The following is a 144,179-nucleotide window of genomic DNA, read 5'->3' on the forward strand; positions in this document are numbered from 1 at the left end:
CGTGGCTGGGGTCCTTCTTTAGGCACTTAACCCTCCTTCCCCCTCGGCTTAAGATTCTTTTCCATTTCTTGGTGTGTCGGGGACCACCCTGTCTGAGGTCTTTCTGTGTTGATCAGCTGCTGGTGCTGGCATGTGGGCAGAGAGGTGATGGTGATGGCCCCACCCTCTGTGTGTAACTCAGCAGTATTGCTCAAAGGCATTTCTCATGGCGATCTCCTCTCTAATATCCCCTTGGGCAGTCTCCCTACAGTCAACAGCAGACTTTGTCCTGGGGTTGCTCTCCAATTCTTAGGGTTTAGCTCCCAGCCGCCGCGCATTCCAGGGGAGTTCCATCCTTTTCCAGGGTACGTACAGATGTGGCAAGACTGTATTGTTCTCATTCCATTCAGCCAATCGCAGATCACTGCTGCACTCTTGAACAGTCTCAAATTCTCCTGTGTCCCAAACAATTGCAGTTTCATTTCCCCCATCTACCGGGTGTAGGATCAGTCCTGCTCACTCTCTGGTTTTTCTCCTCCTTCATTTGTTCTGCCAAATTTTGCAAGGGTCTATATATTCCTTTCCAGTGGTCAAGGATTCCTGCCTGCTGTCAGCTGGTGTCCTGCAAAAGCTTCTGTGTCTGAAGGTGTATTCCTGATGCATCAGTGGAGAGATGTACTCCATGTCACCTACTCCTCTGCCATTTTGTTTCTCCTGTTATCTGTAAACTTTTTAATGATGACCATTCTGAACGGTGTGAAGTGATATACTGTACTTTTGATTTGCATTTCTCTAATAATTAGCTATATTGAGCATCTTTTTATAGCCTATTGGCCATCTAGATGTCTTCTTTGGAGAAATGTCTGTTTAGGTTTTCTTCCCCATTTTTTATTGGCTTGTCTTTTAGTTGTTGAGTAGGATATTTTTAAATTATGCACTTTATTTTGACATTATTGGAAATTCATATGTAGCTGTAAAATACTAGAGATATCCTGTTTACTATGCATACAAAACTTCTCAGTCGTGTCTGACTCTTTGCGACCCGTGGACTGTAGCCCACCAGGCTCCTCCACCATGGGATTCTCCAGGGAAGAATACTGGAGTGGGTTGCCATTTCCTTCTCCAGGGGATCTTCCTGACCCAGGGATCGAACCCAGGTCTCCCACATTGCAGGCAGATGCTTTAACCTCTGAGCCACCAGGGAAGCCCATAGAACAATATTACAATCAGAATTTTGATATTGATACAATCAAGCTACATAACATTAACATCTCAACAAGGATCCCTTGTGTCTTACTGCAGACATACCTTCCTCCTTCCTGTCCCCAGCACCTCTTTATCCCCTGGCAGTCACTAATCTGCTATTTCTAGAATTTCGTCATTTAAAGGATGTTATATAAATCCTTTATATATATGTGTGTATATCAGTTCAGTTCAGTCACTCAGTCGTGTCCGACTCTTTGCGACCTCATGAACCACAGCATGCCAGGCCTCCCTGTCCATCACCAACTCCCGGAGTTCACTCAAACTCAAGTCCATCAAGTTGGTGATACCATCCAGACAGCTCATCCTCTGTCGTCCCCTTCTCTTCCTGCCCCCAATCCCTCCCAGCATCAGAGTATTTTCCAATGAGTCAACTCTTTGCATAAGGTGGCCAAAGTATTGGAGTTTCAGCTTTAGCATCAGTCCTTCCAAAAAACACCCAGGACTGATCTCCTTTAGAATGGACTGGTTGGATCTCCTTGCAGTCCAAGGGACTCTCAAGAGTCTTCTCCAACACCACAGTTTAAAAACATCAATTCTTCAGCGCTCAGCTTTCTTCACAGTCCAACTTTCACATCCATACATGACCACTGGAAAAACCATAGCTTTCACTAGACAGACCTTTGTTGACAAAGTAATATCTCTGCTTTTGAATATGCTATCTAGGTTGGTCATAACTTTCCTTCCAAGGAGTAAGCATCTTTTAATTTCATGGCTGCAATCACCATCTGCAGTGATTTTGGAGCCCCCCTACCAAATAAAGTCTGACACTGTTTCCTCATCTATTTCCCATGAAGTGATGGGACCAGATGCCATGATCTTAGTTTTCTGAATGTTGAGCTTTAAGCCAACTTTTTCACTCTTCTCTTTCACTTTCATCAAGAGGCTTTTTAGTTCCTCTTCAGTTTCTGCCATAAGGATGGTGTCATCTGCATATCTGAGGTTATTGATATTTCTCCCGGAAATCTTGATTCCAGCTTGTGTGTGTGTGTGTGTGTGTGTGTGTGTGTGTGTGTATATATATATATATGTATATAAAAATATATATATAAATGTAAATATATACACTATGTATACTTTCATAACTGACTTTTTCACTCAGTGCAATTTTCTGGTCATTTACCCATACTGTAATATGTATCAATAGTTCATTTTTTTTTTTAGTTCATTACTTTTTATTGCTGAGTTAGTATCCCATGGTATAGATGTATGATAATTAAACCATTCACTATATAATAGTAGATTGAATAACTGTCCCCAAAATAGCAATCCCTAATCCCTGGAACTTGTGAATTTAATTTATATGGCAAAAAACCCCCATAAATATGACTTAGTTTAATAAATTTGAGTCCTAGATTATTTGAGTGGGCCATAAATTCAGTCACAACCATCCTTGTAAGGTAGAGGCAGAGGTAGATTTGACATGTGCTAAAGAAGAGGCAATGTGTCCTTGAAGACTATGAACACCAGCTGAGGGATGTTGGCAGCCCCCAGAAGCTAAGAGGCAAGGAACTGATCTCCCCTGGAGCCCTAGAGCCTCTGGAGAGAGTACAGCCCTGCTGACACCTTAATCTCAGCCCAGATTTTAGACTTCTGGCCTCCAGAAGTGTGAGAGAATACATTTGTCTTCTTGTAAGCAACCAAATTTTTGGTAATGAGCAAGCCCACATTCCCATTTCCCTAAGACTCTGGACCCTTCCAAACGTTCTGTTTCCACCGAGCTGACTGTAGGCAGCTATTGTGTCTATACTGCTATCATTCCCAGCTTTCCAAGCCAATACATTAAATCACATTTCCCATGTGAGTACACCAGTATCAATAACCCTGGCCTATCCTATGTTACACTTTTGGTGTGAACCCTTAGAATCCACTTCCATACTTGTTTCGCAGACTCCTACTGATGCAAAGTGGTAATATCTTGTACAGGTGCCTTTTCTTGGGCTCAACCTTGTACTCATTTGGGATATGCTGGCATTTTATTGTTTTCCAGAGGGTAAAGGTGGATGGCAGATATAGACCCTGATATCCTCTGAGAGAATTTTCTTAGGTGAAGTCACTGAAAGCTTTATTTTCTTGAGAGTAAGACTGTTTCCCTCAAAGAGGAAGGATTCCTTCTGTCAACTACAAAGGACAAGATATTCCTCTAAAGCTGCCACAGTTAAGTTTTCTGAAGTTTCACACTTGCTTTCAATTTATCCTTTACCCTGGGCCTATCTCCTGGACATTAAAAAGACTAGCCCAGGACTTCCCTGGCGCTCCAGTGGCTTAGACTCTGTGCTTCCACTGCAGAGGGTACAGGTTTGATCCCCAGTCAGGGAACTAATATCTCACATGCCATGTGGCATAGCCAAAACATAAAATCCCAAACGACTAGCTCTCACAACCTCTGTAATCCCCACCGTGACCACAGTGACTGAATGCCACAGTGACTGAATCTTCTTAACCCATTGTTCTCCAACACCCTGCAACACCATTAGGGATGATATGAACAAAGGTGAAATCACCTTTTGCCACAAACATCATTTCCCCTACACTCAGGCTCTGCCTCCTAGAGCTAGTTGTGGTACAGATGACTATACTATACAGGACTGCATCAGGAAACAGGAATGGAGTGAACAAAGAGTGCAGGCAAGGATAAAGGACACTGCAAGAGTTGGTGAAGCAGCCTGGGTTAAGCAAAAGCATCATGTTTCTATTCATAAGAAAATGTAAGGAAAAAGCAGTTGCTGAACCTATGAGATCTACTTTTGGGCTACATCAGGAGCTGTAATCTGGAGAAAAACAGCCATTTCCAAATCACTGCATGAGAAGAGGCAAAAGCATAAACTCTTGGCCTCTTTCCCTTCCCACCCAGTCTTTTAATGGCTTTGCCCATTTGCAATACTCTACCAAGGAAGAGGAATTCTGGTTACTATAGTGCACAGAAGTCAATTTCTTGGGCACTGAGCAGGGTGAAGGGTGGAGTAGTTAGATGGCCAGGTTATCAGGGTTCCTTATTAAGGCACTGGGAAAAGCACAGAAAGGGTGCCAAGTACAAACAGATATGCAGCGTACTGTTCAGTTCAGTTCAGTTGTTTAGTCATGTCTCACTCTGTGACCCCATGTATTGCAGCACACCAGGCTTCCCTGTCCAACACCAACTCCCAGAGCTTACTCAAACTGCTATCCATCCAACCGTCTTATGCTCTGTCACCCTTTTCTCCTCCTGCCTTCAATCTTTCCCAGCATCGGGGTCTTTTCAAGTCAGTTCTTCCCATCAGGTGGTCAAAGTATTGGGAGTTTCAGCTTCAGCATCAGCCCTTTCAATGAACACACAGGACTGATCTCCTTTAGGATGGGCTGGTTGGATCTCCTTGCAGTCCAAGGGACTCGCAAGATTCTTCTCCAACACCACAGTTCAAAAGCATTGATTCTTTGGTGCTCAGTTTTCTTTATGGTCCAACTCTCACATCCATACATGACTACTGGAGAAACCATAGCTTTGACTAGATGGACCTTTGTTGGCCAAGTAATGTCTCTGCTTTTCAATACGCTGCCTAGGTTGGTCAGAGGTTTTCTTCCAAGGAGCAAAGCGGCTTTTAATTTCATGGCTAAAGTCACCATCTGCAGTGATTTTGGAGCCCAAGAAAATAAAGTCTGACACTTTTCCCATTGTTTACCCATCTATTTGCCATGAGATGATGGGATCACCAAAACTCTGGGCTTCCACTAACCTACTACTTAAGCTCCAGGCTGGTAGAAGAGTGGCTTTATATCTAGCACACAGGTGCTTTCTTGAAGGTGACTTGCAAAGGTAGCCATTATGCCAAGCATTAGGCTCTACTTCTGATTAAGTATTCAACAAATTTCACTTTTTGTCCTAATGTTGGCTCCTATTTAAGTTTTACATTGAACAATGATCCTGAAGGAACTGTGACTGCATATTCCTAGGCAAGAAAGCTCTTCTGCTGTCCTTTTTAAAAGTTGGGCAAGTTTATGTTCTACTTATTATCTGTATTGCTTCTATCATATTCTTTTCGAAAATTTAGATAAAAAATGAATGCCTCCAGGTGTCCTATTGTAACTCCTAATGGTGACCACCTACCTTTAAGGTATGTATGGATGTACGTGCATCCTAAGTCACTTCAGTCGTGTCTGACTCTGTGACTCTATGAACTGTAGCCCCCAGGCTCTTCTGTCCATGGAATTCTCCAGGCAAGAATACTGGAGTGGGTTGCCATGCCCTCCTCCAGGGATCTTCCTGACCCAGGAATTGAATCCTCATTGCTTGTTTCCTGTATTGGCAGGTTCTTTACCACTAGCACCATCTGGGATGCCTCAAGGGTAGGTATAATTCAATTGAGTGAGCTGATTATTCTCATACTGTTGCCACTTTGAAGACATCCAATCCTGATGTTTCAATTCTAATAGGAAAAGATAGGCTGGAAGTATATAACATTATACATAGACTATGGATGCATATACAAGTAGTTAAGTCCATAAAACTACAAGTGATACAAGTTCTCTCTGGAGAGAGAAAAAGGAATAGGACTGGGGGTGATATCAAAACTCAGCCTCTGTGCATCAGTGCCAAATTGAATCTAGAAGACAAAGTTTTGGGTGAAGTAGAAAAGAAGAGCTTTATTGCCTTGCTGGGTAAAGCCTCAAAACTGTGCGCCCCAAGTCAGGGAGGATTTGGTGAAGAGTTTTATAGCAATGGTTCAAGGGTAGGATTGCTGAGAAGAGGATCAGTTATGTTTATGGCCTGCATTGTTTTAATCTGGCCTCAGGTGGTCTTCTGATGAGCTTCTGTGGTTCTCAAACTATGACCTTCTCTGGAATAAAGAATGAGCAAGTAGTAAACATCTCCCACTTGTTGGGGGTTTTAGTTCTGTGGAAGAGCTCGTCATGTCTATCACTTGAGGCAGAATCATGACCCTGCACATTACTGTTTAATTATTCCTCCTGTCTCTGCATTCCCTCCATTCCTTGATTACCAACTGTTTGAACCTGTCCTTTGGAACTCAGAGGTCACGGAGGCTGAAGTCTATACTGTATAAACAAGAAATGAGAAACATGGAAAGGCTTCCATGCCCAGGAGCCCCACATAGTCCTGCTTGGTTTCAGGGATGGGAGCTCTTAGGCACTATCTTTGGGATAGAAAGTTTGAGGCAAATATGGCAAGACAGTGATAAACCTAGGTGTTGGTGACCTGGCATTATTTAATGAAATCAGCAAAAGCTACAAATTAAGGCTCCCAGGCTCTATCATCCTTGCCCCCAGGATCACTTTCATTCTTTACAGCATTATCACTGAATTTCAGTACAGTTCAATTCAGACCCTGGGACTAGGCTACCTGGTTCAAATGTGGAGTCCACTATATAATTCCATCTACTTTATTAGTAAACTGCTTAACATCTCAGTACCTTATTTTACCCATCAGTAAAAAGGGGATACTAGGACTTACCCTGCAGTTATGAGGATTGCTTGATACATGTGAAGCAAAATGGAAGATAGGTATTCTAACATAGATGCTCTCAGACAGACAAATGATATTATTTTATGTGCAAAGACTTTTGCCAACCTCAAACTCACAAACTCTGGTGGCATATTTTTCCTATAATTTGATCAAGAACTGCTGCTACTGCTAAGTTGCTTCAGTCATGTCCAACCCTTTGTGACCGAATGGACTGTAACCTGCCAGGCTCCACTGCCCATGGGATTCTCCAGGCAAAAGCAGTAGGTTGCCATGCCCCTCTCCAGGGGATCTTCCCAACTCAGGGATTGAACCTGCATCTCATGTCTCCCCCAATGGGCAGGCAGGTTCTTTACTGCTAGTGCTACCTGTGAAGTGCAAGTACTAGATGGAATTATCCTTAGGCATATTTTTGATCAAAGATGAATATATTTAGGTATACATATATTTATGTGTATACACACATAAAAACATATACAGAAACATACACACATATAAATCTCTTGAGCTGTAAGCTCAGATGGCAATACTTCAGTCAGCGAGGGGCTAGTTACCCAAATCTAGTTTCTGAGTTTCAGATACTTAGTAGTAACGATGACAAATATTTTAATTGAAAATATATCCAAATATATTCAATTCCTGAGTTTGAAGAGCACAGGATATGTGAATATGTTTATTTGCACACATACACACACAGATTCATTTTAAAAAGTCAATCCATCAGAGTTCCTAGGTAGGAAAATATTAACAGAAACCAATGAAGCTATAAATACTGGGCAGTATGGTACAATGCAAAGAATGCTTCTGGACTCAGCAAAATATGGATGTGAAACAGTGCTGTGGTCCAGCCCAGCTCCAGACTCAAAAACTGGTGACACCAAATACAGGGTGCTTTGGTGGGGGAACTGAATGGCATAATCTGTAAGAAGAAATTAGATCTCCTATACCACTCTGTGAAAAAATGTTATCTCTATACTTCCTTTGTTCTCAAGAAGTTACTTGGTAATGATCCACACAAATGAAGCAGTAAATCTTAGAACATGAGACACAGAAAATGGGCCATCAGGGAACCCAATATAGGGGTGTGTGCTAGTTTTGCCTGACTCTTGGACTATGGCCTCTATGCCCCTCTGTCCACAGGATTATCCTGGCAATAACACTACAGTGGGTTGCCATTTCCTCCTCCAGGGCACCTTCCTGACTCAGAGACTGAACTGCATCTCCTGCACCGGCAGGTGGATTCTCTACCACTGAGCCACCTGGTGAGCTGCCAACATAAGGGAGACAGAAGTAATTCCTAGGACGATGGTGAAGAGATCCCAGGATGACAGCTGTGCACTAGCCACAGAAGGCAAAAAGCTCGGAATGGACAACACAGATTATTGCTTCAGGAGCAACTTCTTCAAGATGGATGAAAGTGATAAACAACTGGTATGTCTGAAAGTAGAGTTTTGGGTTTAATTAGCAATAAGCACACAGAAACCTACACAAACAAAGTTAATTATTAAGTCAAGGAAATAAAAAGGCAGTACAGGGTAAGAGTAACATATCACTTAGCTGTACAGTGTTACATAATCTCAATCGTGCACACATTCTTAATCACAGTCAATAATGAAAGCACTGAAGTACACACACTGGGAAAAGGGGAGCAGGACGGGAAAGTGTAATGGCTGGGAAGCAGTAGAACAAAGTTTTATATTAGAAATTAAAGAAACGCCTCAAACTGGAAACAGGTAAAGCAAGATAAGCATGCTATTTAGAGATACGGTAATAAATAACAAAAACAAAATCAGTGAAACAGCTCACTCCGGGGACAGGAAATAGGAGGTGGTCAAGGAAATGGTAATTTTTATTAGAAAAAAAGATTTTTATAGACCTACCTGAATCTAAACTATATGTATTTATTTGATTCTGACTATGTGAAACCTTAAGACAACAGATCTCCACCCACTGACCCCCCGCCCCACCCCCGGAAACGCAGCATGGTGCCTGATACATAAAAGTTCAGAAATGTTATAATGACAAGACAGACGGCAGCGTTTTCATATCACCATTACACTCATGCTACGGATAACAATGCTTCCTCTGCTACAAATGCTACTTGATCCTTTTAAAACAAGTTATTTACTATGCTTGGAATATCTGTGCATGCTTAACGAGATAAAAAATAAAATGTTCAGAATTTTTGTTGTACTTAAGCAAAATACCTAATTTTATACAATTTAAACACAACTTTTCACTTTAGTAATAGAAACAATGAAACTATTTCACTTCTGACATTTAACAATTATTAATGTAGGACTTCAAACTCCCCAAGACATGCACTACAACCATAGAATAGATTCTGTCATCAATATGATGGTCTTGCATCTTGCATATTATGTTTGTACTTTAAGTCTTATTTACCAAAATAAAAACAGGTTAAGATAATGAACAGGCAGTTCATACAAAAAGAAAACAAACAGCCAATAATAACACTGCCATAGTAACCTTGTTTGTAATGAAAGAAACACAGTTTTAAAATATAAGGTACCATTTTTAACCTATATTGGCAAAGATTTTTTTTTTTTTTAAAGATCCTATCTATGATGACCTACAGATGGCCAAGTCTGTAGGCTGATGGAGGGTGGGGGTGGTGAGAGAATGGTCAAACATCTAACACTAACTGGAAATAATTATGCAGCCTTTTTGGAGAAAAATTTGGCAATACTTATTGAGGCTCTAAATATATTTAATTCTTTTGGACATAATTAAACCTGTACTTCAAAATGTGGCTACAAAGGATATTCAATAAACCACTGCTTACAGTAAAAACTGCAGACATTCAAAATGCCTAGCAGAGAGGACAGAATCAGTCAGCTGTGGCACACCTTCCTCACGGCAGGCAGTGGGCCTCCCCTAGGTATCACTCCCCCAGACTCTGCCTTAGGCTTCTTCCTTACTAAGAGTTTTCTTTCCACAGAAGCCAAGAGTGTCAAGTTCAGCTTTCTCAGTGACCTGATCAGGGTCATCAGAAACTTTGTGGAAATTTTCTGGGGGCTTTTAAGAGGGAAAAACCTTCCTCACTAACAAAACTGAGATGTGAGAGGCAAAACAGCCTTTTCTGCCTTTCAGATGCTTGAGGGAGACCAGGCTAAAGCAGAACAAATAAGCTAAGATGGAGGTAAAAGAAAAAAAGGCCCTAATGGGCAACTTTAAATTGTTTGTTCTGTGACACAATAAATGTCCTTGGTTACTAAGTCAATTACAGTTGAACTGTATTACCTCTGGTCAATTGCATCTTGATAGTAGCTGGAAAACAGAATACTTAAGCAGCACTAAAAGTTATGCTACACCAGTATATTTATGGACCTCAGATGTAGAGTCAAGACAAAAATTAAATACAGTATTTTCTATTAAAAAAAAAGAGTAAGTATATTAATAGGGTATCATTTGCCAAGAAAAAGATCTGGGAAGATACTCCATGTTTTAAGGATAGGTACCTCTAAAATAGTTCTCTCTGAAAAACATGAATTTGAACATTCTCTATTTTGTGTATTCCGTTTTATCACTTTAGGATTCTATTTTTTTTTAGCAAATCCAATGTAATTTTGGGGAGGAAGAAGAGGTAAACATGTATTCTAGTCGTCTATCTTGATCTGAGAGTCTGCCTTTTTAATAGGAAAAGTTGTTTCTTCTTTTTAAAAATGTTTTGTGAAATAAAATTTGATACTCTCAGGCATTTATTTTTTTAGTGAATACAGAAGACTACAGTTTTCACTTCCCTTTGTTACTCAGAAAATCGTATCATGACTTTGTACCATTTCTTATTGAAATCTCTTCTGTAAAGCAAAAACAGTCCCAAAATGAAGGATCTTCAGGGGTCATAGGAACTGCAGATGATATTAAATCATTAAAGGTGAGAATAGTAAACTGCCTCTGGGTTGCTTTAGAATCATCTTGAGATGTAACCTAAAAGGGGGGGAAAAAAACCCTTAGATTACCTCAAAATTATAATGTGTATTAATCTTATGGTCAATTTTATAATTAGGAAAATAAATCAGTAATCACAATTCAGTAATATTAAATTACACTTCAATAACATTAAATAACACAGTGGGATTTTAGATAATTGTTTCTATTTCTTGTATTAGTGCTGTCAACATAAATAATATGAAATAATCTGATTCTTAAATTTTTGTAGATAAAACTGCCTGTGGTATTTGTTTAAAATGTAGATTTATTGAGCCATACGTCCAACAATTCTGATTCAATAGAAGAGGATCCCCAGATAGATAACTTTAACAAACATGTGGGTTATTCTGACAGGGAGAGACCACCAGGTAAACTTCTGAGAAATACTCTAGAGGGTGCATCTAATAAAATTCCCGTAACTACTTAGAGATGCAGCACTTCATTAGTAAGTGATTCATTCAACACTAAATCGAAATTATATCTTCTACTTTGTGATATAGCCCTTGTTCAAAAACTTAGCCCAGTGTGGACTGTCTTTAACATTCTATACATTCTAGTAAAGACAGTACTTGGGTCTTCTGCAGTGCTTTTACAGGGTCAATGTGTTTCATATGATTTAATTTTCATTATTATGTTGATACGGTTCTGTTACCTCAATTCTATAGATGGGGAAACTGAGGCTCAGTAAGATCAGTCAATGTATACAAGCGTACAACACAGCTTAAATGGTAGATCTGGACCTGGAACCCTTGCCCTCTTCTCACTATGATACTGCTGCCCAAACAGACTCTCTTCAAGGAAATATGGTACTGCTATGTGCAAATGTTACAAAAAATATAAAGCTCTATGGAATCATAAGGTATCTGCAGAAAGGGCAATGCTGAGACTTCAGCATACAAGGACAGCTAACCTGTTTCAGAATATCTTCAGATAAAAGGAGTCAATTTTAACATGTTTTCCCTTTTAAAATAAAATAATTTATGAAGAATTTTACTTTTTTAATCTATCAAAGGCATGATCTGTATTGAGCTTTCATCCTAGAAGTAATGAAAATATACTGATCACACTACATTCCCTTATACAGATTCCCTAAAATAATCATATGCATTTAATTTCAATTATTGTAACATTATCAGTATTCCTTAAATAAATACTTCTACAGAATCACAACTGTACGTAGACTAGAGTCAAGGCCCTAAGGTTTCTCATAAAAAATTTCCCAACTTACCAATTAATAGGAAAAGAAAGTAAAAACAGATTTTAATTGCAAGAATTGATGTTATGCTAGAATATAACATAAGGTCTCTCACACGTTTGATATTTGGGGAATAATTTAGGAGAGAACTATAAAAAGAGGAAGGAGATCAATTTGACAGATAATCTCATTGTTCACTACCCCTCAACTTAGTACCATTATATTCATCAGTTCAGTTCAGTTGCTCAGTCGTGTCTGACTCTTTGCAACTCCATGGACTACAGTATACCATGCCTCCCTGTCCATCACCAACTCCCAGAGTTTACTCAAACTCATGTCCATTGAGTTGGTGATGCCATCCAACCATCTTATACTCTCTCGTCCCCTTCTCCTCCCGCCTTCAATCTCCTCCAGCATCAGGGTCTTTTCCAATGAATCAGTTCTTTGCATCAGATGGCCCAAGTATTGGAGTTTCAACTTCAGCCATCAGTCCTTCCAATGAATATTCAGGACCAATTTCCTTTAGGATGGACTGCTTGGATCTCCTTGCAGTCCAGGGGACTCTCCAAAGTCTTCTCCAACACCACAGTTCAAAAACATCAATTATTTGGCACTCAGCTTTCTTTATGGTCCAACTATCACATCTATACATGACTACTGGAAAAACCATAGCTTTGACAAGACAGACCTTTGTTGGCAAAGTAACGTCTCTGCTTTTTAATATGCTTTCTAGGTTGGTCATAGCTTTTCTTATATTCAAGACAGCCCCAGTTCACCAGGAAATAAACCATTGTTAAGATGACCAAGATAGTAATTACTTGAATTTCTACTGAAAATACGAATATTGGAACAATACTGAAAAATTTTTTTCTTTGTAATACTTAAGTGTATTTGAATGTGAAGTAGCTGGTAACATATTTTAAAAACATTTCTGTGAAATCCCAAATGATCTTAAGGATTAGATAATGAACACTTCTAAAGTCTATCATTAAAAAAAACAAAAAGCTAAAACCTCTACCTGATATAAAACAAACGATTATTTCCATCACTAACAAATTCAACTTTAACACGTGCTTTTTAGAAAAACAAAAAAAAGCAAACAGAGAAGTCTTACATTCTGATGTCTAGATCCATTGGGTTTCCTAAGAGCTACTGCAACAAAATGGTGCTCATCTATTTTGCTTTCCTGAAAAATAAAACATAAGTAAATAGAGAATCGGAGAAGGCAATGGCAACCAACTCTAGTACTCTTGCCGGGAAAATCCCATGGACGGAGGAGCCTGGTAGGCTGCAGTCCATGGGGTCGCTAAGAGTGGGACACGACTGAGAGACTCCACTTTCACTTTTCACTTTCATGCATTGGAGCAGGAAATGTCAACCCACTCCAGTGTTCTTGCCTGGAGAATCCCAGGGACAGGGGAGCCTGGTTGGCTTCCGTCTATGGGGTCGCACAGAGTCGGACATGACTGAAGCAACTTAGCGGCAGCAGCAAACAGAGAATACTAAATACAGAAACTTAGATACAGTTCTATTTTCATCTAAATCTCACAACCACCCACCATACACACACACACACACACACACACTCTCACTTCCCCTGAATAGTTTAAGGTAAAGTCACATACATTTTGGCCCTTTACACTGAAATATTGCAATGTATCTTCTAATAGGGACACTCTCACATACCCATGGTAGTTAATAACTTCAATAAATTTAACACTGAAATAATACTTAAATCTACTCTCTGTATTTCAGATTATGTGAATACAATAATGTCCTTTACACCATTTCCCCACCTTCAGTATAGGAACCAGTTTGTGGTCAAGTATTGCATTCAGTTGCCATGCCTTGCTAAATGTTTTGTCTTTTATGACACTAATATTTTAAGATGCAAGCTCCACCCCCCACTTTTTTATTAATAAACACTGCTTATTTTTTGTCTGATGGCTCTTAATGATTATTTAGATTATAGATTCTTAATAGGAATACGATATAGATAAAGCATCATACCTAGAGGCATGTCTAGAGAGTCATCTGCCCTCACTGGTGGTGTTAGTTTTGTACATGCTTAAAGTGATTAATATGCAGATGACACCACCCTTATGGCAGAAAGTGAAGAGAAGCTAAAAAGCCTCTTGATGAAAGTGAAAGAGGAGAGCGAAAAAGTTGGCTTAAAGCTCAACATTCAGAAAACGAAGATCATGGCATCTGGTCCCATCACTTCATGGGAAATAGATGAGGAAACAGTAGAAACAGTGTCAGACTTTATTTTTTTGGGCTCCAAAATCACTGCAGATGGTGACTGCAGCCATGAAATTAAAAGATGCTTACTCCTTGGAAGAAAAGTTATGACCAACCTAGATAGTATATTCAAAAGCAGACACATTGCTTTGCCGACTAAGGTCCGTCTAGTCAAGGCTATGGTTTTCCCTGTGGTCATGTATGGATGTGAGAGCTGGACTGTGAAGAAGGCTGAGCACTGAAGAATTGATGCTTTTGAACTGTGGTGTTGGAGAAGACTCTTGAGAGTCCCTTGGACTGCAAGGAGATCCAACCAGTCCATTCTGAAGGAGATCAGTCCTAGGTGTTCTTTGGAAGAAATGATGCTAAAGCTAAAACTCCAGTACTTTGGCCACCTCATGCGAAGAGTTGACTTATTGGAAAAGACTCTGATGCTGGGAGGGATTGGGGGCAGGAGGAGAAGGGGATGACTGAGGATGAGATGGCTGGATGGCATCACTGACTTGATGGACATGAGTCTGAGTGAACTCCAGGAGATGGTGATGGACAGGGAGGCCTGGTGTGCTGCGATTCATGGGGTCGCAAAGAGTCGGACACGACTGAGCGACTGAACTGAACTGAACTGAAAGTGATTAAAAAAAAAAAACAGTCTGCAACATTGGTTTATAAGCATTAAGTTAACTACATATTACAGCTTAAGGAAAATCATGTGGAAACTCTTAGGTACAACTTAAAATATGCGATTTCCTGTTTTCCCCTATGTGTGAGACAAATGGAGAGGGGGCTTTAAGATAGACACTGAGGCAGTTACCAGAGAATAGTATGAACTATTAAAAACTAAACAAAATTTCACTGAGAAGCCACTTTACTAAGGCAGCACTCCATAAGAAATCAGTTGAAATAGGAAACTACAATCAAAAATAATGTTAGAGACTTTTCATCCTTTATCCTCCTCTGTGTATCTTCGTACCTTAAGATATCCAAATTTGTAAAAAACAAATAAAAGAAATTCAAAAGAGATAAACTTAGGAAAATATTTCAAGAGAAAAAATAACTAAGTATGAGAAAGATTTAATAGGCTACAGTTTGTTATTAATATTATAAACAGAACTATTCTTTTTGAACATGGTCCTCCCATTCTTTACACTGAATATATTGATAATACAAACACTGTAACACAGAGGTGTTTTGGCTATAGTCACTTTTGGAAAACTACTTAGATCAGCAGTTTTGTATCTGTATCTAAGGTGGAATATCAGTGTTCACCATGGGCAGCAGACCATTTTCATTCAGTCTGTCCTCTAAAATTCCAAGGTACCCTACTCAATTTGTCTATTTACTTCATAATGAGCCAAAATTTAATGAGATTGACTTCAAAATAAAGATTCACTGTATCTACTCACCCTTCATCAACATCACATAAATATGAAATTTAACACCGCAAAACTAAAGAAGTTATTTGACAATGATTCGTTTATCAAACATTAATATTTGATGTCTTACCAGAATAAAAGTTCTATGCAATTAACTTTACCCTAAATCCCTTCTGCCTAGTATGTCTATAATATTAGTTGAAAAAGGAAATGAAACTAGCAAGGTAGCTAGCGAAAGTTAAGGCAATACATTCAACACTACTGAACTTCAGACTTAATTTTAAGACTTTCTAAATTTAAAATTTTTTTCTCAGCTTAGGTTTTTATCCATAGAATTATGAATAGCAAAAATTTCCTTAGAAACGCCAACAAACCCAAAGAAACAATATTCTGTTTATTCAAGAGGTAGTTTAGCATTAGACTACAAAGGTTAATCTGCTTCAGTTAAATTGTGTGTCAGTCATTTTCTTAGTATAATTTTAGTTTGTTTATAAGATAAAATACAAAGTTTAACTTAAAACATTCAAGTTTTATAATGCGTTCCCAATGGTAAAGTGCTGAACAAAATCTGTCATAAATATTCTTTCTACACTTAAAATGCCTCCTTTCAAAAGTAAAGCAAAGAATTAATCTAATCTCATCATTTTAAACTATGATGGTAAATTTAACTTTCCAAATAGAAACTGGTTATGAAAACTGAGAGCCTATGAAAACACAAGATTCCTCTTGGCATAAGAATTCATACTTCTGAGTATTATTTTTCTAGGTGTGAGATACACGTGTGCCTACTAAGTTGCCTGGGTCGTGTCTGACTCTGTGCTACCCTACGGACTGCAGCCTGCCAGGCTCCTGTGTCCATAGGGTTCTCCAGGAAAGAATACTGCAGTGGGTTGCCATGCGCTCCTCCAGGGGATCCTTCTGACAGAGGGATCAAATTCATGTCTCTTCAGTCTACCTGCATTGGCTGGCAGGTTCCTGACCACTAGCGCACCCTGGGAAACTCCATGAGATACATCTCTCTTCCCGACTCTGGGTGCTCACTCGTTCACTATGCCTCACCAGGCAAAGTAATGATAACACTTGTTGTAATGCAGCTTTTAGAACACTGGGTCATATCAAGTATCCAGTGTGGGTGAATTCAGTGGATGAAATGAGGGCAGATGGGGAGGAAAGGCCAGTGAAGACCACTTACACCGCAGGTGTCCACTGTGATCACAGCCATCCCTCCGCTGCACTCCTAAAGGCTGGCTCTTTATCTCGTGTGGGTACTCAGAGATGCCCCAACAGGAATTCCCATCTGTGTTCCTTGACTCTAGGCATGCCTCCCCTGACTCCAGGCTCATCATTCTCCCCTCAAACCCTGGCTTCTGGCTGTCCATACCACCAGACTCATTCTGTTAAGGTCACTCTCTCTTCCCAGGCCTGTTTACAGTATAATATAGTCCACACTTAAATATATGTATCTAACATATTATTTGTATATTTTCCTAACTGGTACACTGAACAGACAAAACGCTCAAGTACATTCAATTCAATAAAGAATTTTTCTTCCATAGATGTTTCCAAATGTGCCCTCCTAGATCTCCATTCCCAGTTCCTGGACAAGCTCTGAGGCAAACCTGATAGCTCCTCAGTCACTTTCAGCTTAAAAAAAAAAATTCTATTTCAATTCTTAAGATACTTTCTTCCTGGCCTCACCTTCCTCTTCCTCTGGTTTCCTTCAGGCAGGTGGCAGAGAGGAAAGCGATGGAGAACAGGCAAAGTAATGATCAACACTGTTGCAATCTACTTTTTAGAACCCTAGGTCACATCAAGTATCCAAAAGCTAGGTTAGTGGGCATATGAGGGATTTTCAGAGAAACACTATCTGTTCCTCTGCCCTATACCACTGCACGGGCCTAGCAGTGCATTTAAAAGCTGACTTCTTGTATTTCCTACCCTCAGCAATTAATACACAGTAGAATGCCCACTGCTTCTTTCTTTTGGAAATCCTCTTAGGTATCTTTTCAAGATACTTCAGGCCCTTTTTCTATAGCATTTCATAGGCCCACAGGAACTCAGACATCTTTGTCACCTAAAAAGTTGAAGCACAGCTGGCCCAATCACTGATTCTTTCCTCCTCACCCTGCTACTAGGTCTGTTCCATCTGGCACCATTAAGAATAAGGGAGTCTCCATGAATGAAATGGCTGACATCTGCCCCTTTCATAATGAGAAAAAAATTTTTAATTGTATTAAAAAATAGTATGCTAAATATAATTTACTCTTTAACTGATAGAATCCCTATCTTACTTGGTATGATAACAATTTTGCTAACTTTCTGCCTTTGGAATCACCTAAACCTACCTTCTGTCATTAAAAATATTTATATATATTTATTGGGCTGCACAGGATCTTCATTGCAGCATATGAGATCTTCCTTGTGTTGTGCGGGTTCTTCTGCTGAGGCGCCAACTCCAGAGCTCAAGCAGCACTCAGGCTTAGCTGTTCCACAGCTCGTGGGATCTTAGATCTCTGGCCAGAGATCGAACCTGTGTCGCCTGCACTGCAAGGTGAATTCTCAACCAGTGGACCACCAGGGAAACCTCTACTTTCTTTAATTTACATTTTGGTTATTCTTCCTCGGTCTCCTCTTCACCCCACCTTTAAGCAGCATTCTCAGGACTGGACTAGGTCTTTCTAAATTCTAATTTAGGTACTCTCACTGCTGCAACTGTAAATCCCATGGTTTCAGCTACCACTCACATGTTAATGATTACCTTTTTTCCTTTAGCCCAGTCTTTCTATTCGCCTGCTCAATGCCTTCACTTAGATGTTTCTATGGTATCTCACACTTAAATCCCACTTGTTTTCTAATATTCAGTATCTCAACAGACAGTCCTGTAAGTCACAGAATTGATAACTTCTTTGACACCTCACTTCCTTAACCTCCAGATACCATCATACAGAGAACATGGTCTTAAAATATGATTCTGATCTTACATCTATTTACAACTTATTAAAATTCCCTTGAGAAAATGAATGAACATCTCCTATTTTACCTACTCATCATGAATTCTTTATTTTTAATGCATTAATTATTTTATTTTTGGCTGTGTCAGGTCGCGGCACGTGGGACCTTGTGTTGTGGCAAGCAGGCTCTAGAGCGCATGGGTTCAGTAGCTGTGGCTCGAAGTCTCAGCTGTCCTGCAGTATGTGTGCTCTTAGTTCCCCGACCAGGGATTGAACGTGTATCCCCTGCATTGGAAAGCGGATTCTCAACCACTGGACCACCGGGGAAGTCCCTCATCATGAATTCTTTATTCTGGATACTGACGTTCTCGCACAATTCAGGTGATGACTGCAAGAACCACCACATTATAGTACAGACCATTTGGTTGGGCTATGGACACTTGATACCAGTTGTAACACACTTCCTTGGCTATGTCTGGTCAAGAGAAAGGCAACTAACATCCAACCTAAGCCATGGAATCTCTTTTCTGGAGCTTTTATGCATTGAACCAATGAGTTCACCAATCTCTGTGGGTTTTTAAACTGTAAATTGTTACACATAAGAGTGGTAAACAGTCATACTTCTTGCCACATAAGGATTCTTAACTAGATAAGGTTAAGAAAGCTGGTGTATAGAATGAGAAATGTGGGTGGGAGAAAACTGAAGCCAGGAAGGCAAAAGAGAAAAGATAAAGAGTTCTGAGTTTTCCAGTCTCTAATTCTAGCCAATTCTGCAATTTGGTTTTAGGAATCACTCTAATAACCTATCATAATGTCTTTTTGGCTAAAATGAGTTTAAGATTTCTCTCATTAGCAGCCAAGAACTGCTGGTGACAGAAACCAGGTAAGTAAGATGCCAAAATATTAACCGACTCATAATGCCCTACATGATCTTATCAGCCTGAATCAGCATCTCTCTCCAGCCCCCTCACCTCAGCACAGTGAAAGAATGGCAGCCTTTAGCGGTTCTATTACAGGGGCTCCTTGCCCCTTCTCTTTTACTTTATGTACTATGACTTATCTCTCATGCATCAGCTTAAACGTTACATGTGCTCCCGGTAAACGTTACATGTGCTCCCAGTATCTCTGACTTCACCTTCAGAGCACCCAGACTGGATTTCGAATGTGTCAAGTTTCAATGACTAGCCTCCCCAAGCTGAGCTTATAGCCATTCTGATAAATTTCTTACCTCAAATGCCCATTCTTTTTCTTCTTCTCCATCCAAAAATAAACGTGTTTCTTTATAAACTTGGCCTATATCCAGGTTTAATGGGGATATATCGAATTCAAGCCGCTGCAATTCAAATCCTAATCCAACACCTATTGCTTTTATGAAGCTTTCTTTCAGTGCCTAAGATACAGACAGACATTTTCTCTTAGAGCTTTAGTAGATAAAATTGTTCATAAAATCTTCAACCCTCAAAAAACATATGGATTTTTAATTCTCTACCACACTACAACTATAAGCTACTTATTTTCACCTTTATACTAGCACAGAAGCCAGCCAGCTGTGAAAGTTGAAGACAAACCATTGGGCTCCCAGTGCCTCCATTACCCCATGTGTAACATGCAATAATAATAGCACCTTCCTCATGGGGTTATGACAACTAACTTATGAAAGGCTTACAGTAATGTCTTTTGGTACATAATAAATATTATGTGTTTTTAAATTAAGTTCTATTATGTATGAGATTCTTTAAGACAGAAACCATTAAACTTTACTAATAATGATAAATAAAATGACTTATTTTAGTTTTAAGAGTAAGGATCTTCTAATTGAATATTAAACATGTTAAAATTTTCTTAAATGTCATTATAATATAATAACATATACAAAAAAATCATGAAGTTCCCAAGTAGTGACTTATGTACTTCAAACACTGTACAAAATATAGGGTTATCAATGGACTTTTGCTCCTGCTTTTAACAACACAGGGCTTACTCTCAAAACTAGAAAGAAATTATACCCAATTCCTATAAAACATATCCAGCTGAGTCCATTCATCCTTAAAGCTTCTGATTGTTTCCCATTCTTTGTTGGTGAACTTTCTTTTCATAATATGAAAAAATTCTGGAATTGAACCACGACCTGTCAATTGAGGAAATAGAGAATTACCAAACTGTTAAAGATAGCACACAAAAGGAAACAACAGTCCAATATTACTTTTGAATACAGTCACAATATTGCTAATCAAAGCAAGTTGAGAATTAAAAGGATAACATGCAAGACAAGCGTGGCTTAGTCCAGAAAGAAGGGTGACTTAAGAGAGTGGTGAGACTCTCTGAGCTACTAAATAGTTAAGGAGAAAAACACGGTTATATAAACAGATGCCCACCAAAAATCTGATAAATTTTTATAGATCTTAAAATAACTAGGGGAAGTTTCCTACATACGGTAGAATATCAGAAATCCAAAATAAGTACTCTTTAGAATTTTACTTTGCTATTTAACAGGAAAATCAGGAACAATTTCTTTACAATTTTGGGGGAATTGGTAGAAAGCTAAGAAAGTGTTCTTTTAAGTGAATAACATGACTGGAAAGTTAATATACACTTATTTCCTTCACAATAACTGTTTTTAAACATGTATTCTAATATGATTTTTCCAAATAAAAATAGATTTGACTTTTGTTCTATTGGCTCATTTAAAAAAAAATACTGTTCCACATAAAATATTACACAGCATCCAAAACATCAACAGAACTCCAAGAATCTGATTCCCACAATTAAGAGCTAAATTTATAATTTATATATTACAAATTATAATATATAGTATGCTTTTCATATTACACTTTTCAAAATATTATGTGTTCATCGTTACTACTAAACAGGAACCTTCTATCATCATCGATTTACTTACTCTACAATTATGCAGAATGTGTACTAGTATTATACCGTTATGAACTGAACTAATGGTTAAAAACACATCGGTCATGATTCTTACTCTCACACAATTACAGCCTAAGTGGTCTATCAGAAAAATCTGGCCACAAGGTGCATGCGTGCTAAGTCATTTTAGTCGTGTCCGACTCTTTGCGATACCGTGGACTGTAGCTCTCCAGGCTCTTCTGTCCATGGGATTCTCCAGGCAAGAATACTGCCCTCCTCTAGGGCATTTTCCCACTCCAGGGATCAAAACCCAGGTCTCCTGCATTGCAGGCAGATTTGTTACCCTCTGAGCCACCAGGGAAACCCAGCAACGAGGTAGGTAAATCATAAATGTTTACTATATGAATAAATGTATGTAAACTATTACCTGCTAAATTAAATGCTCTATTGTCCTACATCTTTATTTCATGATTACATTACTTCCAGCAAGCATCTTGAAACAGTCCTTCTGCAGCTTCTGTTAACACAGTTTGTCTACTCCTGAACTTCCATTTCTAAAATACTTAACTTCAAAATCTGACATTCCCAACTGGCTGGAACTATAGCACGTCTGGAAAGAAAAAAGATGTCAAATCCCCCTACTTCATGCTTTCCTGGCATTTAATCACTAACTAACCCCATGAGAATTCAACAATTAGAATGCACACTATATTATCCACTCTAAAAGTACCTTTTCCATGGTTATTTCAAGGGCAGAAAATATTAAAAACCAGCTCTTCCACAGAATTGCCCATAATTCCCCCACCATCCCGACTTCGAAATAATAAAAATAGCCTCCTCTCGTTTACATAGGTAATATTCCTAACGACCCTCCGATGATATGTGATCTTTTAGTTCAAAGCAAAGATCCTCCATTATTTTCAAGTTCATCACACTCATTTGATTTATCTATCTACTCAGTCCTCTACTGTTCTCAAGAATGAAAACTTTACAATCCATTTTTATGAATCAATTAATGTTTATTGTTTGTATTCATATTAATGTTATAAGGCTATCATTTCTGGGACTTTCCTGGTGGTCCACTGGTCCAGTGGTTAGGACTTCACCTTCCAATGCAAGGGGTGCAGGTTCCATTCCTGGTCAGGGAGCTAAGATTCCACATGCCTCGCGGCCAGAAAGTCAAAACAGAAGCAGTATTGTAACAAATTCCATAAAGACCATAAAATTTTTAAAAAGGTAGATTACACACACACACACACACAGAGAGCTATTACTTCCTAAAATAGCTCTGCAAAGCTGTAAAGTCATTTCATGCAAAAGCACTGAAATATTAAACTGGGATCTTAGGAGTCCTGGGGGGATTCTAAGCCTTTTGGGGCTATGAACACTCTTTGATAGGCTGGTGTTTATTCCTTAAGCCTCTTAATAAGACTGTCTTGTTAAAATGCAAGCATCACTAGTATATCCTGGCTTGACAGGTAAATCACTAAAGAAAGTATGGTAAGCTAAGCTTGCTTTTTCAAAAGTGACAGAAGAAAATCTGGAGATTTTAAACACTAGGAGCACTAAACACATACAAATCATAAACTGTTTTCTTTTGAATAGATTCTGTTATAAATAGGATAAATAATAACGGAATGAACAGCTACCTTGAATTTGGAAGACACCATTTTACATTTTGAGTGGAAGGGAAAGTCATTCAGTGGTGTCAGACTCCTTGCGACCCCATGGACTATACAGTTCATGAAATTCTCTAGGCAATAATACTGGAGTGGGTAGCTATTCCCTTCTCCAGGGGATCTTCCCAACCCAGGGATTGAACCCATGTCTCCTGCACTGCAGGCGGATTCTTTACCAGCTGAGCCACAAGGGAAGCCCGTTTTGAATGGAACTGCAGCTTTAACAGAATACTATCCAAAAAAACCTAAAATTTTAACAGATATGCCTGTTCTCATCTATAGTGTCATTATGTTCATTGGTTTCCTTAAGCTATAATTTCATAACCTTCAAGAAGTTCTCTGATTTTTACCTAAATATGATGGGGTAATCAAGGAAATAAATTTAGTCATGCTAGTAAAAACACTCATTTAACATAAAAAAGCAATCTAGCACAATCACTGAAAAAAGTAATAACTGATCATGCACACTAAAAAAAAAAATCTATGACTATTTTCATATACTTTTGAGAGCATCATATGCCACAAAAAAAGAGACTGACAGCAACAGAAAACAGCTTTGCAAATATTCAGCCAAAGACCCACAGTGCCACACCGTGACTTCAGGTGAAAATACACATGCACTGGATGAGTACTCTGTTAAGGACTCAGTTTATCTTCAATATTGGAATTTAAAATACCAGTAAGAAATTTCAGAATAGAACACCCTCAAACTAGCTGAAAATGACACAATCATTAGTTACATAAATTGGCAAAGCTTCTAAGTAATACCAACACAATTCATGTCTATTACAACCTTCAATTTAATAGACAGGTGAGAACTTAAGTACATAAAAGTACATACATAAAGATAAAATAACTGAAAAACTTCTATAGAATGAATCACTAACCAGGTTGAGAAAAACAGGATTCCCCCACCTTACAGCTTAATCTTTCGGGAAAGCAGCACTAGATATTAACTAAGTGTTCTGCAATGATCAATTAATCAAGGTCACAACTAAAAAAATAATTTATATAGTTGAGCCTTGAAAAAGGCGGGTTTGAACTGTGAGGGTCTAGTTGTCCTAAAACTCACGCCCACACAGAAACTAAAAATGTGACCTTATTGGAAACATAGTCTTTACAGACGTAATCAAGTTAAGATGATGTCATCTTGGATTAGATAGGTCCTATATCCAATGACTGATGTCCTTTAAGGAGAAACATTTAGACACACAAGAGAGAATACAGGGGAAAAGGAGCCCTAGGAAACTAATACATAAATGCAAACAATTTAATCTAAATATACAGACACATTCATATACTCAGCTTTAGTGTTACGCCACTGGAGTCAAATGTTCAAATCTTGGCTCTATCACTTCTTTTAACTGTTTATTTTATATTGGGGTATAGGTAATTAACAATGTTGTGATAGTTTCAGGTAAAGAGCGAAGGGACTCAGCCATACACATACACATATCCACTCTCCTCTAAACTCCTCCCATCAGTCTACCACATATTGAGCAACGTTTCATGTGCTATACAGTAGGTCCTTGCTAGTTATCAATTTTAAATACAGCAGTGTACATGTCCATTCTAAACTTCCTAACTACCCCTTCCCCTCTTCCCTCTGGCAGCCATGAATTATTCTCTAAGTCTATGAGTCTCTTTCTATTTTCTAAGTTAAGTTCCATTGTATCATTTCTTTTTAGATTCCACATATGAGGGATGTCATACAATATTTCTCCTTCTTTACCTGACTGAATTCTCTCAGTATGACACTCTCTAAGTCCCACCAACAGTGTAGGAGGGTTCCCTTCCCCAGTATTTATTTATTATATTTCTACTTATTTATTTGGCCATGTCACACAGCATGCGGGCTCTTAGTTCTTCAACTAGGGTTGGAACCCATGCTCCCTGCTGTGGAAGCCCAGAGTCTTAACCTCTGTGCCACCAGGGAAGTCCTCAGCATTTATTTTTGATGATAGCCATTCTGCTTGGTATCACTTCTTTACTATTATTTAACTTCTCTATGGCTGTTTCTTAAGCTGTAAGATAGGGAAAAGAGTTGGGTAGTTCAAGAAAGAAACATATAAATGACCTGGGCCTGGAGCTAATAAGTACTTAATAAATATTAGCTTTAAGTCTGCTGCAGTAATTGTTATATATATATATCACTTCTCTTTTGTGAAATGTTTTATCAAGCCCTTCATCCATTTGTTAGGTAAGTTTTAAGGGGCTTTTCTAGCAATACTTACAAAGTACTTTTATTAACCATATTAACCTCTGTGTATCTTCTTTGCCCCTGTTTGTGTGAGAGAAGAGACTTAACATGAAATCAATGACATCTGCTAACTTTGTGGGTTCTTCTTACCTAAGTTTAAAAGGTATCTTTCTTTCAGAAGTCTGGCCAAATATACAATTCTATTGTGTTCTAGTAACCTTTGTTAAAACCCAATTCTAATTAACTTTGTTGTACATCGTGAAACAAGATCTAATGGCTTTCAGATAATCTTACTCATTAAAAAATGCTGACAGGTTACCATCTTCTTGTTGCTTCCATAAATTTACATCTAATACAGTGTTTCCTGAACACTAGTATGTCTAATAATCACCTGAGAAACTGTTTTAAGTATAGGATCACTCACTGGCTGCATCTAAGAAATTCTAGTCTGAGAGGTCTGAGATGGTTTCAAGGAACCTGCACAGGCATCCTGGCTGATTGTTAACATCCCGATCACTATTTTAGAAACACCATTCTATACATGTAACAACTATCACAACCACCTTAGACTAACATTTACTTATAAAGTACTTAATAATTCCAGGAACTTTATATGCTTATTCCTAATCTAGCCCATGCTGATGGTGCTAAAACTTTTGTGCCGTATGATATAAAATATATACACAAAAATTCTAGGGGAATTAAAGATTTAAAGGTAAAAGAGAAGGTACAATTTTGAAACAAAAACTAAGAGACTCTATAACTTATTGTTGGAGTAAATCTTTTACCAATTTATTTATTTTTTTCAAATGAGAGTTCAGTATTTATCAAGGAAATGTTAGATATATTAATTTAAAAAAGATAAATAAAATTCAGACATTAAAAAAAAAACAAATTCAAGATAAATAGTATAGTGGGAAAAATATTTGTAGGGGCTTCACTGGTGACTCAGTGGTAAAGAATCTGTTTGCCAATGCAGGAGACACAGGTTCAATCCCTGATCTAGAAAGATCCCACGTGCCAAGGAGCAACTAAGTCCATGCACCACAACTACTGAGCCCATGTGATGCAATTACTGAAGCCTGCGCTCTGTAACAAGAGAAGCCACTGCAATGAGAAGCATGCATATCACGGCTAGAGTAGCCTCTGCTCTCTGCAACTAGAGAAAAGTCTGCACAGGAACAAACACCCAGCACAGCTGAAAATAAATATATAAATAAATACAATTAAAAAAAAATAAAGAAAATAATTGTAACAGATATTAAAGAAGAGTCACTATCCAAAGTACATAAAGAGCTTTTATATATGGGTTAGAAAATATTAACAAGCAGTTTACGGAAGAGCAAATTCAAGTAGCCAACAAGCTAGTGATTAATGTACCACTTAATAAAAATCTTTAACTACTGAATTGAAATATTACATATAAGAACTAATCAGTACTAGTTGTCTTTTCTTTCACTAACATCACGCTGTTTTGTTCAGGATGACTCAGTTTAGCTCAGTTCAGTCACTCAGTCGTGTCCGACTCTTTGCGACCCCATGGACTACAGCATGCTAGGCCTCCCTGTCCATCACCAACTCCCGGAGTTTACTCAAACTCACGTCCATTAAGTAGGTGATGCCATCCAACCACCTCATCCTGTCGTCCCCTTCTCCTCCCATCTTCAATCTTTCCCAGCATCAGGGTCTTTTCCAATCAGTCAGTTCTTTGCCTCAGGTAGCCAAAGCATTGGAGTTTCAGCTTCAATGAGATCAGTCCTTCCAATGAACCCTGAGGACTGATCTCCTTTAGGATGGTCTGGCTGGATCTCCTTGCAGTCCAAGGGACTCTCAAAAGTCTTCTTCAACACCACAGTTCAAAAACATTAATTCTTCGGCGCTCAGCTTTCTTTATAGTCCAACTCTCACATCCATACATGACTACTGGAAAAACCATAGCCTTGACTAGACGGACCTTTGTTGACAAAGTAATGTCTCTGCTTTTTAATGTGCTGTCTAGGTTGGTCATAGCTTTTCTTCCAAGCAGCAAGCCTAGTATAAGTTTAAACAATAGTAAGGCCAGTTCAGCTCACTTTTGTATACTCTTCTGAGACATCAGTTCCTTCCTCAAAACTTTAAATTCATTTAACCCAGTTCCATAGAATTTGTAAGTATTTTGTACCTGCAAATTCTTAGCATTTAACACACAGAAGTTGCTCAATAAATACTAGTTCTATGTTGTGATCCCACTGAATTCCTCTGCACAATGGGAAAGACCTATTCTGTAACCTGGGAAAAGGGAAAAATTACCTGCCAGTAAACACCTGCTTTTCCAGTAGCAATTCAAAGCACACAAAAAAGTGTGACTTATTTAAGCTGCTTGACAGCTGTAAACTCCCAGTTTAAAAAAACCCCCAAAATCCAAAACAATGCTTTAACTAAGCATATCTTTCAAAATGCAGATCCAGAAGAATGTAGATCAGCTTAAAAATGTAGATCAGAAATGACAGTGGAATGCAGTTCTTTGATTTATGATGTAGTTATGTCCTGATAAACCCACTGTTAAGCTGAAAATATTTTAGGATTGAAAACACATTTAATATCCCTAAGCTATGACACGTCACAGCTTAGCTTTGCCTACTTTAAACGTGTTCAGAACACTTACATTAGCCTACAAAAAGCCTATAACAGAGCGTAGAATACTTCATAAAATGCACTGAATACCTCACTGAAAGTGAAAAAACACAATGGTTGTACTGGGTGTTTACCCTTGTAACTGTGTAGCTGACTGGGACCTACGGCTCACTGCTGCTGCCTAGAATTAAGACATATGGCTAGCCTGAGAAAAGGTCAAAATTAAAAGTATGGCTTCTACTAAATTGCTTTTAAACCATCATAAAGTTAAAAAATTTTAAGTCAGAGACTGTAGATTGCAACAGTAACAAAGTTGGAAACTGAATCTGATGGGGATGCAAATACAGGAGAGAAGCAGCTAGGGAGATTATGGAGGGTGAGGAAGAAGACGTGAAGGAAGAACTGTTTGTAACCACAACTCACTAATGAGAGCAGTTTATACTCCAACTACAATCTGATATGAACATCACTGTTTACTGTAGCTGCAAACCAACTTTTCAACAAATTTAAGGAATATTTTAAGTGAAATTGAGAATTTCTATTATTTGTTCATTCAATGAATATTTACTAAGCACCTTCAATGTGCTATACATACTAAGTACCAGGTCTGCATGGCTCCTGAACTTATTTAATGAAGGGGGACAGAAATGAAGGATAATAATCAAATAACTAAGTTATAATTAGAAATGAGAAAGGCCGTGAGAGAAAACAAGAGCCGGTGGTTGTCAGGAAAGCCCTTTCTGAGGAGGTACTAGAACTGGTTGCTTCCCAGCCTTCAGATCTCCGGTACTCAAGAAGAGTGAGAAGAAGAACAGGCAGAGGGATCAGCATTTTTTAAATGACCCTGAACTGGAAAAAAATTTGCTACATTCAAGGTAATAAAAGATGAGTGTGGAGAACAGTGAGCAGAGAACAGATAAAAATACAAAAGGAGAGATTAAGGAGAAGCGACAACAAGACGACACAGTCATGTTAGAAGGAATGAATTTAAGTTTTAAGACAATTGCTTTAAAAAAATTTTTAAAGACCACTAACTCTGTACAGACAATGTACTAAGTGAGAACAGAAGTAAAGAGGGAGAACCAATTAAGAAGCTACTAAAATAGTGCTACCAATTAGTATGGTGGAAGGAGACAACAAATAAACTCTACCAAAGCTATCATATAATACCATCACTTACTTTATACTTACTGTTCTTAATTTAGGTAGCAACTGTTCAAGAGAAACAGTTCTATGATGCACTCATTTCAAAGCTAATAAATTAGCATTAAATCTCATAATACTGAGTCATTTTTGTCCTGCCAATTAATATCCAGAAAAGTTTATAACAAAAACATGAACTACAAGTATAAACTCGTGGGGAAAAGTATATTGGGTCTTTCTCCAAATTCTAATAATTTTTACACTGTATCTATCTTATCTTGGCCTTCTCTCATAGTTCAGTTGGTAAAGAATCTACCTGCAATGCAGGAGACCCCAGTTTGATTCCCAGGTTGGGATGATCCACTGGAGAAGGGAAAGGCTACCCACTCCAGTATTCTGGCCTGAGAATTCCATGGACTACAGTCCATCGGGCTGCAAAGAGTTGGACACAACTGAGCAACTTTCATCTTTTTAAAAAGTTAATTAATTTAACTGGAAGCTAATTACTTTACAATATTGTGGTGGTTTTTCACTTCCATCTTAACTTGGCATATCTTCTAAGTATGGGTACAAAACTGAACAATTTACAAAACTATTCATATACTTCTAACTGCAAAAGCCTTTAGCGGCAGACAAAAATTATTAGAAAAGGAAGGAAAAATCACCAATATTTCCCAACTGGGTGCAGCAGATTATAATGATGACCTATAAAACACCCACCCCCAGGGTTAGGATTATATTGCACTGGCAATTTATCTATACTGGAGCCCCAATATCTTATATTAATAACTCCTTCTCTGGATATTCATTAAACAAATAGTTACTGAGTGCCAAATATACACCAGTTACTTTTGTATAAGGTTCCTTTCTCCATTACGCAGAGAACATAGTGGTAGGTACAACAGTGTCCTTAATTGTGGGCATCTGGCTAGAAGGAAGAAGCCCCAAAACTTCTTAATCCATGATATATTCTCTCCTACCCTGTCACAGCAACAAAGACAACTAGGAGAAGGTGAAAAATGATCTGCACCTAGTAGGAATGTCTAATGAGACAAGGAAAGACTCCTCAAGTTCCTACGTGATGTTTGCATGTTAAGTCACTTCAATTGTGTCCAAACTCTTTGCAACCCTATGGACTGTAACCCACCAGGCTCCTCTGTCCATGGGATTCTTCAGGCAATACTGGAGTGGGTTACCATGCCATGCAGACAAAATGGGAGTAATGGAACTAAGTCTTTCAATATACTGATGATGCCCCCAAAGTCTATGAAGTTAGAGAATCTTAAGAACAACATTCAGAACAAAGTACAATACTTCCCTTGCTGCTATACTAAGTTTTACCCTCCATCATTTAGCAAATCTTAGGAATGTCTCCTGCTCAGTTTCCTCACTCTGATAAGCAGAGTAATTCAGTGAATTGTCAGTGAAGTAAACCAGTGTCTACTTCCTGAGAAACAATCCTGCATCCATTAATCTTCTCAATATTAGTGACAGAGTAACAATACTAATTAAAACTGGAAAATCTCTCTTCCTCAGTGCATTACCGGATATGTCAACAGCTTTTTGGCAATGAAACAGCTAAAGAGTAAAAGGCCTGGATACTGTGATTAGGCAAATTAGAGCAAAGAAAAAAAGACGGTGGATAAAAAAGGCTAATAAAATATAATTAACAGATTATATTGCGTCTCACAGGCATGATTTTCAAGCAGATATCAACCTGATGAGCCAACCATTACTATGTAATTATGCTGACTGCATTCTAAGGAGCAATGGCCTCTCCAGTAATTTCTGATTTCAAGGGAAAATTCATATAAGAAACACAGAAAACTGTGACGTTTACAGGCTCATTTGGATGCTCACTCTGAATCTTCTAGAGCAGTGGTTCTTTCACAATACACCTTCTATGACACTGCAGAAAACTAGATAATCTCTTTGAGAAAAGCATACCTGTGCATACAAAATGTAGAGAACAATTTCAGGTTAAAAAAATGCTTATTTGGGGTCAAGAACCCGTTATACTTAGTACGGCTCCCTTCTGAACAAAGAATAGAGTTTTAACAGATTTATGAATAGGTTAGAGAAAAACCAGCGGGTGGGAAAATTCAACATATGCGAGAGATGATAGTCACAGCCATATTCTGAAGCCTTACTATTGTAGCACAGAATGCTTATTCATTCATTTAACAAATATTTATTATGCATTACTTTGAACTAGGTAAGGGGTAGATGTGATAGTACAGTGGGAAGACAATCATCCTGATAAGTAACTATAAAATGAAGTATATTATTGGAATGAAGGAAATATATTTTATGAGAGCCTAGAGCAAAGCAACCTAGCTTACTCTGAAGGTCCACAAAGGCTTCCCTAAAATAAGACTAAAGTGGAAGCTAACCAATAAATAAGTTATCTGTGCAGAAATGCAGGTGGGCACGATGTTATCACAAATATTCCAGTCCAAGGGAAACACAAGCAAAGAACCTGTGGTGGATGCAGTGTGGAGATTAAGAAATCGCACAATGAAATTAGGAGGACTGCCGGGAGCCAGCGTGAGGAATTCTACCCGTGACAAGGTCATGCGGCAGAGCTCTGATGGCAAGGCTAATCAGACCTCAGGTTTTCCCCCTGGAATTTCCTGAGCATCCACCCCGCCAAAAATAAGAATCTGCCTGCTCTTCCACTCTTCTGATATCCTCTGGAAAAAAGTCAACTCAGGGCTTTAGTCTTCTGCATTTGAAAGGGATGTTTCAGTTAAACCCCCTCTGATAACTCTCTAGCTTGCCTAACAGGTTCCCCCGACCTCTTACAGCTTGTGAATTGCTTACAGCCCCCCAACCGCGAGAGGCACAAAGCTTAAAGGCATCTTAAAGATACAGACCCTTTTCTAAAGAGTTAAAAATCATATTGGTGACGGGTTTTCACTGTTGACTTAACGACTGCTGCCAGGCCTCCATATTCTTTACCTTTTAGGCACCTGGGAGGATGTTAATCAATGTAAACAGGATATGGAAAAAGATACATAGCAGTTTTGATGTTAGCAACACTAGACTTTTGAGTTAATTACTTTTCTCTTTGTTATATATCACTGCACTCCTCTTGTGTCCTTGCTATGTAAGAATGTAACTTTATTTAGTGCTTTCTGAGAATGGCACCAGACTTTGGGAAGATCAACACAAGTTCTGGTTGACAAACCCTTATCAGAAAAAAAGCTGTTAAATGTTAATTGGCCCTTTTGGCTGGAAGATGATGTAAATTACTTAAGACTTGTGTACACAATTAGGTATGCAGAGAGAAAAGCCTGGTTTTGATAAGAGTCTGGGTTGCTAACGCTGCATAACCTTGTGTTACCCATTGATCTCCATGTTTTATCAAAAGTATAAAAGGTCTTCTGAACAATAGAGGACGGAGCCAGTCGCTGGACTGGTTTCCCCAGTGCCTCTCTCTCTCTCTCTCTCCTTTTCTCCCTTTCCCTCCTTACTTTAATTTCAGGCTGAATTCCCATCTGGGGCGTGGAGGCTCGCCAAGTCTACTTACTTGCTCTGGCTAAGACCCGCGCGAAAGGGAGCCTAAGGGAGGCACCCTTAGATATTCAAACTAGCGCTGGTGGCCCAACGCAGATGGTACAAATTCCTTGTCTGGAATTTTATTGGTCTTCCACGTAATCCAAGTTATTCAGCCCTCTTTCTCCACTTAATTTTCCGACTACACTATTTCTTCCTAATCTAATCTTATATTAATAAATAAATAAGTTTTCCTCGCCAATGCCGTCCACCCTTCGAATTCCCTGGATCCACCAGGGCTGGACCCTGGCAGAGGATGTTGGTTCTCTTATTTTAACAGCTTTCTTCTTACCCTGTTACTTATCTTCTGAAAAGTCCTACTCAATATATAATATAATATACATAAAGCAGTGAGTAAAACGTCTTGGCACACAGTAACTGCTCATTAATGTTACTGATGATAAAAATTACAGAGGAGTTGAGAGAGCCTATGTTCTATTTAAATTACTTAAGTATAGTCAACCACACAATAAATGTCAGCAGTTCTGAGTCATCAACTGCAAATTTCTAAGGCAAAATATAAATATTTTAGAAACCGTTTGCTTTTTCTTTTCGTTGTATATAAATGTGCTACAAAGAACTATATTTAGATGTAATACAAATACGTGTTATCTCTGCTTACGGATTATAATATACTTCACTATTGAGATTATTATTTTTTAAACAAGTTAATTAGCGTTAGTCACTCAGTCATGTTTGACTCTTTGCGAGCCCATGGACTATAGCCCACCAGGCTCCTCTGTCCACAGAATTTTCCAGGCAAGAACACAGGTGGGTAACCATTTCTCCAGGGCATCTTCTTGACCCAGGGATATCGAACCTGAGTCTCCTGCATTGCAGGCGGATTCGGAGCCACCAGGGAAGGCCACCAGTTTGATCTTCCTGACAAAGGGATAGAACCTGGGTCTCCCCTGGTGGCTCAGAATGTAAAAAATCTGCCTGCAATGCAGAAGACTTGGGTTCAATCCTGAGTTGGGAAGATCCCTTGGAGGAGGGCATGGGAACCCACTCCAGTCTTCTTCCCTGGAGAATTCCACGGACAGAGGAGCCTTGAGGGCTACAGTCCCTGGGGTCGCAGTCAGACACAATTGAGCAACTAAGCACAACACAAGAACTAAGACAAGACATTTAATAACTCATGTATTACAAAAATGCAACATTACCTGGAAAACTAGTCTTCATTATATCAATTCCAACTTGTAGCTCAGATTCTGCAGCAAGTACAGCATAGTCTCCTTGATGAGAGATGTTAAAGTTGAAATTGGGGTAAGGATTCAATGAGTCTTTTGCAAGAACTGGTTTTCCTTTTGCAGTTCTTTGCAAACGAATATTATTCCAAGGTATATTCAATTTCTCTGCAACTAATTTCCTTATCATCAGACGACCAGCCTGTTAATAAAACATTTGGTAAGTATTGCTGTCTATACTAAAGATTCAAGTAAAACTGCCTATAACATACAAAGTCTGTTTTTGTGGTTTCTAAAATACTTCTTCAAGTATTAAAACTAAGTAGGTATGAAATATTCTGCATTAAGATTTAAGAAATGCTTAAGACAGAAGAGTCAAGTCCCTCTTTAGCAATTCCCTTCATCCCATCAATAAGTAACCAATGTTGACAAGTATTCATCCTTCATTTTTTCTCTAAGTATCCAAATATATGCTCATTTGCGATCCATCCATTTACTTGAAATCCCACTATATGTACTATTCTACCATGTATGAACTTTTTCATTTCTAAGCATTGGGGATTATTTTATGTCTGCACATAACCAATGGCCTGTGCATTTTTAAATGTAGCATAATATTTCATAGCATCAAGGTACCAAAACTTGACTATCCCCCTATTACTGGATATTTTGGGCTGGCTCTGGTTTTGCTATTATATATTAAAAAAAAAAAAAATCCCCCAGTGGGCAATCCTGTTGTACTTACATCTTTGTGCACATGTGCAAGTGTTTCTAGATCACATGTACTTATCACGTGCCTCCACGATAGCAAGACATAACCTATCTTTTTTCACATATACCCATTCCACTCTCTCTCCGATTAAGGTCTAAAATCACAAAAAATACCCAACGACATAAGAAAACAAGGTAGATAACATTTTGCAAAATCTTTCTCAAGTTTTTTTTTCCTTCAGTTCTAACACTGACTGCAACACTTTGAATTTCACGGAAATAGTCACTACTGTGCCTTCAAAAATCAATTAGTCTACATTTCGAAAGAAAAAGTCCTTTGACAGAGGGACATTTTCAGGATAACGAGTCTTTGACGAGATGGCACCCAGAAGCTGTTCCACACTGCGCTATATAGACATCATTTGAAACCTAAGTTTCCATTTGTTGCTAAAAATATATACGTAAAATAAACGATTATATTCAAAATAGTGTTTTCAGAGCTAAATAGTTAACAAGGTATGCCTAAGACCACATCCTTTCTTGGCTTCGGTTTCATCGATAAAAGGAGGCTAGACTCTTCCAGTTCTACGGTGTGCAAGGTTAAACTGATACTATCAGTATTTTTTTAGGGCCTACCACGTTCACGGTGCACAGGGAGACTGGTGGGATATTTAACAGGCTGACTGTGCTATGAGCCCAAGCAAGGAAATTAAAAATAAGGAAAATCCTATTGACAGACCTCCGCAACAGCTATTTTAGGGTATAGCAGGACCTCTCTTTTTAAATGCAACGGGGGAGGGGCTGATTTTTTCTGCGGACGAGGCGACGACAAAGGCGGCGGAGACTAGGCCGGGCACACCCCGGAGTCGCCCGGGGTGGCCGCCAAGGGTCGCGTGTGGGGTCTCTACTGCGCGGCCCACCACCCCGACGGCTGCTCCCCGACCCGAAGCGCGAAAGACCCGCGGTACCAGGGCGGCCTTAGCGTCCCGGGCGAAGACGAACTGGCCGATGCGCTCCTTCTCCTCGGGCTGGATCGATCGCACCGCTAGCAGCCATTCGGCGCGGCTGGGTAGCCACGTGCCACAGGGAAAAGCCCAGCGCACGCCCTCCATCGCCGGCAGCACGCAGAGTCGCTGGGCAAGGAGAACCATCCACCAAAGGCCCTCGCCGCCGCCCCTGGCTCGATGGCGCGGACGCGGGCGGAGAGCCTCCCAGCTGCCCCGGCGCCGCGTGCGTGGACTGGGCGCCGCGTGCGTCCGCAGGACCTCGGTCACGGGGGGCGGGGCTCCGCGTGCGTCCTCCCGCGCGGGGGCGGGGCGTCGAGTGCGTGGGAGGGGCGCCGCGCGCGTCCGCGGGACGTGGCTCACCGGTGACCCTCACTTCACATCACCCGCGCGGCCGCCGCCTCCTCTGTAGCGGGAGCCGGGACCCTGCTCTGCGCTCTGCGTCCTCTGCGTTCTGCGGCAGCGCGTGACCGCGCGCGGGGCGGGGCCTCGGGGGCGCGAGGGGCGGGACGGAGGCGCGGCTCGTACCGGCCGTCGCTCAGACTTGAAGAAGAGGTAGCGCGACAGCGGCGGGAGCCAATCGCAGCCAGGCCTCGGGAGCGGGGAGGCCGGGCTGGAGACTTCGGAGACCGCGGTGCAGGTGGGTGATCGCGGGGCGCCTCGTTCCCGGGGCAGGGCCGGCCCCGTCGTCCGCAGAGAGGAGGGCTCTTTAGCCTCGGCCGCCCATGCCGCTCGTCCTGCGCCGGGGCGAAGGGGCTTCCGTGACAGAGGGCGCCGCGGGGCGCCTCGGGAGTTGTTTCCGGGGCCCCGGGTTGCCTCCCCCAAGACCCAACTCCGGAGGCCTGAGCGACCCGAGGTCCTGCCGGCCCTGTAGCCGCCCCGGCCCCCGAGCCCCGCCTCACTCCTCCTGGAGCGGCGCGGCCCCCGCCTGAAGGCGAGACTTCGGGCGAGCCGCGGAGCCGTGCCGAGGCCGTCAAGGGAGCCAGGGGCTGTTTCTGCGGTTGTCAAGCCCGGGCCGGAGCCCTGGGGAGAAAAGTGAGGTTTCTGTTGTTGAGGCCTCGGTGGTTCCGTTGTTATTACGGGTCCTGGCTCTGAAAGCTGCGGAACCAAGTTAAATAGTTTCAGGAGCCCTTCATAGTTGCTCTGCGCCTTTGCTCAGTTGTTTGTGATCAAAGATCTTGCGGGTTTGGGGCCAGGGAACAGTTGAGATCTGTAGATGAATATAAATGCCCATCTTTGAGATTAAATGCCACGCTGTGTGATTCAGCCGATTCCCTTCTTCTTTGGCTGCCAGAGAGTATTAACTAAAGGCCAGCAGTAGCACTTAACAGTTACCTGCGGCTTACTTCCGTCTTTTTAAAAATGGATTCTATTCTATTTTCATTTATATTTATTTCTGTTAACTTTTCGTGATATCAGCCCCCTCCAATCATTTACAACTAAATGAGATGTTGAACACAAGCAAACACAAATCCTCAAAGGGCTTTAGAATTAATTACTCGCTTCACATATCAATTTAGCCAATACTAAAAACGTGTCAGGTGCTTTATCTGCTTACAGTCTGACAAAGAAGATGAAACATGTCCAAAAAGGTACAGAAAGAGAAAATGTAAAGATATGTAAAGTATGAAGTGCTCATACCCATACCAGCAATGATTGTTACTAATTTCTCTACTTTTAACGTTATGTAGCTAAGCATCGTATTAAAACTTTTCCATTCTTGTTTGTTTGAACTTTTACAATTTTGGTATATTTATGTTTCTGTTTGTAAACCTCTTATATGTTGATTATCTCGCGTGTTCTATGCAGTAATTTTTACTGATGCAGAAACTGAGATGAGAAAGAGAATTTATGGGATTACTTAAACTCAGATTTAGAAATTTATGGTCTACTCTTTTACTATTCAACTAAGCTCTGTGTATTTAATCTATAGAGCCCAATGTAGGCAGGTAATGTGGTGGTTATTTGTACTTGTTCTCTCAGAATATTCTCTGCAACTTCCATCATCGCCTTCCTTGTTTTTCTTTGTCATTCAGGTCTCAAATGTCATACCAAAGAGAATGTTTCCATGGAACATATATAAAAAGCTCACTCTTCCCATTCCCTAACCCCCAGCCCTGAGCCTTACCTTAGTCGACACTCTAATCCCCTTCCCCATCTACCTTTAAAATTCTTACTTGTCCTTGAAGGCTTAGCTCAAATCTAAAGGACTACCACAGTGTACTAAAAAATATATACATATACACATATAGTCTATACAATTCGTTTGACAATTATTCTAGTACTATCTTATGACATCTCTTCTGTTGGCCTGAATTATTTATATGTGTGTTATCTTGCAAATTAGAATATAAACTGCTCAAGGGGGATTTCCTGTGTATCTTGTCCTTTACAAATAGTTTACTTCAGCAAATGTTTTTGATGAACTTTTAATAGACTTTACTCTTCATAAGCCAATACTGATATTTATATTCTACCTTTTTTCTTAAAGACATGTAAAGTGTGCAGTTAATAGCTTGCCTAATTATATGCAATAAACCCAAAAATGTATTGCAGTATTTTTTACTGCATTGGTTAGGGAAAAAAAAGGACTACAGCTTCTGAAAGCATTCATCTTGCCAGATCCTGATCTGTGGCTTCTTAGGATTATGAGAGACTTGTGTTCTGTTTTCAGTTCTATCACCAGTTATCTTTGTGACTTTGGGTAAATCACATAACCTCTCCCAAGGATCAGTTTTAGTAGAAAAGTATCAAGTGAAATCCATCTCTAAAATTTGGTGATTTTTTTTTTTTTTAGTTCATTAGTTTTTTATTCTATTGCAAAATCTTGATTTCCCCTATTCCTTTAATTCCTGTATCCGATCTGTCCCAAAGTTCTATTGATTCTATTTCTAAAATAGAGCTAAAATCTATTTCTAATCTCTAGTCTAAACCACCGTCATTTCTAACCTGAAATACGGATTAGTTTTCTATCTTGTTCAGGAAAGGGAAACATTCTCTTCCTGTGTCTGTCCTCCATGACAAGCACTCCTGAACCAGTCTTCAGAGCTAAGTTTATAAGGCCATGCTATTAAGCACAGTGCTATAGGCCTCCTTATTTAAGCTAAGGAGAGAGGAAACCTGAAAAGTGTTGTGGCACAGAAAAGAAGGGGAAACTAGTTAGCAGTGTGAACACTTCTGAGAGGTTATAAAATGAGGGGAGAGAAGTTAGCATTTGACTGCAAGTTGAAAGTGTGGTGACATTGACATAAACAGTTTATTTTCATTTTTATTTGTATTATTGAAGTAAGGTGGCTTACAGTGTTTCGAGTATACAGCCAAATGATTATATTATATATATATATATATATGTGTATATATAAATGAGACTTTGAATATAGTGCCCTGTGCTACACAGTAAGTCCTTGTTTATTTTATATATGTAGTGTGTATCCTTTAATTCCCAGGTCTCAGTTTATCTCTTCCCCTATTTCCCTTTTGGTAACCATCAGTTATTTTTCTATGTCTGTGAGCTTATTTCTGTTTTTAAAGTTAAGTTTATTTGTATCATTTTTTTAGATTCCACATAATAAGTGATATCATATGATAGTTATCTTTCTGTGTCTGATTTATTTCACTTAGTGTGATAATCTCTAGGTCCATCCATGTTGCTGCAAATGGTATTATTTCATTCTTTTAAATGGCTGAGTAATATTGCATTTGTATATATATCACATCTTCTTTATCCATTCATATGTTGATGGACATTAAGGTTTGTTCGTTGTCTTGGCTATTGTTAATAGTGCTGCTATGAACATAGGGTGCATGTATCTTTTCTAATTAGACTTTGCTTCTTTCTTGAAGTGGCTGTACCAGTTTATATTGCTACCAACGGTGTAGGAGAGTTCCCTTTTCTCCACACACTCTGTAGCATTTATTTGTAGATTTTTTTGATGATGGCCATTCTGACTCATGTAAGGTGGTACCTCATTGTAGTTTTGATTTGCATTTTCCTTATAATGAATGACGTTGAGCATCTTATTATGTGCCTATTGGCCATCTGTGTGTCTTCTTTGGAGAAATGTCAGTTTAGGTCTTCTGTCTATTTTATGATTAGGTTGTTATTTTTGATATTGTGTTGTATAAGCTGTTTGTATATTTTGGGAATTAAGACTTTGTTGACTGCACTGTTTGCAAATATTTTCTCCCATTCTGAAGGTTGTCTTTTTGATTTATGATTTCTTTTTCTGTGCAAGAGATTTTAAGTTTAATTAGGTCCTATTTGTTTATTTTTGCTTTTGTTTCCAATATTCTAGGGGAGAGATACAAAAAATGTTGCTGGGATTTATGTCAAAGAGTTTGTTTTCCTCTAGGAGTTTTATAATATTGGGTTTTGCATTTAGATATTTAATCCATTTTGAGGTTTTTTTTTCCTGTATATGTGTTAAAGATTATCCTAATTTTATTCTTTTACCTGTAGCTGTCCACTATTCTCAGCAGCTCTTATTGAAGAGACTATCTTCTCTGCTGTGTTGTAATTGATTGACTATAAGTGTGTGGGCTTATTTCTGGGCTTACTGACCTTTTGCATTGATCTCTCTGTGTGTGTGTTTGTGCCAAATTTTTGGTTCAGTGACATGAACCATGTTAATAGAGTGAAAGAGAAGAACCTGATTGTCGTGGGTTGAGATAATAACTGGTTGCAAAGTTACTGCAGACAGTTCTTTAAAAAACTTTTTTCTGGGAATAAAAGAATAGAAAGATAGCTAGCAGAGAGTGCAATGTCAAATGGTAAGATTTTTGTTTGATGTTTGTTTAAACATGGGAGATAGTAAAACTTGTATACTGATAGAAAATGTTCAGTAGAGTGGGAGAAATTGTGGATGTATGAGTTAGTATGTGTGTTCACCACTCAAAAGTGTACTCCACAGTGGAGGACCTTGTATCTAATATTTTTGACTCTGTGTCCAATCTCTGGAATAGTGCTTACTACAATAATAGTTACTTCATAAATATTAAATATTTGTTGAATAAATGAATAATTTAGACTGTTTATCTTCTTTCAATTCATTCTTTAAAAAAATTCTTTTTTATTATTATTTACACATCAGCCAGATGGATTATTTAAAAAAAAATCAGATTATGTCCCTGTCTAGTTCAGTCTTCCATAAATCCAGTAGGAAGTCAAGAAACACCTGAAGTAACAGGCAAATTTGGCCTTGGAGCAGGACAAAGGCTAATAGAGTTTTGTCAAGAGAACGCACTGGTCATAGCAAACACCCTCTTCCAACAGCACAAGAAGAGACTCTACATATGGACATCACCAGATGGTCAACACCAAAATCAGATCAATTATATTCTTTGCAACCAAAGATGGAGAAGCTCTATACAGTCAGCAAAAACAAGACTGGGAGCTGACTGTGACTCAGATCAAGAACTCCTTATTGTCAAATTCAGACTTAAATTGAAGAAGGTAGGGGAAACCGCTAGACCATTCAGGTATGACCTAAATCAAATCCCTTATGGATTATACAGTGGAAGTGATAAGTATGTTTAAGGGACTAGATATGATAGAGTACCTGATGAACTATGGATGGAGGTTCGTGATATTGTACAGGAGACAGGGATCAAGATTTACTTTTCCCCAAGAAAAGTAAATGCAAAAAAGCAGAATGGCTGTCTGGGGAGGCCTTACAAATAGCTGTGTAAAGAGGGGAAGCAAAAAGCAGAGGAGAAAAGAAAAGATATACCCATTTGAATGCAGAGTTCCAAAGAATAGCAAGGTGAGATAAGAAAGCCTTCCTCAGTGATCAATACAAAGAAATAGAGGAAAACAATAGAATAGGAAACACTAGAGATCTCTTCAAGAAAATGAGATACCAAGGGAACATTTCATGCAAAGATAGGCTCAATAAAGAACAGTAATGGCATGGAACTAACAGAAGCAGAAGATATTAGAAGAGGTGGCAAGAATACACAGAAGAACTGTACAAAAATGATCTTCACAACCCAGATGATCACAATGGTGTGATCACTCACCCAGAGCCAGACATCCTGGAATGTGAAGTCAAGTGGGCCTTAGAAAGCATCACTATGAACAAAGCTAGTGGAGATGACGGAATTCAGGTGAGCTATTTCAAATCCTGAAAGATGATGCCGTGAAAGTGTTGCACTCAATATGCCAGCAAATTTGGAAAACTCAGCAGTGGCCACAGGACTAGAAAAGGTCAGTTTTCATTCCAATCCCAAAGAAAGGCAATGCCAAAGAATGCTCAAACTACCACACAATTGCGCTCATCTCACATGCTAGTAAAGTAGTGCTCAAAATTCTACAAGCCAGGCTTCAGCAATACGTGAACCGTGAACTTCCAGGTGTTGAAGCTGGATTTAGAAAAGACAGAGGAACCAGAGATCAAATTGCCAGCATCCACTGGATCATGGAAAAAGCAAGAGAGTTCCAGAAAAGCATCTATTTCTGCTTTCTTGACTATGCCAAAGCCTTTGACTGTGGATCACAACAAATTGTGAAACATTCTTCAAGACATGGGAATACCAGACCACCTGACCTTCCTCTTGAGAAATCTGTATGCAGGTGAGGAAGCAACAGTTAGAACTGGACATGGAACAACAGACTGATTCCAAACAGGGAAAGGAGTATGTCAAGGTTGTATATTGTCACCCTGCTTATTTAACTTCTATGCAGAGTACATCATGAGAAACGCTGGACTGGAAGAAACACAAGCTGGAATCAAGATTGCCAGGAGAAATCTCAATAACCTCAGGTTTACAAATGACACCCCCCTTATGGCAGAAAGCAAAGAAGAGCTAAAGAGCCTCTTGATGAAAGTGAAAGTGGAGAGTGAAAAAGTTGGCTTAAAGCTCAACATTCAGAAAACTAAGATCATGGCATCAGGTCCCATCAGTTCATGGCAAATAGATGGGGAAACAGGGGCAGACTATTTTTTGGGGCTCCAAAAATCACTGCAGAAGGTGACTGCAGCCATGAAATTAAAAGACACTTGCTCCTTGGAGGAAAAGCCCTGACCAACCTAGACAGCATAGTGAAAAGCAGAGACATTACTTTGCCAACAAAGGTCTGTTTAGTCAAGGCTATGGTTTTTCCAGTAGTGATGTATGGATGTGAGAGTTGGACTATAAAGAAAGCTGAGTGCCGAAGAATTAATGCTTTTGAACTGTGGTGTTGTAGAAGACTCTTGAGAATCCCTTGGGCTGCAAGGAGATCCAACCAGTCCATCCTAAAGGAGATCAGTCCTGAGTGTTCATTGAAAGGACTGATGTTGAACCTGAAACTCCCGTACTTTGGCCTTCTGATGGAAAGAGCTGACTCATTTGAAAAGACTCTGATGCTGGGAGGGATTGAAGGTAGGAGTAGAAGGGGACAACAGGATGAGATGGTTGGATGGCATCACTGACTCAATGGACTTGGATTTGAGTAAGCTCCGGGAGTTGGTGATGGACAGAGAGGCCTGGTGTGCTGCAGTCCATGGGGTTGCAATGAGTCAGACACAACTGAGCGACATAACTGAAATCCAGCTGCACTTAGAATAAAATCCCAGTTCCTTGCATCTTACAAGATCCTGCACGAGGTAGCACCAGCCTTCTGTAGGCCTGTCTCTCCAACATTCTTGCTGTCATTAACTACACTCCAACAATGCTGGCCTTATGTCATATTCTAAAACTGAAGGACCCTGGGGCTTAATACATAATTTCTCTCACCACCCCTGCTTATTTTTCAGATGTTAACTTATGACACCAGCTCAGGAAGGCTCTCCCTGAAATTATAGTGGATTGAATGCATGTTCTCTGGAGCCAAACTTTCTGGGTTTATAGCCCATCTCCCTGCTTACTTGCTATCCATTATTATTTTCAAGATTTTGTTTCAAGACACTGTGAAACCATTTTTCATATTTTAATTCACATACATAGGTAATGACAACTATGTCATGACTTCTGCCCAACAGAAGTGATTATAAGGTATATATCAATTTTCAGGTATGTTAAGCCTCATATTCTCTGGGTCTATAAAATAGAGATAATAGTAGTATCTATTTTATAGTAGTTGTTTTGGAGATTAAAGAGTATGTAAAGATGTAGTTACAGAGTCTGGCACAGAGTAACGTTATGTAAGTTTTCGCTGTTACCATCTGCAACTGAATACCATTCACTGTTCATTTTTGTTTTCTTTTTCCAGTTGTTTCTTCACAGAGTTTATTATAATTTATAATTTGTCAATCTTTTCTATATACTAAACCTCAGGAAAGCAGCGATCATGTCTACCTTTATTCTCCTTGCTATCTCTAGTGTATAATTCAGTGCCTGGCATATAGTTAGCACTCTGTAATAAATATTGAAATAGAATAGCTAGAAATGTCAGTGACCAAACTTCTGTCAGTGGGAGACTTAAAGAAATCAGAGCCTGCATCAGTCATAGCACAGCTTTAGTTTAATATTCCCCTTCTATCAATTTGCATATGTTCCTTTGTTGTTACTTAATATCAAAGGCTTGGTTATTAGGCTTGGTACCTGTACTTTTAGTGACTAAATTTTTTAAAATCAAATTTTAATGGAAGACATTAAAAGAAAAGTGAAATTTTGAAAATTGATTCAGTGTTTTCAGCAGGAAGGTGAAGAGAAAAATGCCATTTAACTATGACACAGCTTTTCTTGACTTGGAAGTTTTCATTCTTATGGCAAGCTCTTTTAAAAATAATCGTAATCAACCTTGTACACACATTTTAAAAAGTAAGCAAAATTAATTTGCTGAGATAATCACATTCAGAGTCTTAACTCTTCTGTTCACCTTCAACTTAAAGTTGCAGTGTCCAGGTTTTTCTATATAATGTTGTTCTCTGTTATCAGGAACATTAGTGATGTCTCATTTTTTAAACAAAATCAGTGTCCATTTTTATCTTCATGGTTTTCTTCCAAGACTGATACACATCTTTCACATTTTGATGCACATAACACATGTAATAACAAATATGTTATGACTGCTGTTTAACTAAAGTGGTTATTAGATACATTTCCATCAATTTCAGATGTGTTAAGTATGAAAAGTTGTATCTTAAAATTAGTGAAATATGATATTGAATTTATAGAATATTTTGAAGAAAAATAAGTGCCTACAAATCTTTTATCCAGATTTAAGAATTGTTTAACATTTAATAATGTTTATTGCTAAGTATACATTATTATTGATTTTGACCACTAATGTTTATATACGACTTGACAATATTAATGTCATTTAAGCATCACTGCAGTGCAGTGTAATTTAGTGTGTCCATTTTGCAGTTAAGGAAGCCAGAGCCTTAAAGAGCATCAGTAGGGGTCACTAATCAGTGATGCATCATCTGGAACCCTATTCCTTCACCTCTCAATCCCAGGTGGTTTGCCATTTGCAAAATACACTAATATTAGGAGTGAAAGTAAAAGTCACTCAGTCGTGTCCGACTCTGTGATTCCATGGACTGTAGCCCACCATTCTCCTCTGTCCATGGGATTCTCCAGGCCAGAATACTCAACGGGTAACTGTTCCCTTCTCCAGGGATCTTCCCAGCCCAGGGACTGAACCCGGGTCTCCCACGTACAGGTGGATTCAGGCTTCCCTGGTGGCTCAGTTGGTTAAAGAATCTGCCTGCAATATGGGAGACCTGGGTTGGGAAGATCCCCTGGAGGAGGGCATGGCAACCCACTACAGAATGTTGGCCTGGAGAATTCCATGGACTGTATAGTCCATGAGGTTGCAGAGTCAGACACGACTGAGCAACTTTCACTTTCTTTTACCCCCTGAGCTACCAGGGGAGCCTTGTATTATTAGAGACTTACTGAAACTAAATTTAAGAATAGAAAGTTTCAGCTTCTTGGATTTATCCTTGGATTTTACCTGTTTCATTCATGATAGTGTATATATGTCAATGCTACTTTCTCAATTTGTCCTACATTTTCCTTCCCCCGCTGTGTCCACAGATCATTCTCAATGTCATGGTTGGCATTTATTCTCCGTAAATAGGTTCATCAGTACTATTTTCTAGATTCCATATGTATGGTTTTTTTTATATGTATGTTTTAATATACAATTTTTGTTTTTCTATGACTTACATTACTCTGTGTAACAGGCCTTCATCCACCTCACTACTTCTAACTCAAATTCCTTCCTTTTTATGGCTGAGTTTGGGCTTCCCTGGTGGCTCGGCTGGTAACGATTCCGCCTGCAATGTGGGAGACCTAGGTTTGATCCCTGGGTTGGGGAAATCCCCTGGAGAAGGGAACGGCTACCCACTCCAGTGTTCTGGCCTGGAGAATTCCATGGACTATATAGTCCATAGGGTCACAAAGAGTTGGACTCAACTGAGCAACTTTCACTCACTCACTCATTCCATAGTATATATGTATTACAGTTTATCCATTCATTTGTTGATGGACAACTAGATTGATTTCCGTGTCTTGGCCATTGTAAACAAGTGCTGTAGTGAACATTAGGGTGCATGTGTCTTTTTGAATTGTTTTTTTAAGGGTATATGCTCAGTATTGAGATTGCTGGGTCGTATGGTATTTGTATTGCTAGTTTTTAAAGAAATTTCCATATTGTTCTCCACAGTGGCTATACCACTTTCAGTTTAGTTCAGTTCAGTCGCTCAGTCTTGTCCGACTCTTTGCGACCCAATGAATCGCAGCACGCCAGGCCTCCCTGTCCATCACCATCTCCCAGAGTTCACTCAGACTCATGTCCATCAAGTCCGTGATGCCATCCAGCCATCTCATCCTCAGTCGTCCCCTTCTCCTCCTGCCCCCAATCCCTCCCAGCATCAGAGTCTTCTCCAATGAGTCACCTCTTCCCATGAGGTGGCCAAAGTACTGGAGTTTCAGCTTTAGCATCATTCCTTCCAAAGAAATCCCAGGGTTGATCTCCTTCAGAATGGACTGGTTGGATCTCTTTGCAGTCCAAGGGACTCTCAAGAGTCTTCTCCAACACCACAGTTCAAAAGCATCAATTCTTCGGCGCTCAGCCTTCTTCACAATCCAACTCTCACATCCATACATGACTACTGGAAAAACCATAGCCTTGACTAGATGGACCTTAGTCGGCAAAGTAATGTCTCTGCTTTTGAATATACTATCCAGGTTGGTCATAACTTTTCTTCCAAGGAGTAAGCATCTTTTAATTTCATGGCTGCAGTCACGATCTGCAGTGATTTTGGAGCCCCCCAAAATAAAGTCTGACACTGTTTCCACTGTTTCCCCATCTATTTCCCATGAAGTGATGGGACTGGATGCCATGATCTTCGTTTCCTGAATGTTGAACTTTAAGCCAATTTTTTCACTTTCCTCTTTCACTTTCATCAAGAGGCTTTTTAGTTCCTCTTCGCTTTCTGCCATAAGGGTGGTGTCGTCTGCATATCTGAGGTTATTGATATTTCTCCCGGCAATCTTGATTCCAGCTTGTGTTTCTTCCAGTTAAATAAGCAGGGTGACAATATACAGCTTGGACACACTCCTTTTCCTATTTGGAACCAGTCTTTTGTTCCATGTCCAGTTCTAACTGTTGCTTCCTGACCTGCATACAGATTTCTCAAGAGGCAGGTTAGGTGGTCTGGTATTCCCATCTCTTTCAGAATTTTTCACAGTTTATTCTGATCCACACAGTCAAAGGCTTTGGCATAGTCAATAAAGCAGAAATAGATGTTTTTCTGGAACTCTCTTGCTTTTTCCTTGATCCAATGGATGTTGGCAATTTGATCTCTGGTTCCTCTGCCTTTTCTAAAACCAGCTTGAACATCAGGGAGTTCACGGTTCACATATTGCTGAAGCCTGGCTTGGAGAATTTTGAGCACTACTTTACTAGCATGTGAGATAAGTGCAATTGTGCAGTAGTTTGAGCATTCTTTGGCATTGCCTTTCTTTGGGATTGGAATGAAAACTGACCTTTTCCAGTCCTGTGGCCACTGCTGAGTTTTCCAAATTTGCTGGCGTATTGAGTGCAGCACTTTCACAGCATCATCTTTCAGGATTTGAAACAGCTCAACTAGAATTCCATCACCTCCTCTAGCTTTGTAGAGATGCTTTCCAAGGCCCACCTGACTTCACTTTCTGAGATGTCTGGCTCTAGATTAGTGATCACATCATCGTGATTATCTGGGTCGTGAAGATCTTTTTTGTACAGTTCTTCTGTTTATTCTTGCCACCTCTTCTTAATATCTTCTGCTTCTGTTAGGTCCATACCATTTCTGTCCTTTATCGAGCCACTTTGCATACCACTTTACATCCCACCAACAGTGCAGGAGGGTTTCCTTCCTCAGCTTCCACTCCAGCATTTATTGTTTGTAGGTTTTTTAATGATGGCCATTGTGATCTGTGTGAGGTGATACCTCATTGTAGTTTTGATTTTCATTTCTCTGATAATGAGCAATGTTGGGCATCTTTTCGTGTGTTTATTGGCCATCTGTAAGTTTTCTTAGTAGAAATGTCTGTTTAGGTCTTCTGCTCATTTTTTGATTGGGCTATTTGTTTTTCTGATGTTGAGATGTGTGAGCTGCTTATACATTTTGGAGAATAATCCTTTGTCAGTTGCTTCATTTGCAAATATTTTCTCCCATTCTGAGCATTGTCTTTTAATCTTGTATATTGTTTCCATTACCTTGCAAAAGCTTTATAGTTTAGTTAGGTCCCATTTGGGGCTTCTCTGGTGACTCAGTGTTGGGATGACCCACAGGGATAGGATGGGGAAGGAGGTGGTAGTGGGTTTCAGGATGGGGAACACATGTACACCCGTGGCTGATTCATTTTGATATATGGCAAAACCACTACAATATTGTAAAGTAATTAGCCTCCAATTAAAAAGAATATATATATATATATATATATATATAAAAGAATCTGCAGGAAATGGCAAGAGTCATGAGTTCGATCTCTGGGTCAGGAAGATCAATTTGAGGAAGAAATGGCAACCCACTCCAGCATTCTTGCCTGGAGAATCCTATGGACAGAGGATTCTAGTGGGCTACATCCCATAGGGTCACAAAGAGTCAGCTACACTGACGCCACCAAACATTCATGCCAGTCCTGTTTGTTTATTTTTGTTTTTATTTCCCTTACTTTAAGAGGTGGGTCAAGGAGGATCTTATGTCAAAGACTGTTCTACCTATGTTTTCCTCTAAGAGCTTTATAAGTTGCTAGCCTAACATTTGAGTCTTTAATCCATTTCAAGTTTATTTTTGTGTATGGTGGTAGAAAGTGTTCTTTTCATTGTTTTATATGTGGCTGTCCAGTTTTCCCAGCACTGCTTATTGAAGAGTCTTTTCTCCATTGTATAGTCTCCTTTGTCAAAAATAAGGTGCCCATAGGTATATGGGTTTATCTCTGGGCTTGCTTTCTTGTCCCATTGGTTTGTATTTCTGTTTTTGTGCTGGTACCATACTCTTGATGACTATAGCTTTATAGTATAGTCTGAAGTCAGCAAGGTTGATTTCTCCAGCTCTGGTTTTCTTAAGATTGCTTTGGCTATTTGGGGGTCTTTTATTTTTCCAAATCATGAATTTTTTTGTTCCAGTACTGTGAAAAATTACATTGGTAGTTTGATAGGGATAACATTGAGTCTGGAGATTGCTTTGAGTAGTATAGTCATTTTCACAATGTTTTTCCAATTCAAGAACATGGTATATCACTCCATCTGTTTGTGTTCTCTTTCGTTTCTTTTACCTGTATCTTATAGTTTTCTGCATACAGGTATTTTGTCTCTTTAGGTTGGTTTATTCCTAGCTATTTTATCCTTTTTGTTGCAGTGGTGAATGGAATTGTTTCCTTAATTTCTCTTTTTGATTTTTCATTGTTAGTGTATAGGAATGTAAGGGGTTTCTGTATATTAATTTTCTATCCTCTGACTTTACTGTATTCATTGATTAGCTCTAGTAATTTTCTAGAAGGAGAAGGCAATGGCAACCCACTCCAGTACTCTTGCCTGGAAAATCCCACGGATAGAGGAGCCTGGTAGGCTGCAGTCCATGGGGTCACTAAGAACCGGGCACGACTGAGTGACTTCACTTTCACTTTTCACTTTCATGCATTGGAGAAGGAAATGGCAACCCACTCCAGTATTCTTGCCTGGAGAATCCCAGAGACTGAGGAGCCTAGTGGGCTGCCGTCTGTGGGGTTGCACAGAGTCAGACATGACTGAACGACTTAGCAGCAATAGCAGTAATTTTCTGGTGGCATCTTTAGTGTTCTATATATAGTATTTTTTCATCTACAAACAGTGAGAATTTTACTTTTTCTTTTCCAATCTCTACTCCTTTTATTTCTTCTTCTCTGCTATAGCTAGGACTTCCAAAACTCTACTGAATAATAGTGTTAAGAATGAAAACCCTTAATCATGTTCCTGATCTTAAAACGTTTTCAGTTTTTCACCATTGAGAATAATGTTTTTCTGTGGATTACTTGTTCAGTTCAGTTCAGTCGCTCAGTCATGTCCGACTCTTTGTGACCCCATGAATCGCAGCACGCCAGGCCTCCCTGTCCATCACCATCTCCCAGAGTTCACTCAGACTCACGTCCAGCAAGTCTGTGATGCCATCCAGCCATCTCATCCTCTGTCGTCCCCTTCTCCTCCTGCCCCCAATCCCTCCCAGCATCAGAGTCTTTTCCAGTGAGTCAACTCTTCACATGAGGTGGCCAAAGTACTGGAGTTTTAGCTTTAGCATCATTCCTTCCAAAGAAATCCCAGGGTTGATCTTCAGAATGGACTGGTTGGATCTCCTTGCAGTCCAAGGGACTCTCAAGAGTCTTCTCCAACACCACAGTTCAAAAGCATCAATTCTTCGGCGCTCAGCCTTCTTCACAGTCCGACTCTCGCATCCATACACGACCACAGGAAAAACCACAGCCTTGACGAGATGGACCTTGTTGGCAAACTAATGGGTCTGCTTTTGAATATGCTATCTAGGTTGGTCATAACTTTTCTTCCAAGGAGTAAGCATCTTTTAATTTCATGGCTGCAGTCACTTGTACATGACCTTTATTGTATTGAGGTATGTTCCGTTCCTATCCACATTCTGGAGAATTTTTTATAATTATATTTATTTTAAATTGGTTGATTGCTTTACAATATTAATTTCTCTCATTCATCAACATGAATTAACCATAGGTGTACATATGTCTCCTCCCTCTTGAACCTTCCTCCTACCTCCCAACCTTTCCCACCCCTCTAGGTTACCACAGAGCCCCAGTGTGAATTCCCTGAGCCATACAGCAAATTCCCTTTGGCTGTCTGTTTTACATGTGTTAGTCTATGTGCCTCCATGCTGCTATCTCCATTCGTCTTGCTGACTCCTTCTTCTCTCCTGCCCTTGTCCATAAATCTGTTCTCTGTGTTTTCTCCTTTGCTGCCCTGCAAGTAGGTTCATTATTACCATCTTTCTAGATTTCATAAATATGCATTAATATATGATATTTGTTTTTCTGACTGACTTCAGTCTGTGTAATAGGCTCTAGGTTCATCTACATCATTAGAACTGACTCAGATGTGTTCCTTTTTATGGCTGAGTGGTATTCCGTTGAATATAGGTACCACAGCTTCTTGATCCATTCATCTGTCAGTGGACATCTAGGTTGCTTCCGTGTCCTAGCTATAGTAAATGGCACTACAGTGAACATTGGGCTGCATGTGTCTTTTTCAGTTTTTGATTCCTCAGGGTATATGCCTAAAAGTGGTATTGCTATGTTATATGGTAGTTTTATTCCTGATTTTCTAAGGAATCTCCATACTGTCTTCCATCATGGCTCTGTCAATTCATATTCCCAGTAGCAATGCACGAGGGTTTCCTTTTCTCCATACCTTCTCCAGCACTTGTTTGTGGACTTTTTGATGATGGCAGTCTGACTCGTGTGAGGTGATAGCTCATTGTAGTTTTGATTTATATTTCTCTAATAATGAGTGATGTTGAGTATCTCTTCATGTGTTTATTAGCCATCCATGTATTTTTGGAGATATGTCTGTTTAGGTCTTTTGCCCACTTTTTGATTAGATTGTTTCTCTGGCATTGAGTTGTATGAACTGTTTGTATATTTTGGAGATTAATCCTTTGTCAGTTGTTTAATTTGCTATTATTTTCTTCCATTCTGAGGGTTGTCTTTTCACCTTTACAGTTTCCTTTGCTGTGCAAAAGCTTTTAAGTTTAATTTGGTCCCACTTATTTATTTTTTTTCCATTTCAATTGTTCTAGGAGTTGGTTCATAGAGGATCGTATTATGATTTATGTCATGCAGTGTTCTGCCTATGTTTTCTTCCAAGAGTTTTATAGTTTCTGTAATTTCTATAAAGCTAGTTTTATAGTTCACATTTAGGTTTAATCCTTTTCAAGTTTATCTTTGTGTATGGTGTTAGGAAGTGTTCTAATTTCATTCTTCTACACATTGTTGTCTAGTTCTCCCAGCACCACTTATTGAAGAAGCTTTTTTCCCCACTGTATATTCTTAACTCTTTTGTTAAAGATAAGGTGCCCCTAGGTACACGGGTTTGTCTCTGGGCTTTCTATCTTGTTCAGTTGGTCTATACTTTTCTTTTTGTGTCGCTACTGTACTGTCTTGATGACTGTAGGTTTGTAGTATAGTCTGAAATCAGGTAAGTTAATTCCTTCAAATCCATTCTTCTTTCTCAAGATTGCTTTGGCTATTTTGGGTCTTTTGTGTTTCCATACAAACTGTGAGATAGTTTTCTTCTAGTTGTGTGACAAATGCCATTGGTAATTTGATTGGGATTGCCTTGAATCTGTTGATTGCATTTGGTAGTTCAGTCATTTTCACAATATCGATTCTTCTAAGCCAGGATCATGGAATATTCCTCTATTTATATCATCCTTGATCTTTCATCAGTGTCTTACAGTTTTCTGAATACAGTTCTTTTGTCTCCTTAGGTAGATTTATTCCTAGGTATTTTATTCTTTTTTTTGCAATGGTAAATGTGATTGATTCTTTAATTTTTCTTTCTGATTTTTCATTGTTAGTATATAGGAATGCATGTGTTTTCTGTGTATCGATTTTGTATCCTGCAGCTGTACCATATTCACTGATTATCTCTAGTAATTTTCTGATAGTATCTTTAGGGTTTCTTATGTACAGTATCATGTTATCTGCAAATAGGGTTTTATTTCTTCCTTTCCAGTCTGGATTCCTTTTCTTTCTTTTTCTTCTCTGATTGCCGTAGCTAGGACATCCAAAACTATGTTGAATAACAGGGCACCCTATCTCACAAGTGGTCACCCTTGTCTTGTTTCTGATCTTAGAGTGAATGCTTTTAGTTTCTCACCATTGAGAATCATGTTTGCTGTTGGTTTGCTGTAAATGGTCTTTATTTTTACAGTAGATTCCTTCTGTGCCCATTTTTGGGAAGAATTTATTTTAACATGCATGGGTACTGAATTTTGCAAAAACTTTCTCTGCCTTTATTGAGATTATCATATGGTTTTGTCTTTCAGTTTGTTAATATGGTGTATCACATTGATTTTGTGTATTGAGGAATTCTTGCATTCCTGAGATAAATAAACCCCACTTGATAAGGCAATATCTGATGCTTTTAATATGTTGTTGGATTCTGTTTGCTAGTATTTTCCTGAGAATTTTTGTATCAGTGTTTATTAGTTATTGACTTCCCAGGTGACACAGTGGTAAAATAATCTACTTGCCATTACAGGAGACTCAGAATCACAGATTCAATCTCCAGGACAGGCAGAACCCCTGGTGTAGGAAATGGGAAACCACTCTAGTATTCTAGCCTGGAAAATTCCATGGACCGAGGAGCCTGGTGGGCTACAGTTCATGGGATGGCAAAGAGTCAGACCTGAAAGCATGCATGCAGCACATGTCATCAGTGATACTGGCCTGTAATTTTCTTTTTTTGTGTATGTTTGTCACGTTTTGGTATCAGGGTGATGGTGGCCTCATAAAAGGAGTTTGGGAGTCTTCCTTCCTCTGCAGTTTTCTGGAAGAGTTTGAGCAGCATATGGGTTAGCTCTTCTCTAAACTTCTGATAAAGCTTGCCTTTGATGCTACAGGGCTTTTGTTGGAAGATTTTTTTCTTAGAGTTTTGATTTCAGTGTTTGTGATTGGTGTGTTCATTTTTTTCTATTTCTTCCTGGCTCACTCTTGAAAGGTTGTACTTTTCATAGAATTCATCCATTTCTTCCAGCTTGTCCACTTTATTGGCATATAGTTGCTCATAGTGGTGTTTTATAATCCTTTGTATTTCTTTATTGTCTGTTATAACTTTTCCTTTTTCTGTTTTATTGATTTGGGTTTTCTCCTTTTTTTTTTCTTTTCCTTGATGAGTCTGGCTAACAGACTTGTCAAGAGTCTGTCAGTTTTGCTTGTCTTCTCAAAAAACTAGCTTTTAGTTTCACTGATTTTTCCTATTGCCTTCTTCATTTCTTTTTCATTTATTTCTGATCTGATCTTTATAATTTCTTTCCTTCTAACAACTTTGGTTTTATTTATTTATTTATTTATTGTTGTTATTTTTCTAGTTGCTTAAATGTAAAATTAGATGGTTTATTTGATGTTTTTCTTGTTTCTTGAGCTAGGTTTATATTGCTATAAATTTCCCCCATAGCACTGGTTTTACTGATTCCAATAGATTTTGAGTTGTTGTGTTTTCCTTTTTTGCTTTTCCCTCTTTGAGATCTTCAGTGAACTCGTGGTTATTTAGAAGCATATTGTTTAGCCTCCCTGTGTTTGTGATTTTTTTTTTTTTTTACAGTTTTTTCCTGTAGTGCATATCTAATTTACAGCATTGTGGTTAAAAAAAAAATGCTTGATATATATTTTTAGTTTTACTTTTTTCAAACTTCGTTAGTTAAGTCGCTCACTCATGTCCGACTGTTTGTGACCCCATGAACTGTAGCCCATCAGGCTCTGCCACCCATGGAATTCTCCAGGCAAGAATACTGGAGTGGCTACTTTGTGACCCCAAGATGTTATCTTTCCTGGATTTTCCAACCTAGATAGTATATTCAAAAGCAGAGACATTAGTTTGCCGACTAAGGTCCGTCTAGTCAAGGCTATGGTTTTTCCTGTGGTCATGTATGGATGTGAGAGTTGGACTGTGAAGAAGGCTGAACACCAAAGAATGGATGCTTTTGAACTGTGGTGTTGGAGAAGACTCTTGAGAGTCCCTTGGACTGCAAGGAGATCCAACCAGTCCATTCTGAAGGAGATCAACCCTGGGATTTCTTTGGAAGGAATGATGCTAAAGCTAAAACTCCAGTACTTTGGCCACCTCATGCGAAGAGTTGACTCATTGGAAAAGACTCTGATGCTGGGAGGGATTGGGGACAGGAGGAGAAGGGGACAACAGAGGATGAGATGGCTGGATGGCATGAATCACTGACTTGATGGACTTGAGTCTGAGTGAACTCCGGGAGTTGGTGATGGACAGGGAGGCCTGGCGTGCTGCGATTCATGGGGTCGCAGAGAATCGGAAATGACTGCGCAACTGAACTGAACTGGGAGAGAAAAGTGAAATCTACTGTTTTTGGATGAAATGTCCTATAGAAATCAATCAAGTTCATCTGGCCAAATGTATCATTTAAAACTTGTGTGTCCTTAGTAATTTTTGTTTATGGATGACCTGTCCATTGGTGTGAGTGAGGTTTTAAAAGTCCCCTTCTGTTATTATGTTACTGTTGATTTCTCCTTTTATAGTTGTTAGCATTTTCTTAAATATTGAAGTTCTCCTATGTTTGGTGCATATATATTTTTGATTGTTATATCTTTTTCCTGGATTAGTCCCTTGATCTTTATGTAGTGTCCTTCCTTGTCTCCAGTAATGGTCTTTATTTTAAAGTCTATTTTATCTGGTTAGGCTACTCTTAACTTCCTTTTGATTTTCACTTGCGTGGAATATATTTTTTAAGTTAAGCTCCATACTTTAAATCTCTATGTGTCCCTATGTCTGAAGTGGGTTTCTTGCAGATGGCATACATAGGGGTCTTGTTTCTGTATCCGTTCCAGTCTGTGTCTTTTGCTTGGAGCATTTAATCCATTTACATTTAACTTAATTAGTGATGCAATCACTTAAATGTAATTTTATGTAAATGGATTAAATGCTCCAAGCAAAAGACACAGACTGGATGAATGGATACAGAAACAAGGTAATTAGTGATATGCATGGAGAAGGAAATGGCAACCCACTCCAGTGTGCTTGCCAAGAGAATCCCAGGGACGGGGGAGCCTGGTGGGCTGCCGTCTATGGGGTCGCACAGGGCCAGACACTACTGAAGCGACTTATCAGCGGCAGTGATATGCATGGTCCTATTACCACATATTTTATTGTTTGGGGTTTGTTTTTGTAGGTCTTCTCTTACTCTTGTGTTTCCTCTTTAGAGACGTTCCTTTAGTATTTGTTGTAAAGCTAGTTTGGTGGTGCTGAATTCTCTTAACTTTTGCTTCTCTGTAAAGCTTTTGATTTCTCTGTCAAATCTGAATGAGATCCTTCCTCTAAAGAGTAGTCTTGGTTTTAGGTTTTTTCTTTTCATCGTTTTAAGTATATCCTGCTACTCCCTTCTTGGACTGCAGACTTTCTGCTGAAAGAGCAGTTATTAGCTTTATGGGAATCCCCTTGTACATTATTGTTGTTTTGCCCTTGCTCTTGCCTTGCTCTTTTAATAAGTTTACTTTGTGTCTAATTTTTGTTGGTTTGATTACTATGTGTCTTGGTCTGTTTCTTTTTGGTTTTATCCTGTGTAGGACTCTATGGGCTTCCTGGGCTTGTATGGTATTTCCTTTCCCATATTAGGGAAGTTTTTGACTATAATCTCCTCAAATATTTTCTCATACCCTTTCTATTTGTCTTCTTCTTCTGGGACCTCAATAATTCAAATGTTGATGTGCTTAATTTTGTTACAGTTGTCTCTGAGACTGTCTTCATTTCTTTTCATTCTTTTTTCTTTGTTCTACGCTGTTTCAGTTATTTCCACCATTTTATCTTCCTGCTCACTTATCCATTCTTCTGCCTCAATTATTTCTGCTCTTGGTTTCCTCTAGTGTATTTTTCATCTCAGTTATTGTGCTTTTCATTGCTGATTATGTGTTCTTTGTTTCTACTAGGTACTTATTAAACATTTCCTGTATTTTTAAGTCTATGCCTCCATTCTGTTTATCTGTGCTTCCATTTTCCACATTTTTGGATCATCTTTACTTTAATTACTCTGAATTTTTTTTCAGGTAGACTGCCTATTTCTTCTTCGTTTGTTTGGTTTTGTGGGGTTTACTGTGTTCCTTCATCTACTGTATGTTTCCCTGTCTTTCCCTTTTGTTTAATTGACTGTGCTTGAGGTTTCCTTTCTGTAGCTTCAAGGTCATAGTTCATGTTGTGGACTTGGTCCCCAGCTGGTGGGTTTGGACCAGTGCCTTGTGAAGCATTACTTATTGGTGGGGATTGGTGCCTATGTTCTCGTGGTTGGAGTTGGATCTTGTCTCTCTGAAAGGCAGTACTGCATCCAGTGGTTTGTGTTGGGGTGTCTGTAAACAAGATATGGCTTTGGGACACCTCTCTGCTACTGAGCAGTGTTGTGTTCATGTTTTGCTGATGGTTTGGCATCAGACATCTGGCATTGGAGCTTGCTGGCCTTTTATGTGTTGCATGGTCTTAGTGTTGAGATGGCGGCCTTTGGGAGAGCTCTTGCTGTTTAATGTTCCATGGGGTTGGGAGTTCTCTCATGGTGCAGCATCCTGTACTCAGGTTTCCTACCTTGGAGATTCAGGTCCGACTCCTTACTGTAGCCCCAGGACTCCACAAGCCACACAGCACAAAAGGGAAAGAAAAAGTCATAAAGGGCACAAAAAAGGAGTGAGAAAAGAGGAAAACAACAGAAAAGAAAAGAGGGGAAAGAGTGAAAAAAAAAAAAACAAAAGAAATGAAAAGCAAAAGGAAAAAGAAGACGTCCAATATAGAAAGAAAAAAAAATGGACAGACAAAACCCAAGACAAATGGTGAAAACAACACAAACAACAATCAACACACAAGAATAAACAAAGGAGCTTTCATATTCACAAAGAAAATAGAAAAAAAAAAAAAGCGAAGAAAAGAGAATAACAATAGGAACCAAAAAGGGAAGAGTATGTTCAAGCCAAGAAATAAATGCTGCTGCTGCTTCTGCTGCTAAGTTGCTACAGTCGTGTCCAACTCAGTGCTACCCCATAGACGGCAGCCCACCATTTCCTTCTCCAATGCATGGAAGTGAAAAGTGAAAGTGAAGTCGCTCAGTCATGTCAGACTCTTCGTGACCCCATGGACAGCAGCCCACCAGGCTCCTCCACCCATGGGATTTTCCAGGCAAGGGTACTGGAGTGGGTTGCCATTGCCTTCTCTGAAACAAATGCTCAGTGAAAACAAACACTAAAAACTAGAGTAGCAAAAATATAAGATCAAAAACGTGGGAAAAAATGGAATATATCTAGAGTACTGTAAAAATAGGAAAAAAAATATTCAAAAGTAAAAGGTTTTTAAAAAGGAAAAGTTAAAAAATTAAAAGAATAATAAAGAATACCATTACAACAGTATGAAAAAGAAAAAATACATACATACATACATACATACATACATATATAGAGAGAAGAATGTCCTCCTGAATCCTCCGTTGTCCTTGTGTACAGTGCTCACTAGGCATTCTGTTTACTCAGGAAGTCCTCCAACTTTTCTGGGAAGGTCTCTGGACCTGTTGTGGGTGCTGTACGGTCAGCTCAGACTCAGATCTGGTCCTACTCCAACTTGTTCTTGCTCCCAAAGTCCACAATTGCCCCCAAAGTCCACAGCCTTAGGCTCTTTGTGGGGATTTAATCTGCTGCACCTGTGGCTAGAGGAGCACATTCCCTTCCTCTTCTTCCATCCTACAACCCCTGGTGCTCAGCTTTGGTTTTGGCCCTGCTTCTGCTTGTAGGCCACCCTCTGATGTCTGTTCCCTACCCAGACAAGAGTGAATGAGAGTAGCAGCTGATCAGGGCTCACTTGCTCAGTTGGACTTGGGAGAGGGAGTGATACAGCAGACACATGTAGGAGTGCTCACTGAGGTGGAGGCCTGCAGGAAGTTGCTATAGTCAGACCGTATGTGTTCCCTCAGGGGCGTTGGCCTTGGTTCATCCCTCAGCAGAGCCAAGCTGCAAAGGTTCCCTGAAAGGTGTGGGCAGTTACCTGTGCCTGCTCATTGCTTGGTGAAAGCTGCTGTCTCTGGGGTTGGGACCACAGTGGCATTTTGTCAACAATCTCTGGCCCTTGCCTTGGCTTTAGAGCTGGCCAGTCAGCCTGCATTCCCTGCTCTCGGATCGTAAACTGCAGTTGTGGCTAGTGCCACACCTGGCACTTTTGCCAGCTTTGGCAGTGGTGGCCAGTGTACCTGCCTCTGGGGTGGCAGTCCACATCTGTGGCTTCTCCCGTCTGTGGCTCTCACAAAGGCAGAGTCCTGTAGTCTGTGCATGTGTGGAAGTTTCCCTGCAGCAGTGATCCCTTGACTCTCCGGAAGGCCCATGCTTTACCCTGGACTTGCTCAGCTATGTTGTACTAGTTCCCTCAGATTAGCATCATTGCTGTCAAACCCAGTTTTCTCCCTGGGGTCCAGTGCCTGAAACCTGAGCCTCAGCACTCAGCCCCAAATCACTGTAGTGGGCACGCAAACAGCATCTCAACTGGGAAGTGCTGGTCAGCAGTTATCTCTGTGGTGAATCTTTTTCATTTTGGCTTCCTAATGTTGCTGTGTTCCCCTTTGAGGTTCTGAAGATGCTTCTGTCCCCACCCATGAGGGGGTTTCTGAGTGTGCAGACTTTCCCTCCTTCACGGCTCCCTGCCTGAAGTTCAGGTCCCCATCCCAAGTCCTTTGTCTTTCATTTTTCCTGTATCTTTTGCCCTACTTCATTCTGTGGAGATTAGCTTGCCTTTTTGGAAGGCTGGCATCTTCTGCCAGCATCCAGAAGGTGTTCTGAATGAGTTGTTCCACGTACAGATGGTTTTATGATGTATTTGTGGGGGACAGTGATCTCCCCACCTTCCTTTATGGTATAGTCTTCATGGTATAGTCTTACTTTATGGTATAGTCTTACTCCTCTGCCATTTTGAAAGTCCCCCAGAGAACTTCCTTATACTTATATCATTGAGTTTAAGTTTTTAATTCTTCATGAACAATGAGACTCAGTAATTGACTTAATCTAATAATCCAAATTACTTTCATATTTTTGACATCAGTGAACTTAATATAAAAAAATTTATGATTGAGTTTTTAAAATTGATGTTTTCAAAGTCTGTGCCACAATGAAGAAATAGAGATTTTATCCTTTTGAAAGTCTCAGATTTGGATATCTTCTTGTTGTTTTACATTCAACTTATTTTTAAAAACTGAGGAACCAGTTACACCAAAAATAAAAGGAAATTTTCTTGAAATATTCTGAGGGTGTTGAACAAGAACAAAACTGTAAGGTCAAAATAGTTTCTAATTTGAATTTATATGTCATTGTCTTTTTCCCTTCATTTTTAAAAGAGTAACTACAGATACACAGGAAGTTAGAAAACTAGTACAGAGAGATCACATGTATCCTTCACACAGTTTCCCCAGTTTTATATCTTACATAATTATTGTTCAAATTCAAAACCAGGAATTTGACATTGATACAGTGTGTGTATAATTTCATGTCATTTTTATCACCTGTGTTAGATTCCTGTGGCTACTGTCACAATCAAGTCTCCTTTGTGTATATCCACTTCCTCCAACCTCCCACAACAGAGTCTTCAATCCCTGGAAACCTCTAATCTCTTTCTCATGCCTATAATTTTATCATTTAAAGGATATTTTAGAAGTAGAATTATAAAATAGGTGACCTTTAGAGACTGAATTTTCATTCATGATAATGCTCTTGTTGTTCCTTTTTAAAGGTGCATTATATTTCGTGGTATGGATGTACCAGTTTGTATTCTCATCCATTTATTTAGCAACATTTTGGTTGTTTCCAGTTTTTGATTATATAAATAAAGCTGCTATGAAAAGTTATATACAGGTTTTTATGCCCACATAAACTTTCATTGTTAAATGCCCATGTCTGTGATTATTGGGTTGCATGATATGTGTTTAGTTTCCTGCTCCTAGTTTTATTGAGATATAATTATATATAACATTGTATTTTTGGTGTACATCATGATTCCTGCAATGTATCAGATGCAGGAAACACAGGTTTGACCCCTGGGTTGGGAAGATCCCCTGGAAGAGGAAATGGCAACCCTCCCCAGTATTCTTGCCTGAGGAATCTCATGGACTGAGGAGTCTGGCAGGCTAAGTCCAAAGGATAACAGAGAGTTAGACACAACTGAGCAGATGAACACACACATACATGTATTGCTAAATAATTACCACAATAAGTTAGCATCTATCTCCTGAAGTTAGTTTTTTCTTCTGATGTGAACTACACAGATGTGAGAGCTCTACTCTCTTAGTAACTTTCAGATATTCCACATAGTATTGTTAACTTGTCATCATGCTGAATGTTATATTTCCAGAACTTATTTATCTTTTAACTAGAAATTTGTATATTCTTACTACCTTTACCCAGTTCTCCCCTGCACACACACACCCATCCACCTTTGGCTAACACTAATTTGTTCTTTTTCTATGACTTTAGGTTTTTAGATCCCACATGTAAGTGACATCATACAGTATTTTTCTCCATCTGACCTAGCATAATGCCCTTAAGGTCAATCCATGTTGTCACAACTAGCAATATTCTTTTTTATGGCTGAATAATTTTCCTCTGTGTGTGTGTGTATGTGTGTATATCATTTTTTCTTTATCTTTTTTATTTACCCATGGGCCTTTACAGTGTCTCCATGTCTTGGCTGTTGTGAACAATGCTACAGTGAAGTGGGGGTACAGACAGCTATTCAGGATGGTGATTTGATGTAGTTTGGGTATATACCCAGAAGTTGAATTGCTGAATCATGTGGTACTTCTCCCTGGAGGAGGAAATGGCAACCCACTCCAGTATCTTTGCCTGGTAAATCCCATGGACAGAGGAGCCTAGTGGACTACAGTCCATGGGTCGCAAAGAGTTGGACATGACTGAAGCATGAAGTGGTACTTCTGTCTTTTCAAGAAACATGCAGACTGTTTTCTATTTGACTATACCTGTTTACATTAACAATAGATGTATGCAGAGGTTTCTTTCCTTTTATCCATATCGCCAACACCACTTGTTATTGCTTCTGTTTTTGGCAGTAGTCATGCCAGTAAGTGTGAGGTTATCTATTAGGGTTTTGATTAGTGATGTTGAGTACCTTTTCATGTTCCTGTTGGCCATTTGAACATCTCTTTTGGAAGAAGAAATCTATTTGAGTTCTTTGCCCATTTTTAATTGTGTTATTTGGATTTTTTTTGCTATTGAGTTGTTTGAGTTTGTTATAGAGTTTGGATGTTGATGTTTTATTAGATGTGTGGTTTCATAATATTTTGTCACATTCTATATATTGCCTTTTCATTTTATATATTGTTTCATTTACTGTACAGAAACCTCTTGGTTTGCTATAGTCTCACTTGTTTATTTTTTTGTCTGCGCTTTAGATGTCATACCCCAACCTCCACCTCCAAAATCATTGCTATTACTGTGGTCAAGGAGTTTATTCCTCATTTTCCTTCTGGGAGTTTTATGGTATCAGATTTTACATTTAAGTCTTCAATTAATTTTGAGTTAATTTTTGTGGATATTGTGAAATAGGGATGTAATTTCATTCTTTGGCATGTGAATATCCATTTTTTCCAGCTCAATTTTTGAAGAAATATGTCTTTTTACCACTGAGTTTGTAGCCTTCTTGTCAAACATTAGTTGAACTTATATAATTTGTTTCCCATTAGTCTATGTATCTGGTTTTGTCCTAGTGCATACTGTTTTAATTACTGTAGCTTTGTAATTTAGTTTAAAATCAAGACATGATGTGTCTAGCTTAGTTCTTTCTCAGGATTGTTTTGGCTCTTTAGTGTCTATGATAGTTCCATATAAATTGCAAGATTTTTTTTTTTTCTGGTGTGTGTGTGTGTATGTGTGTGTGAGAGAAATGCCTAGGAAATCATGATAGGGATTGTATTGACTCTATAGATGGCTTTGTGTTGTACAGACATTTTAATAATGCTGATTCTTCAAATCCAAGAACATTTAATATCGTTACATTTATTTGTGTCTTCTTCAGTTTCTTTCATTAATATCCTGTACTTTTCGGTGTGTTAAGTTTTCACCTACATGGTTAATGTACTCCTAAGTATTATATTGTTGTTGATGCTTCCATAAGTGGGAATGTTTTATTTACTTCACAGTTAATTTCATTCTTAGCATATACAAGACCTGGAGCTGACTGTTGCTCAGATTATAAACTCCTTATTGCAAAATTCAGACTTAAATTGAAGAAAGTAGGGAAAACCATTAGGCCATTCAGGAATGACCTAAATCAAACCCTTATGATTTTACAGTGGAAGTGACAAATAGATTCAAAGGATTAGATCTGATAGAGTACCTGAAGAGCTATGGATGGAGGTTCATAACATAGTACAGAAGACAATGGCCAAAACTGTACAAAAAAGATCTTAATGAGCTGGATAACCCCAATGGTGTGGTCATTCACCTAGAACCAGACATTCTCAAATGTGAAGTCAAGTGGGCTTTAGGAGGCATTGCTATGAACAAATCTAGTGGAGGTGTTGGAATTTCAGCTGGGCTATTTCAAACCCTAAACGTTGATGCTGTGAAAGTGCTGCACTTGATATGTCAGCAAAGTTGGAACTCACCACTGCCCACAGGACTGGAAAGGGTCAGTTTTCATTCCAGTCCTAAAGAACAGCCTTACCTAAGAGTCTTCAAACTACCGTACAGTTGCACTCATTTCACATGCTAGCAAAGTAACGCTCAAAGTTCTTCAAGCTTGGCTTCAACAGTATGTGAACTGAGAACTTCCACATGAACAAGCTGGATTTCAAAAAGGCAGAGGAACCAGAGATCAAATTGCTAATATCCATTGGATCACAAAAAGCAAGGGATTCTAGAAAAGCATCTATTTCTGCTTCATTGACTACGCTAAAGCCTTTGACTGTGTGGATCACAACAAACTGTGAGAAATTCCTAAGAGATGGGAAAACCAGACCACCTTGCTTATTTAATTTATATGCAGAGTGCATCATGAAATGCTGGGCTGGATGAATTACAAACTGGAATCAAGATTGCCAGGAGAAATATGAACAACCTCAGATATGCAGATGATACCAGTCTGTTGGCAGAAAATGAAGAGGAACTAAAGAGCCTCTTGACGAAAGTGAAAGAAAGTGAAAAAGCAAAAATCTAGTGCTGGCATCTGGTCCTATCACTTCGTAGTAAGTAGATTGGTAAAAAGTAGAAACAGTGCAGATTTTATTTTCTTGGGCTCCAAAATCACTGCAGATGTTCACTGCAGCCATGAAATGAAAAGACAGTTGCTCCTTGAAAGAAAAGCTATCATAAACCTTGTCAGTGTATTAAAAAGCAGAGACATCACTTTGCCAACAAAGGTTCATATTGTAAAGGCTATGGTTTTTCCAGTAGTTGTGTATGGCTGTGAGAGTTGGACCATAAAGAAGGCTAATTGCTGAAGAATTGATACTTTCAAACTATGATGTTGGAGAAGACTCTCAAGAATCCCTTGGGCAGCAAGAAGATCAAACCAGTTAATCCTAAAGGAAATCAACCCTGAATATCCACTGAAGGACTGGATGCTGAAGCTGAAGCTCCAATACTTTGGCCACCAGATGGGAAAAACCGACTCATTGGAAAAGACCTTGATGCTGACAGAGATTGAGGGCAGGATGAGAATGGGTTGAAAGAGAAGGAGATGATTGGATGGCATCAATGAATCAGTGGTCTTTGAGTTTGAGCAAAGAGGTAGTGAAGGACAGGGAAGCCTGGCATGCATGAGGTGCAAAGAGTCCATGAGGTGCAGAGAGTCAGACACAACTTAAGAACTAAACAATTTTTGTATGTTGATATTGTATCCTGTAATTTTGCTTAATTCATTAATGCTTGTATTTCTTGGTGGAATCTATGGAAATTTCTACATAGGTAAAGACTTCTATTGCCATTTTGTTAATAGTGTTGAGTTTCTTTTTTATCTCTCTTCTTTGTGACTTGACTCTTTGTAGTAATATTCTTTGACTGGCTTCCCTGATAGCTCAGTTGGTAATGATTCTGCCTGCAGTGCAGGAGACCTGGGTTCGACCCCTGGGTTGGGAAGATCCCCTGGAGAAAGGGAATAGCTATCTACTCCAGTATTCTGGCCTGGAGAATACCATGGACTATACAGTCCATGGGGTCACAAAGAGTTGGACTTTCACTCCACAGTCTTTGACTCTTTTGTCATAATCATTAGTGTAACTACTATAGGTTTTTTGTTTTTGGTTACCATGAGACTTACATAAAATTTATGTTTTTAATTTATTTGTTAAAATAAATTTTAATCTGTTTTAATCTGACACAATTTCGACTGCATATATAAACTTTATATTTTTACTTCTCCTTTTCCATTTTAAATTATTGATGTTTTAGTTTATATGTATTTTATAGTGTGCATCTAATACATTATTTTAGTTATGTTATCTATTAATATTTATTTAAAAATTTTGAATTATGTACCACCATTATAATATTAGAGAATCTGACTTTGTATATTTACCCAGTTAGCTTTACACTTACATTCATGTGTTTTTATTATCTTTTCATTCCTACTTGAAGAACTCCCTTTATTATTTCTTTTAAGGCAAATCTAGTGGAAATGAGTTCACTTTTTGTGTTTTCATAAAAGTCTTTATCTTTCATTAATTTCTAAAAGATGATTTTGTTGGGTATAGTATTCCTGAAGACAGTGTTTTGTTTTCTTTTGGTATTTTGAATATATCACTTCATTCTGTCCAGGACTACAAAGTTTCTGTTGAGAAATCTGGCCATAGTCTATTGGGAGCAGTCCCTTATATATGATGTATTGCTCCTCTACTCCTTTTAAAATTCTTTCTTGTCTGACTTTTGACAGTGTAATTATAATGTGTCTCTATAACTGTTTTGGAGTAGTCTATTTGGCGTCTGGTGGGCCTCATGGCTCTTGATATCCATATCTCTCACCAGGTTTGTACAGCCGTTATTGCTTTAAAAATATTTTCTGTTATTTTTTCTTCTGGGATTCTCATAATGCAGTTGTTATTTATTTGATGGTATCCTGTGGTTCTCATAGGCAATTTTACTCCTTTGCACCTTTTTGCTCCTCCAACTGAATGATTTTAAATGCCCTGGTTTCTATTCATTGATTCTTTTTTCTGCTGGACCAAGTCTGATGTTAAAGCTCTCCATTGAATTCTTCATATCAGTCATTGTGTTTTTCAACTCTAGAAATTTTTTTTTTAATGGCTTATTTCTTGGTTGAACTTCTTGCTTTGCTCATGCACTGTTTTCCTAATTTTGTTTAATGTCTGTAAAGAAGCTCACTAAACTTCTTTGAGGGGATTATTCTGAAGTCTTTGTACACAGTTCAGAAATCTCTTGATTCTTTAGGGTCAGCTTGGAACTTTATTACTTTCCTTTGATGGTGCCATGTTGTTGTAAGCAGGGTGGTATGTGGGTCTCAGCTTTCTGCCCCATTGCTGTTGTAAGCAGGGTGGTACGTGTGGCTGCACAGCTTCCTGAGTTTTCTGTTTAGTTTTTCTGATTGGGCAGGCATGGAAGCTGTATTCAGGCCAGGCTTTGAATTTGCTTTCCAACCTGGGGGCCACGTAACAGCATTCACAGCTGGTACGACTTGCTGGCTAAAGATCTTAATCAGTCAGAACTGTTCACTAAGTTCCGTGGTCAGACAGAATCACTGGCTTGGTGCTCTTCAAGTGTTGCTGAGCTGCTCTGTTTCCTGGATGCTCTGGGCAGGTTTCCAGGTAAGTGGGGTTAGGGTTGCATTCACCAATAAAGCTAGGAATTAGCTTCCCTACCTGGTCCAGCTTCAGCAGCAAAGCAGGCGTCAAAGCCAGCAAGGCATTGTTGGGGATCTTGCATCATAGTCTTGAAAACACAAGCTAAACCAGTTTTTAAGAAACTAGCAAATAATTTCCATTAGCAATATATGGATGGTCTAGTGTCTCTGAATCCTCTCAAGCTTTTGGTGCTACCACTGTTTTTAATAATATATTAGCAATTCTAATAGGTAATAATATTTCCACTGTGGTCTTAACTTTATATTGTTTCATAGTGGAATATCTTGGAGGTATAGACAGGTTGGTTCCAGACCTCTGCAATAAAGCAAATATTGCAATAAAGCAAGTTATGTGTAGTTGTTGTTTTTCCTAATGCTTATAAAAGTTATGTTTACGATAAGTATTAATATCAATAGCACTATGTTAAAAAACACTGTACATACAACCTAGATGTCCATCAGCATATGAATAGATAAGAAAGCTGTGGTACATATACACACTGGAATATTACTCAGCCATTACAAAGAATACATTTGAATCAGTTCTAATGAGGTGGATGAAACTGGAGCTGATTATGCAGAGTGAAGTAAGCCAGAAAGAAAAACGCCAATACAGTATACTAATGCATATATATGAAATTTAGAAAGATGGTAACAATAATCCTGTATGTGAGACAGCAAAAGAGACACAGATGTATGGAACAGTCTTTTGGAATCTGTGGGAGAGGGAGAGGGCAGGATGATTTGGGAGAATGGCATTGAAACATGTATAATATCATATAAGAAACGAATTGCCAGTCTAGGTTCAATGCAGGATACAGGATGCTTGGGGCTGGTATACTGGGATGACCCAGAAGGATGGTATGGGGAGGGAGGTGGGAGGGGGATTCAGGATTGGGAACATGTGTACACCCATGGCAGATTCATGTTGATGTATGGCAAAACCAATACAATATTGTAAAGTAAAAAATAAATAATAAAATTTAAAAAAAGAAGAAAAAAAAAGGTTGCCACAAATTATCAAAACTGCAATATCTGTGAAGTTTAAAAGAATGAATTATGTCTTTAATGGCTAATGATATGAATGCCTCTTAATGTGCTTATTTTCCATCTGTATGTTTTCATTGGCCAAATATTTCTTCATGCCCTTTGGCTATTATTTAGTTGGATTGTTTGGGTTTTTTTCAACCCATTGAATATCGGGAGTTCTTTATGTGAATCTTTTATCAGATTTCATTTGCAAGTATTTTCTTACAGGCCATAGCTTGTCTTCTCATCATCTTTACATGGTCTTTCATAAAGGAAAAGATTTTAGTTCTGGTAAAATTCAACCTATCATTTTTTTCCCTCTATTTTATGGATTATACTTTTTCTGTCATATCTGAGAACTCATATTGACTAACCCCTAGTCAAAAAGATTTTCTCCTATAATTTCTTTCTTCTACAAGTTTTATAGTTTAAATTTTTTCCTTTAAATATATGATGCATTTTTGAGTTAATTTTTGAATAAAGGGTGATGGTTAGATCAAGGTTCGCTTTTTTTTTCTGCTTGTGGATATCTATTTGTTTTAATATCATTTGCTTCAGTACTATTCTTTGAATTACTTTTGAACTTTGGTAAAAATCAGTTGACTTTACTTGAGTGGGATTGTTTGTTGGTTATATATTCTGTTCCACTGATCTGTGTATTTCGTCTTCGCCAGTATCATACAGGTTGGAGAAGGCAATGGTACCTCACTCCAGTACTCTTGCCTGGAAAATCCCATGGATGGAGGAGCCTGGTGGGCTGCAGTCCATGGGATCGCTAAGAGTCGGACACGACTGAATGACTTTACTTTCACTTTTCACTTTCATGCATTGGAGAAGGAAATGGCAGCCCACTCCAGTGTTCTTGCCTGGAGAATCCCAGGGACTGGGGAGCCTGGTGAGCTGCTGTCTGTGGGGTTGCACAGAGCCAGACGCGACTGAAGCAACTTAAGCAGCAGCAGCAGGAGTATCAAACAGTCTTGATTACTGTAGCTATATAAGTCTTAAAATCAGGTAGACTGATACTTCTCACATTATTTTTCAAATTTGTGTTAGCTATTCGGCTTTCTTTATCATCGCATACATGTTTTGGAATAAAGTTATCCAAAGGTTAACTTTATATTAACCTTTATATTTTTATATTTTAGAAAAACCTTTCCAGGATTTTGATAGGAATTGTATTAAACCAGTCTAGTCGGTATGGGGAGAACTGACATACTTACTATGGTGATTTTTCTAACTCATGAATGTGGCATATCTTACCATATATTTAGGTTTCATTGATTTCTTTGATTAGCATGTTGTAGTTTTCAGTGTGTGAATCCTTGTACATGTTTTATTAGTTTTATACCTGTGAATTTCTCTTTCCCTTTCTCCTTTCTTTGATATTGTAAGTAGTATTATCTATTAAATTTTGGTTTCCATGTATTCATGGCTATTTTATAGAATAACTGTTTTCATATGTTATATCCTGTGGCATTGTTGTACTTATTTATTAGTGTGTGTGTGTGTGTGTGTGTGTGCGCGCGCACGCGCATGCGCATGTGCTCAGTCATGTTTGCCTCTTTGCAGCCCCATGGACTGTAGCCCACCAGGCTTCTGTGTCCATAGGATTTCCCAGGCAAGAATACTGAGGTAGGTTGCCATTTCCTACTCGAGGGGATCTTCTTAACTCAGGGATTGAACCCTCATCTCTTATGTCTCCTGCATTGGCAGGCAGGTTCTTTACCACTAGTGCCACCTGGGAAGCCTATATAAATATATATGTATGTATTTGCATATACAAATATGTATTTATATGTATATATGTACATAAATTTTATCAAATACTTTTTCACAGCCGAGTTTAAGGTCTATAAATACTTTATTTCTTCCTTTCAAATATGTATGCTTTGTATGGTATTTTCTTGCTTTGGTGTGCTGGCTAGAACTTCTAATATTATGATGAAAGGCAGTGGTGAGAGTAGATATCCTTGTCGTTTTATCTCATCTTAGAACATTCAGTTCCTTGTTATTGTTCAGTCGCTAAGTCATGTCTGACTCTTTGTGACCTCATGGACTGTAGCATGCCAGGCTTCCCTGTCCTCTATTTCCCAGACTTTGCTCAAACTCAGTGGTGCCATCCAGCTGTTTCATCCTCTGTCACCCTCTTCTCTTCCTGCCCTCAATCTTTCCCAGAATCAGAGTCTTTTCCAGTGAGTCTGCTCTTCACCTCAAGTGGCCAAAGTATTGGAGCTTCAGCATCCGTCGTTCCAGGGTTGTTCAGGGTTGATTTCCTTTAGGATTGACCAACCAGTGACCTCCTGTCCAGCTCTCTTACCCTTTAGTATATAATGTTATTGATAAATTTTATTGTAGATGTTCTTCATCAATTTGAGAAAGTTCTCTATTTCTTATTGGCCGAGGAGCTTTTCTTATTAATAGGTATTGGATTTTTAATGCTTTTACTGTGTTGATTTTCTTTCATAGAATCCTTCAAAGGTGGATTACATCTATTATACTTGAATATTGAAGTATTCTTATATCCCTGGGTAAACCTACATGGTTGTAATATAAAATTTCTTTTGTTTATTGCTGAACTTTAAAAAATAATTTAAAAAATTTTTACATCATATTTGTAAAGGTATTAATTTATAGTTCAGGCTTTTTTTGGTAATTTCTTTGGGATGCTACAATAAAATTGACTTTATAAAATTAATTAAGAAGTATTCCCTCTTCTTTTATATTGTGGAAGAAATTGTATAGATTTAGTGTCCATTCTTTAAACTTCTAGAAAACTTAATTTGTTTAATAGTAACATAGCTGTTCAAATTTTATGTTTCATTTTGAGTGAGTTCTAATGTGTGCTTTTTGAGGAATTAGTCCATTTCATCTGTACTATCAAATTGTTATGTGAACAGTTATTTATATTAATAGTACCCCCTTATCCTTTTGATGTTTACAAGGCCTATAGTAATTCCCTTGCTTCATTCCTGATATTATTAATTTGTGCTTTTTTTCTTCTTTCTTTGTCAGTCTTGCTGTAGGTTGGTCTACTTTATTGAACTTTTAAAAGAATAAGCTCTTTGTTTCATTGATTTTTCTCTGCATTTAAAAATTTCTATTTCATAGATATTTGTTCTTCATCATTTCATTCTCTTGCATAGAGTTCATTTTGCTCTTCTTTTTCTAGTTTTCTAGGGTGTGAGCTTCAGTTATTGGTTTGAGAACTTTATTTCATAACATAGGCATTTACTGAGATTAAACTTTCTCTCAGCATTGTTAGTAGCTACATCCCACACATTTAGGTATGTTATATTTTTGTTCCAATTAAATGTAGTTTAAAAAAAATTTCCCTTGAGACTTTTTCTTTGCCTCATGTATTGTTAGGAAGTGTGTTATTTAATTTCTAGGTGTGGGGAGATTTTAGTGTTAACTGTTTTCTTAATTTCTAGTCTCATTTCATTGTGGCCACATAACATAGTGCCTATGTGATTTCAATTCTTTTAAATCATTGGAAGTTTCTTTTTGTGAGTCAGAATATGGTCACCCTTAATATATGTTTTATAGGCACTTAAAGCTCATGTGTATTCTGTTGATTACCGAGTTCTTATGTATCATTGCTGATTTACTGTTTTCTTGTTAATTTTAGAGAGAAAGATATTCAGGTCTCCAGCAGTAGACCTATAATAAATACTTTTGTCTGTTCTTTTCAGACCTATCCTTTTTTGCTTCACATTATTGTAGCTCTTTTGTTTGATGTACACACACATCCGATTTACCCTGTCTTCTTGGTGGATTGACCTTATGTGATATTTCTCTCTGTCCCTGATACTTTTTCTTGCTGAAGTCTACTGTATCTGATATTCATATAGCCCCGCCTGTTTTCTCTTAATTCGTGCTTGTATAGTATATCTTTCTTTATCCTTTGACTTCTAGGCTACTTGTATCATTCTATTTGAAGTGACTTACTTGTAAGAAGAATAAAATTGGGGTAACTTAAAAACAAAATCTCTGCTGTTCTCTGCCTTAAATTGATATAAATATGTGGGGTGTGTGTATGTACCGTTTACATTTAGTACAGTTGTTGATATTTTAGTACTTAAGTCTGCTTTTTGGTTTTCTGTTCTGTTTTTAATTTATTTTTTTCCTGTCTTCCTGTGGGTTACTTGAACCGTTTTTAGGATTCCATCTTGCATTTTCATAACTCTGGGTTTATCTCTTTGTATAGACTCTGTAGTGGTTGTTTTAAGTATGACATCACTTACATATTTTGTACATGCATTCAGTCCTCCATATCAACAGGTTCTGCATCCACAGATTGAGAGGACTGACCATCCTTTGCCAGCCATTTAAAAAATTAATTTATTTTTTTATTGGAGGACGATTGCTTTAAAGAATTTTGTTTTCTGTCAAACTTCAACATGAATCAGCGATAGGTATACATATATCCCCTCCCCTCGGAACCTCCCTCCCATCTGCCTCCCCATCCCACCCCTCTAGGTTGACACAGAGCCCCTGTTTGAGTTTCCTGAGTCATACAGCAAATTCCTGTTGGCTATCTTTTTTTACATATGGTAATGCAAGTTTCCATTTTACTCTTTCCATACATCTCACCCTCTCCTCCCCTCTCCTCATGTCTGTAAGTGTGTTCTCTATGTTTGTCTCTCCATTGCTGCCCTGTAAATAAATTCTTCAGTACCATTTTTCTAGATTCTGTATATGTGCGTAAGAATATATTTATCTTTCTCTTTCAGACTTACTTCACTCTGTATAATAGGTTCTAGGTTCATCATTAGGACTGACTCAGATGTATTCCTTTTTATGGCTGAGTTTTATTCCATTGTGTATATGTACCACAACTTCCTTATCCATTCATCTGTCAGTGGACATCTAGGTTGCTTCCATGTTCTATCTATTGTAAGTAGTGCTGCAGTGAACAATAGAATACATGTTTCTTTTTCAGTTTTGGTTTACTCAGGGTATATCCCTAGGAGTGGGATTGTTGGGTCATATGGTGGTTTTATTCCTAGTTTTTAAAGGAATCTCCATACCGTCTTCCATAGTGGCTGTATCAGTTTGCATTCCCACCAACAGTGCAAGAGTGTTCCCTTTTCTCCACACCCTCTCTAGCATTTATTGTTTGTAGACCTTTTGATGATGGCCATTCTTACTGGTGTGGGGTGATATCTTAATGTAGTTTTGATTTGTATTTCTCTAGTAATGAGCATATGGAGCATCTTTTCATGTGTTTGTTAGCCATCTGTGTGTCTTCTTTGAAGAAAATCTTAGGTCTTTTCCCACTTCTTGATTGGGTTGTTTCTTTTTCTGGTTTTGAGTTGTATGAGCTTGCTTGTATATTTTAGAAATTTATCCTTTGACAGTTGTTTCATTTGCTGTTATTTTCTCCATTCTGAGGGTTGTCTTTTCACCTTGCTTATAGTTTCCTTTGCTCTACAAATCTTTTCGTTTAATCAGGTCACACTTGTTTACTGTGGTTTTTATTTCTATTATTCTAGGAGGTGGATCATAGAGGATCTTGCTTTGATTTATATCATACAGTGTTCTGCCTATGTTTTCCTCTAAGGGTTTTATAGCTTCTGGTCTTCCATTTAGGTCTTTATTCCATTTTGAGTATAGCTTTGTGTATGGTGTTAGGAAGTGCTCTGATTTCATTCTTTTACATGTAATTGTCCAGTTTTCACAGCACCATTTATTGAAGAGGCTGTCTTTCCCCATTGTATATTCTTGGCTCCTTTGTCAAAAATAAGGTACCTATAGGTGCGTGGGTTTATTTCTGGGCTTTATATCTTGTTCCATTGGTCTGTATTTCTTTTTTTGTGGCAGTGTCATGCTGTCTTGATGACTGTACCTTTGTAGTATAATCTGAAGTCAGGAAGGTTGACTCCTCCAGCTCCATTTTTCTTTCTCAAGACTGCTTTGGCTATTTGGTGTCTTCTGTGTTTCCATATGAATTGTAGTTTTTTGTCCTAGTTCTGTGATAAATGTCATTGGTAATTTGACAGGGATCGCATTGAATCTGTAGATTGCCTTTGGTAGTATAGACATTTTCACAATATTGATCCTTGCTACCCAGAAACATGGAATATGGAATATGATGCATCTGTGGAGTTTGGTATTAGATGAGGTGGAGTGTCTTGGAAGCAACCCCCTTTGGTTACCAAGGGACCAGTGTATATAATATATATGTGTGCATGCTTCTATGGTGGCTCAGTAGTCAAGAATCTGCCTGAGATCAAAAATACTCTGGAGGCAACAAATAGTAGAATAATGGAGGCAGAAGATAGGATTAGTGAAGTAGAAGATAGAATGGTAGAAATAAATGAATCAGAGAGTAAAAAGGAAAAATAAATTGAGAAATGAGGACAATCTTAGAGACCTCCAGGACAATATTAAATGCCCCAACATTCGAATCATAGGAGTCCCAGAAGAAGAAGACAAAAAGAAGGACCATGAGAAAATACTTAAGGAGATAATAGTTTAAAACTTCCCTAAAATGGGGAAGGAAGTAATCACCCAAGTCCAAGAAACCCAGAGAGTCCCAAACAGGATAAACCCAAGGCAAAACACCCCAAGACACATATTAATCAAATTAACAAAGATCAAGCACCAAGAAAAAAATATTAAAAGCAGCAAGGGAAAAACAACAAATCACACACAAGGGGATTCCCATAAGGATAACAGCTGATCTTTCAATAGAAACTCTTCAGGCCAGGAGGGAATGGCAAGACATATTTAAAGCGATGAAAGAAAACCTACAGCCCAGATTACTGCAATATGTAAGACAAATGCTAACAAGTATGAAAGGGGAAATTAACAATAACACAATAATAATGGGAGACTTTAATACCCCACTCATACCTATGGACAGATCATCTAAACAGAAAATTAACAAGGAAACACAAACTTTAAATGATACAATAGACCAGTTAGACCTCATTGATATCTATAGGACATTTCACCCCAAAACAATGAATTTCACCTTTTTCTCAAGCGCACATGGAACCTTCTCCAAGATAGATCACATCTTGGGCCATAAATCTAGCCTTGGTAAATTAAAAAAAATTGAAGTCATTCCAAGCATCTTTTCTGACCACAATGCAGTAAGATTAGATGTCAATTACAAGAGGAAAACTATTAAAAATTCCAACATATGGAGGCTGAACAACACGCTTCTGAATAACCAACAAATCACAAGAAGAAATCAAAAAAGAAATCAAAATATTCATAGAAATGAATGAAAATGAAAACACAACAACCCAAAACCTGTGGGACACTGTAAAAGCAGTGCTAAAGGGAAAGTTCATAGCAATACAGGCGTACCTCAAGAAACAAGAAAAAAGGCAAATAAATAACCTCACTCTACACCTAAAGCAATAGCAAAGGAAGAAATGGAGAACTCCAGGGTTAGTAGAAGGAAAGAAATCTTAAAAATTAGGGCAGAAATAAATGCAAAAGAAACAAAAGAGACCGTAGCAAAAATCAACAAAGCCAAAAGCTGGTTCTTTGAAAGGATAAATAAAATTGACAAACCATTAGCAAGACTCATCAAGAAACAAAGGGAGAAAAATCAGATCAATAAAATAAGAAATGAAAATGGAGAGATCACCACAGACAACACAGAAATACCAAGGATCCTAAGAGACTACTGTCAGCAATTACATGCCAATAAAATGGACAATGTGGAAGAAATGGACAAATTCTTAGGAAAGTACAACTTTCCAAAACTGAACCAGGAAAAAATAGAAAATCTTAACAGACCCATCACAAGCATGGAAATTGAAACTGTAATCAGAAATCTTCCAGCAAACAAAAGCCCAGGTCCAGATGGCTTCACAGCTGAATTCTACCAAAAATTTAGAGAAGAACTAGCACCTTTCCTACTCAAACTCTTCCAGAAAAATTGCAGAGGAAGGTAAACTTCCAAACTCATTCTATGAGGCCACCATGCCGTCATCACCCTAATACCAAAACCTGACAAAGATGCCGCAAAAGAAGAAAACTATAGGACAATATCACTGATGAACATAGATGCAAAAATCCTTAATAAAGTTGTAGCAATCAGAATCCAACAACACATTAAAAAGATCATACACCATGACCAAGTGGGCTTTATCCCAGGGATGCAAGGATTCTTCAATATCCGCAAATCAATCAATGTAATACACCACATTAACAAAGTGAAAGATAAAAGCCATATGATTTATCTCAATAGATGCAGAGAAGGCCTTTGACAAAATTCAGCATCCATTTATGATAAAAACTCTCCAGAAAGCAGGAACAGAAGGAACATACCTCAACAAAATAAAAGCTATATATGACAAACCCTCAGCAAACATTATCCTCAGTGGTGAAAAATTGAAAGCATTTCCCCTAAAGTCAGGAACAAGACAAGGGTGCCCACTTTCACTGCTATTATTCAGTATAGTTCTGGAAGTTTTGGCCACAGCAATCAGAGCTGGAAAAGAAATAAAAGGAATCCAAATTGGAAAAGAAGAAGTAAAACTCACTGTTGCAGAAGACATGATCCTCTGCATAGAAAACCTAAAGACTCCATCAGAAAATTACTAGGGCTAATCAATGAATATAGTAAAGTTGCAGGATATAAAATCAACACACAGAAATCGCTTGCATTCCTATACACGAACAATGAGAAAATAGAGAAATTAAGGAAACAATTCCACTCACCATTGCAACAAAAAGAATAAATACTTAGGAATATATCTACCTAAAAAAACTAAAGACCTATATATAGAAAACTACAAAACATTGGTGAAAGAAATTAGAGAGGACACTAATAGATGGAGAAATATAACATGTTCATGGATCGGAAGAATCAATATAATGAAAATGAGTATACTACCCCAAACAATCTATAGATTCAATGTAGTACCTATCAAGCTACCAGCAGTAGTTTTCACAGAGCTGCTGCTGCTGCTGCTAAGTCGCTTTAGTCGTGTCTGACTCTGTGCAATCCCATAGACAGCAGCCTACCAGGCTCCGCCATCTCTGGGATTCTCCAGGCAAGAACACTGGAGTGGGTTGCCATTTCCTTCTAGAACAAATAATCTCACAATTTGTATTGAGATACAAAAAACCTCGAATAGCCAAAGCAATCTTGAGAAAGAAGGATGGAACTGGAGGAATCAACCTGCCTGACTTCAGGCTCTACTACAAAGCCACAGTCATCAAGATAGTATTGTACTGGCACAAAGACAGAAATATAGATCAGTGGAACAAAATAGAAAGCCCAGAGATAAATCCACACACCTACGGCCACCTTATCTTTGACAAAGGAGGCAAGAATATACAATGGAGAAAACACAGTCTCTTTAACAAATGGTGCTGGGAAAGCTGGTCAACCACTTGTAAAAGAATGAAACTAGATCACTTTCTAACACCATACACAAAAATAAACTCAAAATGGATTAAAGATCTAAATAGAAGACCAGAAACTACAAAGCTCCTAAAGGAGAACATAGGCAAAGCACTCTCTGACATAAACCATAGCAGGATCCTCTATGGCCCACCTCCCAGAATACTGGAAATAAAAGCAAAAATAAACAAATGGAACCTAATTAAAATTACAAGCTTCTGCACAACAAAGGAAACTATAAGCAAGGTGAAAAGACAGCCTTCAGAATGGGAGAAAATAATAGCAAATGAAACGGACAAACAACTAATCTCAAAAATATACGAGCAACTCCTGCAGCTCAATTCTAGAAAAATAAACGACCCAATCAAAAATAGGCCAAATAACTAAGAAGACATTTCTCCAAAGAAGACATACAGATGGCTAACAAACACATGATATGATGCTCAACATGACTCATTATCAGAGAAATGCAAATCGAAACCACAATGAGGTACCATTTCACACCAGTCAGAGTGGCTGGGATCTAAAAGTCTACAAGCAATAAATGCTGGAGAGGGTGTGGAGAAAAGGGAACCCTCTGACACTGTTAGTGGGAATGTAAACTAGTACAGCTACTATGGAGAACAGTGTGAAGATTCCTTAAAAAAGTACAAATAGAACTGCCTTATGACCCAGCAATCCCACTGCTGGGCATAAACACCGAGTAAACCAGAATTGAAAGAGACACATGTGCCCCAGTGTTCATCACAGCACAGTTTATAATAGCCAGGACATGGAAGCAATCTAGATGTCCATCAGCAGATGAATGGATAAGAAAGCTGTGGTACATAGACACACTGGAGTATTACTCAGCCATTAAAAAGAATACATTTGAATCAGTTCTAATGAGATGAATGAAACTAGAGCCTATTATACAGAGTGAAGTAAGCTAGAAAGAAAAATACCAATACAATATACTAACGCATATATATGGAATTTAGAAAGATGGTAACTATAACCCCGTATGCGAGACAGCAAAAGAGACACAGATGTATAGAACAGCCTTTTGGAGTCTATAGGAGAGGGTGAGAGTGGGATGATTTGGGAGAAGGGCATTGAAACATGTGTAATATCATATAAGAAACGAGTCGCCAGTCCAGGTTCAGTGCAGGATACAGGATGCTTGGGGCTGGTGCACTGGGATGACCCAGAAGGATGGTATGGGGAGGGAGGTGGGAGGGGGGTTCAGGATGGGGAATATGTGTACACCCATGGTGGATTAATGTTGATATATGGCAAAACCAATACAATATTGTGAAGTAATTAGCCTTCAATAAAAATAAATAAATTTATATTAAAAGAAAAAAAAATAGAATCTGCCTGCCATACAGGAGACACAGGTTCATTCCCTGGGTTCTAATGTTCCTCTGGAGAAGGAAATGGCAACCCACCCCAGTATTCTTGCCTGGGAAATCCCATGGACAGAGGAGCCTGGCAGGATACAATCTATGGGGTCACAGAAGTGTCAGAAAGAACTTAAGATCTAAACAGCAATGTAAAATATACTTGTAATTGTTCACTGAAGCTCTTCCAAGATCAGTTCAGTTGCTCAGTCCTGTCCGACTCTTTGGGACACCATGGACTGCAGTACACAAGGGATCTTGTCCATCTCCAATTCCTAGAGCTTGCTTAAATTCATGTCCATTGAGTCAGTGATGACATCCAACCGTCTCATCCTCTGTCATCCCCTTCTCCTCCTGCCTTTAGTCTTTCCCAGCATCAGGGTCTTTTCCAGCAAGTCAGTTCTCCACGTCAGGTGGCCGAAGTACTGGAGCTTCAGCATCAGTCCTTCCAATGAATACTCAGGATTGATATCCTTTAGGATTAATTGGTTTGATCTCCTCACAGTCCAAGGGACTCTCAAGAATTTTCTTCAACACTGTAGTTCAAAAGCATCAATTCTTCAGTGCTCAGCCTTCTTTATGGTCCAACTCTCACATCCATCCATGACTACTAGAAAAACCATAACTTTGACACATGGTACTGACTAAATGTTAGCTCTTATTATCATCATATATGTCTTTCTTATTCAAAATGACCTTAAATTGTCACGGTAACTTTTGGCCAGTACATTTATATTTGGATATTTTGAGCAATAAAAGTCTTTGTGAGCTTTCATTTAATATTAAAATCCAGGGTCAAAATAGTATTGAAAATACCATGGACTTTGAGTGAAGCAAGCATAGTTCTGTTAGTTTTGTGTCTTAATCTTATTGTTTAACTTGGCTTCAATTTCCCATTTTGGAAAACTGTTAAAGTATTATGAATATTGAATAAAATAGCTCTATAAATTGCTAATTATAAAATTTAATACTGTCAGGTCTGTTATATCACAAACTATGAAATTTGAGTCTCTAATCATTCATTTGTTTATTAATGTTTACATGTTAACAGAAAGTGGAGTTTTACCCGATAGTATTTTTCTCTAGTTTATTACTTTAACGGTCCAAAAAGATCTGCATTGATAGGGATGTAAGTTCTTAATTCCCCTTCTTGGATCACTGCCTTATGGTGAAGGGGCTAGCGTAACTCAATGAAAGTATGAGCCAGGCCATGCAGGGTCACCTAAGATGGATGGGTCATAGTGAATAGTTCTGATAAAATGTAGTCCAGTGGAGGAAGGAATGGCACACCACTCCAGTATTCTTGATGTGAGAACCCCATGAACAGTATGAAAAGGCAAAAAGATACGACACTGAAAGATGAGTCCCCCAGGTCATAAGGTGTCCAGTAGGCTACTGGGGAAGAGCACAGGGTAATTACTAATAGCTCCAGAAAGAATGAAGTCGTTGGGTCAACAGTCAGTTGTAGACATCTCTGGTGGTGACAGTAAGTCCAATGAACAGTACATTGCTTAGGAACATGGAAAGTTAGGGCCATCATTCAAGGTAAATTGGACTTGGTCAAGTCAACAAGAGAGTCTGAAATGCAGTACTTGGGTGCAATCTCAAAAACAATAGGATGTTCTCGGTTTGTTTCCAAGGCAGACCAATATTACAGCAATCCAAATCTGTGCCTCAGCCACTAATACTGAAAAGCTGAAGTTGACCAGTTCTGTGAAGACCTACAAGACTTTCTAGAACTCACACCAAAAAAAAAAAAAAAAGATGTGATTCTCATCACTGGAGATTGGAATTCAAAAGTAGGAATTCAAGAGATACCTGAAGTAACAGGCAAGTTGGCCTTGGAGTGCAAAATGAAGCAGGGCAAAGGCTGACAGTTTTGTTAAGACATGCTCATAGCAAACATCTTCTTCCAAAGCACAAAAGATGACTCTACACATGGACATCACCAAATAGTCAGTAACTAAAGCAGATTGATTATATTCTTTGCAGCCAAAGGTAGAGAAGCTCTATACATACAGCAAAAGCAAGACATGGAGCTAACTGTGGCTAGATCATGAGCTCCTTATTGCAAAATGCAGGCTTAAATAGAAGAAAGTAGGAGAAGCTACTAGCCCAGTGAGGTATGACCTAAATCATATGGTGGAGATGACAAATAGATTCAGGAGATAAGGTCTGGTAGGTAGAATACCTGAAGAACTATGGACAGAAGTTCGTAGCACTGTACAGGCGGCAGAGACTAAAACCATCCCAGAGAAAAAGAAATGCAAGAAGGCAAAGTGGTTGTCTGAGGAGGCTATACAAAAAGAGCAGCGAAAGGCAAAGGAGAAGGGGAAAGATATACCTAACTGAAGGCAGAGTTCTTGAAAATAGCAAGGAGGGTTAAGAAGGCCTTCCTAAATAAACAGTGCAAAGAAATAATCGAATGGAAAAGAGATCTCATCAAGAAAATTGAAGATATCAAGGGGGCATTTCATATAAGGATGGACACAATAAAGGACAAAAATGGTAAGGGCATAACAGAAACAAAAGATATTAAGAAGAGGTGGCAAGAATACGCAGAACTGTACAAAAAAGATCTTAGTGACCCAGATAACCACAATGGTGTGGTCACTCACCTGGAGTCAGACATCCTGGAGTGTGAAGTGAAGTGGGTCTTAGGAAGCATCACTATGAACAAATCTAGTGGAGGTGATGGAATTCCAGCTGAGCTATTTCAGATCCTAAAAGCTGATGGTGCTAAAGTGCTGCACTCAACATGTCAGCAAATTTGAAAAACTCTGCAGTGGCCCCAGGACTGGAAAAGGTCAGTTTTCATTGCAGCCCCAAAGAAGGGCAGCCAAAGAAGGTTCAGACTACTGTACAGATGTGCTTATTTTACATGCTAATAAAATAAGGTTCTGCTCAAAATCCTTCAAGGTAGGCTTCATCAGTACATGAACCCAGAACTTCAAGATGTACAAGCTGCATTTAGAAAAGGCAGAGAAACCAGAGATTAAATCTCCAGCATTTGTTGGATCATGGAGGCCAGGGAATTCCAGGGAAAACACACACACAGACACACACACACACAGACACACAAACATCTTCTTTGGCTATGAAGCCTTTGACTGTATAGATCACAACAAACTGTTGAAAATTCTTACAGATATAGGAATACCAGACCACCTTACCTGTCTCCTACGAAACCTGTATGCAGATCAAGAAGCAACAGTTAGAACCAGACAGTGAGCAACTAACTGATTTAAATTTGGGAAAGGGACAGGACAAGTCTGTATGTCTCTGGTTATTTAACTTCTATGCAGACTACATCATAGGAAATGGTGGGCTGGATGACTTACAAACTGGAATCAAGATTCCCTGGAGAAACGTCAACAACTTCAGATATGCAGATGATACCACCCTTAATGACAGAAAGTGAAGAGGAACTAAAGAGCCTCTTGATAAGGTGAAAGGGGAGAGTGAAAAAGCTGGCTTGAAGTCAACATTCAAAAAACCTAAGAACATGGCTTCTGGTCCCATCACTTCATGGCAGATAGAGGGGGAAAAAGTAGAGGCACTGACAAGTTTTATTTTCTTGGGCTTCAAAATCTCTGTGGACTGAGATTGCAGCCATGAAATGAAAAGATGCTCCTTGTAAGAAAAGCTGTCACAAACCATGTCAGCATATTAAAAAAGCATAGACATCACTTTGCCAGCAAAAGATGTCTAGTCAAAGCTATGATTTTTCCAGTAGTCATGTCCAGATGTGAGACTTGGACCGTAAAGAAGGCTGATCACTGAAAAATTGATGCTTTTAAATTGTGCTGGAGAAGACTCCTGAGAGTCCCTTGGACAGCAAGGAGATCAGACCAGTCAATCCTAAAGGAAATCAATCCTGAATATTCATTAGGACTGATATTGAAGCTGAAGCTTCAATACTTTGGTCACCTGATGGGAAAGCTGACTTACTGGACAAAACACTGATGCTGGGAAAGGTTGACAGCAGGAGCAGAAGGGGGCAGCAGAGGATGAGTTGGTTAGGTATCATCACTGACTCACTGCATATGAATTTTTTTTTTTTTTTGCATATGAATTTGAGCAAAGTGTGGGAGATAGTGAAGGACAGGGAAGTCTGGAGTTCTGTATTCCATGTGGTTGCAAAGTGTCAGATTCAACTTTTGACTGAAGAATAACAATAAAAAGTGCTGAATTTAGATTGTTGTAATCATTATCAAAAAATTTCCTCCACTTTTCCCCCCTTTCTTCTCAGTGTATTTGCATGCTTAAATTTCTCCCATCTAAGCAGAATAAAATTCCTCAGAATCTACATGGTTCTCTAGTTCCAACCTCACTGAACCTTAAAAAAAAATTATATAAAATACATTCATTATCCTCTCTTAAAACCGCTGTAATCTGGCCTCTCCCTATCCCACCCTCAAATCATCAGTGACTTCTTTTCAGTCCTTGCCTTACTTAAACTTTTTCAGCCTTTGATGATGTGGGAGCTACTTCATTTTTGAAATTCTCCTCCCATGGCTTCCACCATCTCTCCAAATTAATTTTCCTCCATTTCTGTCCCTGTTCTTTTTATGTGTTTTTCTCAGCTCTAGAACTTTTTCGCCTGTGTCTTCTACAGATAATATTTCTCATATTTTCTTTCCATCTAGGCTGTCACCTGGTATGTGGCAGATGCTGCATAAATAATTCTTCAACTTAGATTGTCTGTCCCTTAAGGTTAATTATCCTTGGTGTTCTATCCTTAACACGCTTCTCTAGAAATTCTACGTGTCTTCTTTGATTGATTTTTATTAATTTCAGTGGATTTAGTTATCTTGTGGATTAGTTCCCTCTTTCCCTTTCATATATTTTCCAGGGCCCTTTGTGTATGATAGTGCTTCTAATTTTTGATTATGTAAAGTCTACATACAGAAATTTATTCAAGCCAAATTGACCAAATAGGACATTTCAACTTCTCTGCTTAACCACTGTACATAGAGTAAACATATAGAGTTTTAACTTTTAGGCACATTGCAAAAGTGAATACCCTTGTGTAATACTAATGTATTATTATGTCAATACTTGAAAATTTCCAATAAAGCCATTTTACTTATATTACTAGTCATAGAAATAAAAATCACTATGTGTATATATCATTGTATTCACTTCTTATCTATGAACTATTAGCTTTAGTAATTTAGACTTACTCTAATACAAGTTCCAGATTATTTATATATTTATATAATAACAGTATAAGTAATTAGGTATAAATTAGATATACACACTTATATAGAGATATTTTTAAAAGTATTGCAACCCATGTTGCTTTTATTCATCAGTGTTCAGGAGGTCTTAGCTACTACTGTACAAAAAAAGGAAATTGGTAAAAAAATAATACAAAAAAAGCAATCTCAATATTTACAAATGATATGTTTTTTATGCATTAAACCAAAAAGTTAAGAATCAACAGATAAATATTTAGATTAATAAATATGTTTAATGAGTTACTGAGATTAAAATTAATACTCCTCAGTTAAGATAATCCTATTTGGGTTTTATGTAGGAGCTCAGTAGTTAAGAAGCTGCCTGCCAATGCAGGGGATATAGGGTCAATCCCTAGTCCTGTAAAATTCTGCCTACCAAGAAGCAGCTAAGCCTGTGCTCAACAGCTGCTGAGCCTGTACTCTAGAGCCTGTGTACTGCAACTACTGAGCCCCCAGTCACTGCAACCAAAGATAGCCTGTGCGCAGCAGTGAAGACCTGGTACAGCCAGAAATAAATAAAATTTAAAAAAACGACCCTATTTGCTATAATAGCTGCATTTCAGTGACTTAACAAAATTAGTTTTTCATTAAAGTGGATTTTAAAAAGTTGATACTCATTACCAGTGCCGCTGCATATGCATATCTGTCTCATTAGATAGTAAACTCCGTGAGCATAAGAACCTCATCTTTGTTACTTACTGCTGTATTCTTAGCAGAATTTCTAAATGTAAATCCAGTGGTATGATGCCAATCCTTAAAAGTTTACTGTGTGTTCTGTATTACCTATAGAGTGAAACCCATACCCCCTTTCATGAGGTAAACACCCTGTTTACCACTTAAGCTTTCTTTTATCCTGTCCCCTGTCCTCAACTTTGTTTTTCTCCATAGGGCCATAATAACTCTTTTATCCATGCCTTTGCACTTACAACTTAATTTTTTTCTCTTATAAATGTTGGTCTCATCTTCTTTGATAACCATTTTTCTTAACAGCTCAAGTATCAGAATGGTTTCCTCAGTCCTCCCCTCTCTACTCTGTCCTCTCCACTCTTGAAGCAAGTCTGAATGTTGTTCTTCCTCTCTGCATCCGTAGTACTTGCTCATATCGCTATTATGACCCTTGTACAGTTTACCTGGGGCTTCACTGCTGGCTCAGATGGTAAAGAATCCGCCTGCAATGCAGGAGACCAGGGTTCAAGACATGTTTCGGGAAGATCCCCTGGAGGGGAATGGCTACCCACTCCAATATTCTTGCCTGATCCCATGAACAGAGGAGCCTGGCAGGCTACATATAGTTCATGGGGTTGCAAAATTTGGACAAAACTGGGTGACTAACTTTCACAGTTTACTTATTTCTCACCACACTAGCCTATAAACCTGTAAGAGCAGGAATCCTGTACCTCATTTATCTTATATTCCCAATGTATGTGCAGGTTTGAAAACCAGAAGATTCAAATAAAAGTTCATAGAATAAGGAATATTAGTGTGGAGGCTGTTGGGGCAATTCAACCCCAGTCCAACCCCAAGTGAGAGTAATGAGAGCCTCAACTAAAAGAATGACAGATAGGGAAAGAACTGGTTTTAAAATGAGTGTGTATTATTGGTGAAATATGACTTCCTGTTGTCTGACTTGGAGAGTATAGTAGCTATTCATCTAGATGAGAATTAGAAAAAATTTTAATACAGTTATGGGGGGAGAAACCCTATATTGTTATTATAGAGTAAGGATGCTTCAGCCCATTGCTGAACTTGAGAAACAAGCCAAGAATAACACCTTGGCCTCATTGTGTTGTTGAGAAAATACTTTGATCCTTTGCACCACATTAACCCATGTCTGTCTGCCTAGTGCCAGTCTTGGTGGTGATTTGCTTTGTTATGCTCCCCTTTTGTGTGTAAGTACTCCCTGGCTCATCCCTATGAGTATTCCTTTCCGTCATCATGGAGTCAGAAAGAGAAGGCTGGTTCATGTCTCTACCAGCTCTCTCTCTACTCTTTCATTGTTACTCCATATAAAACTACTCTGCAGTGATAGCTCTTATGCTCTACTTTCTCTTAAGCTCTCAGTTCAGGTCAGTTGCTCAGTCATGTCCGACTCTTTGTGACCCCATGAACTGCAGCATGCCAGGCCTCCCTGTCCATCACCAACTCCTGGAGTTCATTCAAACTCATGTCCATCGAATCAGTGATGCCATCCGGCCATTTCATCCTTTGTCTTCCCCTTCTTCTCCTGCCCCCAATCCCTCCTAGCATCAGAATCTTTTCCAGTGAGTCATGGAAACGTCACCTTCGCATGAGGTGGCCAAAGTATTGGAGTTTCAGCTTTAGCATCACTCCTTCCAAAGAACACCCAGGACTGATCTCCTTTAGAATGGACTGATTGGATCTCCATTGCAGTCCAAAGTACTCTCAAGAGTCTTCTCTAACACAACAGTTCAAAAGCATCAATTCTTCAGTGCTCAGCTTTCTTCACAGTCCAATTCTCCCATCCACACATGACCACTGGGAAAACCATAGCCTTGACTAGACCGACCTTTGTTGGCAAAGTAATGTCTCTGTTTTTAGTATGCTATCTAGGTTGGTCATAACTTTCCTTCAAAGGAGTAAGCGTCTTTTAATTTCATGGCTGCAATCACCATCTGCAGATTTTGGAGCCCCCCAAAATAAAGTCTGACACTGTTTCCCCATCTATTTCCTATGAAGTGATGGGACCAGATTCCATGACCTTAATTTTCTGAATATTTAGCTTTAAGCCAGCTTTTTCACTCTCCTCTTTCCCTTTCATCAAGAGGCTTTTTAATTCCTCTTCCCTTTCTGCCATAAGGGTGGAGTCATCTGCATATCTGAGGTTATTGATATAACCTCTCCCGGCAATCTTGATTCCAGCCTGTGCTACCTCCAGCCCAGCGTTTCTCATGATGTACTCTGCATAGAACTTTAATAAGCAGGGTGACAATATACAGCCTTGCTGTACTCCTTTTCCTGTTTGGAACCAGTCTGTTCCATGTCCAGTTCTAACTGTTGCTTCCTCACGTGCATACAGGTTTGTCAAGAAGCAGGTCATGTGGTCTGGTATGCCCATCTCTTTCAGAATTTTCCACAGTTTATAGTGATCCACACAGTGAAGGCTTTGGCATAGTCAATAAAGCAGAAATAGATGTTTTTCTGGAACTCTCTTGCTTTTTCAATGATCCATCAGATGTTGGCAATTTGATCTCTGGTTAGTCTGCTTTTTCTAAAACCAGCCTGAACATTGAGAAGTTCACAGTTCACGTATTGCTGAAGCCTGGCTTGGAGAATTTTGAGCATTACTTTACTAGCATGTGAGATGAATGCAATTGTGCAGTAGTTTGAGCATTCTTTGGCATTGCCTTTCTTTGGGATTAGAATGAAAACTGACCTTTTCCAGTCCTGTGGTCACTGCTGAGTTTTCCAAATTTGTTGGCATATTGAGTGCAGCACTGTGACAGCATCATCATTCAGGATTTGAAATAGCTCACCTGGAATTCCATTACCTCCACTAGCTTTGTTCATAGTGATGCTTTCTAAGGCCCACATGACTTCACATTCGAGAATGTCTGGCTCTAGGGGAGTGATCACACCATCGTGATTATCTGGGTTGTGAAGATCCTTTTTGTACAGTTCTGTGTATTTCTTGCCACCTCTTCTTAATATCTTCTGCTTCTGTTAGGTCCATACCATTTCTGTCCTTTATCGAGCCCATCTTTGCATGAAATGTTCCCTTGGTATCTCTAATTTTCTTAAAGAGATCTCTAGTCGTTCCCATTCTGTTCTTTTCCTCTATTTCTTTGCATTGATCACTGAGGAAGGCTATCGTATCTCTCCGTGCTATTCTTTGGAACTCTGCATTCAGATGCTTATATCTTTCCTTTTCTCCTTTGCTTTTCACTTCTCATCTTTTCACAGCTATTTGTAAGGCCTCCTCAGACAGCCATTTTACTTTTTGCATTTCTTTTCCATGGGGATGGTCTTGATCCCTGTCTCCTGTACAGTGTGACGAACCTCTGTCCATAGTTCATCAGGCACTCTATCAGATCTATTCCCTTAAATCTGTTTCTCACTTTCACTGTATAGTCGTAAGGGATTTAATTTAGGTCATACCTGAATTGTCTAGTGGTTTTCCCTACTTTTTTCAATTTAAGTCTGAATTTGGCAATAACGAGTTCATGATCTGAGCCACAGTCAGCTCCTGGTCTTGTTTTTGCTGACTGTATAGAGCTTCTCCATCTCTGGCTGCAAGGAATATAATCAGTCTTATTTTGGTGTTGACCATCTGGTGATGTCCCTCTGTAGTCTTCTCCTGTGTTGTTGGAAGAGGGTGTTTGCTCTGACCAGTGCATTCTCTTGGGAAAACTCTATTAGCCTTTTCCCTGCTTCACTCCATATTCCAAGGCCAAATTTGCCTGTTACTCCAGGTGTTTCTTGACTTCCTACTTTTGCATTCCAGTCCCCAATAATGAAAACGACATCTTTTTTTTCTTAAGTTCTAGGAATTATTAGAGAAGGCAGTGGCACCCCACTCCAGTACTCTTGCCTGGAAAATCCCATAGACGGAGGAGCTTGGTGGGCTACAGTCCATGGGATCACGAAGAGTTGGACATCACTGAGCGACTTCACTTTCACTTTTCACTCTGCTGCATTGGAGAAGAAAATGGCAACCCACTCCAGTGTTCTTGTCTGGAGAATCCCAGGGACAGAGGAGCCTGGTAGGCTGCCGTCTCTGGGGTCACACAGAGTTGGACACGACTGAAGTGACTTAGCAGCAGCAGGAATTATTAACTGTTTCTACTCTCCTCCCCCCATCAGCTTATAAACATTTTGATTAATGTCGTTTAAATGATTTTTTGACTTTTAAGTGGACTTCTAATGGAAAACTGGCTTCCCTGGTGGCTCAGATGATTAAGAATACACCTGCAATGCAGGAGACCCAGGTGTGATCCCTGGGTCAAGAAGATCCCCTGGGGGAGAAAATGGAAACCTACTCCAGGATTTTTGCCTGGAAAAGCCCATGGACAGAGGAGCCTCATGACTTAACAGTCCCTGGGTCACAAAGATTGGAACTCAACTGAGTGAGTAAGCACACATGCACACACTAACTTTCATTTAGCACACGGTAAATGCTAAATTATGTACTATTTTTTAATCTCAGCAACACAACTAGATAAATAAAATTTATCCTTATTTTACAAATGAAGAAAATGAGAATCAAAGATTAGTAGTTGCTTGCCTCAAGTATATCACAAGTATATTACACAGCCAAGATTGGAACTCAAATCTATCCTATTCTGTGTGTGTTAGTTGCTCAATTGTTTCCCAGCTGTTTGCAACTCTGTGGACTTTAGCCCACCAGTCTGCTCTGTTCACAGAATTTTCCAGGCAATAATATTGGAGTGGGTTGCCATTTCCTTCTCCAGGAGATCTTTCTGACCCAGGAATCAAACCTGGGTCTCCTGCATTGCAGGCATATTCTTTATAGTCTGAGCCACCAGGGAAGCCCATCCTATTCCAGAGCCCCTTTTCTATTTCGTATTATGTCATAGCTCTGGGACAGTATGATCTCGTAGTTATTAGACAAGGAGGAAAAACATGCATGTTTTATCAACATAGTTTTACAAATGAGTGAAGTATGCCTTGTGAGGTAAAGAATTACCATTGGGACAATAGCCATATATAATTATTGGTACACATATTTTGTACCCTACTCTGACTTGGAATATTTTTTCAATTCTTGATCAGATGTTACCAACATTCTTTTTTGTTGTTTTGTTTGGCCATAACATACGGCTTGGGGAAATCTTAGTTCCTCACCAAGGATTGAACCCAGAACCCAACAGTGAAAGCACAGAGTCTTAACCATTGGACGACTAGGGAATTAACCTCAACAGTCTTAAAGATTTGCACCACTGTGATGATTTTCTCTGTAGCTCACTTTAACTTGGAATATTCTTTTGCATCCTAGATCGGATTTATCAACATTCTTAGGATTTGCACAGTTGCACTGTTTGCAGTGTTGTGATGGCTTGGCACTGGGTGCCCAGACATTTGGTCAAATGGTTATTATGGGTATGCCTGTGAGGGTGTTTCTGGATAAGATTAATGACACTTGAGTAGATAGACTGAGTAAATTACTGCCACTTCTAATCCATGTGGGCCTCATCCAATCAATTGAAAACCTGAATAGAACATTAGTCATTTCCTGCCTTTGGCCTTGAACTGAAAAGTAATCTCTTCCTAGGTTTCTAGCCTGCCAGCTTTCAGAGTAGAACTGACACCATCAGCTGTCCTGGTTCTTAGGCCTTTGAATTCAAAGTAAAACTACACCATTGGCTGTTCTGAGTCTCTGACTAGCCAACCATAATCTTGGGACCTCCACAATGTTATGAACCAATTATGTTTATGACAACAGACTACTTCCAAATAGGAAAAGGAGTATGTCAAGGCTGTATACTGTCACTCTGCTTATTTAACTTATATGCAGAGTACATCATGAGAAACGCTGGGCTGGAAGAAACACAAGCTGGAATCAAGATTGCCGGGAGAAATATCAATAACCTCAGATATGCAGATGGCACCACCCTTATGGCAGAAAGTGAGGAAGAACTAAAGAGCCTCTTGATGAAAGTGAAAGAGGAGAGTGAAAAAGTTGGCTTAAAGCTCAACATTCAGAAAACTAAGATCATGGAATCTGGTCCCATCACTTCATGGGAAATAGATGGGGAAACAGTGGAAACAGTGTCAGACTTGTTTTTTGGGGCTCCAAAATCACTGCAGACAGTGATTACAGCCATGAAATTAAAAGACGCTTACGCCTTTGAAGGAAAGTTATGACCAACCTAGATAGCAAATTCAAAAGCAGACACATTACTTTGCCAACAAAGGTCTGTCTAGTCAAGGCTATGGATTTTCCAGTGGTCATGTATGGGTGTGAGAGTTGGACTGTGAAGAAAGCTGAGTGCCGAAGAATTGATGCTTTTGAACTGTGGTGTTGGAGAAGACTCTTGAGAGTCCCTTGGACTGCAAGGAGATCCAACCAGTCCATCATAAAGGAGATTAGGCCTGGGTGTTCATTGGAAGGACTGATACAGAAGCTGAAACTCCAATACTTTGGCCACTTCATACAAAGAGTTGACTCATTGGAAAGGACTCTGATGCTGGGAGGGATTGGAGGCAGGAGGAGAAGGGGACGACAGAGGATGAGATGGCTAAATGGCATCACCGACTCGATGGACATGAGTTTGGGTAAACTCTGAGAGTTGGTGATGGACAGGGAGGCCTGGCATGCTGTAATTCATGGGGTCGCAAAGAGTCGGACACGACTGAGCAACTGTACTGATATACATATATACTATATTTACATACACTCATATACATATACACACACAACCCACACAGATATCACATGTATAACAGTAGTTATGTATATAACAAATAGGCTTATAGCCAAAAATATAGCTTATTGGTTCTTTTTCTATGAAGAACTCTAATACAACTTTTCTGTCTTACGTTTCTTTGGAACCCAATCTTTTTATTGTCTTTCTCCTTTTATGACACTTCATTCTTTGTGTTTATTTGTATGTGAGCTCAATTTTATTGGCAACAAATAGTCTCAGTTCTTTTCCTCAAAATGGCAGGCTCACTTCCTTCACTTTTGAGCTTATCTGCCAAATACGCAAGATAGAATAGCCAGAGTGTGTCTGTCCTTTGACACTCTGTATAAATGGTGGCTGCATCTGTGCTTTTCCTCAAGACGGCGTAGTTCTTGGGCACGTAGCAGAAGTGCTCTATATGGGCTTCCCATTTTGTCATACGGAATTAAAAAGATGTATCCTTAAGGAGCAAGCTTTAATAAAATCCAGAATTTTTAGCACTTCACTAAGGACAGTTTTAAGTGAAGTTAACTTTTCCCCCTTCCGAGTGCTTGGGGTGAAGAATACAATAAATAGGTGTATTCCTAGATGGCAGCAATTTCATTCACATTTCTTTTGTACCATCAGTGGAAGTGTCAGAATAGTGAGAAAAGCAACTACTTAATATTTGTATGAAAATAGTTTTAACTTCACAGATTCCTGAGAGGGTTTTAGGGACCTTTGGTGGTCCATGGGCTACGTTAGAGAAACAGTTTGAGATACTGTCTCACAGAATAGATGTGGTTGCTGCTGATGAATATGAGTGATACTTGACCTTCTTTCTCTCCCTTCTCTCTTGTGATTTTTTTTTTCATGATATGTCAGCAACTGAAGTTCCATCAGATGCCTGTAGCATGTCTCTAAAGGAGATTGGCAGAACAAATTCACCATTTGTTCCTTCATATTGTATGTCTTGCATCTGCTTTGTTTGATCTTATAAATTTGAAACCAGTAACATGGAACAACAGACTGATTCCAAATAGGAAAAGGAGTATGTCAAGGCTGTATATTGTCACCTTGCTTGTTTAACTTATATGCAGAGTACATCATGAGAAATGCTGGACTGGAAGAAACACAAGCTGGAATCAAGATTGCCAGGAGAAATATCAATAACCTCAGATATGCAAGTGACACCACTCTTATGGCAGAAAGTGAAGAGGAACTTAAAAGCCTCTTGATGAAAGTGAAAGAGAGGAGTGAAAAGGTTGGCTTAAAGCTCAACATTCAGAAAACGAAGATCATGACATCGGTTCCATCACTTCATGGGAAATAGATAGGGAAACAGTGGAAACAGTGTCAGACTTTATTTTGGGGGGCTCCAAAATCACTGCAGATGGTGACTGCAGCCATGAAATTAAAAGACGCTTACTCCTTTGAAGGAAAGTTATGACCAACCTAGATAGTATATTCAAAAGCAGACTTTGAATTCAAAAGCATTACTTTGCTGACTAAGGTCCGTCTAGTCAAGGCTATGGTTTTTCCTGTGGTCATGTGTGGATGTTAGAGTTGGACTGTGAGGAAGGCTGAGCGCTGAAGAATTGATGCTTTTGAACTGTGGTGTTGGAGAAGACTCTTGAGAGTCCCTTGGACTGCAGGGAGATCCAACCAGTCCATTGTGAAGGAGATCAACCCTGGGATTTCTTTGGAAGGAATGAGGCTAAAACTGAAACTCCAGTACTTTGGCCACCTCATGTGAAGAGTTGACTCATTGGAAAAGACTCTGATGGTGGGAGGGATTGGGGGCAGGAGGAGAAGGGGACGACAGAGGATCAGATGGCTGGATGGCATCACAGACTTGATGGACATGGGTTTGGGTGTACTCCGGGAGTTGGTGATGGACAGGGAGGCCTGGTGTGCTGCGATTCATGGGGTCGCAAAGAGTCAGACACGACTGAGCATCTGAACTGAACTGAACCGACACCAGTAAGGTTCTAAGATATGGAGATCAGAGAGAAAACAATAGCAACTGGGAAACAAAACTTTGACCTGGCTAGAGTAAAACCGTAATTATTGTACACTCACATTTAGAGCCATTCCTTCAATATGTTTTTTTCCAGAGCTATTTCTCATCATTACTGTATATTTCAGCTTGTAAGTGGCCATTTTGGAATTTTCCTAAATTCAGATTTATAACATTTGGTAATAACATCGAATCTGTGAGGCACACAGAAAGTGAGACATGCTGTCAGAATCAGAAACAATTCTACTTCCCAAGACCTGTAATCATCCAATTTGAAACTCTTTGCATACTGGCAATATATTAAAGCATATGTAGCAGGCACAGAAGTGAAAATGGAAATTTACTACAGGAATCCTCAGTTTATGATATGTCATGATCCCATACCTAAATCTGCAGAAAGGGGCATCCATTTTTTATACCCTTAAAGATACTGTTTTTGAAAGTTTCCCTTTTTTCATCTCTACCTATTTGATTTATGTATTGTTTCATTTCCACAAAGTTCACTCCCACCTTCATTCTTAATATATCTCCCTCCTTACTCAGAACACTGCTCACAAAATCATCTCTGCAGGTAACTTATTTTTCTAAAGTTACTGCAAATTACATCATATTACTGCCTCCTGCACATGTGTGCACACACACTCTTTGACACAGGCACATTATTTTATAGTACATCAGCTAGTCAGTAACTTTCTATGATGATGAAAATACTCCTTATTTGCTATATAATACAGTACACTGCAGTAACCATTAGCCACATGTATTAGTGTTCTCCAGAAAAACAGCCAATTGGAGGGAAGATAGATTGATTTACTCTGTAGAGTTAGCTTGTATGCTTATGGAAGCTAGGTATTCCGAACATCAGAAAACTGGTCCTAGTAGTAAAACTAGCAGTAAAGTTGTAATCCAAGTTTTAGTCCAAAGGAAGGAAAAGTCTGATCCTCCAACTTAAAGACAGTCTGGCAGAGAGAAAAAATTCTTTGTTACTGGACCTTTTGTTCTTTGCAGGCCTTTAATGGATTCAGTGAGTTCCACTCACATTAAGTAAAGCAACCTGCTTTCCTCAGTCTGCTGATTCAGATATTAGTCTCATCCAAAAACACCTTCACAGACATACCCAGATACAATGTTTAGCCAAATATCTGGGTACCCCCATGGCCCAATCAAGTTGACACATAAAAGTAACCATCATATTACATATAACTATGGACTACTTAAAATATGGCTAGACCAAGGAACTAAACTTTTAAGTTTTATTTAATTTTAAATAGTTTAAATTGATATACATGGCTCATGCTTACTATTTTGGATAACACAGAGATGATTGTCTCAGTCTTAGAATGAAGCTTTGATTGATGTTGTAGGACAATTCAGACTACTTCTCCATCGTCTAGCTTTCACCTGGGCTTGAAACTCCTCCTCTAGAACACAGCTACCACGTAAGAAGTCTAGCTACCCAGAGACTGCCATGCTATGAGGAAGTATTGCTTTGGCCACCTCCTGCGAAGTGTTGATTCATTGGAAAAGACTGATGCTGGGAGGGACTGGGGGCAGGAGGACAAGGGGACGACAGAGGATGAGATGGCTGGATGGCATCACCGACTCGATGGACATGGGTTTGAGTGAACTCCGGGAGTTGGTGATGGACAGGGAGGCCTGGCATGCTGCGATTCATGGGATCGCAAAGAGTCAGACACTACTGAGCAACTGAACTGAACTGATGGATAGAGTGCATCAAGAGGGGGAGAGAGCTCTGTCTGTTCTAGCTGTCCATCCCATCTGAAGGAGATGTGAGTGAGGAAATCATACTGGACCTCTCACCCAGGTTAATCAGGCCTTCAGGTGAGCTGCCACCTGACTGACCATATGAAAGCCTGCAAATAAGAAGCTCCATCTAACCCTGCAGAACTGTGAGAGACTAAGTTGTCTTAAACCACTAAATTTTGGGGTGATTTGCAAAGCAGTAAATAACCGGAACAGAAGTATGCTAAGGAATCAAGGTTTCCTATTTCTGTGACTCACCTAGATCGCAGTCTTACTGTCTTTCTGTTTCCTGCTTTCTTGCTTTTTGTGGTATAAACTTTAATGCTCAAAACTAAATTTGCGGTTTGGGAAAGTCAGTTAATCTGGCCTTCAACTATCTTGGATTTCTGACCCCACTTAAAAGGCTTTCCTACTTTGAAATAGGACAGCTTGAACCAATGTTGACTTTTCCTTCCTTGCTAAAGGCCATAACCAGTTAATTTAACACCCTTTTCTTTTTCAACCAATTGTTTTTTAAAAGTGTGATCCCAGAATACACCTACCAGTGCTTCAATATCAACATTTTAACATCTGGTTTGCTACCAGAAGAAAAGGATGGGAGTAGAGAGGGGTGTGTTGGATAGATAGTCAAATGATACCTGCTTATAAAAGTGATACCACCTTTATGTAACAAGACTAGACATGTAGTCAGGTTCTACATCAGTTTTTAATACAATTCATAATTGTACTATTTAATGCAGTTATACAGCCTCAAACTTTATTCATAAATAACATTTTTATTTCAGTGAGCTCAACATTTATAAAAATTTAAAAGGAATTTACTGTTAAATGTCATGAAAACAAGTGTGTGGGACAAGATTTACCATTATGATTGTTTTTAATGAGCATTTTTTTGTGATTTACACTAAGGGCGAATTTTAGATCTGAAAATTCATTAAGATTCTGCTACATCAGTGATTTTTTTTTTTTCCTTCTAGTTCTAAGAACAGATAGAAGTGGCTATGGATAATTCATATGATTTCAATCAAAAAGGCTCATGTAATGGAATTCCATCTGAGAAGAAAAACAACTTCCTTGTGTCAGAAGATCATGGACAGAAAATCTTAAGTATACTACAGAATTTTCGAGAACAAAATATCTTTTATGATTTCAAAATAATCATGAAAGATGAAATAATCCCATGTCATCGTTGTGTGTTAGCAGCATGCAGTGACTTTTTCAGGTACTTTTACCTTGTCTGTCTATCCCTCAGATTTTATGATACCAGTAATTAAGTTATTTTTATGACTGTAACTCAATTTTTCCCCTACAGAGCATGGAATAGTAATCTTTAATACTTAAAAAGAGATACTTAGAACCTAGATTAACTAATGATTTTTTAAATATGAAAATATAAGAATACCTTTTTTAAACCTCAAGTCTTCCCGGGCTAGGATTTCCCAAAGTTAAACATTAGTCCTTATTGTTCTGGAAAAAAAAAGTTGTTTTGATGTGGGGTCAGTTTTGTTTGGGAGGTCCCCTGCACTGTATAATTTGGCAAAAGAGAAAAGGATAGACTGAGCAGAAATGGAAGCCAAGCTCAAAGAAAATGAGGCATCTGAGAAAAAATACATCTTGGATATGGGTTGTATTCCATGGATTGTCCAGGGAAGAGGTACTCTAATGCAGAGAGTTTCTCTTTTCTTTAGCCTGGATCGTTCTAAAGTGGGGAAAAGTACTTCCACAGCCATTTCTGGAGAGCCCTCAACTTGTTTTGATTCTAATTCTGAGTATAATTCAGTTCCCCAAGTAGATCATCCTCCAAAGAATGCACTAGTCATAACACTGTTAGAATCCACTATGACAGTGGGTTTCTGATTCTTCATGGTTAAGGGTCAGACACAGTACCTTAGTATTGTGGTAACTGTATGAAGATAATACCTGTGAGACCTATTCATCAGACAGGCAAACTTCTCTTGCTGACATCCTGATCTTCAGGCCTCCTAGTCATACTTTAATAAACTTAAATCCTAATTGCAGTATTTTACATTAAGTTCAGTTTTAGAAGCAATTCTAAGTAAGCAGAGTTTAAATCTCTAACAAACTTGAAAAAAGAGAGCAAGATATAAGATATAAAAACATCTAGATACAAGTTAACTTATACTGGTTTTAATCCTTAATTTAACTCTTGTTTTACTACCAACATATAATTAAACGATACCCGTATTGCTCAAGATTAAATCTTATAGGTTGCACTTCATTCAGCAGGTTTATTGATATCTAGTACTCACTAAACACCTTTTTTTTTTTTTTTTTTTGACTCTCCTATGTGGCATGCGGTATCTTCATTCCCTGATGAGGGATCAAACCATGCCCCATGCATTGGAAGCGTAGAGTCTTATCCACTCGACCACCAGTGAAAGTCACTAAACACCAGTTTCTCTAGGGTTTCCTGCTTTGAATTTGAGAGCAGTGGCTCAGTGCTACATCACAGTTTACTGAGGACAAGGGGAACTACACCTTTTACTAGCTTTTTGCCTAACTAGACTATATGTTTTCATGTATTCTTTTCATTTCTTCTCTCAGGTAACCTAAGTTGTTATTCTTCAGCCTCCACTGGGGCCCTAACTGGCCTTATGCTCTCCCAGTTTCAGATTCCACTAGTTTCTTTCCACCTCCCTTTGAATTCAGTTTTTCTTCCAAGGAAATCTTTTTTGTTCCCTTATCCTTCATATCACCTCTTCACTAGAGGAAGCAGTATAGTATAATAGGTAAGTATTTGGCCTCTTTATGCACATGCCCTAAATCTAAATTCTAGCTCCACCACTTATTAGACTAAACTTTATGCTTCAGTTTCTCTTTATGCTTCAGTTTCTTTATTTGTAAAAAATTAGGATAAGACAAATAGGATCTAGCTCATAAAGTCATTAATGAGAGTTGAATGAAATAACATATATGTAATGATTAGGTCAGTCTTCCCTGGTGTCTTGGTGGTAAAGAATCCACCTGCCAGTGCAAGAGAGGCAGATTCAATCTCTCAGTCAGGAAGATCCCGTGGAAAAGGAAATGGCAACCCACTCCAGTATTCCTGCCTGGGAAATCCCATGGACAGAGGAGCCTGGTGGGCTATGGTCCATAGGGTTGCAATGAGTTAGACACTAGAGACTAAATAACAACAATTGATTAGTGTCCACTGCTTTCAGTTATTATTGTTGAATTAAATTGTTATTAAGCTGAATTTAGTATTATTTATTATCATTAGCTGAATTTTTTTAGCTGAAATTATTTCCAAATCTAGCCAAAAAATGGAAATAATTTGGTATGAACATGCAGTCTTATTTCCTGATAAAGTTTTCATGTTAACAAAATAAGAAATTCATGTGAGCATTTGAATTGGCAGTCCTCTACTCTTTATGTTGGAATTATGCCTACTGCTTAGCTTTTTAGGGATCTGTTTTCAATTTTTAAAAATTACTGTTAAAACAGTGTTTTTAAAAATTTGTACCTGTTCTGAAGTAAAACAAATGACAATTTTATAATGACCTGAATCTTTTATGATATATAATATTTTACTAAATGAGTATATAGTTCACTTGAAAATGCATACAGATGTAGTTAGAAGGTCTATATAATTTACACTCTTGTAGATAAGGCCACTAATTCATAATTTTGTGTTATGATCAAACTCACTGGAGTATTGGGCTATAAACTTACAGGAATATTGGGGTGTATAAAATTAAAAATAGCAGAAAAGTACACAGTGCATGGTAAATGCCTTTTATAATGTTTTTGGAAAATGAGAATTATGATTGAAATGTAAAGTCCCTGGAGACAAGATTCAAAAGGAAGCACACTATTGTATAACCAGTTATGATAACACAGTAAATTTGAGATAGAAGTTAACTGAATACTTTGAAGATGAATAGGATGAAGTATAGAAATATGATATTACATGTCTTCTCAGAGACAATGTGGAAGCTGATGGTAAATTAGAAATGCATGCGATTTTAGAAAACTTGTTTTCCTTAAAATGATAGTAACAGCTAATGAGCTCAGTTGCAATGCAACCCCATGGGCTGTAGCTCGCCAGGCTCCTCTGTTCATGGAGTTTTTCAGGCAAGAATACTAGACTGGGTTGCCATTTCCTACTCTGATAACAGCTAATATTTTGCATCAGTTAACTTAGTTGTTCCTCTCATAACTCGGTGGCATAGGTACTACTAGTATCCTCATTTTCAGAAGAATTTGAAGTATGATTAAGTTGTTAGCTCCCCAAGGTCACACAGTTAAGGCAGCCCTGTCCTAGAGGCCATGCTCTTACTATTACCTTAAACTGACTATCAGTTCAGTTCAGTTCAGTTGTTCAGTCGTGTCCGACTCTTTGCAACCCCATGAATCGCAGCACGCCAGGCCTCCCTGTCCATCACCAACTCCCAGAGTTCACTCAGACTCGGTCCATTGAGTCAGTGATGCCATCCAGCCATCTCATCCTCTGTCGTCACCTTCTCCTAAACTGACTATAGATATCTTAATAATCTAATATGATTATCACCACAGGTTAATGTTTCTAAGGTGATCACGTTTTTGAAATATCCTGCACAATGTGGAACATGTATAAATTTTTGTAACCATGTTTATTTGTTATTATATTAAGAAGTATTGAATATCCCTATTAGAAAGGGGCTTTATCATGCTTTTCCTAAGGAGTGTTCTGTATTTGGAAGCCTCCTCATATTTTTCAGGTGGACTCTAGTGTTTCTTTAGTAGCTTTAGTTACTCTCTAGAATAGACTTTAATAATGAAATTTATTTTCCCCCAGTACTACTTGGGGGCTTCCCTCATAGCTCAGATGGTAAAGAATCCACCTACAATGCTGGAGATGTGGGTTTGAAACCTGGGTTGGGAAGAAACACTGGAGGAAGAAATGGCAACCCACCCCAGTATTCTTACCTGGGAAATCCCATGGACAGAGGAGCCTGGTGGGCTACAGTCCGTGCAGTTGAAAAGAGTTTAACATGCTAACCAACTAAGCATGCCTGCAGAGTACTTGGGCACTGCTCACAAAGGTATCCTGGACAATACTGGTACAAAAACAAACCAGTGTTAAACCGGGCCCAAAGTCAGATGATCTTTAGTCTTAATGAATGTTCAACTGGCAATCTTTGTTCTTTGTTTTAGCCCTTTCCTCTTTAACCTTAATTTTTATTTGCAGTTCTGCTGAAAACCATCTTAATGGGTTTATTTAAAGTGTAAACGTTAGTAACTTTGGATATAAAGTTAATTAAGGATGGATGGCAATATTGTTCTTAGCAAAGCCAGTCGTGAAATATTCTTAGTCTCCTGCCTAAACATTTCCAAATAATTTATATTTTTGCTTAAAATGAGCCAAAAATGTTCCCAATTTCTCAGAGTGGTATCAACATTACCAGGTGGGGATAATGTATATGTAAGTTTATCCTGTATTTTAAGTAATTTTAGTTATCACCTGCAGAGTTGATACTAAATTAATCCATGGGTAAATAAATTCAGCCATTAGATTTTACCCCAATTTTATGAATAATATAAAAGAACATCAAATCAGACACAAAATATAAATCTTTTTATAGCCTTTGGATTCATTGCTATGGCTTAGCTGTAATCTATATATTTTTCAGTGTGATATTGTATAATATATGTATTTTACAGATAAATAATATGGTCTCTATTATAGATATTAATTTATTAGGATGCTTTAAAAATATATTTTGTAAATTTATTTTATATCAACCTAAGAGTGAAGGAAACCTCTTTAAGGTCATATTGAAAATTGTCTTGGAATAAAATATTCCTGTTTATTTGTTCTTCTGTGTTCTTCATTTTTGCAGGGCTATGTTTGAAGTAAACATGAAAGAAAGAGATGGTGGAAGTGTTACCATTACTAATTTGTCCTCCAAAGCAGTAAAAGCATTTCTTGATTATGCCTATACTGGAAAAACAAAGATAACAGATGATAATGTGGAAATGTTCTTCCAGTTGTCATCATTTCTTCAAGTTTCCTTCCTATCCAAAGCTTGCAGTGACTTTTTAATAAAAAGTATTAATCTTGTCAATTGTTTACAATTATTATCTATATCAGATAGCTATGGCTCTGCCCGTTTGTTTGACCATGCTTTATACTTTGTACAACATCACTTTTCTTTATTATTTAAATCCAGTGATTTCTTAGAGATGAATTTTGGAGTACTGCAAAAGTGTTTGGAATCAGATGAATTAGATGTTCCTGAAGAAGAAACTGTACTGAAAGTTGTCCTTAGTTGGACTAAACATAACTTAGAATCAAGGCAAAAACATCTGCCTTATTTGATTAAAAAAGTAAGATTATGTCAATTATCTGAGGAGACACTTCAAGATTGTCTACTCAATGAAGAGTGTTTACTCAAAAGCACAAACTGTTTTGATATAATCATGGATGCAATTAAGTGTGTGCAAGGTTCTGGTGGACTTTTCCCTGATGCTCGACCATCCACAACTGAAAAATACATATTTGTTCACAAAACTGAGGAAAATGGAGAAGCTCAATATACGTTTTGCTATAATATTAAAAGTGACTCATGGAAGATACTGCCACAGTCACACCTGATTGATTTGCCAGGATCTAGTCTGTCTAGTTATGGGGAGAAAATATTCTTGACAGGTGGTTGCAAAGGGCCATGTTGTAGAAGAGTTCGGCTTCATATTGCAGAATCATATCATGATGCCACTGATCAAACCTGGTGCTACTGTCCAGTCAAAAATGATTTTTTCCTGGTATCAACTATGAAAACACCAAGAACCATGCATACATCAGTTATGGCTCTCAATAAATTATATGTCATAGGTGGAAAAACTAGAGGATCTCAGGACATTAAAAGTCTCTTAGATGTTGAATCTTACAATCCTCTTTCTAAAGAATGGGTGTCTGTTAGCCCATTACCCAGGGGCATATACTATCCTGAAGCAAGTGCATGCCAAAATGTAATTTATGTTCTTGGATCAGAGGTAGAAATTACAGATGCTTTTAACCCATCACTTGATTGCTTTTTCAACTACAATGCTACAACTGATCAGTGGTCTGAACTAGTAGCAGAGTTCGGGCAGTTTTTTCATGCAACACTAATTAAAGCTGTCCCAGTAAACTGTACACTCTATATATGTGACCTTTCCACTTATAAGGTTTATAGTTTTTGTCCAGATACTTGTGTTTGGAAGGGTGAAGGATCTTTTGAATGTGCAGGCTTCAATGCAGGTGCAGTTGGAATTGAAGATAAAATTTATATATTAGGTGGTGATTATGCACCAGATGAAATCACAGATGAAGTCCAAGTCTACCACAGCAGCAGGTCTGAGTGGGAAGAAGTTTCACCAATGCCAAGAGCCTTAACTGAATTTTACTGCCAGGTGATTCAGTTTAATAAATACAGAGACCCATGGTTTTCTAATCATTTCTAAAAGTTGTATATGATTAGACATTCTAAAGCAATTGCAGTTCTAGAAGCCTGCAGTAAATTAATTAACTTTAATTATTGGTAAAAAGGTCTTTATAGCTTAGTGAGATAAAATAGACCTTCTATAAGAGAATTACTATGAATGTATACCATATTAGAAAAATACTATGAATGTATACTATATATGAATTAGCAGTTCCCAGAAACTTAAAATACACAATACATTTTACCAAAAACTGTATTTAATCTTGGAGAATAGGATATTAGTATTTTCATATGTAAGTAAAATTCAGGCTTTGATGTTTTGATTCTTAAAGTACTTTATCCATGACAGAAAAACAAATCATACTTCACAGAACTGTACAATGTAAATGGGAGAAGTCTCTTTAGGTAGTAAAAATGACTTATTTATACTATATTATATGAAGTGTAAAATATATTAGAGGTGAGAATCCTATCTTGTTACTACAGGTATAAGAGTAGTTGAATTCCTATTTTTTCTGATCATTGGTTAGCTATTTTTAAGCCCTTTCTTTTCTTTGACTATTTTTCAGTCAGAAAATTTTCTGAAATGAAGTGTATTTCCCAAGCCTTCTAAAACTCTACACTAAACATGTTTTAATTTTTTGATTCAACTCTTCATTAAGAGCATAGTGTACTGTAGTGCTGTTGGTAGTTACTGAAATGTCTTAAAATTTGCTTATTAGTTTTCAGTGTTAGTTGGTCTCAGTTTTTAGAGGTATTTTATTTTCTGGCTCAAGCTCAGTAAATTAACTTTCTTGATTTATTTAATCAGTTCAAGTTATATCTTGATTTTATCTTGACATGTAATCCTTTTAGTGACATTCTTGGATTCTGGGATGGTAGTCCTAAAATACTTTTCCATATCATTGCCAGATTCCAGTGTAAGCGAGGATATAGAAAATCTGACCTCTAGATAAGTGGACCACTATTGTTGGCATTTCTTGAACTTTTGCATGTCCAAATTTGAGTTGCAGTAAGAAATTTCAACATCTCAGTTAGTACTGTGTCAGTTTTTTGTGACGTTGTATACCAGCTGTAAAGTGCTGTGTATGTTTTCTTCTTCAGCATATTATTCATTGTGAATTATTTACTAAATTTAAAAATGTGACTGGGCTTTTGGTATTGATAGTAGATATGTGAAACTTGCAACTTATTCGATGTTTAATCATCTCTAACCCAAACAATAAAAGAGGATCATCCTTGTTCTCAGTTAAGATGATTCTGCCTTGTAAGAGGATATGTTTCTTTAATCAGTTTTAACGATACAGGTATTTTAGGTTTTAGGACCTGATTTATATCTCAGGTAATCTGTAGATTGTATTTCTCTGGAATCAAGCGAAGTTTCCCACACACTGTAGTAAATGTTAATCTATTGTAAATATTCTTTAGAAGTAGAAATATACCTAAATGAAGGTCCTTTTATTTTACCATATAAATTTATGTAATCATAAGTTTCAAATATATTTTTCAAAATGGAACAGAATGCTAGACTAAATTATGCAATTTCAAAACCAGGGATTGTCCATAATCAGACGATAGTTGCATAAAAATTATTCTGTAGAATTGGTGGCTTCCTCCCTTCCTACCTTAATTGGCTCTGCCCTTCTCTTTCTCTCTCTCTGTGTGGGTGTGTGTATATGTGTTGTGTGCGTTGGAAAGAAAATTCAGTGGAGGCTTTCTCTGTGTGTTATGTGGCACTTTGAAAACAAGTTATTTAATAAAGACCATAACACAGTAGGTGATTAAATTGTTAAACCTTTATAAACAAATATTTCCAGAAAGGAGAAACTAAAGCAAAATAGAATCCCTTCCTGATCTTGTTTCATTATTATATCTTGATTTCTACCATTCTTCTCACTGGCCATTGATTTTTAAATTTTATTTTTACTTGGAGGATAATTACGATGTGGTGATGGTTTCTGCCACACATCAACATGAGTCAGCTATAGGCATATATATGTCCCCTTCCTCTGGAGCCTTCCTCCTACCTCCCTCCATACCCCACCCCTCTGGGTTGTCACAGAGCAATCACGGCCATTGGTTCCTGATGTTACTAGAAGTATCCTTGTTACCAAGCCATAAGTAACTCCCTCTGCATTTGATTTTAAACACTTTTCAATGCACAAGGCTTTCTGCCTTAGTTTCCACAATGGCTGCAGGAAACTTGATTGTTTTTCACTTACTGTCATCTCTTTACATCTGTACCTGAGTGTTCTTCATCAGTTATAACTAAAAAAAGTTGTCTAGTCATAAAACCTCAAACTCTTCCTTTACTTACTGTTCTTTTTCCTTGGCATTATAGCAGTCTGTGCTGGGCTTGGCTCTCTTAGCAATTAATCTTGTACTCTCCAATTTTGCATGATCTGGTAAAGGGAACACTTTCATTTGATCTACTAAATGGTTATTAAAAAATGGTTCTGGGTGTTCAAAATCCTCAAGGAACCCAGGCACATGTACACATGGTCAGTGACTTAACTGGTATTATTCTGATCTTGGCAATCACTTTGGCTTCACCAAGAACCACATACATTATTTCTGGCCTGGCTCTCTATTCTTGATCTCTTGCAAGTCTCAGTGATCTTTCAAGTCTATTCTGCTACCCAGGAGGAGCCGTTTTTCCTGTCTGTAAGATTAGAAAACAATATCCATTTATGACTTTTTCCCTTAGTCTTTTTTTTTCTTTAAAGTTTCCTTCCCTTTCATTATCATCCTTCAGTCAGTGCTGCATTGTAAGAGAAAATAATTAAGCTCATTATCCAGATTGCTTTCATTCTTGTATCAAAATTCTAAGTAACATTTCCAAATTGTTTGTCATTTGTCCTGGTAAATGGATTATGCATGCAAAAAAAAATTGCAGTATGTAGTATCCTAGTGTCCGCTAAAATTGAAAGTAGTTATGTGTCACTATTAAACATAAAAAAGATTAAATTCAACATTTATATGATATCAAAGTTAATGAACATTTTTAGAACTATCTTCAAACTTGATTTATAATGTAGAGCACCTGTTCATATATTGCCTGTGAAACAAAAGCAGTATGAAGAATATTTGCATAATCAAATTAACTGCATTCATATAATACTCAGTTTTGGTTGGGGAGGGGAAAAAGTCTTTATCACAACAGTATCCATTTATATGTTACTCTTGAAAGCCAGAATATTATTTGAGAGCAACCACATCCTGCAACATGATTCCATTTTCCCCAGATACCAAGAAGAGCAATTGAGTATGTGTTCAGGGTACCTAAATGAAGGCATCTGTCTTGAAAATCAGAGTCAAATATAGAGGGAGACATCTGTTTACCTTTTGAGATTTGGAAGCAATAAATGTAATGGCTAAATATATTGTTGAATATATTTTGGATCACCATTCTCAGTTTAATTGGATCCAATGTTTGGAAACCCCGTATATTTAGAATTGAATGTGTAAGAACAAAACATGCCTTCCAATGGGCAACTCTTGAGGGCAACCTAAAAACGAAGGCAAAAGTTTAAATGGAAGCCAATTTCTGTTCAGCATAACAGAATTCACTCAACTTTATAAAGTCATATTTGGAATAAGACTAAATATCCAAAATGGCATGTGGTAGAAAACTAGGCCAAATAAATTCCTACACAGGAGTACACAACCAAAGATTTATATATTTTATTTGCACATTTTGATCTTAATATTTTTCTGCCTTTTGACTAATTGCTTCCTCCAATTTGTTTAGCATTTAGGCATTCTGAGTAACTTGATTTTAATTTCTGTATACTCAAGATTTTGATAAGATGTGAGTCATAAAATTACATCATTTTAGGAGCATTCTTGTTGAAGGAAATTTGTTCTTTTTTAAAAAATCACTTTGGAAAAACTCTGTAAAGGGTGCTGGCATTTATAGTGAGCTGCTAATAGGGATTTCTCCTTCTGTATACCATAACTGCACATTCGTTTTACAGTGAATAGAAACTGAAAGACCATTACCTAAAATTTTGTCCTGAATTATTTCACCACAAATGTGGCTGTATATCTATATGTAGTGAATTTAGTTAAAGATAATGTGCTTTGAAAGATACCTTTAATTAAAAATCTGTTTATAAATTATATTCGATTACACTAAGATGCTTAATCAAATTTAATTTAGGGGTTTTAATCAGTACAATATTACAATAGGGATTTTAATCACAGCATGGTATTACACAGTGATCAAGATAACTTTTCTAAATCATAGATTCATATTCAAACTTGAAGGTAAAATCTAATACAGCTTCCAGCCTTGTATAGAAAACCTCTCTAAATTCTAAAATACCTTTGACAGATGATTTTCTTTTCAAATTCTAATTCAGTTCTTTCAGGGTAAAGAGCTCACTACCTCCATTTTTAAACAGTTCTATTAGAAAGTTCTTCCTAAGGTTGAAAGCAACTCTGCCTCCCTGTAATAACTTTCAGTCCTTGATCTTAGGTTGCTGTCTCCATAAGTATTGGAAATAGCATGTCTTCCATTCCTCTAAAATCAAGTCTTCACTTTCCTTCTTGTTCAAATGCTTAACACTTTAAAACTTGCCACAGTGGCCAAGGTTACATACCTTCTACATGTACATTTGCCTCAGAAAAATCCATCCTAGCTCTGTTGCTTTTTTGGTGTGTTGAGCATGATGAGCATTGCATAATCTAATAAAGGAAGCATTTCATTCCCTTAATCAGCTCTTATAAATCCAGTGTGAGCTAGAGCCTTGCTATCTCTCCTATCAGCTATTGACATAATAACACACATATTTTCTGGGAGAGGAATTTGGAAGCCAGATTTTAATGTCTTTTGATCATTTGACATTAGATATGGTTTTCAGAATTTTAATAATACTTCTAAAAGAGACTAAAGCATTTACAAAAAATAGAAACCAAAGCAGTCACTAACTAGATCAACAAATTATGCTGTTGGTTCTAAGGGTAACAACGTTGCTGGAATTACTTAAGAGTACAGTTCTCTTGAGTATCATTGTAGTGTAAATACTTCTTTACATATCTGTCGTATTTAATTGGAAACTCTTAGGAGTAGGGGTATTATCAGTTCTGGACCTAGCAATTAGCACAGTGCTTGCATATAATAAGGCATCTAATAAGCTAACATTCTATCAAGCCAATATATGAAGCAAAATGTATTATATTTTTTTTGAATGGGTTAGACTTAACTGCATATTTTGCAATTTTTGTGTACAAAAAATTGATTTACATTAGGATTTTACATTTAAGAATGCTACACATTGTACTTTAGTTATCAATGTATGTGTTAATTCTTTTTGTAATATTTGATATCCTTATATTAAAAGTCTGGACTAGCTAATTTACACAACTTTTTGTTAGTATATGTTGTATATCTTTGTTACTATATGAAAAAATTAATAATGAAGTACTTTTTATTTGAGAATGAAATTGCATTACATAGTACATTGCCCACATTTGGAGAACATGTATAGTTGGTTGTATAGTTGTGTTGTATATGTATATTTGGTACTTGAAAGTGAAATTATACTTTCAAAATAATTCATTGAATTTTTTTAGTGCTTAAGGATTATTTGTTCTCCTTGAATTTTAATTATAAGATTTAATTCTGTGCTTCTTTTCAAATACAGTAATAGATAAGACAACGACTGAAAGTATCATTAGTAGACATACAACCCCCATTTCCCCTACAAGAACATAGTAGCTTTAGTGACCTTTTTCCCACAGGGGAGACTGTGCACAAAGCTACTTAACTTTGCATACATAAGTGATTTATTTCATTTTCTGTTAGTAGAATATGGGCATTTACTATATGCTATGAGAAATAAAATCATTTTTTTTCAGGTCCATGTTAATCATATTAATATGTAGTAAACATTTCAATTATATAAAATAATTATTAATGTATTAAAATGTATCTCAGAAAAGAATATATATTGTTTGTATTTATTGTTAATAGAAATAAAAAAGGTAGAAAAAGGTGAATGCTAAGGCTCTCATTTTCTTACCACCCCCTTCCCCAGATGCCCTGAGAGGCTCTGATGAATCTCAGAATTCCTGAGAGAGTGGTGGTGGAGGTGGGGTTACTGTTAGAACTGGCTCTGTAACTGTGGACAGAGCAGCATAGACTTCAAGGTGGACATGTTGGGCTGAGTGAATAAAATGCAGCTAGATTTGAAATGAATCATAGATGGGGAGAGACCTTGAGGCTCTGCATGTAAGAAAGAACAGACCAAATGTCCATGAGCCACAAATGAAAGCAGTAGAAGCTAGCTGAATGTCCAAGGTCAGGCACTATCCAACCCTATTTCAACGGACATCAGCAACACAAGAATCAGCTAGATGCCAGGGTGTAAGCCTCCTTCCTACCTAATTGTACAGGTGAACTAGTGAAGAGGTCCAGAGTCTAAGAGATGATCATACCATAACATTATTTTACGATGTTTACATTGGACAGATGCTGTCTTAATTCCAGTTCAATTTTTCCTCTTTCTGGACAGGCCCATTTGCCATCACATTTCTGGTTTTCTTACGTGATCAGTTGTGATTTACTAAACAACCTTGACTTCCAAACCCTCTTCTAGAGTACTACTCAGGTTGAAACAGTTGTTCTATGGAACCTAGCCCTTAAAAAATCAACTGTTCTATCCCACATGCTTGCATAATGCTAGTTGCTTTCTCTTCATTTCTTAGGCTCTGTTACCAAATCCTTGGTCCCACTTTACTGCTCCAGACTTCTTCCCGTATTACCTGCAATTCTCCATGTGCTTCCAGCTTCTGTAGTTTACTTGGCCAGCAAATGATGACTCACCTCCTTCTGTTTAATTCCCATAGTTAATTTAAAATGTAAGGATATTGGGGGGGGGGGGGAATTTGCCTGTTACCAGGTTATTGGGGATGCTACCCCGAAACCAGAGGTCTCTTGGTCAGCATTTTAATACTTGGAAGTTTTCCTCATTAAATAGAATGGTTCATAATCTCAGACTGATGCATTGGCATTTGAAGTTCTTTCCCTAAATTCTGAACTGCCTGAATTTATCTTACTGCAAAACAAAAGTCCCTCAAAGACAAAATTTAATCTCTATACTCAGTAAATAAATTGCAAAACATATTTAAACTTAAGTAATTAAGAATTACTTAATATTGTGTTACAGGCTCTTATTCAGTTACAGTATAAGTTGCAAATAAGTTTTGTCAAAAACTAGCTATTTGGCCAATATACAGATTTTAATTGATGTACATTTTTCAGAGAAAAAAGTAATCCTAAAATGTAATTACTCTTCACTATTAATATGGAGTTTCAAAGTAATATTTATAAAGTGCTTTGAGATTTTTGAAACTGTAAAATATTGAATTTTTAGACAATGTGGCACTAAACCAATCTACCTAGTAAACATTAATTAAAACTGCAGTTTTTTAAATTACTTTTATAAAACCTATGTTTCCACGGTAAAGTTTCCTTGGACTTATTAATTTTTGCAATTTTGAAGACTTCTATGAAGCCTAATGAAACTAAACCTTAAAGGGCAAACACTATTCATGAAAAACTTGAGAAATATTTGGGACCATCTTAAAATATTTAACATATCATCATAGTATTTATAGAGTTAGATTTCACTGCACCTGATAAATATTTTTGCATTTCTTCCAAATTCAGGGCTTGTTTAACCTGATTCTGTTCTAGTAGTAATTAGTGAGTCTTTCCATGGGAAATTAATTACCCTTACCTAACTTTGAGTAAAATACATGGTGCAAAGTTAGTTTAACATTTTCAATCAAGAAAAGCCTTTGTCTAGCCTTTTCATTTAAAAATCCAACTAGCCTAATTTTTTCCTTTTAGAGATTAACTGCCTTTTATGTTATGAAACATTAATTGACATTTGAAAAAAACTTTTCAAATATTAAAAAAAAAACTTTTAAAAACAACTTGCAACAAATGAGTAATTTTTTTTGTTTCCTTTACAAATAGTGTTCACCTTGTGATCTGTTCCTGAAGGAGTGAAATATACCACAATATTCTTCCATTTAAATACAATTCACATTTCACTTAAAAGCACAAATCAGTGAACACTTGTTTCTAGCAATTTTCACAAAGAGAATTATTCTAGTATAAAGCATCTAAACTTCTTTCCTTGATGAATGAAATATTAAGCTCTAACCAATAATTTTTGTTATGGGATGTCTACCCAGGAGTATATGTGTCAGGCAGTGTTCCTTAAAGTTTCCTCTGGAAAAAAAAAAAAAAAAAGGTCATTTGGGAGTCCCATTAAAAATCCTGAATCCAGGGGGACGTGCCGCCAGGCTAGCAGGAAACATCCAATCCCTTGTGCTATTAGATGAATGGAAAACTGATTTAAACAATGTACTAACAAGCAATTGTCCTTGATTTTTGTACTTTGTAGCATTCCTCAAATTCTTTTCACATATTCCCTTACTGTAAAAACTGCATTCAAGTTTTGCAGAAAATGAAGCAATTGAAAAGGAAAAGCAATTTCAGTGTACAAGAAACTCAGACCCTTTTGAAAGAAATTACAGAAAGGAAGGAAGGAATTTTTTCTAAGCAGCTTAATACAATTAATGTGATGAAGCGAATGGCTTGGGAGGAGATTGCACAGTGTGTGAATGTTGTAGGAGAAGGAGAACAGAGAACAGGGACAGAAGTGAAAAGAAGGTACCCTGACTGGAGAGCCCTTATGAAGAGAAAGAAGATGAAGGCGAACATTAAGCTAGTTGGTTCAGGGTTTCCACTTCCCACATCTGATTTAGATGACTCTCTCATTGAAGAGATAGATGAAAAGATTGGATTCCGAAGTGATACAAATTTTGATTGGCAAAATGTGGCAGATTTCAGGGATGCAGGTGGATCCTGAGGTCAAGGAAGAAGAGGAAGAAAGATCCCCAGAGTCCTGAATTTGAGATTGAAGAGGATGAAGAAATGTCATCAGTCATTCCAGATTACACGAGGGAAAATGAACTTCCTGATTTCCCCCACATTGATGAATTTTTTACTCTGAACTCAACACCATCTAGGTCTGCATATGATGAGCCCCATATGATGAGCCCCATTTGCTTGTAAACGTAGACAAACAGAAACTAGAACTGGAAAAACGAAGGCTTGATATTGAGGCTGAAAGACTGCAGGTAGAGAAGGAACGCCTACAGATTGAGAAAGAGGCTGCGACCTTTAGACATGGAGCATGAGCGACTTCAGCTGGAGAAGGAGCAGTTGCAGATTGAAAGAGAGAAGCTGAGGTTACAGATAGTGAACTTAGAGAAGCCACCTTTGGGAAGTGAACTTGGTCAAGGGGAAAAGCCCATACATCAGCCACAGGATAGAGAGACCGAGAAGTTAAAACCTGAGAGAGAACGCTTACAACTGGAAAAAGATAGGCTGCATTTTTTGGAATCTGAATCGAAGAAGCTGCAGATTGATAGAAACGCTTTCAAGTAGCAAGAGACTACAAATTCAGAAGGAAAGACATTTGCAGTGATTTATCTAGGTCTCCATTTATCAAATGTTTGCAAGCCATAGGTTTTGGTTTAAAAATAATTGCAGGATTAGCTGCATTGTTGTTGTTTTTCTCCTGTTTAATATTAGTTTTTTTCAATACAAAAAAGATAATTCTTTGTGGGTAATATATGCTTAAGTCTTCTATGAAAACTATGTGTCCTAGCATAAATAGTATAGCAGAAATTGTTGTACTATACACTTTTAATTTAGTAAAATTACACACAGTCTTATATAATCTATGCACTCAGAGTTTACAATTATGTCTGTAAAATTCTAGCTCAGTAGTTGTCAACTGGGGATGTCTTTGGCCCCCAAAAGACGTCTGGCAATGTCTGGCAACATTTTTTGGTTGTCAGAATTGGAAAGTTGGGCACATTGCTCCTGGCAATGTAGTAGCTAGGGATGCCTACATCCTGCAATGCACAGGACAGTTCCCACTCCCCTCCCCCCCCCCCCACCAAAAAGAATGATCAAACCCTAAATAGCAATGTTGCTGAAGTTGAGGAACCCTGTCTTAGCCTGCTGAGCACCTCTTTAGCTTTGTTTTGGTTTCAGAATGTTAAAACCACAGATATTTATGTAGGGATTACTTAAATGGCCCAAAACTATGAAACAGTACTGTATAGTATATTGACTATAGGAAGTGATGAAGATTATAGATGTTTTATTGCTTTGTTTCCATCTGTATATAATGTGAGAGTCAGAAAAGAATATAGGCAACATCAGAGGTTGTCTAAAGTGGGTTACTTTCCAAAGCAGTTCACTCATCTAGCTATTGGTGCTTTAGAAACAGCACACATTTTTGTAAGCTTTATGCTTTCTTCTGTGACTCCATTGACTAAGCCAGTAGTTTAGACAAAAAATGTCATTTCAACCATGTACTGAAATTTAATATACTTGGTTGAAGCTAGTAAGAATGTTACCAGTTTAAAAATGGTGCCAGTAGTCAATGAACTGGAACTCAGCAAGTGGTCATTTGATTTTTAAAACAGATAACAGCTATTTGGAACTGGGAGTGAGGGTGGGGGAAAATGTCCTCTGTATCCAATAGTAATGATGATGGTGATGAAATAGTGATAGTAGTGGTATATTATGAATTAGGGAAGCACTTACTGCACACTATCTGACCTAATCTGTAGAAAAAGTCTACAGACTTTTTCTGAGACTTAGAGAAGTCATGCTTCTCTTAAATGACTGATTTTATATATCATGATGTATTTTGTCTTTGTTCTTTCCTGTGAAACAAAGTTTGTATCTTTAGCCAGTCATTTTGATATTTATTCTGAGAACAAGGGTTTACCTAATCTGGTGATTTGCCTTCAGTCCCCTGAAGGTACTTTTTCCACTGTCCAGATGATTGTAATGCACACTAAAGTTGAGAATCACTGCATGAGATCACCTTGTATTTTCCCATTTTCCTATATATAGCCTTAGTACATCTCTTCTATTGACAGATACTACCTTGATTCTAAATTGATTATTGTTAATGTAAGAATATCTTGAAACCAAATTTAGAGAAGAGCTAACACCTATCCAACTCAAACTCTCCCAGAAAATTATAGAGGAAGGTAAACTCAAACTCATTCCATGAGGCCACCATCACCCTAATACCAAAAGCAGACAGATGCCACAAAAAAGGAAAACTACAGGGCAATATCACTGATGAATATAGATGCAAAAATCCTCAACAAAATTCTAGCAAACAGAATCCAACAACATATTAAAAAGATCATATATCATGACCAAGTGGGCTTTATCCCAGAGATGCAAGGATTCTTCAGTATTAGCAAATGAATCAATATGATACACCACATTAACAAATTGAAAGATAAAAGCCATATGATTATCTCAATAGATGCAGAGAAAGCCTTTGACAAAATTCAACACCATTATGATTAAAAACTCTCCAGAAAACAGGCATAGAAGGAACATATCTCAACATATTAAGAGCCATATATGATAAACCCATAGCCAACATTATCCTCGATGGTGAAAAATGGAAAGCATTTCCCCTAAAGTCAGGAACAAGACAAAGTTGCCCACTCTCCCCACTACTATTCAACACAGCTTTGAATGCTTTAGCCACAGCAATCAGAGCAGAAAAAGAAATAAAAGTACTCCAGATTGGAAAAGAAGTAAAACTCTGTTTGTAGATGACATGATCCTCTACATAGAAAACACTAAAGACACCACTTCAAAATTACTAGAGCTAATCAATGAATATAGCGAAGTTACAGGATATTAAATTAATACACAGAAATCCCTTGAATTCCTATACACTAACAATGAGAAAACAGAGAAATTAAGGAAACAATTCCATTCACCATTGCAACGAAAAGAATAAAATGCTTAGGAATAAGTCTACCTAAAGAAACAAAAATTTATGTATAGGAAACTATAAAACACTGATGAAAGAAATCAAAGATGACACAAATAGATGGAAAAATATACCATGTTCATGGATCAGAAGAATCAATATAGTGAAAAATGAGTGTACTACCCAAAGAAATCTATAGACTCAACTCAATCCTTATCAAGCTACCAATGGTATTTTTCACAAAACTAGAACAAATAATGTCACAAATTGTATGGAAATACAAAAAAAACCTCGAATAGCCACAGCAATCTTGAGAAAGAAGAATGGAACTGGAGGAATCAACCTGCCTGACTTTAGACTATTCCACAAAGTTACAGTCATCAATACAGTATGGTACTGCCACAAAGACAGAAATATAGAGCAACAGATCAAAATAGAAAGCACAGAGATAAATCCGTGCACCTATGAACACCTTATCTTTGACAAAGGAGGCAAAAATATACAATGGAGAAAAGACAGTGTTTTTAAGAAGAGGTGCTGGAAAAACTGGTCAACCACCTGTAAAAGAATGAAACTAGAACACTTTCTAACACCATACACAGAAATAAACTCAGAATGGATTAAAGATCTAAATGTAAGACCAGAAACAGTAAAACTCCTAAAAGAAGACACAGGCAAAGCACTCTATAACATAAATCACAGCAAGATCCTGTATGACCCATCTCCCAGAGTAATGGAAATATAAGCAAAAATAAACAAATGGGACCTAATTAAACTTAAAGGCTTTTGCACAATTAAAGAAACTATAAGCAAGGTAAAAAGGCAGTCTTCAGAATGGGAGAAAATAATAGCAAATGAAACAAAAGACATTAATCCGTAAAATATGCAAGCAACTCAAGCTGCTCACCACCAGAAAAATAAATAACCCAATCAAAAGGTGGGCCAAAGAACTAAACATACATTCCTCCAAAGAAGACATACAGATGACTAACAAACACACAAAAAGATGCTCAACATCACTCATTATCAGAGAAATGCAAATCAAAACCACAATGAGGTATCATCTCATGCCGGTCAGAATGGCTGCTATCAAAAAGTCTAGAGACAATAAATGCTGGAGAGGGTGTGGAGAAAAGGGAACCCTCTGACACTGTTGGTGGGAATGCAAACTAGTACAGCCACTATGGAGAACAGTGTGGAGATTCCTTAAAAAGCTGGAAATAGAACTGCCATATGACCCAGCAATCCCACTGCTAGGCATACACACCGAGGAAACCAGATTGAAAGAGACTCTTGTACCCCAGTGTTCATTGCAGCACTGTTTACAATAGCTAGGACAGGAAAGCAACCTAGATGTCTATCGGTAGCTGAATGGATAAGGAAGCTGTGGTACCTATACCCAATGGAATATTACTCCGCCATTAAGAAGAATGCATTTGAATCAGTTCTAATGAGGTGAATGAAACTGGAGCCTATTATATAGAGTGAAGTAAGTCAGAAAGAAAAACACCAATACAGTATATTAACACATATATTTGGAATTTAGAAGGATAGTAACGACAACCCTATACAGGAGACAGCAAAAGAGACACAGATATAAAGAACCCAGTTTTGGACTCTGTGGGAAATGGGGAGCTTGGGATGATTTGAGAGAGTAGCACTGAAACATGTATATTACCATATTTGAAATAGATGAACAGTCCAAGTTTGACGCATGAAAAGGGCACTCAAAGCCAGTGCACTGGGACAAGCTAGAGGGATGGGATGGGGAGGGAGGTGGGAGGGGGCTTCAGGATAGGGGACACATGTACACCTGTGGCTGATTCATGTCAGTGTATGGCAAAAAAGCACCACAATATTGTAATTAGCCTCCAATTAAATAAAATATAAAAATGAAAAAAAAATCTTAAAAGCCACATGTGACATTTGAGTATGGGTATATAAGGCAAAAATATACATCTTAGTTATCTTGCATTTGAAATAGTGTTATTTTTCTATAATTGAAGTAAATTCTACCATAGGGGGAAAAATACCCAATCCAGGACCTTAGCCTTAGAGATTTTCATTTAGTAATTTCTAGATTCGGATCCTAGGAACTCATAGCTTTTATAGGCACTGCAAATAATTTTTATCAGTAAGCAGGCCTGGAAATATACTAAGGTAGAGACTGAGAACCCAACTCTAAGTCAAGTAGGTTTGGGTTTGTATCTTTGTTCCACCATAGAGTGGTTTAAAAGCTGTACAAGCTTGAGGAAATTACTTAAACATTTTGTGGCCCAAGTGTTTTATTGACAAAACAGATAATAGTTATACCTCCTACAACATGATTTTGTAAGAATTAAATAACACACATGACATACTTGACAGTGGAAAATGTTCAGTAAATGTCCTTTGTCTCCTCTCTTTTGTCTTGTTTGCTTTCAGCAGAAGCCATCTTCTCCTAATTCTCTGACATGCTACTACAGCTTTACATTCTACAATTAGAGCTAAAATTTTAAATCTGAAAAGGACACAAATCTTCCTTGACAGAGGGAATTGATGGGACAAAGTAAAACTTTGCCTAATACGCAGTTTAGCTTTGACTTGGCCCTAAACATTCCTTCTTAGGCTCAACTATGAGTATCTCATTTATTAATTTATTCATTTAACCGAGTTCCTAATGTATGTCATCAGTATAGTAGGCTTGAAATAGCAAGAAAATCAGATGTGTTCCCTATTTTCCTTGAACTCATTTAGTGTTCTGTCACTTCTTTAAGTCTCTCCAGGCTTAATTTTTGCCCAATCTCTATTGATAACAAACAATTTCTATTTGGCCCCATTTTTGTTTTCAAATCCCTCTTTCAGGGCTTTGAACCTTAGAAAGTTCTTTGGCTTCCGCCTCTGCTCTGTCCAGATGAGAATTCCCTTTTTCTCTTTGACCCGCATCTCTCACCTTTTTCTCAAGTTTAACTTTGGCTGATGCCAGATAGAGAATGAAGTTCAAATCTCCTGTATACACCTGAGCAGAGGGTCAGACAACCAGGTTACAGATCCCTAAAATGGGTAAGAGCTCTTAGAAATCTACAAGGAATTTAAAATCGATTGCATGTTTTATTTTCACAACCTGCAATGAAGAATGTATAAACGATTCAAAATTTTGAACACAATTTAAAAACTTTTTTCTCATTAATTTCCTATCCTGCTATCTGTATTCAACCCTACATAATATGTCATGTTGAGGGGGTGGTCCCGAGATGACTGAGGAATAGGATGGGGAGATCACTTTCTCCCCCACAAATTCATCTAAAAATCAGTTGACTGTTGAGCAACTTCCACAAAACAACTTCTGAATGCTGGCAGAGGACACTGGGCACTGAGAAAGCCTGCCCAATCTCTTCCAAAGGAGGTAGAACAAAATATAAAAGATGAAAACAGAAACAAAAGATTTAGAGATGGAGACCTGTCCTGGGGAGGGAGTCGTGAAGAAGTAGGATAACCCTCTCATAAGCTGTCTAGGTTTGTCAGCTTTTCTTCCAAAGACCAAGCATCTTTTAATTTCATGGCTGCAGCCACCATCTACAGTGATTTTGGAGCCCAAGAAAATAAAGTCTGCCACTGTTTCCACTGTTTCCCATGTGTTTGTCATGAAGTGATGGGTCAGATGCCATGATCTTAGTTTTCTGAATGTTGAGCTTTAAGCCAACTTTTTCACTCTCCTCATTCACTTTCATCAAGAAACTTTTTAGTTTTTCTTTACTTTCTGCCATGAGTGTGGTATCATTTGCATAACTCCAGCTTGTCCTTCATCCAGTCCAGCATTTCTCGTGATATACTCTGTGTATAAGTTAAATAAGCAGGGTGACAATATACAACTTTGATGTAATCCTTTCCTGATGTGGAAAGAGTCTGTTGTTCCATGTGCAGGTCTAACTGTTGCTTCCTGATCTGCATACAGATTTCTCAAGAGGCAGGTCTGGTGGTCTGGCATTCCCATCTCTAAGAATTTTCCAGTTTGTTGTGGTCCATACAGTCAGAGGCTCTGGCATAGTCAATAAAGCAGAAATAGATATTGTTCTGGAACTTTATTGCTTCCAGATGTTCAAGCTGGTTTTACAAAAGGCAGAGGAACTAGAGATCAAATTGCCAACATCCGCTGGATCATGGAAAAAGCAAGAGAGTTCCAGAAAAACATCTACTTCTGCTTTATTGACTATGCCAAAGCCTTTGACTGTGTGGATCACAATAAACTGTGGAAAATTCTGAAAGAGATGGGAATACCAGACCACCTGACCTACCTCTTGAGAAACCTATATGCAGGTCAGGGAACAACAATTAGACCTGGACATGGAACAACAGCCTGGTTCCAAATAGGAAAAGGAGTACGTCAAGGCTGTATATTGTCACCCTGCTTATTTAACTTATATGCATAGTACATCATGAGAAATGCTGGGCTGGAAGAAGCACAAGCTGGAAGCAAGATTGCCGGGAGAAATATCAATAACCTCAGATATGCAGATGACACCACCCTTACGGCAGAAAGTGAAGAGGAACTAAAAAGCCTCTTGATGAAAGTGAAAGAGGAGAGTGAAAAGTTGGCTTAAAGCTCAACACTCAGAAAACGAAGATCATGGCATCTGGTCCCATCACTTCATGGGAAATAGATGGGGAAAGAGTGGAAACAGTGTCAGATTTTATTTTGGGGGGCTCCAAAATCACTGCAGATGGTGGCTGCAGCCATGAAATTAAAAGACGCTTATTACCTGGAAGGAAACTTATGACCAACCTAGATAGCATATTGAAAAGCAGAGGCATTACTTTGCCCACAAAAGTCCGTCTAGTCAAGGCTATGGTTTTTCCAGTGGTCACGTATGGATGTGAGAGTTGGACTGTGAAGAAAGCTGAAAGCCGAAGTGTTGATGCTTTTGAACTGTGGTGTTGGAGAAGACTCTTGAGAGTCCCTTGGACTGCAAGGAGATCCAACCAGCCCATCCTAAAGGAGATCAGTCCTGCATGTTCATTGGAAGGACTGATGCTGAAGCTGAAACTCCAATACTTTGGCCACCTCATGTGAAGAGTTGACTCATTGGAAAAGACTCTGATGCTGGGAGGGATTGAGAGCAGGAGGAGAAGGGGACGACAGAGGATGAGATGTCTCGATGGCATCACTGATTCGATGGACATGAGTTTGAGTGAACTCTGAGAGTTGGTGATGGACAGGGAGGCCTGGCGTGCTGTGATTCATGGTGTTAGAAAGAGTCGGACACGACTGAGTGACTGAACTGAACTGATTGCTTTTTCGATGATCCAACGGATGTTGGCAATTTTATTTCTGGTCTACAAATAATCTACAGAGCAAGTCAAAACATAAGAATAATAAATGCTTTTCTTGAGTCACTGCTGTCAGAGTCCTTTCCCGCTCTGGGAGTCTCAGTCCATCTCACCTCCCGAGGATGCTCTCCAACACTGTGCTAATCTCTGGACCTGCTGTGGGGGCAGCACAAATTCTAATCTGTTTCTCCTCCTATGTGTTCTTGCCTCCAATGTCTAGAGATATCAGTACTAGTGCATTTTCTTTTGTGTAAGCTCTCAATGACCTTTTATATGTTCTGTAGACACATAATCTGCCTAGTTTTTTTTCTTAATTTTTATTTTGACTTTATTTTACTTTACAATACTGTATTGGTTTTGCCATACATTGACATGAATCCACCACAGGTGTACATGCTTTCCCAAACATGAACCCCCCTCCCACCTCCCTCCCCATAACATCTCTGGGTCATCCCCATGCACCAGCCCCAAGCCTCCTGTATCCTGCATCGAACCTAGACTGGCGATTCGTTTCTTACATGATAGTATACATGTTTCAATGCCATTCTCCCAAATCATCCCACCCTCTCCCTCTCTCACAGAGTCCAAAAGTCTGCTCTACACATCTGTGTCTCTTTTGCTGTCTCGCATACAGGGTCATCATTGCCATCTTTCTAAATTCCATATATATGTGTTAGTATACTCTATTGGTGTTTTTCTTTCTGGCTTACTTCACTCTATATAATTGGCTCCAGTTTCATCCATCTCATCAGAACTGATTCAAATGTATTCTTTTTAATGGCTGAGTAATACTCCATTGTGTGTATGTACCACAGCTTTCTTATCCATTCATCTGCTGATGGACATCTAGGTTGTTTCCATGTCCTGGCTATTATAAACAGTGCTGCGATGAACATTGGGGTACATGTGTCTCTTTCAGTTCTGGTTGCCTCGGTGTGTATGCCCAGAGGTGGGATTGCTGGGTCATAAGGTAGTTCTATTTGCAATTTTTTAACGAATCTCCACACTGTTCTCCATAGTGGCTGCACTAGTTTGCATTCCCACCAACAGTGTAAGAGGGTTCCATTTTCTCCACATCCTCTCCAGCATTTATTGCTTGCAGATTTTTGGATTACAGCCATTCTGACTGGTGTGAAGTGGTACCTCATTGTGGTTTTGATTTGCATTTCTCTAATAATGAGTGATGTTGAGCATCTTTTCATGTGTTTGTTAGCCATCCGTATGTCTTCTTTGGAGAAATGTCTATTTAGTTCTTTGGCCCATTTTTTGATTGGGTCGTTTATTTTTCTGGAATTGAGCTGCATAAGTTCCTCGTATATTTTTGAGATTAGTAGTTTGTCAGTTGCTTCATTTCCTATTATTTTCTCCCATTCAGAAGGCTGTCTTTTCACCTTGCTTATAGTGTCCTTTGTTGTGCAGAAGCTTTTAATTTTAATTAGATCCCATTTGTTTATTTTTGCTTTTATTTCCAGAATTCTGGGAGGTGGATCATAGAGGATCCTGCTGTGATTTATGTCCAAGAGTGTTTTGCCTAGGTTCTCCTCTAGGAGTTTTATAGTTTCTGGTCTTACATTTAGATCTTTAATCCATTTTGAGTTTATTTTTGTGTGCGGTGTTAGAAAGTGATCTAGTTTCATTCTTTTACAAGTGGTTGACCAGTTTTCCCAGCACCACTTGTTAAAGAGATTGTCTTTACTCCATTGTATATTCTTGCCTCCTTTTTCAAAGATAAGGTGTCCATATGTGTGTGGATTTATCTCTGGGCTTTCTATCTTCTTCCATTCGTCTATATTTCTGTCTTTCTGCCAGTACCATACTGTCTTGATGACTGTAGCTTTTTAGTAGAGCCTGAAGTCAGGCAAGTTGATTCCTCCAGTTCCATTCTTCTTTCTTAAGATTGCTTTGGCTATTTGAGGTTTTTTGTATTTCCATACAAATCTTGAAATGATTTGTTCTAGTTCTGTGAAAAATATCGCTGGTAGCCTGATAGGGATTGCATTGAATTTGTAGATTGCTTTGGGTAGTATACTCATTTTCACTATATTGATTCTTCCTATCCATGAAGATGGTATATTTCTCCATCTATCAGCGTCCTCTTTGATTTCTTTCATCAGTGTTTTATAGTTTTCTATATATAGGTCTTTAGTTTCTTTAGGTAGATATATTCCTAAGTATTTTATTCTTTTCATTGCAACAGTGAATGGAATTGTTTCCTTAATTTCTCTGTTTTCTCATTGTTATTGTATAGGAATGCAAAGGATCTGTCTGTGTTAATTTTATATCCTGCAACTTTACTATATTTATTGATTAGCTCTAATAATTTTCTGTTGGTGTCTTTAGGGTTTTCTATGTAGAGGATCATGTCATCTGCAAACAGTGAGAGTTTAACTTTCTTTTCCAATCTGGATTCCTTTTATTTCTTTTTCTGCTCTGATTGCTGTGGCCAAAACTTCCAAAACATTGTTGAATAGTAGTGGTGAGAGTGGGGACCCTTGTCTTGTTCCTGACTTTAGGGGAAATGCTTTCAATTTTTCACCATTGAGGATAATGTTTGTTGAGGTTTTGTCATATATAGCTTTTATTTTGTTAAGGTATGTTCCTTCTATTCCTGCTTTCTAGAGGGTTTTTTTTTTTATCATAAATAGATGTTGAAATTTGTCAAAGGCTTTCTCTGCATCTATTGAGATACTCATACGTTTTTTATTTTTCAATTTGTTAATGTGGTATATTACATTGATTGATTTGCAGATATTGACGAATCCTTGCATCCTTGGGATTAAAGCCCACTTGGTCATGGTGTATGATCTTTATAATAATGTGTTGGATTCTGTTTGTTAGTATTTTGTTAAAGATTTTTGCATTTATGTTCGTCAGTGATGTTGGCCTGTAGTTTTCTTTTATTGTGGCATCTTTGTCAGGTTTTGGTATTAGGGTGATGGTGGCCTCATAGAATGTGTTTGGAAGTTAACCTTCCTCTGCAATTTTCTGGAAGAGTTTGAGAAGCATAGGTGTTAGTTCTTTTCTAAAGTTTTAGGTAGAATTCAGCTGTGAAGCCGTCTGGTCCTGGGCTTTTGTTTATTGGAAGATTTCTGATTACAGTTTCAATTTCCGTGTTTGTGATGGGTCTGTTAATATTTTCTATTTCTTCCTGGCTCAATTTAGGAAAGTTGTAATTTTCTAAGAATTTGCCGATCTCTTCAAAGTTGTCCATTTTATTTGCATATAGTTTCTGATAGTGGTATCTCAGGATCCTTTTTATTTCTGTGTTGTCTGTTGTGGTCTCTCCCTTTTCATTTCTAATTTGTTGATTTGATTTTTGTTCCTTTGTTTCTTGATGAGTCTGGCTAATGGTTTGTCAATTTTATTTATCTTCTCAAAGAACCAGCTTTTGGTTTTGTTGATTTCTGCTATGGTCTCTCTTGTTTCTTTTGCATTTATTTCTGCCCTGATTTTTAAGATTTCTTTCCTTCTACTAAGCCTAGGGTTCGTTATTTCTTCCTTTTCAATTGCTGTAGGTGTAGAGTTAGGTTATTTATTTGCCTTTTTTCTTGTTTCTTGAGGTAAGCCTGTATTGCTATGAATCTTCCCCTTAGTACTGCTTTTACAGTGTCACATAGGTTTTGGGTTGTTGTGTTTTCGTTTCCATTGGTTTCTATGCATATTTTGATTTCTTCTTTGATTTATTCTGATTTGTTGGGTTTTCAGAAGCTTGTTGTTCCGCCTCCATATGTTGGAATTTTTAATAGTTTTGTAATTGACATCTAATCTTACTGCATTGTGGCCTGAAAAGATGCTTGGAGTGATTGATTTTTTTTTTTAAATTTACCAACGCTAGATTTATGGCCCAGGATGTGATCTATCTTGGTGAAGATTCCGTGTGCACTTGAAAAAAAGGTGAAATTCATTGTTTTGGGGTGAAATGTCCTATAGATATCAATGAGGTCTAACTGGTCTATTGTATCATTTAAAGTTTGTGTTTCCTTGTTAATTTTCTGTTTAGATGATCTGTCCATAGGTGTGAGTGGGGTATTAAAATCTCCCACTATTATTGTGTTATTGTTAATTTACCCTTTCATACTTGTTAGCATTTGTCTTACATATTGTGGTGCTCTTACGTTGGGTGCATATATATGTATGATTGTTATATCTTCTTCTTGGATTGATCCTTTGATCATTATGTAGTGTACATCTTTGTCTCTTTTGACAGCCTTTGTTTTAAAGTCTATTTTATCTGATATGAGTTTTGCTACTCCTGCCTTCTTTTGGTCTCTATGTGTATAGAATATGTTTTTACACCCCTTCACTTTCAGTCTGTATGGTGTCCCTTGTTTTGAGGTGGGTCTCTTGTATACAACATATATAGGGGTCTTGTTTTTGTATCCATTCAACCAGGCTTTGTCTTTTGGTTGGGGCATTCAACCCATTTACATTTAAGGTAATTATTGATAAGCATGATCCCGTCGCCATTTTCTTTATTGTTTTGAATTCGAGTTTATACACCTTTTCTGTGTTTCCTGTCTAGAAAAGATGCTTTAGCATTTGTTGGAGAGCTGGTTTGGTGGTACTGAATTCCCTCAGCTTTTGCTTGTCTGTAAAGCTTTTGATTTCTTCTTCATATTTGAATGAGATCCTTGCTGGCTACAGTAATCTGGGCTGTAGATTATTTTCTTTCATCACTTTAAGTATGTCCTGCCATTCCCTTCTGGCCTGGAGAGTTTCTGTTGAAAGATCAGCTGTTATCCTTATTGGAATCCCCTTGTGTGTGATTTGTTGTTTTTCCCTTGCTGTTGCTTTTAATATTTGTTCTTTGTGTTTGATCTTTGTTAATTTGATTAATATGTGTCTTGGGGTGTTTTGCCTTGGGTTTATCCTGTTTGGGACTCTCTGTGTTTCTTGGACTTGGGTCATTACTTCCTTCCTCATTTTAGGGAAGTTTTCAACTGTTATCTCTTCAAGTATTTTCTCATGATGTTTCCTTTTGTCTTCTTCTTCTGGGACTCCTATGATTCGAATGTTGGGGTGTTTAACATTGTTCCAGAGGTCTCTGAAGTTGTCCTCATTTCTTTTAATTCTTTTTTCCTCTCTGATTCATTTATTTCTACCATTCTATAGTCTACCTCACTTATCCTATCTTCTGCCTCAGTTATTCTACTATTGATTCCCTCCACAGTGTTTTTGATCTCATTTATTGCATTATTCATTATATGTTGACTCTTTTTTATTTCTTCTAAGTCCTTGTTACACCTTTCTTGCATCTTCTTGATCCTTGTCTCCAGGCTATTTATCTGTAATTCTAATTTGTTTTTAAGATTTTGGATCATTTTCACTATCATTATTCAGAATTCTTTATCAGGTAGAGTCCATCTCTCTTCCTCTTTTGTTTGGTTTGGTGGGCACTTACCCTGTTCCTTTACCTGCTTGATATTTCTGTGCCTTTTTAAAATATTTTGTGTTTGGTGTGGCCTTTTTGTATTCTGGCAGTTGGTTCCTCTTATTGTGGAGGTTCCTCGATATGGGTAGGAATTGGATGGTTGGCTTGTCAAGGTTTTCTGGTTAGGGAAGCTTGTGTTGGTGTTCTGGTGGGTGGAGCTGGATTTCTTCTTTCTGGAGTGTAGTGAAGTGTCCAGTAATAAGTTTTGAGATGTCAGTTGGTTTTGTGTGACTTTGGTCAGCCTGTGTATAGAAGCTCAGGGTCATGTTCTTGTGTTGCTGGAGAATTTGCGTGGTATGTCTTGCTCTGGAGCTTGTTGGCTCTTGGGTCGTGCTTGGTTTCAGTGTAGGTATGAAGGCATTTGATGAGCTCCTATCAATTAATGTTCCCTGGATTCAGGAGTTCTCTGGTGTTCTCAGGATTTGGACTTAAGCCTCCTGCCTCTGGTTTTCATTCTTATTCTAACAGTAGCCTCAAGACTTCTCCATCTTTACAGCACTGATGATAAGACATATAGGTTAATGATAAAAAGTTTCTCCACAGTGAGGGACACCTGGAGAGGTACAGAGAGTTACATGGAGAAGAGAAGAGGGGGGAGGAAGATAGATGTGACCAGGAGGAGAAGAAGGGGCATCAAAAGGGCAGAGAGCAAGCTAGCCAGTAATCACTTCCCTATGTGCTCTCCATAGTCTGGATCCTTCAGAGTTGTTCACGGAGTTACACAGAGAAGAGATGAAGGAGGAAGGAGACAGAGGAGGCCAAAAGGATAAAATGGGGAATCAAAAGGAGAGAGACAGATCCAGCCAGTAGTCTGTTTCTTAAGTGTTCTCCATAGCCTGAAACACACGAAGAACTTCACCTAGTTGGGTAGAGAAGAAAAGGGGGAGGGGGCGATAGAGGCGACCTGGTGGAGAAAAAGGAGAGTCAAGGGAGGGAGAGAGCAATCAGGCCAGTGATCTCACTCCCAAGTAAAAATGGGTACTGAAGATTGGGTTCTTAAATGTACAAAGTTGATAACAAATACCAAAAAGCAAAGATTAAAAATCTTGAGTGGAGGTTAGATTCTCAAAAATACAATATTTAAAAAAACACAAAGCAACAACAACAACAACAACAAAAACAAAAAGAAAACCCAAAGTCACAGAAATTATTTTATATATATAAAATAATATATATTCATATATATTCAAACTTCATATATATATATGAAGTTTGCTTTAAAATAGGGTCTTTCTTTTTTTGTAAGGTAATTGTAGGCTATAAAAATGAAAAATTAAAGGAGTAATGGGGACTTAAAAATAACAAAAAAAATTAGGTAAAAATAATTTTTAATTTACAAAATGATGAGTAAAAATATATCTAAGACTTTCTCTGGAGCTGTTGTGGACGTAGTGTGCAGTCACTTCATTTTCAGATAGTTCCTTGGTCCGGCTTGTACTTTTCATGGTCTATAGGTCCCTTCCTATGTAGTCAGTGCTAACTACAGGGTTTTAATCTATTGCAGTTGTCACTTCCCAAGCGGTTCCTTCTGCTTATTTTAGCTTCTTCTGTTTGCTGGACTCTTCAGTGTCTAATTTCCACCCTGACACAAGGGGCATGGTGGTGGTCATGTTTTATTTTAGCCTTGCTTGTTCCAGAATGATTTTAATCTTACTTATTGCATTGTTCATTATTGATTGACTATTCTTTATTTATTCTATGTCCTTGTTAAACATTTCTTGCACCTTCTCAATCCTTGTCTCTAGTCTATTTATTTGTAACTTTATTTTGTTTTCAGGATTGTGGATCATTTTTACTATCATTATTACGAATTCTTCTAAAGGTAGACTCCTTATCGCCTCCTCTTTTGTTTGGTTTGTTGGGTTTTTATCATGTTCCTTCATCTGCTGTATATTTCTCTGCCTTTTCATTTTGTTTAGATTGCTGTGTTTGGGGTACCCTTTCTACAGACTAGAAGTTTGTGATTCCCCTTAATAGAGGAGTGTGCTCCCTGTGGGTGGGGTTGGACCAATGGCCTCTCAAGGTTTCCTGGTTGGGGGAGCTTGTGTCTGTGTTCTGGTGGGTGGAGATGGATTTCTTCTCTCTGCAGTGCAATGAAGTGTCCAGTACTGAGTGTGGGTTTGGTATGGCATTTGGCAGCCGTCTTTCAATTTTCAGAATTGTGTTCCTGTTGGCTAGAGAATTAGCATGGTGTGCCTTGCACTGGAGCTTGTTGGCTCTTGTGTGACTCTTGGTTTGAGTGTACGTATGAAGACTAAGCACTAAGCATGGGCGGCTGCGACCGGTGCACTAAGCATGGCCAAGAGGAGCTACCCCACGTCCGAGGTCAGGGGCAGAAGCTGGGAGGACCCCATGCCTGAGGGGCGGCGGCTGAGGGTGCCAGGCTCTGATGGCGAAGGAATGGCCGAGAGGAGCTACCCCGCGTCTGAGGTCAGGGGCAGTGGCCGGGAGAAGCTACCCAGTGTCCAAGCCCAGGGCGGTGGCCGAGAGGAGCCACCCCATGTCTGAGGCCAGGGGCAGCCGGGAGGAGCCACCCTGCACCCGAGGCCAGAGGTGGTGGCCCAGAGGAGCAACCCCACATCCAAGGAGTGGTGGCTGCACAGGCGCAGGAGGGCCTAGAGGAGCTATCCCATGTTAAAGTTCACGAAGGGCAGTGGAGAGGAGATACCCTTCGTCCAAGGTAAGGAGCAGTGGCTGCACTTTGCTGGAGCAGCCGTGAAAAGATACCCGACGCCCAAGGTAAGAGAAACCCAAGTAAGATGGTAGGTATTGCAAGAGGGCATCAGAGGGCAGACAACTGAAACCATACTCACAGAAAACTAGTCAATCTAATCACACTAGGACCACAGCCTTGTCTAACTCAATGAAACTAAGCCATGCCTGTGGGGCAACCCAAGACCTGCGGGTCATGGTGGAGATGTCTGACAGAATGTGGTCCACTGGAGAAGGGAATGGCAAGCCACTTCAGTATTCTTGCCTTGAGAACCCCATGAACATATGAAAAGGCAAAATGTTAGGATACTGAAAGAGAAACTCCCCAGGTCATTAGGTGCCCAATATGCTATTGGAGATCAGTGGAAAAATAACTCCAGAAAGAATGAAGGGTTGGAGCCAAAGCAAAAACAATACCCAGATATTGTATGTGACTGGTGATAGAAGCAAGGTCTGTTGCTGTAAAGAACAATATTGCATAGCAACCTGGAATGTCAGGTCCATGAATCAAGGCAAATTGGAAGTGGTCAAACAAGAGGTGGCAAGGGTGAACGTCGACATTCTAGGAATCAGCAAACTGAAATATACTAGAGTGGGTAAATTTAACTCAGATGACCATTATATCTACTACTGCAGGCAGGAATCCCTCAGAAGAAATGGAGTAGCCATCATGGTCAACAAAAGAGTCTGAAATGCAGTACTTGGATGCAATCTCAAAAACGACAAAATGATCTCTGTTTCCAAGGCACACCATTCAATATCACCGTAATGCAAGTCGATGCCCCAACCAGTAATGCTGAAGAAGCTGAAGTTGAACGGTTCTATGAAGACCTATAAGACCTTTTAGAACTAACACCCCAAAAAGATATCCTTTTCATTATAGGGGACTGGAATGCAAAAGTGGGAAGTCAAGAAACACCTGGAGTAACAGGCAAATTTGGCCTTGGAATTCAGAACTAGACAGGGCAAAGACTAATAGAGTTTTGCCAAGAAAATGCACTGGTCATGGTGAACACCCTTTTCCAACAACACAAGAGGAGACTCTGCACATGGACATCACCAGATGGTCAACACCAAAATCAGATTGATTATATTCTTTGCAGCCAAAGATGGAGAAGCTCTATACAGTTAACAAAAATAAGACCAGGTGCTGACTGTTGTTCAGATCATGAACTCCTTCTTACCAAATTCAGACTCAAATTGAAGGAAGTAGGGAAAACCGCTAGACCATTCAGGTATGACCTAAATCAAATCCCTATGATTATACAATGGAAGTGAGAAATAGATTTAAGGGACTAGATCTGATAGCTAGAGTGTCTGATGAACTATGGAATGAGGTTCATGACATTGTACAGGAGACAGGGATCAAGACCATCCCCATGGAAAAGAAATGCAAAAAAGCAAAATGGTTGTCTGGGGAGGCCTTAGAAATAGCTGTGAAAAGAAGAGAGGTGAAAGCAAAGGAGAAAAGGAAAGATATAAGCATCTTAATGCAGAGTTCCAAAGAATAGCAAGAAGAGATAAGAAAGCCTTCTTCAGCGATCAGTGCAAAGAAATAGAGGAAAAGAACAGAATGGGAAAGACTAGAGATCTCTTCAAGAAAACTAGAGATACCAAGGGAACACTTCATGCAAAGATGGGCTCCATAAAGGACAGAAATGGTATGGACCTAACAGAAGCAGAAGATATTAAGAAGAGGTGGCAAGAATACACAGAAGAACTGTACAAAAAAGATCTTCATGACCCAGATAGTCACGATGGTGTGATCACTCATCTAGAGCCAGACATCCTGGAAAGTGAAGTCAAATGGGCCTTAGAAAGCATTACTATGAACAAAGCTAGTGGAGGTGATGGAATTCCTATTGACCTATTTCAAATCCTAAAAGATGATGCTGTGAAAGTGCTGCACTCTATAAGCCAGCAAATTGGGAAAACTCAGCAGTGGCCACAGGACTGGAAAAGGTCAGTTTTCATTCCAATCCCAAAGAAAGGCAATGCCAAAGAATGCTCAAACTACCACACAATTGCACTAATCTCACATGCTAGTATAGTAATGCTCAAAATTCTCCAAGCCAGGCTTCAGCAATACGTGAACCGTGAACTCCCTGATGTTCAAGCTGGTTTTAGAAAAGGCAGAGGTTCCAGAGATCAAATTGCCAACATCCGCTGGATCATGGAAAAATCAATAGAGTTCCAGAAAAACATCTATTTCTGCTTTATTGACAATGCCAAGGCCTTTGACTGTGTGGGTCACAATAAACTGTGGAAAATTCTGAAAGAGATGGGAATACCAGACCACCTGACCTGCCTCTTGAGAAATCTGTATACAGGTCAGGAAGCAACAGTTAGAACTGGAAATGGAACAACAGACTGGTTCCATATAGGAAAAGGCATATGTCTTGGCTGTATATTGTCATCCTGCTTATTTAACTTCTATGTGGGATACATCATGAGAAACGCTGGCCTGGAAGAAGCACAAGCTGGAATCGAGATTGCCAGGAGAAATCTCAGTAACCTCAGATATGCAGATGACACCACTCTTATGGCAGAAAGTGAAGAGGAACTAAAAAGCCTCTTGATGAAAGTGAAAGTGGAGAGTGAAAAAGGTGGCTTAAAGCTCAACATTCAGAAAACAAAGATCATGGCATCTGGTCCCATCACTTCATGGGAAATAGATGGGGAAACAGTGGAAACAGTGTCAGACTTTATTTTTTTGGGCTCCAAAATCACTGCAGATGGCGACTTCAGCCATGAAATTAACAGATGCTTACTCCTTGGAAGAAAAGTTATGACTAATCTAGATAGTATATTCAAAAGCAGATACATTACTTTGCTGACTAAGGTCTGTCTAGTCAAGGCTATGGTTTTTCCTGTGGTCACGTATGGATGTGAGTGTTGGACTTGAAGAAGACTGAGTGCCGAAGAATTGATGTTTTTGAAGTGTGGTGTTGGAGAAGGCTCTTGAGAGTCCCTTGGACCTCAAAGAGTTGCAACCAGTCCATTCTGAAGGAGATCAGCCCTGGGATTTCTTTGGAAGGAATGATGCTAAAGGTGAAACTCCAGTACTTTGGCCACCTCATGTGAAGAGCTGACTCATTGGAAAAGACTCTGATACTGGGAGGGATTGGTGGCAGGATGAGAAGGGGACGACAGAGGATGAGATGGCTGGATGGCATCACTGACTCGATGGATGTGAGTCTGAGTGTATTCCGGGAGTTGGGGATGGACAAGGATTCCTGGCATGCTGCGATTCATGGGGTCGCAAAGAGTCAGACACAACTGAGCAACTCAACTGAACTGATGAAGACTTTTGTGTGAGATGTTGTCTATTAATGCTTCCTGAGTTAGGTGGTCTGGGGTTCATAGTTGGTTTCTCATTTTTGGATATTTGTTTTACTCTCCCTTAATGCTATAACAAACGACTTGGGAATCTTCATTCCTGACCAGAGATCAAAGCCTGAGCCTTTGGAGAGGGAGCACTGACTCCAAGACCCCAGGCTACTAAAGAACTAACCCTAGTGAGTTTCAAATGTGAGAAACCACGGGAAGGAAACCACTTGAATACAAGATCCAACAACAGCCAACCACCAGTAATGCCCTGTGCAGGACTTCTCATCTAAACAAGAAACAAACAAAAAAATACAAACCCAATATCAGCAGACAGTATTATCACCTCGGAAAAACAAACAAACAAACAAAAACTCAGATGAATTCTCAATCTATATGAAGCTTACACAAACCACTGGACAAATCTTAGAAGGGCAGAAACCAAAAGGAAGAAAGAATTCAACACTGAAGCCTGGAAATGGAGACTTGAAACCTAGTAAGTTAACAAAATAATGAAAATGCAGAGAAATGCTACACAAATGAAGGAACAATCTAGAAACACAAAAGTCCAATTAAATGAAGAGTAAATAGGCAAACTACCTGAAAAACTATTCAGAATTCTGATAGGAAAGTTGATCAAAAACCTTGAAAACAAAATGGAGAAAAGGCAAGAGTCAATTAACAAAAACCTAGAAGAATTAAAGAATAAACATACAGAGACAAACAACACAATTACTGAAATTAAAAATACTCTAGAAGGAATCTATAGCAGAATATCTGAAGCAGAAGGACGATACAGTGAGCTGGAAGACAAAATGGTGGAAATAAATTCTGAAGAGCAGAATAAACTAAAAACAATGAAAAGAACTGAGGACAGTCTCAGGGATTTCGGGACAATATAAAATGCACCAACCTTCAAATTATAGGGGTCTCAGAAGAAGAGAAAAGGAAAGGGTATGAGAAAATTTTTGAAGAGATGATAGTTGAAAATTTCCCCAACATGGTAAAGGAAATAGTCAGTCACATCCAAGAGGCGCAAAGAGTCCCATACAGGATAAACCCAAGGAGAAACATGCCAAGACACATACTAATCAAACTAACAAAGACTAAACACAAAGAAAAAACATTAAAAACAGCAAGGAAGAAGCAACAAGTAACATACAAGGGAAGCCCCATGTGCTTAACAACCTATCTTTCAGCAGAAACTTTGCAGGCCAGAAGGAAATGGCAGAATGTATTTAAAGTACTGAAAGGAAAGAATCTACAACCAAGATTACTGTAGCTGGCAAGGATCTCATTCAAAATTAATGGAGAAATTAAAAGAATTTCAGACAAGCAAAAATTAAGAGAACTCAGTGCCACTAAACCAGATTTACAACAAATGTTAAAGGAACCTGCATAGTCAAGCAATACAAGAGAAGAAAAAAGATCTATGAAATCAACCTCAAACAATTAAGAAAATGGCAATAGGAACATATATATATATCTTTGCGACCCTGTGGACTGTAGCCCATCAGCCTCCTCCATCCATGGGATTCTCTGTGCAAGAATACTGGAGTGGGTTGCCAGTTCCTTCTCCAAGGGATCTTCCAGACCCAGGGATCAAACCCAGGTCTCCTGCATTGCAGGCAGACACTCTAACCTCCTAGCCATCAGGGCAGACCCATATATATCAATAATTACTTTACATGTAAATGGATTAAGTGCTTCAAACAAAAGACACAGGCTGGCTGAAAGGATTAACAACAACAACCACCAAAAAACCCATATATACTCTGTGTACAAGAAACCTACCTCAGACCTGAAGACACATATAGACTGAAAGTGAGAGGGTAGAAAAATTGGGAAGCAAACTGGGAAGCAAAGAAAGCAATTGGGAAGCAATTGGAAGGCAAAAGAAAGCTGGAGTAACAATCCTCATATCAGACAAAATAGACCTTAAAATAATGACCGAAGGATCAATCCAAGAGAAAGACATAACAATTGTAAACATCTATGCACCCAACATAGGAGCACCTCAATACATAAGACAAACACTAACAGACATAAAAGGAGAAATTGACAGTAACACAATAAGAGTAGGAGACTTTAACACCCCACTCACATCAATGAACAGTTCATCAAAACAGATAATTAATAAGGAATCACAAGTCTTAAATGATACGTTATATGAGATGGATCTTACTGATATCTTCAGGACATTCCATCCAAATACAGAAGAATACACCTTCTCAAGTGCACATGAAACATTCTTCAGGATAGACCACATCTTGGGTCACAGATCAAGCCTTGGTATATTTAAGAAAATTAAAATCATATCAAGCATCTTCTCTGATCAGAACACTATGAGACTAGATATCATTTACAAGAAAGAAATTATAAGAAACAGGAACACAAGGAGATAAAACACGTTTCTAAATAACCAACAGGTTACTGAAGAAAACAAAATGGAAATAAAAAATTTTCTATAAACAAATGACAATGAAAATATAACAACTCAAAACCTATGGGATGCACCAAAGCAGTTCTAAGAGAGAAGTTTATAGCAAGACAATCCTACTTCAAGAAACAAGAAAAACATCGAATAGATAACCTAACTTTACATCTAAAACAGCTGGAAAAAGGAGAACCAGAAAACCTCAAAATTAATAGAAGGAAAGAAATCAAAAGACCTGAGCAGAAATAAATTAAAAAGAAAGGAAAGAAACAATAGTAAAGATTAAAAAAACTAAAAGCTGGTTCTTTGAGAAGATAAATGAAATTGACAAGCCTTCAGCCAGTTCAGTTCTGTTGCTCAGTAGTGTGAAACTCTTTGCCACCCCATGAACCACAGCACGCCAGACCTCCCTGTCCATCACCAACTCCCGGAGTACACCCAAACCCATGTCCACTGAGTTGGTGATGCCATCCAGAGGATGATCATCTCATCCTCTGTCGTCCCCTTCTCCTCCTCCCCTCAATCTTTCCCAGCACCAGGGTCTTTTCAAATGAGTCTGCTCTTAGCATCAGGTGGCCAAAGGATTGGAGTTTCAACTTCAACATCAGTCCTGCCAATGAACACCCAGGACTGATCTCTTTTAGCATGGACTGGTTGGATCTCCTTGCAATCCAAGGGACTCTCAAGAGTCTTCTCCAACACCATAGTTCAAAAACATCCATTTTTCGGCACTCAGCTTTCTTTATAGTCCAACTCTCACAAGCATACATGACTACTGGAAAAAATACTCTTGACTAGATGGACCTTTGTTGACAAAGTAATGTCTCTGCTTTTTCAATATGCTGTCCAGTTTGGTCATAACTTTCCTTCCAAGGAGTAAGCATCTTTTAATTTCATGGCTGCAATCACCATCTGCAGTGATTTTGGGGCCCACCCCCCACTTCCCAAATAAAGTGTGCCACTGTTTCCAATGTTTCCCCATCGATATCCCATGAAGTGATGGGACCAGATGCCATGATCTTCATTTTCTGAATGTTGAGCTTTAAGCCATTTTTTTTTCGTTCTCTTCTTTCATTTTCACCAAGAGGATTTTTGGTTCCTCTTCACTTTCTGCCATAATGGTGATGTCATCTGCATATATATCTGAGTTTATTGATATTTCTCCTGGCAATCTTGACTCCAGCTTGTGCTTCCTCCAACCTAGCATTTCTCATGATGTACTCTGCATAAAAGTTAAATAAGCAGGGTGACAATATACGGCCTCGACATACTCCTTTTCCTATTTAGAACCAGACTGTTGTTCCACGTCCAGGTCTAACTGTTGCTTCCTGACCTGTATACAGGTTTCTCAAGAGGCAGATCAGGTGGTCTAGTATTCCTATGTCTTGAAGAAATTTCCATAGCTTATTGTGATCCACACAGTCAAAGGCTTTGGCATAGTCAATAAAACAGAAATAGATGTTTTTCTGGAACTCTCTTGCTTTTTTGCTGATCCAGCAGATGTCGGCAATTTGATCTCTGTTTCCTCTGCCTTTTCTAAAACCAGCTTCAACATCTGGAAATTCACGGTTCATGTATGCTGAAGCCTGGCTTGGAGAATTTTGAGCATTACTTTACTAGCATGTGAGATGAGCACAATTGTGCAGTAGTTTGAACATTCTTTGCCAGACTCATCAAGAAAAAAAGAGAGATGAATCAAATCAACAAAATTAGAAACAAAAAAGGAGACGTTACAATGGGCAATACAGAAATACAAAGGATTATAAGAGGCTATTAAGAAAACTATATGGCAATAAGATGGATAACCTGGAAGAAAGGGACAGATGCTTAGAAAAGTTCAATCTTTCAAGACTGAACCAGGAAGTAATAGAAATTATGAAGAACCCAATTACAAACACTGAAATTGAAGCTGTGATTTAAAAAAATCCCCCAAAATCAAAAGCCCAGGATCAGATGGCTTCACAGGAGAATTCTATCAAGCATTTAGAAAAGGGTTAATGCCTATCCTTCTAAAACTCAGAAAATTTCAGAAGAAGGAACACTTCCAAACTCATTCTACAAGGCCACCATATCCCAGATACCAAAACCAGAGAAAAATAACACTAAAAAAGAAAACTACAGGCTGATATCACTGATGAACAAAAATGCAAAAATCCTCAACCATATTTTAGTGAAGAGAATTCAGGAACACATCAAAAAGCTCACATACCATTATCAAATTGGGCTTATTCCAGGAATGCAAGTATTCTTCAATATATGCAAATCAATCAATGTGATACATCATATTAACCAATTGAAAGATAAAAATCATATGATCATCTCATAAGATGCAGAAAAATCCTTTGACACCCATTTATGACTGAAATTCTTCAAAAAATGGGCATAGAAGAAACCTACCTCAACATAGTAAAGGCCATATATGATAAGCCTACAGCAAACATTATTCTCAAAGGTGAAAAACTGAAAGCATTCCCCCTAAGATCAGGAAAAAGACAAGGGTGTCCACTTTCACCACTATTATTCAACATAGTTCTGGAAGTCCTAGCCAAAGCAATCAGAGAAGGGGGAAAAAAAAAGAAAAGAAAAGAAAAGAAAGGAATCCAGATTGGAAAAGAAAAAGTAAAGCTCTCACTATTTGCAGGTGACATGATACTATACATAGAAAACCCTAAAGATAGTATCAGAAAATTACTAGAGCTAGTCAGTGAATTTAGCAAAGTTGTACGATACAAAATCAATACACAAAAATCACTTGCTTTTCTATATACTAACAATGAAAAATCAGAAAGAGAAATTAAGAAATCAATCCCATTCACCATTGCAGCAAAAAGGATTAAATATCTAGGAATACACTTACCTAAGGAGACAAAAAAACTATACACAGAAAATTATAACACGCTCATGAGAGAAATCAAAGATGATGTAACAGATGGAAAGATATTCCATTTTCCAGGGTAGGAAGAATCAATATTGTCAAAATGACTATACTACCAAATTCAATCTACAGATTCAATGCGATCCCTATCAAATTACCAATGGCATTTCTCACAGAACTAGAAGAAAAAAATTTCTCAATTCATATGGAAACACAAAAGACCCTGAATAGTCAAAGCAGACCTGAGAAAGAAGAATGGAGCTGGAGGAATCGACCTTCCTGACTTCTGATTATACTACAAAAGTACAGTCATCAAGACAGTATGCTACTGACACAAAAACAGAAATGTAAACCAATGGAACAAGATAGAAATCCCAGAAATAAATCCATGCACCTATGGGTGCCTTATTTTTGACAAAGGAGACAAGACTATACAATGGGGCAAAGACAGCCTCTTCAGTAAATGGTGCTGGGACAACTAGACAGCTACATGTAAAAGAATGAAATTAGAACACTTCCTAACACCATACACAAAGATCAACTCAAAATGGATTAAAGACCTAAATGTAAGACCAGAAGCTATAAAACTCTTTAGAGGAAAACATAGGCAGAACACTCGATGATGTAAATCAAATCAATATTCTCTGCGAGCCATCTCCTAGAGTAATGGAGATAAAAACCAAAGTAAACAAGTGTGACCTGATTTAACTTAAAAGCTTTTGCACAGCAAAGGAAACCATAAGCAAGGTGAAAAAACAACCCTTAGAATGGGAGAAAATAATAGCAAATGAAACATCTGACAAAGGATTAATTTCCAAAATACACAAGCAGCTCATACAACTCACTGCCAGAAAAACATACAGCCCAATCAAAAAGTGGAAAAACGATCTAAATATACATTCCCCCAAAGAAGACATAGATGGCTAACAAACACATGAAAAGATGCTTAACATTGCTCATTATTAGAGGAATGCAAATCAAAACTACAGTGAGATATTATCTTGCACCGGTCAGAATGGCCATCATCTGAAAGTCTACAGAAAATAAATGCTGGAGACGGTGTGGAGAAAATGGAATGCTCTTGCAGTTTTGTTTCGAATGTAGATTGATACAGCCGCTAAGGAAGACAGTATGGAGATTACTTAAAAAACTAGGCATAAGACCACCATATGACCCAGCAATCCCACTCCTAGGCATATACCCTGAGGAAATCAAAACTGAAAAAAACACATGTATTCTGTTGTTCATTGCAGCACTATTTACAATAACTAGACAAGGCTATGGTTTTTCCAGTAGTCATGTATGGATGTGAGAGTTGGACTATAAAGAAAGCTGAGCACCAAAGAATTGATGCTTTTGAACTGTGGTGTTGGAGAAGACTCTTGAGAGTCCCTTGGACTGCAAGGAGATCCAACCAGTCCATTCTAAAGGAGATCAGTCCTGGATTTTCTTTGGAAGCAATGATGCTAAAGCTGAAACTCCAATACTTTGGCCACCTCATGTGAAGAGTTGACTCACTGGAAAAGACTCTGATGCTGGGAGGGATTGGGGGCAGGAGGAGAAGGGGACGACAGAGGATGACATGGCTGGATGGCATCACTGACTCAATGGACATCAGTTTGAGTGAACTCTGGGAGTTGATGATGGACAGGGAAGCCTGGCATGCTGCAATTCATGGGGTCGCAAAGGGTTGGACACGACTGAGTAACTGAACTGAACTGAGAACATGGAAGCAACCTAGATGTCATAGACAGATGAATGGATAAAGAAGTCGTGGTACATATACACAATGATATATTACTCAACCATTGAAAGGAACACATCTCAGTCAGTTCTGATGAGGTAGATGAACCTAGAATCTATCGTACAGTTCGAAGTGAGTCCAAAAAGAAAGATAAATACCGTATTCTAATGCATACATATGGAATCTAGAAAGAATGGTACCGAAGAATTTATTTACAGGGCAGCAGTGGAGAAGCAGACATAGAGAATAGACTTATGGACATAGGCAAAGGGGAGGAGAGGGTGAGATGTATGGAAAGAGTAACGTGGAAACTTACATTACTATATGTAAAATAGATAGCCAATGCGAATTTGCTGTATGGCTCAGGAAACTCAATCAGGGGCTCGGTATCAACCTAGAGGGGTGGCATGGGGAGGGAGATGGGAGGGAGACTCAAAAGGGAGGGGATATATGTATACCTATGGTTGATTCATGTTAAGGTTAGACAGAAAACAACAAAATTCTATAAAGCAATTGTACTTCAATAAATTAAAAAATCATTCATCATGACCAATTGGGCTTTATCCCAGGGATGCAAGGATTTCTCATTATTTGCAAATCAATATGATACTCCACATTAACAAATTGAAAAATAAAGACCATATGATTATCTCAATAGATGCACAGAAAGCCTTTGAAAAAGTTCAATACCCACTTATGATAACAACATTCCAGGAAGCAGGCATGGAAGGAACATACCTCAACATTTAAAAGCCGTATATGACAAAGCCACAGCAAACATCATTCTCAATGGCAAAAAACTGAAAGCATTTCCCCTAAACTCAGGAATAAGACAAGAGCGCCCACTCTCATGATTACCATTCAACATAGTTTTGGAAGTCCTAGCCACAGCAATCAGAAAAGAAAAAAATAAAATAAAATAAAAGGAATCCATATTGGAAAAGAAGAACTCTCACTGTTTGCAGATAACATGATTTTCTACATAGAAAACTGTAAAGATACCACCAGAAAATTACTAGAGCTAATCAGCAAATGTAGTAAAGTTTCAGGATATAAAAGCAATACACAGAAATCTCTTGAATTCCTATACACTAACAATGAAAAAACAGAAAGAGAAATTAAGGAAACAGTCCCATTCACCACAAACAGTCCCATTCACAAAAAGAATAAAGTACTTAAGAATAAATCTACCTAAAGAAACAAAAGACCTATGTATAGGAAACTATAAAACACTGATGAAAGAAATCAAAGATGACACAAATAGATGGAAGAATATACCATGCTTATGGACCATAAGAATCAATATGTTGAAAATGAGTTTACAACCCAAAGCAATCTATAGATTCTAGACAGTCCCTATCAAGCTACCAAATGTATTTTTCACAGAACTAACAGTTTTGCAATTTGTATGGAAACACAAAAACCTCAAATAGCCAAAGCAATCTTGAGAAAGAAGAATGGAGCTGGAGAAATCAACCTTCCTGATCTCAGACTATACTACAAAGTTACAGTCATCAAGGCACTATGGTACTGGCACAAAGACAGAAATATAGATCACTGGAACAAAATAGAAAGCTCAGATAAGGGGACCACTTATCTTTGACAAAGGAGGCAAAAATATACAATGGAGAAAAGACAATCTCTTTAACAAGTGGTGCTGAGAAAACTGGGCAACCACAGGTAAAAGAATGAAAAAGAACACTAACACCATACACAAAAATAAGCTCAAAATGGATTAAAGATCTAACTGTAAGACCAGAAATTACAGGAAAACATAGGCAGAACATTCTCTGACATAAACCACAGCAAGATCCTCTATGACACACATGCCAGAGTAGTGGGAAAAAAACAGAAATAAACAAATGGGACCTAATTAAACTTAAAAGCTTTTGCAGAGTGAAGGAAACTGTAAGCAAGGTAAAAAAGTAGCTTTCAGAATGGGAGAAAATAATAACAAATTAAACAACTGACAAATAATTAATCTCTAAAATGTACAAGCAGATAGTGCAGCTCACTGCTAGAAAAATAAATCACCCAATCAAAAAGTAGCCCAAGGAACTAAACAGACATTTCTCCAAAGACATACAGATGGCTAACAAACACATGAAAAGATGCTCAACATTACTCATTATCAGAGAAATGCAAATCAAAAACCACAATGAAGTACATCTCCCACTGGTCAGAATGGCTGCCATCAAAAAGTCTACAAACAGTAAATGCTGGAGAGGGTGTGGAGTAAACGGAAACTTCCTACACTGTTAGAGGGAATGCAAACTAGTACAGTCACTATGGAGAACAGTGTGGAGATTCCTTAAAAAACTGGAAAAATAACTGCCATACGACCCAGCAACCCCTCTACTGGGCATACACACTGAGGAAACTAGAATTGAAAGAGACACATGTACCTCAATGTTCACTGCAGCACTGTTTACAATAGGTAGACCACGGAAGCAACTTAAATGTCCATCAGCAGAAGAATGAATAAGAAAGTTATGCTACATATGCAGAGTGGAATATTACTCAGGTATGTAAAAAAAAGAACACATTTGAGTCAGTTCTAATGAGGTGGATGAAACTGGAACCTGTTATACAGAGTGAAGTCAAGTGAAAGAGAAACACCAATACCATATATTAATGCACATATATGGAATTTAGAAAGATGGTAACAATGACCCTATTTGCAAGACAGCAAAAGAGACACAGATGTAAAGTACAGACTTTGGGACTATGCAGGAGAAGGTGAGGGTGGGACAATATGAGAGGATAGCACTGAAACATGTATATTACCATGTGTAAAATAGATGACCAGTGCCAGTTTGATGCATGAAGCAGGGCACTCAAAGTTGGTGCAGTGGAAAACCCGGAGGGATAGAGTGGGGAAGGGTAAGGGAAGGGGGTTCAAGATGGGGGAATACATGTGCACCCATGGCTGATCCATGTTGATGTATGGCAAAAATCACAATATTGTAAAGTAAATAGCCTCCAAATAAAATAAATTAATTACACTTTTAAAAAAGTTAAAAAAGGTCAGGTTGACAAACTCATATCATGTAGAGTACTACTTTAATATTTTTTCACCTGGTAAGAATTTCTCGCTTTTTCCTCAAGCATACTCCTCCCCAAAATAACAGACTTAAGAATATGTGCAGAGGTCAGCTTATTGGTATTTAGAAATACAAAATGAGGATGGTCAGTCTTCAAAATTTTCAATTACATATAATGATCCTTCTCATTAATCATTTAAGAGTCCAGCTCAATCTTGCAAGTAATGCAGCATCAGCGGAGTAAATGAAAGCAGGGGCAAGTAGTATAAATTTCATGTGACCAAGAATACTAATGATACAGTGCAGTCAGGACCTCAGCAGTAATAGGAGGGCTGAAGGATAGAAACTAGAGATTGTGTAAGAAGAATTAGGTCAGCCACTGCTGTAAATTGTCATTCTTTGACTCTGTTCTGCTCAGTCAACATCTCTTGCCTTAACTATACTACACTTACATATGGCCAGGAATTATGACAATGTGCATCTTTGCGTGGGGAGTAAAAGATACCTATGGGGAGTAGGAGGGATCTGGACTTACATATTTTGTTGAGCCCAGAGAATAGACACTCAAATTCAGTGGCTGGGGCCCAGATTTCCTTCTTGTAAACTTCCATTATATCATAGAGATCTCTCTGAGAAGAGGTGAGAAGCCTGCATATGAAGACCCTATGTGTCTTCCATATATATATATGCATATGAAGATCTCATTGCTCATAAATCTGTGGATCAGGAAATTGAGCAGAGCTCTACAAAGGGACAGCTTGTCTTTGTTCCACATGGGCTGGATAGGTTCATGTGGGAGAACTGGAGGCCTCACACCCCTGGTACCTTGGTGCTATCAGTCAGTGGGGCAGCTCAGCTCTCTTCATGTGGCCTCTCTCTTTATGTGGTATCTTTCCTCTTAGGGCTGTACTGTCCAGTATGGTAAGCACTATCCACATGTGGCTTTTTACATAAAAAATTGTTAGTCAAAAAGCTTTTTAAATTAATAATATAATTTCTCAATCGCAAGTAACATTTCAAGTACATAGTAGTTCGTGGATGTCACATTGGACAATGTAGAGTACTTCATCATAGCAGAAATTTCTGTTGGAAAGCATTATTCTAGGGCCTTTTTCTTCATGTGGCTCCAGCAGGAGCTGAACTTCTTTTCATGGTACCTGGCTTCTTTCTAACTGATAGCATAGCTTAAGAGCCTCAAGACCTGGACTGAGACATCTCAGACACCACTTCCATATTCTACTAATCAGAGCAATTCACAAAACAACACAGATTTAAGGGATAAGAAATAGACTCCATAGCATATAACAAACACGTATTTCAAAAGGTACAGAAAAAAGATATGGTTTATTGGGTATCATTTCTAACAATTTACCAATGTATTGAATCTAATTCTGAGTTCTCGCTAGGAAGTAAGTACTCATAGGTCAGAATATGGATTCTTTGAGCTTCTTCTCTTTACTCATATTCTCTGTACTATTTTTGGCACTCATATTTCCTCAAACTTCTGCCTCTATATCCTCTCTTTCTGTCTTACCTTTGCAAGATAAAATTACATCATAAGGTAAAAAAAGGCTTACATTTCATTGTCAAACTTTATAATCACTCCCATGCATACATGGCATGCTCAAATCCTTTGCCCCTCTGCCAGGGTCCAGCCCCGGTGGATCCAGGGAATTCGAAGGTGGGGACGGCTTCAGCATCTTTGGAAATAACTTACTTAATTACAGATAGAAAGGGATTAGAAGATTAGCAGAGAAAAATAGGCTGAATAACTCGGTTCACATGGGATACCAATCACCACCTACACAGGCCGCAGGCGTCTTCCTGTTCTCCCGAAGGAGAGGAGGCACTGAGGCCCCCCTGGTCCGATCTTAGAAGCCCAGGCAAAATTAATAGGCTTGGTGGGTACCCATGCACCAGATGGGAATTTGGCCAGAAAATAGTAGGAGAGAAAAAGGGGCTGAATAACTTGGTTTACGTGGGATACCAATAAAATTCTAAGACAAGGAATTTGTGCCATCTACGTTGGGCCACTGGTGCCACTTGAATATCGGAAGGTGTCCCTCCTTCAGCTCCTTCTCGCGTGGGCTTGAAAACTGGGGCAAATAAGTAGACTTGGAGGGCACCCACACTCCAGATGGGAATTCAGCCAGAAAAATGAGGAGCAAGAAAGAACAACATGGGGGTATCAGTCTTTCTGGAAACTGATCCGATTTCTTTATTTTGGGGTTTGCTTATATACACATAGGGATGAATACAGAGTCACACAGGGGTCAGCAGTCCTGACCTTTATCAAAATCAGGTGCTTCACATAAATGTATAAAAACGGTCTTAGGAATATTACATCATCTTCTGGCCATGAGTGAGACCTGCTGACATTTTATGATCCTTTCTTTCTGATAACCAAAAAACTTATTTCTTCCAAGGGTGTTTTTCTTAAACCAGGCACCACCCTCCAAATAAAGTTACATTCCTACAAGGTGAGGGTGTAGTGAGTTACAATCAAGAAAGGAATCTATTTAACCCAAGGTTAACATGATTAATCTTAAAGGTTAATACTTATTTCTCCTATATGCTTAAAGGTTAATACTTATTTCTCCTATATGTTAGTTATATTCATTATAAGGGCAGGGAACATGGAGATTTAGCAGCAAACATCAGCCCAACAAATGAAAATCCTTTCACCAATGCTCCCCTTAAGATCTATTTAGTCTTAAGATAGTGATAAAGTTACATTTTTACATAACAAGGACATAGTGATTTATAACAAAGCACAGTGATCTATTACAAAAGAGAAAATCCATTAACTCAAAAAGTCTAGTATTGCTAACATCAAAAACTACTATATTTCCTTTACTATATTTCAAATACATTGATTAATATATTCCCAGGTGCCTAAGGATACGGAGGCCTGGCGGCAATCATTGACTCAACAAGAAGAAAAAGCCCTATGCCAATTAAGACTCTCAAAATACTCCAAAACTCTCTGTGCTGTTTATGGTTAAGAGGTTGTAAACAATCATGTGCAATCATGTATAGTGGCAGGAGTATGGATAATCCTGTCACACAAGCTAGTCTGTCAGCAGAGAGGTTTGACCTGAGACATCCTTGTCCCACCCAGAGCAGGGAATTAGCAGCAATTATTGACACAACAAATGAAAAACCCTTCACCAATATAATTCCTAACCAACCCACTATACTAATAATTTCCAACTCCCCAAAAGAATTTGCCTTTAGTAAGTCTAAAACATCTCATGCCTCTCAGGTTGGGAGGCTGTAAACAATCCCATGTGGCCTGACGAACCTATACAGGCGGGCTAGATAACCTTCAGAGGAGTCCATAAGCTGAAACACTCTTGTCACACCCAAGAATTTTTATTGCCTTGGAGCTGCACGTTTACTCCTTCTCCAAGAGAAATGGTGATGAGGGAGAGCCCCCCGTAAAGTCAGAGGTGTAGGTGAGAGCATAAAACAGACTCTGGTTTTGGGGTTAGATGCTCGGGA

At 38.4% G+C, this 144,179-nt stretch overlaps 2 protein-coding genes and 1 pseudogene across 7 annotated transcripts; 2 read left to right on the forward strand and 1 right to left on the reverse strand.

Annotated features, from left to right (window-relative positions):
• Positions 1-7,106: 7,106 nt before the first annotated feature.
• On the reverse strand, positions 7,107-36,244 carry AASDHPPT (aminoadipate-semialdehyde dehydrogenase-phosphopantetheinyl transferase). The gene is made up of 6 exons (XM_069554785.1): positions 35,339-36,244; positions 33,636-33,861; positions 20,418-20,539; positions 19,640-19,801; positions 12,961-13,032; positions 7,107-10,648 (listed from the first exon to the last, which is right to left on the reverse strand). Exons 1-6 carry the CDS (start codon positions 35,519-35,521, stop codon positions 10,484-10,486), a joined length of 930 nt encoding a protein of 309 aa, XP_069410886.1. The 5' UTR covers positions 35,522-36,244; the 3' UTR covers positions 7,107-10,483.
• On the forward strand, positions 35,674-103,210 carry KBTBD3 (kelch repeat and BTB domain containing 3). Of its 6 annotated transcripts, none has more exons than XM_069554779.1 (4): positions 35,696-36,014; positions 87,880-88,464; positions 95,503-95,747; positions 100,369-103,210. In XM_069554779.1, exons 3-4 carry the CDS (start codon positions 95,527-95,529, stop codon positions 101,969-101,971), a joined length of 1,824 nt encoding a protein of 607 aa, XP_069410880.1. In that variant the 5' UTR covers positions 35,696-36,014; positions 87,880-88,464; positions 95,503-95,526; the 3' UTR covers positions 101,972-103,210. The 6 variants fall into 6 exon arrangements, with proteins under 6 accessions (XP_069410879.1, XP_069410880.1, XP_069410882.1 ...); XM_069554781.1 differs by having other exon boundaries at positions 35,714-36,014; positions 87,880-88,101; XM_069554780.1 differs by having other exon boundaries at positions 36,006-36,409.
• A 7,225-nt stretch (positions 103,211-110,435) lies between these two features.
• On the forward strand, positions 110,436-113,827 carry LOC138421061 (myb/SANT-like DNA-binding domain-containing protein 4 pseudogene; annotated as a pseudogene).
• The last annotated feature ends 30,352 nt before the right edge of the window (positions 113,828-144,179 follow it).

Source organism: Ovis canadensis, chromosome 15, assembly GCF_042477335.2.
Source record: "Ovis canadensis isolate MfBH-ARS-UI-01 breed Bighorn chromosome 15, ARS-UI_OviCan_v2, whole genome shotgun sequence".
In the NCBI taxonomy this organism is placed as follows: Eukaryota; Metazoa; Chordata; class Mammalia; order Artiodactyla; family Bovidae; genus Ovis; species Ovis canadensis.

Bases quoted from the DNA above. Each gene is read 5' to 3' on its own strand.
- AASDHPPT (XM_069554785.1), bottom strand. From the start codon at position 35,521: ATGGTTCTCCTTGCCCAGCGACTCTGCGTGCTGCCGGCGATGGAGGGC. The intron at 20,540-33,635 runs GTAATGTTGCAT...CTCAATTGACAG, and splicing joins AATGAAGACTAGTTTTCCAG to GTCGTGGTTCAATTCCAGAA. The intron at 10,649-12,960 runs GTAAGACTTCTC...CCCCCCTTTTAG, and splicing joins ATGGATCTAGACATCAGAAT to GTTACATCTCAAGATGATTC.
- KBTBD3 (XM_069554778.1), top strand. From the start codon at position 95,527: ATGGATAATTCATATGATTTCAATCAAAAAGGCTCATGTAATGGAATT. The intron at 95,748-100,368 runs GTACTTTTACCT...TCATTTTTGCAG, and splicing joins GCATGCAGTGACTTTTTCAG to GGCTATGTTTGAAGTAAACA.